Source organism: Pogonomyrmex barbatus, unplaced genomic scaffold (genome assembly GCF_055798465.1).
Source record: "Pogonomyrmex barbatus isolate J1 unplaced genomic scaffold, ASM5579846v1 scaffold17, whole genome shotgun sequence".
NCBI lineage: Eukaryota > Metazoa > Arthropoda > Insecta > Hymenoptera > Formicidae > Pogonomyrmex > Pogonomyrmex barbatus.
Window position 1 is genome coordinate 5897082 of NW_028297113.1, and position 140538 is coordinate 6037619.

Here is a 140538-nt window from a genome sequence, read left to right on the forward strand (position 1 = left end):
GCACGCTGGCGTTCTCCTTCTCCTTGTCGTTCATCGTATAGGCGTTTTCACCAAAATTATAATCCTGAGATGAATTCAGTTCTATATCAGTTTCGATACCCGATGCATCCGGCCTATCTGGTGGCATGTTGCATAGAGTTTTCTGGTCACTGCAAATAAAAAATTACTTTTTACTTTTCTAATCATGTGCAAAAATAAGTGTATAACTTAAGGTGCATAATTTAGAATTTATTATTGTTTTTGAAACGATGCAATCAAAAATTTCTTATAGGGGGGAATAAATTTGTAAAATCCTTTTCTTATATATACATTAATTTACGGTAGTTCATCTTTCCCGCTTTTCTTATAATATTGATATTCATTTCATCAATGTAGATTAATTTCAATTTCAATTTAACTTCCTTTTCACTTTTTTTTTTTCCTAAGAAAGAAAAAAAGATAAAGATAAAGCATAAATTAAACCGAAGTAAAAACCGATCTACATTGATAGAAATGGACATAAGAGAAACCTAAACCTTGACTCGAGAAAAATCTATTAATATACCGACGGGCGACGTTAAAAACCTCGCGTTTTCGAACGAGTTATCTGTTTACATTTATAAAACTTTATCAAGGGAAGATTTGCGGAGCGGGATGCGTAAGAATCGCTAGTATATCGTGTTACGGCATAAAAATCTCCGCGAAAATAGTAAGAAATAGGCCCGGTCGCTTTTCTATTTTTGGTATGCCGCGCGACGGAGACGCGTGCGAGAGTAGAAACAGAAAGAGAGAGAGGGAAAGAGGTAGGACGGAAGCATCGCGAAATTGAAATCTCCGCGTTCGCTCGCTCGCTCGCTCGAGCCACGAAGCCAGCAGCGTGCGACGTCGCGCACGGGATTGTTTATTCGCGACTAATAAGCGACAAAATGGCCGGCGCTATCACGCGGAATCGCGCATTGGAATTTCAAATGCGATTCGCTCCGTGGAAACAAACATGATCCTTGGCGACGTGACGCGACGCGACGCGACGCGATGCGATGCGACGCGTCGCGACGTTGCGTTGCATCGCGTCGCGTCGTCATTATCGTCGCCGACGCGAAACGCTCGCGTCCAACATTCCGAATGTTTTCCTCCCCTCCAACCCCGTGGAATTTGCAACTAATGGCGTCCACCCGCGTTGCACACGTCCGGCAACGTGTTCTCCGTGCGTTCGCACGTTCCCGAGATCGGCGAGACCGGGGCGGCGTAAACATACACGTCGATGATGAATCACCGAGATTCGGCGACGAACGTCGCGGTTGCTACGCGAATCTGACGCTGGAGATGCCAAAATTGCGACCGCGTGATCGCGGCTTGACGATCTTTACAAGCACGTGAAAACGATTTCTATTCCTGTCCTCGTCTTCGTCCTCGATCGCGGAACCGATCACGGGAGACAATTTCGCTCCTCGCGGAAGGAGAGCGCGGAGAGAAACGAGGCCAGGGCACCCTGGCCGGAGTCCGCACCGATCGCGGAACCGATCGGGCACGGCACGTCGGAGTCGTGCCTCTCGGGACCGCGGCGGGATCGGGGCGGCGTGGCGACCTGCATTACTTGTTGAATTCAAATATGGAGCTGATAACGATTACGAAACGCGAGAGAGCAAACGCGAAAATGGCTACGGCATCGTTCGCCGTATGCACGCGGGCACGCATGCACGCACGCACGCACGCATACGTACACACGAGATACGTGTACACACTCGCGCACGCGGCGCGGAGACTTCGGCGGTGCACTCCCGAGAATTACATAAGATAAACGATCGTCGCGCGAGTCGGCGAGAAACAGGGGCGCGAGGCGGAACGCGCGACGAAATGCGAATTTCCCGTCTTGCTCTTATTATTCCTTCTCTCCTTTTCCTTTTTTTTTCTCTTAACATTAACTCTCTACTTTCTCACTCGCGGTCGGACGAGCCGCGGGCCGCGGTCGAGCCATCGACGGGGACCATCGTCGGGACGCTCGGCACGGAGCGGTCGATTCCGCGCGCGGACGTATCGTCCGGACGGAGATGTTTTTTTCCCGTCCCGGAGAGGTGTTCGAACGCGGGTGCGCGATACGCGGGTCTCACGTGCGTCTCGCTCCCGCCGTACCCCGAGTCGCGGAGGCGCCGCGACAACACGTCTGCGTCTCCGCGTCTCGCACTCGCGACTCGCGGCCGTGACTTTCGCGTCGTCCGCGGCTCTCCCGCTCGCGGGCAGCCGCCGATCGACGAACAGCACCGGGATGCGCGATCGATGATCGCGGATGGATAACTCACGTATCACGGCGGACAGACGGCGGTCTCCTTTAGTTCTCGTGAGACGGGCATCGCAGGCAGGCACACTCTACACAACATCCAGCTGATCGAGACGCCATATCTTGACGTCATCATGTGCTCCCGTCGGGGCACCACGCGTATTTATCGCGATTTGATATTTCGCTTTTCGATTATCGATCCGCCTCGCGATTCGAATCCGCGAAAATTTGCATCCCCCGAACGTTCACTTTACTGTCCTTGGGAAAGGATAAACGCATCGTTTCCTGTCAAGGATTCGAAGCAGTTGAAAGAAATATCCAATAGCAATTTTTGAATATTTAAAAAAGAAATTATTTGTACTTTTTTTCAATTTCCTGCATTTTCTCCCCCTTTTTACGGTTGTCTTATTAATAAGATGTCGTGTCGCTTAAATGTAAAACCAAGAAATTTATATATGTAAAAAAAAAAACAAGTACAAAATTTCAAACATATTTTAAAATTCTTTCCTAGGAAAATTGTAGAGTGATACTCTACAATTGAGTGTAGTTTGATTTTTATTTTGCATTTCTTTTTTTTTCTTTATGTTCAAACAGAACATGTAAAAGATTTAATTGTTGCTATTTTTCGATGTGGTTCCTTTATTTACTTCATATTTTGAAGATAATTGCCGACATGAATTTTGTCGCTTTTTAATTTCAAATAAAATTTTACAAAACGTTCTGATTATAATTTTTTGTTGTTGATAGAGATATAAGAAATATTTGCTAAATCTAGAAATCAATGAAAAATATCAAATGCATAATGAAAAGGAACATGTGTTCGATACTATTTTATATAGTCTTTTTTTCCGTCTATAATCTTCATTTTTTATATTTTGTCGTTTAAAAAATTATTTAATTAAAAACTTATACACTATAAATTTTTATTTATAATTTTTTATATTAGTTACTTTATCTCTCAGCTCACTGAAGTGATTATGAATTTTTGGTGACACATGTGCAATTATCTATAAAAGAATAGGCATCTCTAAATAAAGACACATGTATTAAAATAAAGCAACGACCTATTTTGAGAATTCAATTTTATTTTTAAGCTGCTTATTATAACGTACAGAACAAAATAAAAGTAACAATTCCCATTTCCGTGAACGCTGCTGTCGCAGTACTAAGAGTACGCGTCTTCAAATGCTTTGCCGATATTAACAGTTGTCACAGCCATAGTTTTACATTTCTTGTAAATAATGTGTTCTTTCTATACTATTAGCCACTTTTATCAGATTATATACATATGTACAAACGCCAACGTATGTATACGTCTTTCTTCGTACATTAATTATTGTTAACATAATCTTTAACTGCTTTTTCAGTAATCGATCATTAAGCGTAATCTCTTAATTTACATTCTTTAGAAATATAAAATCGTATATTAAAGATAACATATATCTTTCATACACATACTTGAGGAAGTTACTTTCAAATAGCGATAACCATAATTATGGCACAATCATACATTTATATGTTCGTACAAGATATTAACAAAATTATTTCAAATACCATATTAAATAAAATACAGCTTTCAGACAAACTTTCAATACATCTCAATATTTTTAAAAATTCTAATATTGCTAAATTCAAATCACAAAAATTTTTTTTTTATTTTTAATACTAGATATGTAAAAATAAAATATTATCACTTATATCAAATGAAAATTAAAATTATTAAAAATAAATGTTTATTGTATTTAGAACGTTTCGTTATAAAACTTCCTTACATGTCGCATAGTAAAATGATTTGCATCGTTATATTAAAGATATTACAGAAAATAAGAAATACCAAGTTGACAATTTTATTTGGAATTTAAAAAAGTTAAAATTCTATTACATTAAAAAAGTCCTTTCAAAAAGCTACAACTGCACGCAATTTGGCGATATAAATCTAATCTAAAATACTCTATATTCGCAATTAAATCAGTACAACTTTTGTGTTATTACAAAAGCAATTACATGAAATATGAAGTAATTTTTATTTTATTCCGAGTGAATATTTTCCCTCTTCGTCTGAGATCTCTATATTTTTGGATCCTGTTTCTTTCGAAAGGCTACCTTCAAACAGTTTCAACGCAGGCATTGCATACTCGAACAGGATGCTCCCATCCTCGGTGAGGTACAGGTTTACGATGTTGCGAACACTCTTGACACACTCCGCGTCCGCAGGCTCTGCAGTGATGTAACGAAAGCGTGAAATCGGCAAATTTGCGTTCGCAGACACAGCAACTAACCACTTCCGAATCTGGTATCCAATAAGACGGTCGAACGGAATCTTTTATGAATGCTATAAATGAAAAACATTTAGGATTAATAATAATGATTTGAGAAATTAGCCGACTTCATAAAAAATGTCTATAAATGAGACATTTATACTTACACTTGGAATAATTCAAAACAATTCCCACTATATTGAGAGTAGACACTACTTGCTCCGTTACTTTCCGCACTCCGACGTCCTCGGTAGGTTCCTCGGTAGATTCATCATTGGAAGAATTTGTTTCCTTCTCGTAGCACGCATCGCAAACTCGAACGGGCGAATGCCAATTCCTGTTAGGCACGCATTTTGTTTTCGATGAGCACTCCGCGCAAAAGCCCTCTCCACAATCGCGGCAATGATGTTTGTCATCCATCGGTCCAAACAAGTGTTTGCACTGATGGCAATGTTTTATCTCGCTGTTCGGCCGCCAGTAAGACGGTGCTACTTGATCCGCGGCCCAGGCTTTCAGCGCTTTTGTTGGTTGCAGGGAAACATTCGTGACGGCTTCCGTGATGTATGAAACGCTATCGACAACTCGTTGCGCTGTGTTCTGAGAGATTATAGAACGATTTGACTGAAAAAGAATACAAATGTTAATAGATCAGTTTTGTAAGGAAGAATCATATAAATAAACATAATAAAGAAGAATAAAAGAAAGCTTTGTATTCTCTCGATACTTACTATACCCCACACGTGCGTGATCTTTTTGCATATGGCGACATCCTCGGGATTGCCAAACCAGTATTGTCTGCTTTTATATATCTCACCACAGTGTGGACAATTTATAATATATCCCGACCAGATATTTTTAGTAAGAGTAAACCAGTTTTCATTATCCTTGTAATACTGTCTGGTCACCTCAACTTCGTTTCCGTCATTATAACAGCTCTTACATACATATATCGAATTGTCATACTGACATTGGAATTCGCACCTGTAAACAAACATCATTATTAATACAGCAAGAAAAAGTTGTTGCACAATTAAGTTCTACATGTACAAAGGAGAGGCTGCTGAACTAACGTGTTATTACTACTATGTGGTTTTCCTTCAAGAAGATGCCTTATGCTATATTTGCAACTGTCACCACAGCTCCGGCATTTAACCGGGCAAGAGAAGTACTCTGGGAATAAGTGCTTGGAAAGTGCTTTGGTTTTCTTTTCGTTAAAAAAGTGATCGTTTAAATTCTTAAGTATCTTATACACTAAGTGCGGTTTTCTGGCTGAACGAATCATTGAGTTGTTCAACTCGTCCTGAATTGCAGATCGTAATTGTTTGTAATTCGGCGGATCAGTCACCCTGTGTAAACCGACGTATTTAATAGAACTGAAAGCATCAATGTCAAGATTCATCTGTCTAAATTTAGTTCTCAGGATATCCTCCGCACTTTCCGATTCATCTGTAAACAAATCGATCAATATATTGAACCATAAACAACGTAATATATTGTTAATCATGATAAATTTGTCAGATAGAAATTATTGTTATTCTGAGAGAATAGCAATACATACTATTAGTCAAAGGTGTAGTGTATCTGGTTTCATGCAGCACTATGAGACTTGGTCCAAGTATTCTCAATGATGTTTCCTCTTCTATCTCTTGGAAGGCAGTTTCAAAATGACGATTGTATTCTCGTGACGCAGTACCCAACAATATAAACAAGTCTCTATTCAGTCTCTCAGATTGAATTCCATAAATTATAACATCGGAGACTGCAAGTACTTTCAGCAGCAATTTCATATGTTTGTTCTCAGAATTTATAACACCTGTAAATGAACATTGTAAGTGAATAACAATATAACCTGTTAAAACCAATATATATGATTAACTTTACTCATGAATAATAACATTGTAAATACCTAGCAAACCTTCAGTATCCAAGCAAATAACATTATGATCTGGATCGAAGGCTGCCCAAACACCTGGCGTACACCAATCGTAATTGTTTGATGGTCGAAATATCTCCTCACCCTTGAAAAACACTTGATTCATAGCATGGCTCTTCCCACTGCATACATTACCTAATATCGATACGACTTTGATTTTAGTGTCGTTTTTCGTGCAATTTAACTTCTTCAGGAACTTCTCCACGTCGGACACCTGTAAATTCTCCTGTTCGTCGAACAGCAGGAAACTCTTGTTGCGAGTTGTATACTTTGTGCCACAAGTGTCGTCATTCTCGTTCGGCAAGCGATCCTGCGTCGCGAAAGGCGCTTGAAAGCCGAACTCGGACAGAGTATCGAAATCACTGTTCGTACTGGCCTCCAGGCTCTTCATGATCGCCGGATTTTCATTCGAGTCCATACTATGTATCGAATGCCAGGCTTTCCACATTCTACACAAGATGCACGAAGGAGGACAGTCTTAAAAAAAAAAAAAAAAAAAAAAAAAATCAGGATTTGAATTCGGGCCCGTCGCGGAACGGCATCCTCGTCACGAGCGAATACGGCCAGTCGGCGGAAAACACAACGACGTCAAGCAAGATCCGCGAACGGTCCGCGATCACGCGCAACTGCGTAAATGCGAGACGCGACGCGACGCGACGTAAAGCGACGCCAACGCGGGAACGGTATCCACCGTCCGCGTGCCGAACTCGACAGCGACTATTCGACGGACGTTGAGCCCGTGCGGCCTTTGGCTTCTCTAGAATAACCTCTACTCGCGGAAGATCTCTCGCCAGCGAACTCGGCGGGTAGTACGCACCGTGACTCAGGAGAATTAACACGCGACAGTCACGTTGAATCGCATTGCCACTAACAGATTCGTGCGCCGGATCCGAATTCTGCAGTTTTGAATCATTCGACCGGATACGAGCGCATCGTACGACACGACTAATGTGCGCCGGATACGCTGACCAATGCCGATGGCCGACGGCCGACGGCCGACGGTCGACGGCCGATGGTCGATCCGGATCGATCTCTTGAGTCGAAAAACGCGCGATCGCGAGCGAACGTTCGCTCTCGTGAGTACATCGATCGGAATCGTCGTGATGCACAGAGGGAAAAAAAAAAAAAACAAAAAAAATCATGATCAAAATTAATGTTGCACGTTACAACGCATTAGTATCTAAAATAATAATAAATAATAAATATCTAACAATAAGACAAATTAAAATACACAAATATGCAAACAGTGAAAAATATATAAGTCGTGTAATGTATGAACGTATATATGTGAATCGTGTAATTCTTATAAATATCACGATGAAAGTAAATAAAAATAAAATGTCACTAATAATAAGATAAAAATTATATCAAATGTGGTTACTAAAGTTAATTTAATTTTAATATAATTTTTAATTACTTATCTTTGTCACGCAATTGTTAATATGACTGAATTAATTTTATGAATTATTAATTTTAATCTAATTAAATATAGCCAACCTTAATAGAATATTAAAAATATTATATATATAAATATATGTATATATGTTTAAATATATTTAAATTTTTGTAATATTTTGTAATTATTTTCTTAATTAATTAATCATATCGTTAATAAGAATAAATAATATCTAAAATAATAATATAAAAATTAATTATAATATTATATTTAAATAAATGTTAATATATTATAATATATTATAATATATAATATATTATAATTATTGTACAATGTCAAAATGTGTAAGTTGAACATAAAATTAAAATTGAATCCAGAATCTTTCTCTAAATTATTATTTGTTCTTATTTTTCGCAGTTAATTTTATGAAGCATTTACAATTAAAAAATTTGACATTAATTACAAAAATTAATTATTTATAATTAACATAAAGGTATTAAATATATTTTTTTTATAAAAAAATGTTAAAAACTAACATATTTGATTTATACTTTGATTTACTTTAATTTATTTTAATTTAAATCTATTTATTTAATGTCATAAACAATATAAACATAAAAAATTCTGCTGTTTTTATTTCTACTGCTATTTTGATAATATTTGCTATTACTGCTATTATAGCTAATACAGTATTAATGCTTTTAAAGCAATTCTTTCTCTGACAAAATTACATTCAAACTATCGAATGTTTAAATAGTCATTTAAAAAAAAAATAATTTAAAATTAACAAATAATTGTTTTAGGTTGTACATTCAGTTGTAACATGTAAATTAAGAATCAGCATGCACACTATTTTACTATTTCTTATCTTTAAAATTTTTATATTTAAGTAAGAAAATTTTTTTCAAAAATATCCAAATATCATTATCATGAATATATTGATATAATAAAAGAGAAAATTTTCTATTTTCTTTCAATATCTTTGAAATAATGATAGAAAATATATTGGCTAACATATACAAAATATATCGGGTAACATAATAATAACTCAAGATAATGATTAAGTTAATAATTAAGCAATACAAGAATTTTATTAAAAAAATATTTAAAAATTTTAGAAAACTTTTTCTTTTTAACGATATTTATACTTATTTTTATCTACTATCTAATGAAAAAGTTATGAATAATTTTAGATTTTAGATTATTTTAGATTATTCTAGATCGCATTTAAGAATAATACAAAAAATTTTGCAGTGATTTAGAAACTGAATAAAAAAATTATTTAAATATACAATAGAAATGTAATTAAAAAATAATTATTTTTATTTTTTTGTACAAGTATTTTAAATATTTAAGATAATTTCATGTAGAAATCAATTATCTTATAAATAAAAATTAAATTTTTGTTAAAAGTACAAACAAAATGAGAAATAATACAAATAAAATTAAATTTTTATTTATAGAACAACTAATCTATGCATCACAATGAAATTTTACATAAATAATTTGGAATAAGTTAAAGTATTTATATAAAAAGTTAAAACTTTGGTCATTATGTTTTAATTACATTTCCATTAGAATACACTTCTACTTATTTATTTAAATAATTTTAATTCCAAGTTCTAAATCGCCAATAAACTTTTATTTTTACATGCGATTTAAAAATAATCTGTAAGTTTTTTTATAATCTTTTTATTGTAAATATAAAAATGATAAAAGTAAGTGTAATACACACTTAAACAAGTTGTATTCCAAATATCGACATTCTAAAATATTACAAGTTTTTCGTAAAAGAAATATAAGTACAAGATTTGATAAAAATATTTTCGACTTACCGTAGACTCCTAGAGCTATCTTTGTTAACATCAGCTTGTTCTTAGACATATTGTCTTCTTCTATTGCAATAGATAGAGCTGGCTCCAAAAAGAAAGTTTTCCAAAAATAAGGAAGTAGTCACGGATTCTTCTTTCTTCGTAACCGGCACCGAATTCACTTCTAACTTCGACTAGTTGACGATAGCAACTGAGTTCATGAATTCGAGATTTGAGATTTAAGACTTGAGATTTTCGAATGATAGAGTGGTGGGGAGAAAAGGGCCTATCTACGTTGCTATTGGATCTGTGCACATGTGACGTAGATGTGCGCACCGAGAACTCTGGGGATTGGCTGCGTACGTGCATATTTATATCCAATAGCAGTATAAGTAAATGGGCCCTTTTCCTTCATCCCTCTACTATGCATAATGGATGTAATCTTAAACGCTTAATTCTTTTGTTTATTCTTTCCGATAAAAATTTTATTCGAAATATATCTTATAATATACTAAATTCGAGTAATTAAATTAAGTATAATTTTTCTAGGAAAGGATATTTTAGAATGTAACATTAGTTACATTGTAATCGAGTAATCAAAAGTTCACCCCTCTGATCACAGGAGTCATAGGCTGGCTTTAACATAAAACTAGAAGCACAGTTTATTTAAGAGCGTATTTTATGCATTTTTTCTGTTCAAGTATATTTAGGCTTGAATAAAAAAAGAAAATTAAAATTTTTCCAATTTTTTTAGCAAGTAATACAATTACGCAGTTTAATATATGTTAAAATTTTACAATAAAATTTAATTTTTTAGGAACGCTTTTCAAATTTTTTCATTAATTTTAATAAATTCGTAATTAATTTATGTGTAGATAGAACTTTTTGATTTTCTTTAATTCTTTATAAAAAATACATGTTAAACAATTCAAAAACATTAATATTGAAAAATGAGAACCTTAAAGATAATAATTGTTAGACTAAAATATTATTAAAGGTAATAATTGTTAAAAAAAAATTTTTTTTCTGAACATTGATTATGTATTATTACAAAAATTGACAATTTTAAGGAAGTCGTATGGCTCTTAAAATTTAAATAGTTTTATCTTTTCGTCGGCGTTCTGATTAATAAAAATTATAAAAAGAAAAATAAATAATTGGAAATGATGGAAAAATTTAAAAACCTCTTGCTTTAAAAAATTAAAATTTTTTGAAAAATTATAATAAATAATGTATTAAAAACATTAAAGTTCAACAAAAAAAATATTCTTTATACGATCTTCTCAAAAACATAATTATATAAAACATCAAGAACAAAAAAAAATTTTGCAATACAAAATTTTTTATTAAATTTTTATAAAATTTTATAAAAAATTTTTTTATTTGTATAAAATATTTTTAATTATAATTTAAAGCTTGAATATAGAAAAGAATGCACACAATTTAATAAATAAAATAAAATAATAAAACTAATTAAAATAATAAAAAATAAAGTAATAAAAGTATAAAATAATATAAAATAATAAAAACCAAAAAATAAAATAAAATAATAAAAATCCTTGACAATGAAAAACAATTGTGAATAAATAGCAAATAAAATTAAATGCAATAAGAAATGTACAATTAAGTTAATTTGTACTTTTTTACTTTTATGATATTCTCTAAACATTTTCAAATTTGTATATTTATTGATATTATACATTTTTTATACAAATAAAAATATATACATATCTATAATACTTTTTATAAATAATTTTATTATTTGTATAAATTAATAAATATTAGATAATATATATTAAAACATACAAGTATATAATAGTATTTATGTACATTACAAAATAATAATACTATAAAAAGAGCTTCATATTAGATTTTACAATTTTATTTAGAATACAGCGTAAATGAAATTTTAGCAAAAAATGTAATATAAAAAAATATAATAAAAATAATTATTATTAACATAATTATAATTTACAAATAATAGAGCATTTATTTATAGCATATATTATTATTAAACGTGCTCCTAATAAATATAAATGCGCGTAACATTATACCATTTTTTCACGCGAACATTGGCAAGTTTTTATAAATTAATATTTTATTAATTATTACGAAAAAATAACAATACGGAAGGAAACTCTTTTTAGTTTTTTCTAATTTTAATATACTGTGAAAATTTATTTATCGAGTGTTTTTATTATTATATTTTATTTATTAAATTATGTGCATTCTTTCTATATTCAAATTTTTAATTAAATTAATTATATTTTAATTATAATTAAAAATATTTCATACAAATAAAAAAATTTTTTATAAAATTTTATAGAAACTTATTTTCACGGTATATTAAAATTGTCATTTTCTCGTAACAATTAATCAAAAAATAGATTTTCACGGTATATTAAGATTAGGAAAGTCACGGTACACTGGTTTTTCAAGTAGGGTACAATTTTCTCTTTTCATTACAATAGAATCTAGACTTTTTCAAAAGATTTTTTCTAGACCTTTTCGATACGCAATTGAATCCCGAGCCTAAATAAACATTTAGAGAAAACATAGCTAAATTAAATTGAAAAATGTTTCTCGTATACAATGACAAATATTGAATATGAAAAATTGAAAGATGTTTTTTATATAAGAAAGAATAAAATCTGGCATATTCTGGCATATTCTGGCATATTCTTGTTGAGAAAGTGAAATTTCTGTTCTTTGTGTAATTGGCAGTGATTGATGATTTTGTTGTTAGGTCGATTTGAATACAAATTCTTTCTTTTATCTATACTTCAAATACCTATCTTATCTATAACTTCTTATGAATTCATATTTTCTAGTTACATTTACTTTATAATATCCAATTGCATATCTAATATCTTTTTATTAGTAAAACTTATTGCATCTGAAGCATTCAATATTTGAAATTTAGAGATAAAAAATCTATAAAAAAAAAAATCATTAAAAATCATTAAAAATCATTAAAAATCTATAAAAAAAAAATAAAATCCAGTACTAATAAAAACAGATAATAAATTAATGCAAAAATATATAACGAATAGATTTGTAAATCAATACAAGCAAATTAATTAAAAAATATTTTAGTAAAAATTTGATATCTAAAATAAAGCTTTTTATTTTTATAGAAATATTGCCAATATAATGTTAAAATTATAATTAATAAAAATAACTTTTATTAATTATAAAAACTGTTTTTCTTTTGTACAAATAAAAAATTATTTTTTTTAATTACGTGAACTTCATTTCCCTCGAAAATAATAAAATTTATGTTTCCTTTATATATATTGTATTATAATATTAAATAATTCTTAGAATTTATAAAATGTGTAAATGTGAAAAATATCTTATTTTGTCTTTAAAATATACATTTTACACATTCTACATTTTTACATCAAGCTGCAAAAGAAGCTGCGTCTTTTTATATAGAAATATAGAAATATATTAACATATTGATAGTTACATAATCGTCGTTAACATCAATATCCAACTAACATTTCTTGCGTACAAATTTTACCCGTGTTATGTATATAAACCCTGTATGAGATTTACTTGAATTTTGTTCGTGGAACATCTCCATGTATGGTCAGACACGCAAGAATGAGAAGAATGTCGCGCATAAAGTTTGCTGACCATTTGCTGTTTTTGTCCGTTTTTCCAGTAAAATGTAATACAATGTAATACAATAAATTATTTTGTCTTTAACATTTATACATTAATAAATAACAAGGATAAAATGATTCACTGTGTTACACTGTATTGTGTATTTCTGCTGGAAAATACCCTTTATACACGGAACGGAATGAAATTTCGTTTGCGAATATGCGTAAAATGATAAATATTTGCGCACAAAGTTTTTTGGATGTTTTAAATTTACATCTAAAAAAAAATTATATGTACAGTGTGCGTGATGTGTATGTGTCCATACAGCACAAATCTCGCAGTTATATAATATATTGCAGTATATAATATTTTGTGTGTGTGTGTGTGTGGGGGGGGGGGAGGGGGGAGGGATGCGCGCGCGTGCTATGTGTAAATACATGTAGCTCGTGAGAAACTAGAGTGTGTTAAATTATGAATAAAAAAGTTCCCTACCATTTTGCAATTTTCACAGTTATTAATGGAAAATTAATTATTAAAATTCTGTGAGTAACCTGCGAATTATGAGACACCCTTATAATCTAGATATCTGCATTTTCTACAATCGACAATCGATAAAATACAAATGATAGAACGGACACATAAAAAGTAGTGTTTACCGACAGTAAGCAGAAAAGTAGATACAGCACAGACATAAACCAAAAATGGTATATCAGCAGTGTAGCAAAGTAAATCTGGCGTACGTAGTTACAGCCACTTTTCAATTGGCGCTAGTGGCGCCGAAGGATTTGTTGGTTACAGGAAAAAGGCCGGGGCGACCGCTTTCTCTCTCTCTTACATTTCTCCCTGGTTTCAGAAAATCAGAGTGAGAAAAACGGTGCCCCGCGGAAGGTGCAGTTGTAAGGAGTAGGTGTCACTAATTTTATTATATACACATACATATATGGTGGACGCATCATTAGCGATAGAGCGAATTGCCTGGAGCGAAGTTGGAACGGTCGGCTGGCGGAGCAAGGTCAATTTCACTTCTCGAGTTTGCGCTCGTAATTCGTGGTGGTATTTGTGATCCCTACGTCCTCGGGTCTCCTCGTCTGCTGCGTTCCGGGCTCGGGGGGAGGGGGGTTTCGTTTCCACAGGGTACGAGAGCCGTTATGAGTCAGTAATATTACGGGCCAGCGGCATGCCGCCACCGTCATTGTCATCGTTAACGTCGTCGAGAGGTGGCCACCAGTCCCGGCGGAGTTCCAAGATATGCTTTCCGAGTTCGTGTCCGTGGCAGTGACACGCTCCGTCAGAATCGTCGCACTCGTCCGCGCCAAGTGATCGAACGATGGAGAGTCACGACGACCGGGCGGTCAGAGCGAACGGAAACGGTACGTCACCGCGAACGTGGTAGGCTCTTACTTTAGGTCTTTGTCGGTCTTCACAGTTGTCACAGCGATAGCTGAGAAAGATAAAGGGAAAAAGATACGATACAAATTTCAATGTTTTGTCAAACACCCTTTTTTTCAACGTTGCGTGTTTGTTAATGTCGAATGTGTGTTTAATTTTATTAAGAAGGTATCTGTTACGATTCAGAGGATCCACAAGCGAGGATCAGCAGGCTGGAGTCCGAGAATGTTAAGATGCGAGAGGAGTTTAATGTGCAAAGGGCTAAGATGAAAGAATTATTTCTTCAGAAAGAAGGTATGCAAACTTGAATATGAGTTTATTCTGTAATAATCTGTAAAGACAGTATTATTATCGTCATATCTTCGCAGTTTTACACAGTTTTTTTTTATCATATATTATATTAACATGGTAATGTAATATAAGGATGCTGATACTAAAAGTTGTAGAGCATAATAGTCTATTAAACTCTCAATAATAATGACATTGTTAAGAATTACAGAATAGGCTTCTATAAGAAATAGCTCAATAATTATTATTGCAAATTGAAAATTAATTGTATTTTGCAGAAGAATTAAAACGAAGATTAGAAGAAAATATGGGTCTACAGAAGGAAAATCTAAGATTAAAAAACGAACTGGATGAAGCAAAAAGTCAACTAGTTGTTGCAGATCTTAAAATACAAAATGATATAATGAGAGAGAAACGAAAGGCTCAGGAAGAAATAGCATCTTTGCAGCAAGTTATACATGAAACAGTGGAAGAATCCTCTTGCTCGAGGAAACAGCTTGTCAATGAAGTATCCAAGTTGCAATCAGCTCTTTCTAAGCTTCAGGAAGAGAATGCGTTATTGAAAACACAATTACCACGAGATCCACCAGCAGATGGACCACAAATCTCATTGTCAACAGTAACTAAGACGCTAGCTAGAAAAGTGGCTTCCCAATTAGGTGCAGATTCCTTATCTTTAGGTCCTGATAATTTAGAAGAAAGCATGCGGAAGGTAAAAAAATATGTACGTAAATCTAAAGTTGCATGAAAGTTGCATATTTAATCCTTTATGTATTGAAACTCATATATTTTTGTAATTTGTATAACAATTACAAAATGGACACAATATAATAATATAATAATATAATAAATATAATAATAGATAGTAATTTTTATTTTTATAATTTTTATAATATTCTCGTGATACTAACACATTTAAATATAACTAATATTTTCCTTAACACATATTAATTCTTTTGAAACATAGCTTTTAAAATCAACACTTGTTCTAGTGATAATATTTGCTACAATATAAATAAAAACTATATCATTATTAGGCGCAGGAAGATGCGGAGGTTTTACGTTCATTGGTTGTGCCACTCGAGGAGGAGATAAAAGCTTTAAAAGAGAAACTGCGATCGACTGATGATGAATTACAAAAATGTAAAGAAGTTTTATTGAAGAGACGGCAGGAACCTGGTTCCTTCGAGCCATCCTGTGATATGTGTGCAAATTACGAAGCACAATTAGTTAAAGTAGAAGCGACTGCCAAGGATTTGGAGAAGCAGCTGTTGGACTCTCAACGTATGCTGCAAGCTCAAAAAGAAGATCTAGCTAAAGAAGTTGAATTCCGAAAGGAAATGGAGGGAAAATGGAATGAGAAGAAGGAGGAGCATAAAATCAAAGTTGCGGAACTGACTGTTACCTCGCAGACGGCGCAGCAAAATTTATTAGAAATAAAGAAAACTTTCGAACAAATTCAAAGAAGCGTATCAGAAGAGCTTTGTAAATTAACACGAGGCAGGGAAGAAGTTCAGAGACATCTTACTGCGTAAGATAATTCTTTTCTAAGAAATTCATTTGATAATAATATATATACATAATAATATATATATATATATATATATATATATATATATATATATATACATAATTAAATCTTATCTAATCATAAAAGAAAAGTGAATGTTGCATTTATATGTTTTTGATAAAGCTTGATTCAAGATTTCACGATATATTTGCAGGCTTCAAATGGAGAATGAAAATCTTGTGGGTAAACATAGCAAACATTCACAACAACTTCAAAGCGAGAGCATTAACATGCCAAATACTGTTGAGGAATTGCATATGAGCCTGTTAAAAGTACGCGAAGATTTAATTACAGCGAAAGTAGCTCAGGAAGTTGCACAAGAGAAAGAAGAGACGCTACGGTATGAAGTTACACTTCTGAGAGAACAAATGGAACAAGAGAATAGGGTAAAAGAACAAGATAATGCTGTGTTAAAGAATGAAATAAGCGGATTGAGGTAAGCAGTTATATATTGAATGACAGCAAAATTATCAATCACGATTATCATAACTTAATACAAATCTTTTTTATGTTTGATAACTTGTAGAGTGCAATTAGATAAATATATAAGAGATCATCGTATCCTTGCTGATAAAGAAGAGAAGCTTGATCGACTGGAAAAACAGTTACAAGAAATTCAAAAAGAAAAAAAGGATGCAGACTCGGCAATAACGGAATTACGACAAAGAGTTATGAGTCTACAACAGGAATTGGATACTAGTGAGGCAGTACAGAAAGACTTTGTTAGATTATCACAATCATTACAGGTAATAAAATAATGCAAACAAAGACTTAAGTCATAATTGTTCAAGAAACTTGTAGACATAAAATTATATTAGAAACTATACATAAAGCTGTGAAACATAGCTCTGTAAAAATAATTTAATTTTGATCCTATAGGTACAATTGGAAAGAATTAGACAGGCGGGTAGCGAAGTGAGATGGCAACATGAAGAGGATGTCGATGAGTGTCCTAGTTGCCATACTACATTTTCGGTTACAAAAAAAAAGGTAAATTAAAGCGCGAACTAAATTCTACAGCAATCTGTGATGTAATTAAAAAAAAAAAATAAACCTTACGTTAAATTTCATGCAGGTGCATTGTCGTCACTGTGGCCATATATTTTGTCAGTCTTGTCTCTCGCACGTTGTGAACAGTGGGCCGAAACAAAGACCATCCAGAGTCTGTGATGTTTGTCATACTTTATTAGTGCAAGATACTGCACCATACTTCAGCCAAGAACCTCCACATACACCTGATTAAATGTTCTAAAGTTACGAAATTTTAATCGCAGTTTAATGAAACGTACAGTGTCAGAGTTCGGTAATAATACCCTCGCTGATTAATACGTTTCAAAAAAATATACCGATCATCAAGTCGGTTAACGATAACTCTCTTTTATTTCTAGAGAGAGTTAGAAATGTTGATAGCGTAAAAATGGAATTTAGATAAGATTCCTACTACCTGAAAACCGGAGTGATACAACAAATATTGTGTAAATATAAAGTTATGTGTATTATCTAATGGTTATTGTAATTTAAACAGATTAAAGCTTTTGAATGTATGTGAGTTATCCAGAAGAAATATCATGAGTATTTATATTACATTGTCTTATCTTTATTTTAATATTATGAATTTCTCAAATATTTAATTGAAAACTTTGCAAATCTATGGAGAAATAAACATCTTTTTTGTTCACAAATATATAGAAAAATTTTTTTGTTTGTTTAATCTTATTTTTTGCACAATTCAACATAAAAAATTTGATTTGTATGACTTAATTGTTGATCAAACAAAATAGAATTTATATTTGTTTATCTTACGACTGCTAGCTCTCTCGTCTCTCTCTTTCTAACTATACAATTGTTAATGACAATATAAAGGCAATAAGAACTTAAGATGCAGTTGACAACATGTAATTTATTTATGTTTAAATTAAGAATCAGATATCAATTTAGTTTGTACAATATTGCCATATAAATAAATTAGGCATTGTCAATTACTCCTTGAGTTCTTTTATTACTTTATTATATAAATTTATTAAAGATATTATCTATTCAATCATTTATAAATTACAATAGATGAAGCAATGGATATTATTTCATTGTTCAATATTTCATCTAAAGTGTCCAAATTTTTTAAAGATTGACAAATCTGAGAATGATATGTAAATAATTAGCGTAAGCTATGAAAAATTCATTGTCTCAAAATATCTCTAGGACAAACCAAGGATGCGCGCTTGTAGTTTTTAATTATCTGTATTCTGTTGTATTTATACAAGAACAAAAATTAAGCTGAAGAAAAATTATAAGATATATGTATATAGAATATATTTCTAAATATTTAAATATTAAATTTCACAAAGTGAGAAGGTAAATTTTTCAAATAGCAAAACATTTGTGCATCAAATTGTTCATAAAGTTTTAATTGTTTTAATACTTATATATCTCTTTAATTACATCATTATTATAAACACAGGCGCATGTATTTTGAATATTTTATTACATAAAAATCATGCGTTGCATGGAAACTTATGGTCATTGTAATCTTCAAATTAGCATATATTGGAAGTGTACCACAAACATGGTAAACAGTCGTAATAAGAACAAAAATATTATCATAAACTTTTTTTTTTTTTAAATAAGGTCATCAACTAATGAAGAATAGCAAAGTATAAAATATATATGTCTATGTGGTGTGTGGTGTGTGTGTGTGTGTGTGTGTGTATGTGTGTGCATGTGTATCTACAAATATATATACAAAGTACTGGAGAATTCATATTAAAATGATATATATATATATATAAATACAAAATATTTAAAAAAGATATATTTTTTATGCGCAAAAATCTTTGAGATACATCGAGATAGAAGATAAACATTGATTTTAATAATTCAACACAAGCATTGCAAACTAATAGGCTTTCTACAATAAGCTATTAGTAATAGATCATAAGTCAGAAACTAAGAATTGACCAATTGAATATAAGAATACTCGATTATGATTGATCAATTCTTATTTTCTGATTTATCACTTATGGCTTATTGTAGAATGGCACTAAAAACAAAGCCTTTCTTTCAAAGCCTTTCTAACATACAAGCATTATTAACAATAATTTAGAGAGATTTAAATTAACAGTTGTGAATTAACAGTTTTGAATTAACATATTTGAATATTAGATCACTTGATCAATTAATATCATGTTGTCAATTCTTAGTAATATTGAGTCTACTCACACATTATAAAATATTGCTATAAGACAATATAATTAACAATTGTACACATTATGATTTATGACTTAAGATTAGAATTTGTAAATTATGATCTGATTGTACAATTGATAATTATAATTGGCTTATGTGTTTTGTGTTTATAAGACATTGAGCTAAAGTAAGAAAAAAGAAATTTTTTTTTTCCTACTTTGGTCCAATGTAAACGTAACAGGGACCAACAAGTTTGATGACGTACAATGACAAAATCTCAATTACACATAGACTTATTGATATATCACATAGAAAAGAACACATTCATTACGTTTGCAATTGGCTGTGGATGTTTTTGTATATCAATCGGTGGTTCCTCAGATTGAGCGTGTCTGTCTCTAAGGTCCCTCCAATCATTCAGTATGTCTGTATATTCCATTATTTTTTCGTAATCATCTAGTTTAGAGTACACGTGTAAGAGTCCTCGATAATCGTATTCTAAGCCACTGTAGCCTTTTCCAAATAACTTCAAGCCTGTCAAAACAGTTTACAGAATATGATGACATATCATAATAAACTCAATTAAAAACATGATGCCTTATTGATGACTTACTGATCGCGATGCTACGATGGTAAAGTTTTTCAGCATCTCTGTATCGTCCCATATGAAAATTATATAAAGAAGCTAAATGTCCTATACTCAAACCTACTTCGTAATCATCAGGTCCTAATAATTCTTCTTTGATGTTAATAGCTTTCAAGTGCATTGTTTCTGCTTCCTAAAACATATACCATACATATTATTATTACATATTTAATATACAAAGTGTCCTGTTTAAAATCCTTTAATTCTAATGCAAAAAATAATAAGTGATGTTATCTCAAGTGATGTTATCACAGATTTTCATTATTTATCTTTCTAAGTTTCCCTTTCTAAGTTCTGAAGTTTTCCACTGTCCTCTATAGCATCTTCGCGAAGCTGTTGTCAGTAAAATGAAAAATGACATCTTAGAGAAGGCGCAGGTAATTTGGTATGTTGAATTTAAGTCAAATTGTTTTAATGCAACGAATCCCATCAAGTTTATCAGAAAACATAAAAAAGAATAAAGGTATGATATAAACTTTTGGACATTATATCTGTACTGAAGGAATGCATGGAAGAGGTTGATAAAATATCTTAGATGAAAAAGTGAAGAACTGATGGAAAGGTTACATCCTTTGTTGTGATGACGCTTTTTCATTTTACTGACAATAACTGCGAAAACACTGCAGAAAATGAAGAAAAAATTCAGGCAGAAACGTAAAGATAAGTAAAGATAAGTAAAGAAAATTTTATACAATTCATAAATAATGATTAGAATAACACTTATTGAGAGACCATTAAAATTAAGATATTTCAAATGGAACACTTCTGTATTATTATATAAACTTATATATTTAATATATTATTATATCATATAACAAAAAATTTTTTATGCATGAAAAATGAATATATTCGTGAAAAAAGAAGAGAAATCCAGCATAAGTGCATTCCACGAGATACAATTATTTATGTTTTTCATATATATATATTTAAAGTTTAAAAAAATTATTTTCGCCGCGATGTAAAATAAAATTTTGTGATTGTGTAAAAATTATATATTTTTATGTAAAATTATTGTTAGTTGAATCCGAAAATAATAATATTAAAATGATTGAAACAGAGTAAAATAATGAAAAAAAATTTTTCTTTGTTACATGATATTATATTGAAAGTATAATAATTATACAGCATTTATGTCATCCTTTATATACCTGAAATTTCCGCATACTCTGATATAAGCGGCCCAAATTTCCATAATGTTTTGCTGTTTGCACGTTTCTCTCACCAAATGCGCTTCTCGACATTTCCAAGGCAGATAAATGAAGACCCTCGGATTTGAGTAACAGATTCTGTTCCGACAAAGGTGTGGATGCGTTATCTATAGCGATCTCTTCAAGAATAAGTGCTTTTATTCTTCTAGCACTTGCGAGCATTAAGTGATTTGGTGGTAAATGTTTTTCCATGATATCTATAGCTGTTCCCGCATGATCACTGCGAAATTAAGTTAATTCGCACCGTCAATAAACGATAAATCGAATACAATATCAAATCGACTTACCTCGCATCTTCAAATTTGCCAGAACTATATTCATGTACATAGAGAGCGTAAGCCAAGTCTTCGTGTGCCAGAGCAACATGAAGATTAGTCCTGCCGAAAATCGATCTTCTAATATCTAACGCAGTCTGAAATGCAAAACGGAATGTTTTATAATTGTTTCTATAGAAGATAACAAAGATCATAATAGATGTCTGATGATAAATACCTTGTATATAGTTACACTATTGCTGATGCTATCATAGTTTAATAAGAAAAATCCATAATCGATGAGAACGTCGCTATATTTTGGATGATCTATATCGAATATTTCTCTTGCAAGATATACAGCTTCCTTGATTAATAAGCCAGCTTTTTGAAATTCACGTTTCACCACGCACGATTTCGCCGCTTGTCTCAAAACGTCAACAATGACCCCCGCGGGGAGTGATGATTTCAATTGTCTTAATGCTTCTAAACTCCATCTAAATAGCAGATAGTATTAGTATTTATATATAGAAAAACGATAGCACTGATTGTTTTAACAAGAAAGATAATTTATAAGATTATCAATATATTGTAACTTATACTTGAATCTCTTAAATTCGAAAATTTCGAATAATTTAGGTTTAAATCATAGAGATTCAAATCTAAATCAAATATCTAATTCGACTCATATTGAATACTCATATTTGAATGGTTTACATATCTTTATTATATAAACATTAAATAAAGGTGACACATAGGTCATATGAATCACATGATACAAGAGCAAATAAATCATGATCAACAGTTTCCATTTGATTGCAATCCAAATTCTAATGCTTCAGTTTATAAGAAATTGATTAAAATAAGTTAAAAAATTAAATGAAATAATGTGAGATGATTGTGATTCGTCGAGCAAATATATCTAATCTATGTGGAAATGATATATTCATTGTATTTAAAATAATAAATAAATTTATAAGAATTAGAAAGAAAGCAAGAAAAAAAGTTAGTGCAATTTAGTAGAGATCAAGCACAAGTTTAATCAGTATATTAAATCAGTATGTACTTGTAGGCTTCGTCGTATTCACTGCGTATGTAAAATAATACACTGAATTCTGCATAAAGGGCAGCATGATTGCTATTATTGTACTGCATGCTTTTCAACTTTTCTATCATTTCCAAGGCAAGTTGATGAGTTTCTGCAGCCCCTTCGAAATCACAGTATGCTGCTTGTGCATGTAACAGCCTAAGATACGAACGAGATATACAATTATTTTAATATTTGCAAATATTAATTAAAACTATATAATATATAGTCAATGCTTTTACTTGTGACAACAGTCTAATGTTCTACACCAATCCTTAGGATTTTCATTATGAGCTAAGCACAATTGTTTGCAAGTCAACAACACTTGTTCACTTTCTGAATACCAGCCGGCATCACTGAGAAATCCACCTAGTCTTAAACCCAAATTTATCAACTTCTCCTGTGATAAAGAATTCTCTCTCTCTTGAAAACAATAGATATTATAATTGATAACCAAATGTGCCGATATCCTTATTTTATGATCCATCGGTGCCTTTAATAAAAAAAAAAAAAATACAATATAATACAAGATATTTCCTAATGTCAAAAAGTATAACAACTTCTTTACAATTTCAATAAAATTTCAAGTAATTCAATCAACAATCACCTATCAAATAATATTTGCATTATTGTCAACTGTTATTTTATTAATATCAATTGAATTATTAATATCGTGTTATTCAACATATGGAAAAGCCCTCAGTTAGGGATGACAAATTACAGTTTGAAGTTTTGCTGTCAACAATTCTGCCGATTGAATTACTTGATAATCAAATTAATCAGAGATCGGTTCAAGTTATCCTTAACGATTTCTTTATAACAAATTCACCTGGAATATTCTCAGGAGGTGTAGTCGACGATTGGTGACCTTGAGCATCTTGGAGAAAGTCTCCAGATCGCTTAATTCCGCTCCCAATATACATAATCTTCTCTCTTTGTACAACTAAAAGAGATCAAAGCCTTAGAGATCGAAAAAATATCAAATCTTACCATTAAACCACCGACGACCAACTGAAGTCGGTTAACAGACGGAGTCGGTTATTCCGTACGCGGCGAGTTTGTCTTAAATATCGCGACGCAAACATCAGACCCTGCGGCGATCGCAACACGCGAGACCGAGAGCGGTGGTCGACGGCGTCGGCGTCGATGCGTGCGTCCGACGACGCCAAGACGATGCCAGTCTCCGTCTTGTTTTTGTGTCGTTTTCGTCTCGTCTCGTCTCGTCTCGTCTCGTCTCGTCTCGTCGCGTCGCGTCGCCCCGACGGCGAAGACGGAGAAATAAGACGCGGCTGTCACACCGTGCGCGCTTTGTACTCGCGTTGCCGCCGACGACAGCTTGACAATTTTTTTTACCTGATAGTAGAGGTCGAATCTAACGCTCTTGGGCAGGTCGACCAGGTACGGTTTGAAGAAGCGAAATCTCTCGGTTACCGCCGCCACGCACAAACAGTACAAACTCTTCGGACGATGTAGCCGAGGATCGAGTCCTGCGGCCATTTTCACGAACGGCCTTTTTTTGATTAATCACCAACACAATCTCGGGGACCGTATTGTAACCGCACCGTCGCGTTGATCACTGTGCCACGGTGCCGTGATGCGCGTGCGTGCGTGTATATATCAGCCGTTTCGCGATCAGAGATGTCGTACCACATTTCCCGATAGTGGCAATATTCCAAAATTCACTGTCAGTACTGAAAATCTATAGTTCACGTGACGTTTTCTATTATGTATTATCAGCACTGATGGTAAATTCTGGAACACGGCCAGTGAGGGCCGGTCTCACCAACTTTGATTAAGTTAAACAGCGAGTTAAATTTTTGAGAGCTGCCAACTGTAAAAGTAAAAATTTCGTCATTTCTAACCTAATTTCTTGTTGTAAACATTTGTATTTATATTTCAAAGCATACACTTATATAATACTTACCTTATTATAATTCACACTCTACACACTTTCTCTTTGTCGTGACTAGATTAGGAAGTATGAGACCAAGACCGATTTTGGATCTCTTGCCTTGTTGGCGATTCTGCTGACCGATAGTGTTAACTAGAGTTGGTGAGACCGACCCTGAATCACGACAGCGAGCTCAAAACCACGTTCCTCTATTAAAGCAAGTTCAAAGTTATCAATTCTTATATAGTCTTAATCGACGATAAACCTCTCAACCAATGAAACTTTCTTTTCCTGCAGCTCATCAATTGATTGGATGAGAAGATTGCATTGGATTGGAAGAAAAGAAATTATGGGAAGATTTCACCATCCTATTGGTTTAATTAATTTGACATCTTACAAAACATTTGAATGATCTGAATAAAGAATTCTTGACCAATCATAAAACACGTCGAAGTACAATTCATAGCATCTTATAGGTTACCTTGGGCGGATCCAGAAATAACACATCTAGGTATCATTTTATCCTATTTAATATTCGACGAAAAACACGGATAAAATGATATCAGGTAAAATGATGATTCAATATTTCTGAACTCAGTCCTTGAATATTCTTGAATATCCTTGAACGATTAAATTTAAAAATCTACAAAAGGTAACGTCCAATCCAAGCAAATTTGCCTAGCTGAAAAATCATATGCATAAAGAAAATTATCCAATCGCATTTTACACGTGTCTTTATGATAAAAATGCGATTTGGTAATTTTTTTTATGCATATGGTTATGCTGCTATGCAAGTTTGTTTTAATATTAGTCCTTACAATAGATTGAACAACTTTCTTTGTGCTGTAAACATATACTGTAGATGTATTAACATCTTAAGACATTATCGACCATCTTGAAAAAAAATTGATAATGACCCATACTTTGAATTCTTTTTTATCGATAAAAGCTGGGTTTCATAAAGCGCATATGCGTGCATATGCGCTTTACGGAATCCAGCCAAAAGTGCTTCTAAAAATGGCGTTTAAATATGGTGACCATATTTTCTTCAAGAAAATAAAGAACAAAATTGAAAATTTTAGAATCTTGTTCCTACATGTTTCTAAATTGTGATTGTCAGGAATACATTACGAAATTATCTTGGATAGCGTATCAAAATGAGATAATATGTAATTTTCTGATCATTTTTAATTGGTTTGATTTCTTGATTTAAATTTGGAATAAAAAAGTTCAAGATAAAAAATAAAAACAGATTAATTTGTATAACTTAATTTAAAAAATTAAAAATATAATTAACATACAAGACAAATTGTATTTATATATATTTATATTTTATATATTTTAATTTAAAATTTTATTTATTGATATAACATTAGATATTAATCTAATTAGAAAAAAATTTTTTACGTGAAATGAAGGATTAAATAAAATTAAGAATAAAAGATTAAAATAAAAGACAAAATTCAATTTTGAGAAAATAATAAATAAATAAATCTAAAAAAAATTGCTATCTATAATAAAAATACTGTTCTTTAGAACAAATAATCATTATATTTATAACTCCGTAAGAGATGATAATGGAATTGACATCGATTTGATGTTAATTCAATGTCGATTCTATCATCATTTCTCGCTGGAAAGCCTTCTAACTAACTGTGAGTCACTCTTAAAAGCTTATTTATCGATAAAAAAAAGATTCAAGATATGGCCTTCATAATCAATTTTTATATTTAAAATTGTCTTAGTCAGGTCTTAGATCGTTCTGAAACTTCTGTTTAGTCAATAAAATGGTCGTATTATTTTAAGATCGTATTTAAGATGATCTTAAGAATGACTCTTAGTCTAAAACTTTAAAAAAAATTGAAACTTTTTTTGCATACTCTTATAGCATTTAGAATATCTCAAGAATATGCTTCTCTAAGCGATGGTTTCTTCAAGCAGAAATAGCGTCAAGTGTTCAAGTATTCAGGTAACGTAGAAATTCTTTTGTATATTCGGAGCATTCCAATCCAACAAAGAAAACTATGTGTATATTCTAGAAACTAAGAGTATATTCTAGATTAAAGTGTATATTCTAGAGAATCATTCTTAAGATCATTTTAAATACGATCTTAAAATAATACGACCATTTTATTGACTAAACAGAAGTTTCAGAACGATCTAAGACCTGACTAAGACAATTTTAAATATAAAAATTGATTATGAAGGCTATATCTTGAATCCTTTTTTTATCGATAAATAAAATATCTTGCGAATAGTAATTCTTTAAATTTAATTTTTTTTCAAATTTTGAATCGAGTAGACACGTAAATTATTATTAAAGAAAGAAAGCATCAAAGAGAAAGTTTTAACCGTCAAGATAGATATAAAAAAAATAGCACTTTGGATTTATAGTGTGTGTATATTGGCAAAATCTAAGGCTGTCCTTTGTTCGGAAGGCGACACGTCATCTCCCTCTCATCACGCGCCAACAAGCTAGGCACAATAGGTCATACTATGGTGCAGGTAGCGTAACCGTTCATTGATTCGAATATTTTATTTTATAACTCGAAAATTAGAGCAGATATCACAAAATGATATCAGACTTTTTTATTCTTCTTGATTTCTTCTATATCCTCCAATGCGGTTCATATGCTTCATTTTTACACGCTTTAGACTAGAGACCTCTCTTTTGATCTTTGAATTGTTCTGTTGTAACGTTCTATTGTAACGTAAAATTCCCCTAATAATATGGAAAAGATGATTCTGAGAAAACGATGTTGAAAACTGACCATTCAACATACTTCAAATTTCACTTTCTCTTCTCTTCTCCTCACGGGACAACTTCTCTGGGTCCCGTCGTTAGAAGTTTTTCATTTCTTTAAAAAAAAAAGTAAAAAAAGAAAAAGGATCTCTCGCTTAAATTCGATTCACGTTTTCTAGAGTTTAAATTTGAGTGAGCCTAAAGTTAGTTAGTTAGTTTTATTCGGCGTTTCTTGTGATTAATTTATTAAAGACGGCAATCGTAATTGGCTATAAGAGTCTATCCAGACAAACTGGCATAGCCATATGCATAAGGAAAATTATCCAATCGCATTTCTATCATAAGGACACATGTAACATGCGATTGGATAATTTCCCTTATATATGGTTATGCTGCTATACAAGTTTGTCTAGATAGACCCTAATATTTATGACATTTTAAGATTCTACTTAAGACGATCTTAAATATAAGCATCAATTATAAATACCGCCTATGACAGCATTCCGATATTTATTGTCAGTATTGAAAATCAGTATTTAATTTTATATCACGTATACTATAAGAAAATCCTATAATAATACAGGATTGGGAAGTAACTTGTTACTTGTAATAAAGTTATAGTTACTTTTTTTCAATAACTTAATTTCGTTTCTTTTTTTTCCATTTATAACTGTAACTTAACTTAATTACATTTTTTAGTAACTAATAATTAATTTAATAGTTATTTTCATCGTTACTTTATATATTTCAAATTTATTTGTCATTTAGCACTATTGTGTCATTCTACTCTTGTTTTACATTTAATGATAAAATGATACAATGATTGCGTTCAGCAGGAAAAGCAGTTTTGTAACTGTTGTAAAAATCTTTGATATGATGGATTTTTGCCCTTAGTTTTTCATGGATCTAAATGTATAACCTAATTACATTTGAGAATTTTACACAGTTGCAAACTGCTTAAGTTGAACGCAGCACTGACTAGATAGTCAGTGCTGCGTTCAACTTAAGCAGATGCTTCTCACACTTTTAGGCTATGTTCGAAAACATCATTCGAGTACCCCAATATCATTTTGTCCTTGTTGTTCACCGAATGTTAAACAAGAATAAAATGATGTGTCGGATGACGTTTCTGAACTCAGTCTTAATGTGATTGGTTAGATGTAAATAAGAATCAATCAAATTCGACTATAATAAATTCGGCTATAATAAATTTAAAGTTTTAAGTCTTGCTTAATGTCATTAGTCCTAATGCAATTAGTCCTTAGAAATATATTATAAGACATATATTACAAATATAAGATTTTTATATTTAAAATAGCAATGCACAAAATATTACAGGAAGTTAACAGAGAAATAATTAAAAAGTAACGAGTCGTTATTTTTTTGAGTAACTGTAACCGTAACATGTTATTTTTTTAAAATTGATAACTTGTAACGGTAACTAGTTATTTTTTGAAAGGAAAAAACTGTAACTAGTTTTATCTTTACAAGGTAACTTTCCCTGGTAATGTATAATATCAAATTTTTATATACGATATGTTTCAAGAATAAAGCCAATATAGGATCTTTCAAGAAACAATCTTCTAACGAGATTAGAATTAATGCTATCTTTTATATATATATCTTTTGATATCGAAATTGAGATATAAACCTTATTCTTCTTTTTTTTTTTATATATAGGAGAAGAAGATATCTCTTCTTCTTCCATATATAGGCTTAAAAAGCCTGTTTCTTTCTCCCTCTTCATATACTTTGTGGTACGCACACAGGTAATGTAATATACAGGAATATGGGATCTACAATTTAACGCCGGTTTTGAACGACACACTTTTTTAAGGAGAAAATGCTCTCGCGATTTACCAGATCATCGAGAGAACATACGAGCGTATGAAAATATTTTTTGGTTTTATCGGGTCTTGAATCTGGGATCTCTAGATTTCACAGTAGGCTAGTGCGCTATCCACTGTATCATGCTCGCTCTCAGATATAAATCTACGTAATAATAAATTATAAATATATTGTGATTGTCTTATTCCATAATTTCTTCGATTGTCATTCTTTAAAATATGTTAATATAGTAAAAATTATTAGCATATCTTTGTAATATGAAACCGATTACTATGAAACAATATTAACCATAAAAGTACAGTCCAATAATCTTTATTGTACTAAATTATTGTAATATTTTATGTAATTACAATTTTTCAAGGAATTATGCAATATATTTGTAATACAAAAATATTAAAATGATTTAATTCTTCGCAATATATATTACATGAATATTACATAAATATTACAATAACACAATTGTAATATGTCATCATTATATTACTGTAATTACATTATATCTCTGTAATATTCCAGCCATATTTATACTATTTCACTTTGTAATATTGCTATGGAAATATAATATTGCTGTAATACAGAGATGCCAGATTGTGGACGTTGCAACCACGTTGCAGCACGTGGAGGGGATAAACCGGCACACACCCCTAGTGGGAGCGCTCGTCTGTACGAGCGTTTAGAGACGTTTTCCAACAAGAGACACAGTGTAACATAGTGAATCATTTTATTCTTGTTGTTTGTTAATGTTACAAGGATGAAATGATTTACTGTGTTACATTGTGTTCTTTTGTACCCCTTGCTGGAAAACGCCCTAGGTGTGTGCCAGTGTGTGCTATCCCCTCCACGTGCTGCAGCGTGGCTGCACATTCACAATCTGGCATCCCTGCTGTAATATTGTTGGTTTATTATATGCATAGGTTAGGAATCCGGATCGGATCGAAACCAAAACCGATAACCGGATCGTAACTATTATTTTAGTCGGATCGGACCGAAAATTTTTTTTCCGGTTTTCGGTTCAATTTATGGTCCAGTTTTATTTATTCGGGTTCGGATTTGCTAAATATTTTATAAAGCGGGATCTACAGTAAAATCGCAAAGTTATAATAGCGGTCATAACATACTCACGATAGTCAATCAAAGCGTTCTGATTGGCTGTTGCCAAGACTAATATTATTGCTATTGCGATTTTGCGATCTATTGTAAACTTCGCCTAAGAATTATTTATTTGGAGGAATTGGAAAATCGCTAATAGCAGCTCATTAAATTGTTCGAAGCCATATGTATATGGCGATGCGGAAATTTCCATGCTCCATTGCTGTGCACTTGAAACTTGAAACAGAATAGTACACTTTTATTCTATAAATCTATAAATCCTTTAATTCGTGCTATAAAGTATTCCATAGATAGATAAGAATAAATTTACAAGTTTCAAGAAAAAATCTCCCATTTATTGTGATTAACTTTTTCTTCAATAAACATGACTTTTTTATAATATGCAACTTATTATACTTGTATTTTTTTTATGCAATTAAATTTTACAATAGATAATTATACATCCGTAACCGTAATCGAAATCGTAGATTATGGGATATAAACCGTTTAGAAAACATCATAAAAAATTTCTGTACCTAACAAAGATTGTAAGCTGTGTAGGTAGTTCGAGTTACAATGTTACAAAGGGGCTTCCAAGTGTGATACATTAAATCTACCTAAATAGAAATACTCCAATTTCATTCAAAGTGTAGTATTACGAAAAATATTTCATCCGTTTTTTCCATTTTTAAGCGATTTCAAGGCTTACTACCTCTTCATGTATCAGTCTTACATCTATGAATATAATAATAATAATAATATATAGAAAAACAAAATTTAATATAGAATATGACTATATTTTATATTTGTAACCATTGTGCATTACGTTTAATTTTATTTTGAATTTTCATGTTTAAAATTTAATATTTATTTCTATTCTTCATATTTTCTATTTTCCTAATATTTCCTGTGTGTACAGCCTTATATATCAATATTTAATTCTTTATTTTTAATTTTTGATTTTTTGTTCTTTATTTCTTTTATTTAAATGTTTTAAATTTTAAATGTTTAAGAAATATTTATTTAATAATTGTTTAATAATTAATTGTTTATATATATGTATATAATTATCTCGTCCTAATTTATTTTATAACACGCATTAGTACCTAATATGCTTTTCTTTTGTATCTTCTTTTGTAAAGTATTCTAATATCATTTATGTGAAGTATTTACAATATAAACTATAAATAATTGATATTTTATGGTGATATATATAATTATATAAATCAATGATATTTTAAAATCATGAATTTAGTTTTACTTATAGAAATTTTATTAAAATATTTATCTAATTCTAAAGTCTTTTCTTTAATTATTCTACTTTTCCGTTATTTTATAAAATGGAACAGAGATGTGTAGCTCTATTGCATCTTCATTTCATTAACAATTAAATAATTATTTGGATTCTAAAGAAAAATTGTCAAGAGACTCTGAATAAAACTTGAAGTGCAGATATCTCCACGTAATGAATTTTGAAATGTTTTATTTATTAAAAATCATGGAGGGCTATAAATATGATAATAACAATTAAAAATCTTAAAAAGCAATAAACTTTCGACGGTTCTTGTAAGCTAAAATATGATTTCTGGAAAATTCCTTGTACTCATTGAAATTTTTACTCAGCGTCACGTAAATTATAAAATTCTAAAATTTGAAAAAACTATTGGTAAATTATAAATAAAACGATAAGATAAAAACCTGTATGGATGTAAATTAAACAAAATTATTTGAGATACCATCTGAACCGATTCAAATACAATAAAATTTAGAAATTTATTTTTACCTTTAAGATGTTTATTTTGTCGCATGTATTGTGTGTAATAGAAAATTTTTAGAATATTTTGAATGTAATAAGTCCTTTTTGTATTTGTTTCTTAGCTAATTTTAAGACTCTTGACTAAAATTCCATGATAACGTCAATATAATGTCAATAGTAGAAATTAGAAACGTGTTCAGTCATTTTTATTTTATTCATTTTTATCCTTGTCTTTATCCATCTTTATATTAATAAACATGAAAGATGACGTTCTGACAACGAAACTTTATCTTGCATGTAATTTTATTATTATTTAATTGTGAAAATGTAACTTGTCTTATATTTATCAAATTCGTAAAAATAGACTAAAATTAAAGTTATCTTTGAATTTTATACATAAAGGCATATTTTTTTCTATTCAACCGTTAAATCATGTATTTTCTTGCCTGAATAAGTTTCATGTCTTTACGACTATCTACTGTTAAGGGCTGAAAGGGGGGGGAGGAGGAGACAGTTTTTTCTCATTTTTATAAGTGTTTTAGAACAATTTCATTATTTTGTTTCATCCAAATTCTTTACATATATACATTTATACATATATTTGTAGACACTCAACACCACAGATGAGCGTTATGAACTTAAAAAAAATTTCTTTCAGGTAATTAAAAAAAATTTTTATAGAAGTACACATTTTAATTTCTGTTAAGTTAAATCAAAGTTGTCCTAAAAGAAGTTGTTCTTTTTCTATTTGTAATTAATAATAAATTTTAAAAAAAGTCACTCATCCGCAAGTAATACATGGCATTGCTGATAGAGGGTCGCGATGATGAATGCCATTTCTCGTAACTAAATCCGTATATGCTAAGGATAAAAGGCAACTAATCGTATAGGCTAAGGATAAAAGACCACTACATACAAAATTTTTGCAACATTTTTATAATATTTATTATAATATTTTGTAATATTTTTATGAATATAATATTTATATAATATTTATATTTATATAATATTTGTATAAACATAATATTTTATATTATTATATTTTTATGTTTTTATAATAATGTTTTAATCATATTCGAATGATATACTGAATGATATACGATTCAGAGCTGGTTTATGCTTCGATCTTAGTGGTTTACAATAGATTTACAATAGGTGATTTAAGCCATAAGCCTTAAGCCATAAGAAATTGACCAATTATAGGCCTTTTCATCCATATTACGGCCAAAATACTGCGAGAAAAGCTATATAATTATAATATTTATAATCAGAATATTTGCCTGACGAAAGCTACAGAGCGATTTTTGTAAGAAAATGTGTGAAAATAAATAATTCATTTTATGTGTAAATAGATTTGTACTATAAGACAATAAGGTGCAAATATTTTCATCTATTGTAAATTTTTTTTTAAGAGCCAAATTGCAAAATCTCGCTCTGTAGCAAGTCATAATTTTATAAAAAATACGTAGAAAAAGGCTCAGAATATTGCTTCTACGATGATATATAGGTGTACTCAAATATATATCTGCACTGTAAATAAGAAGTAGATAGTTACATTTATTTTAATTATTTAAGAGCTAAATTGCAAAATTGGCTCTCTAAGCTCTGTACCTCCGTAATTGTAAAAGAAATTATCTTAGCAAAGTTTCATGACGAAACATCGTTTCTATAAGATAAAATATAATTGAGTACAGATACATATCTGCTGTAAATAAGGAGTAGATAATGATTTTAGATCAAATCGGAGTTAGCCCGTTACTCCTGCCGATCCTTCAATCATCTCTTGTAGACCGGAATTTAAAATTAAGACTAAAGGTCCTTGCACAATGCCAGGCAACAGGAACAGGCAATAGAGAACAGGCAATAGATTTCGACTAATCAGAAATATTTTCGATATTCTTCACAGCTTCACAGCTTCGAGAGGGATCCGAGGGTATACGACGCTGATTGGCTTATTAAATATAAAATTTTCTGATTGGTGGTCCATTAGAAAATTCCTAAGCAGCGGCTGATGTGTGTGAATGTGTGTGCTATCGCACTGTGCGCTAACGGGACCCACTCACAGCTTCGTCGTCAGTCACGAAAATTTTCTTATGGTCGTCCGTCTTTAACAGTACCTCGTCAGTGCCTTAACTTACCAACTATTATCGACAGAAAATGAATTTTAGTTGCTAAAAGTGTACCTATTCGTCCAGGTGGCGCAGAAATACAATTTCGTTTTTATATATAGGAGTGTCCAGTAGTATATAAAGTGTCCATACCTTGGTCGTGATACGCAAGGAAGGAGAAATATTAATTTCTTATTTTCTTTTTCATTGTTAACATTAGTATTTATTAATATCGTGAGTACAGCGGAACCGCGGATCATTATGGATCAAGAAGACTATTTAACGATACTGAAGATTCTCATGATAGGCGAATCCAATGTGGGAAAATCAAGGTAATTCGTAAAATGCTTGACTCATTTCTCGTTATTATAATGACGTTTGAGAATTAACTCTATGATACTACGTCGTTTCCAGTATACTCCTGAGGTTCACCGAGGACGAGTTTTATGAAAATATGCAGAGCACGGTCGGGATGGACTACAAGACCAAACAGATCACCATCGATGGCAATATAGTAAAACTTGCAATTTGGGTTTGTAATTATAACAAGAGACATAGTTTGTGCAACGTATTATACTTTCCAGATTTATTAAGAATATGCTATTTGTTACAGGATACTGCCGGTCAGGAGCGATTTCGCACTTTAACGCCGAGTTATTATAGAGATGGCCAAGGCGCTATTCTAATGTATGACGTTACGGATCGAAATACTTTTGTGAAACTGGAAACGTGGCTCAATGAGTTGAATACGTACTGCAATAAAACGGACATCGTCAAGATGGTAGTAGGCAATAAGATTGATCTGCCAAATAGGGAAGTAAGCACTGATGAAGGCATGCAGTTTGCTAGACGGCATCAGACCTTGTATATTGAAAGCAGTGCGAAAACGGCGGATGGTGTAAAGTGTTGCTTCGAGGAACTTGTACAAAAAGTATGTCAAAATTAATACAAAAGCATAAAAAATTGTTATTATTTGGTCTGTTCTTTATAATTGAGGTAGAATATATAGAATATAATTATTGTATTTAAATCAAGATTATATCTGAAATTTGGTGAAAGCAAGAAAGAAAGTTTTAGTATAATTCAGTGCAGGAATAAGAAACAGACCTATTGTTTTATACATTTGTTTATTTGACATTGTGCATAAAATATGATTTTGTGTGTAATAGATAATACAAACCCCTGGTCTTTGGGATAGTCATTCTTTACGGCTATATGACAACGGTAATATGAGTGGTACAAGGCATCGATTGGGAAAAAGAGGAATGCAACTAACCAACAATCATCAACAACAGGATGTCTCAAATTGTTATTGCAGTTTGTTGTAATCAACTATGAAAGTGTTAGCGATATGAGTGTATACAGGGTGTCAAGTACTTTAAAGACTGCACAAAAAGTAAATGGAAGAAGGATCCTGAGCATGACACAGAGAGAGTTAAAATAATACAACACCATTTCAGCTATACAATCAGATCTTATAAAACTTATCTGAGTAGGCTTGTGCTTATGTTAACATCTACATGTACAAACTATAACACATTAGAAACTTTTAAATTAGTTGAATATCTGGCATAAAGATCTATGATGTCAAGCAAAATTTTGTGTTCGTGTAAATACATAATTCATAAATATCAAAGAAACGTTCGTAGACAAAATAACAAGCCATTTATATGGATTAAAGTCAGTAGTGTTTGTTAATCTGACATTTTTGTACAAGTCAATCAAATCTTTATAGTCTTTCTGCTTGCTTTGTCATTTTATATTTTGGCACAATACGTTTGACACATATCATTGTTATATCTGAAAACTGTGTACTATATTGTAAAAATATATCTAAAAAGAACGCCGCTTCGCTTTGTTCATTATGTGCTCATTTTGATCTATAACATATATATCTCTTATTGGAAGGATATATTGTATTTAGAAAACGGCAAGCATGTTTTGTAGAGATTTTAATGTAACTATGGAGGTTGTAATATACAGGATGTTCCAGAATTTGCGCATGCAAAATGCACAATGGATTCCTTGTGTCGGAAAAAGCAATTAATTTTTGTTTTAGAAATATCAGGACATTTTTCTTATTAAATTATATTCCAAATATTAGATATGTGTAATTGTTATAAAATCTAAAGAAAGTAAGTGTATATATTCAATGCTTATTGCTCTTGGTTCATGCATAATTTGGAGCATTAGCATTAAATTGCTCTCATTTAAAAACTAACCGTGTGCAAAAATTCCGGAATATTCTGTATAGAATAGATATCATTTGATATTATTTATTCATTTGTAAATAAAAAATTTTCTGGATATATGATATTGTTTTAGTATAAAAGAGATGTCAACTAATGAATGATTTTTGATTCATAACAATTGCCTAAATACTGACCTATGTTTTGACACGTTCGTGATATTTGTCATATCTTTATACTTAGCTTACATTTATCTAAAAAAAATGTCAAATATACAAAATGTAACAGACGAAGAGGCATCGCGTGAAACTGATTCACATATAAAATTGACTAATAAAGGAATATTCATCTATGATGGATGCAGTAATGAAAGATTGCTTGGCCTATTAAAGAACAAACTTATATGACGTATAATTAAACCTTTATCCGTGTGCACTAATATGAAACGTGATGCGTCACTTGATGAATCATTGCGTATTATCGTCCACAATGGAATATATAATGAATGCGTTTTACTGAAATTAAAAGAAAAAGGTATCAAAATTCTATCGTAGGGATTTTATATGTGTCGGCGTTTTATTATTTATTACATTAAACAAATTTTAGGCATGTCATTACAAAGTATTATGAAGGCGATCAAATATGGTCTCTTTAGTCTCACGTCTGAGGAATTAAAATATTTCCGAACTTTTGGAATAGAAATAAACGCAGATATGTGGATGAAGAAGCTCGATGAAAAATTGATTTGGAATTTAGCTGCTACTGGATTAACTGAAAATCAATGCTGGAATATTGTCATGTACGGACTGATGTCCCAAAATAAAAATATATTGCATCAGCTTTTATCGAGCGGCATCGATATTCCCGGAATTTTAAATTGGCAAGGGGAAATCAAGCCAGTTTCATCAACAATGATTCGTTTTCTAAAAATGCTTGGAATGGATGAGGATACTCTTAATTATGTAGAAGAGAATGATATTGATGAAACTGAAGACATTTTAACTGATTTTGGATATAATGAATATAAACAAAAGGAAACTTTTGAAGTAATTGAAGTTTTAATTGATTTCAAGGAATTAGATGAATATTTATATATTTATATATATATATTTATAATATTTATATATATATATATATATATACACATCACAAAAAAGAAAAATAAGAATAATTTAGATGATTCACAGAATATAAGTGAAAGTCACTTGACTATATCGGAATCACGTTCTATTTTTCCGGAGGAAAAAATGACTGACATTGTAGCTGATGATTCTTCATTGAAGACATATTGTTTTTGCCGTTTAATGAAAACAAGTATTTCTACTACACAAGCACGCAGTATCCTGGCACATGTTCTTGTTATTTAAAAGAAAAAAGCAATGCAACTCTTGAAAGAAATGATTATTTGATGTATTTTATATTATTATATTAATGAATTTTTGCATGACAAGTACACTAATAATTTGTTTTATAGACAAAATATGTTGACGCCACTATCATGGGCAGTAAGTAGAGCTTTAAGATATCAACCATCAGATTCTAAACAATACATAGCTCATCAATTGTTACGTTGGAAATATGGAAATGTTTCACAAGAGGAAATACATAATGTTCAACAATCTGTCGCTTCTATTATGGTAATGGATCAAAGTGATAGAAAAAACATATATTTGATATTTTTTATATTCTTTATAATAATATATACAAATAATAAAATATGAAATAATTTTCGTACGCTTTAAAATAAATAATTTTGCCAACTAGCAAAACTGTGAATGTGAAAATAAAAACATTTAAATAAGGCTATTGTAAAAGTTTGCTTATGATGTGTTTAGAATGAATTAAATAGAAATTGAATCAAAGAATGTTGTATTAGAAATATCACAAGAGTGCCAAAAATCGCAAATAAAATCGCAAATAAAATCTACAAGATACTGACTGAATAGCGAAATAAAGATTTTTAAAAATTGTTAAAAATTAAGTAAATATTTCTTTCAAAAAGTTTATAAATAAGACAAAAACTTTAAAATGCAAATTTCTTAAAAAATTCGTTTATTTCATATTTGGACTTGTACATTCATCGCAAGTTTATCAGAACAATATTTTGGTGCAGAAATCGCACGAGAGTATTATATGGAACGGAATGGAATGAATGTTTGACATCACAATAACAGATGTTCGTAATACATCCTGGCAGTGATCGGAGTTGTAAATTCATTAATACAAGAGGTATTGATCGTTCTTTCTGATACATTCTATTTTGTTGTGTACTCGACCAAACTTTTTTTAACATCTACGATAATGGTACGAGAAATGTATTATGTTTGTTATATAAAAAAAAAAAATGAGATAAAAACCATTAAAATTAAAAAAATTAAAAAAAAAAATTATGACTTCCACAGTTCTTTGTATCATTTTTTAATATAAATTTCATGAAAATATTTTAAATAAAAGAAACTTAGTTAATGTCATGCTAATATCAGCCCTCTTAAAATTCATAAAACATATCATATGAAATTTAATTCACATATAATCGTTAAAATATTTTCTACTTGAATGATGTTTCATTCGTATTAATCCTATTCAGAGATTATCCCTATATATGCATTGTAAAAAACGATTCCTGCAGATGTAATGATTCAGGTACTACTGTGATGAATCAATGATATAAACTATTTGAATAGGTAAATCGATTATGAAAGCGATAAAAATAAAGGCAGTTACTGCTAAGTTTTACAACATTCTCTTTCCAATTCTTCGGCTTCTCCGTACAAATAACTATCCTTTCCGATGAAAATTACGGCAAACTTCAATAAAATAGCAACGTATCAAAATATATTTTTGCATCTATCTTGTTTGGTCTATATCCTGAGCTGCTAACAGAATGGGTGTCAAATGTTATACAGATCGACTTTCATTCGCGCGTTAAGTAAAAACCGGAAGTACAAAGTAGAATAGTAATATCTATCCCTATATATCTCTTCTGGACGTTTCATGGTTCATCTACTATTATCGTTCTCAGATACTTTGTTAAAACTTGTCAAAATGTAGCTGCGACTCGTTCTCCTTTCAATTCGATCATCTGCATAGTAACGCAAGAAGAGACCCGTTTACACAACCGAAGAATATATTTTTCATACTTTAAACAGAATACACCTGGAGCTTATTAATCTTGGCCCTTTCCTCCTCGGTATCATCTCGGCAGATCATAAGCGTGTGAGACAGACCACATGTAACGGCAGTAATATATAAACCTTCCAAGGCTTTTACTTCCATCGGAGTTGTCGACGACTTTCGCATTTCACCAAAACCCTGGGAAAAAAATTATATTTTAGAAAATCACCCAATATAATTCGACTGTGATTTTAAAATATTAGATAAATTCGGATTGCGCTATTAAGGAAAATCCTTCTTATTTGGAATATTCTATGAAATCTTTATCTTTGAAATATCTGTATTTACCAATTCTCCGAAAGTAGGACTGGCGCCCCAAGCGATAACAGAATCATCAGCCGCAACTACTACGCTCGTTTGCGAACAACCGACACATCGAATCTCCCAACCGGATAGATCCTGAATGGGTTTGGGATACATGTTGGCTTCACCTGTGCGCTTGGTTTGTCCGAACATCAAGGCGGAACCATGTACATTGATCGCGATGCTATATGTACTGCCACAATATACCGCGCGTACACCGCGACTGGGCGGCTCCAAAAATTTAATCAGACGTGGTACCAACTCATCGCGCTGCTCGTTGTGGCCTAAACGACCAATCCCACCGAATCCCCAAGAGAACGCTCGATTTTTACTGTCGATCGCGACTGTGTGATAATGACCACAGCTGAAGTCAGTGATCTCAACGCGGTCCAACGGCATCGCGTGACCATCCTTACCCCTCTCAACATACAAAACGATTCGTTTAGGCACTTTCTCATAATGAAATGCCATTTTCGTGTTCGTGATGAAATATTTGCCATCGGTGTTGTGGCCCAGAGCACCGTACTCCGGGCACCCGAACGAGTGCAAACCGCCCTTGATATCGAGGATCATCGAAAATTCGGCACCACATCCTACTTTTACTATCGGTGGTCCGGAATACTTCACTTTGGTTGCGGTTACGATACAAGGGTCATTCTTGCCGACTCCGCATTGGCCCAATTTATTGTCGCCAGCAGCGAAAACTATACCACGACTTGTTAAAAATAAGGTATGATTGCGTCCACATGATGCCCCTATAACCGTGTGCCCTTTTAAAGCTTCGACCTCAGTAGGCTCATCGCGACGCTTTGTATCTCCAACACCTAATTGACCTATGCAAATATTTCGATTTTAACAACAGTTTTGTTTCGATAGAATAAAACGAACAATGCAATACATGCAATTTGAATACAATTAGACATATTGATCAAACTTGGATTAATGAGGACACCGGATATAGAATTGAGACATTGTTCTGTGCCAATGCAAATAAATACAGATCTTTGAGTCAATCTTTTACTAACAAAGAAAACGCAATACGTATTTATATCATAATTAGCGCAACGTTTTATATAGAAAAACATATCGCTTACCTTTATCATTTCTACCAAAAGCCAGGCATCTATTATCTTCAGTAACAACAATACTGTGAGATGCAGCAGGACCAGACGCGATTAGCCGTATTCTTGCGTTATTCAAGTTTTTAAAGGTGTGTGGCGTCCACAGGCTACGTCCTACGTTTGCTTTTACCCCCTTAGGCGGTGCTTTGCGACCAGCCATTTCCCAATTAGTAAGGCCACACATGAGCAATGTTCCAGGCTTGCCCCAGCCACCCTGATATGAAGCAAGCAAATCTCAGTTATTTCTATTGCATTTAACATACATCATCCAATATGTTTCTATAAAATTTTAACAAATAAAATTTTTAAAAATTCTATTACTTAGAGGTTTACTTAATCGAAATGTTGATAAAAAAAAAAAAATTCAATTTCCTTCCATCCACCCTACAATATTTCAAAGAATTCATAAATCAAATTTACAAAGGAATAGAAAATCAATTGGAAATGCAATTTAAGTATCAATACAATGAATTTTGGATACCTACGTATTATAACTTGTCTAAATATTCGCTTTTCAATATCCGAACATAAGACAATAGCGACCGTTAATTCGGGATAATCGGCGTTCGTTCGATCGGAAAACGGATCGTTCGCTTTCCGCGTCGCGTCGCGGGATCGGGCGCGTCGTTCCCGCGGGTGGCGACGGGGTGGCGGGCCTGATCGCGCGCTCACTTAATCGCGGGGGAGGAAATGTGAGTTATCACCTCCGGGGCCGGCAGCTCAGGCATGTTCGCGACGTCCGCGAGCGCGTCCTCCGCTGCGGCGTCCTCGCCGTCGGCGTTGGAGCCGGCCTCGGCGTCATCGACCTCCGAGTCGTGCTCGCTGGAAATGTCCTCCTCATCGTATTCCACCTTGCGCGACTTGGGGCGGCTCTTTGCCTTGCCGCTCGCATTTTTCCGCTTGGTCGACATCGCCCGCCTGAGTTGCGCGATCGAGAGACGCGTGGCAGAGTCTGAAGATACACGAGCGCGCCACGCGCGAATCCTCCTTCCTCCTGTCTTCTATGCGAGCGGTAAGGGCCAGATGGATGGTTCTCGGCGGCGTTTCACGCTGGCGGCCGTCGCGGTGACATTTATCGATGTAATGGCGCTGAGAGAGCCGCGTCGCGCCGCGCCGCGCCGCCGACGGCAAATCGACAACAAAAACGCGGCCACCTGGCGCTCAAAAATCATAATAAAACCATGCTCCCGCGATAAGTATATACATGTATGTACACATATGCATGCGTACGTACATGCACACACACACGCACGCGACACCGCGCGGTTTATGATTGTAAATCGCCGGGGGGCGCGCTCCGTGTTCCGGTGGTTCCCGCGCGTTCCAATGCGTCCGGAACGAGCCGGAATCGAGCCGGACCAAAATTGACCCGAGCGGGAAGATTTAAACGCGACGATTTTCAAACTCACACGACGCGGTTTTCGATCGTGTTCCGTTTTCGAGCGTGATTGCTGTCGTCTGGCATTATGCTCGGAATACTAATGCTGAAACGAAATGAATGACGGGCAAGATTCAAACAGCGCGATAAATATTATTTAAACATGCAACGTGAGGTTAGGTTTGTTGAGCAACAGGTTAATACATGCATTACGTTAGGTGATTAATACATGCGAACGTTAGGTGACTATGGCAGAATCACGTAATTTTGTAACTAATGTGTGTGTGTGTGTGTGTGGTGTGTGTGTGTGTGTGTGTGTGTGTGTGTGTGTGTGTGTGTGTGTGTGTGTGTGTGTGTGGTGGTATGTGTGGTGTGTGTGGTGTGTGTGTGTGTGTGTGTGTGTGTGTGTGTGTGTGTGTGAGTGTATGTGTGTGTGTGTGTACACTAGAATCATCGTTTATATGATTACAAAATTTTCGGCTCAACTTTGCAGTAGTAACAATAACAATAATAAAAGTAATAATAATAATAATAATTTATCATTCAAGATGCAAGATTACATTTTAAATTAGATAATTGAAAAGAACAGGATATAAACATATATGTAAAAATGAAGTTACTCGGTAAAAAATGTTATATTTATGTAATTAATATTTTAATATTAATGCGGATTCTATAGTTCAATATGATTTGATGTATATGATGTATTTTTTTATTTTTCCACGCATAGCGAGAAAATAAATTATTATTAATTATTTTATAAATTATTTTATAAATTAATATTATTTTATAAATTAATTATATATTATAATATATATATATATATATATATATATATATATATATATATTATAGTATATATTTATTAAATTGTGTGCTTCGTGTGCTCTATTCCGTTCTATTCTACTCATTCTATAGTGCTTCCAATTGACGCATGCGCATATCGCTTCATATTATCAGTGTAATAAATTTATTAACTTTTAAAAGATTATCTCTCTAGCGCGGCAGAATAATATTTTTTGCTTGTCAAATGTTTATTTTTACGTTAATTGGAATCGAAATATCTTTAAGAAATATGCCTTTTTATTTGATGCATCCAATAGGAGAGATCTTTTCATTTGTGTAGTAACTTCCGCTTCTCATACATCTCACATTCGACATTTAGCTTGATTCCGCTGGTGCACGTTTCCGGCTTTACAGTCTCTTTTCGCCTGTGACACGGAATCATGGCGGTTGGCAAGAATAAGGGGCTTTCCAAAGGAGGCAAAAAGGGAGTGAAAAAGAAGATGTAAGTGAACCATATTGAATCTTGAGTAAAGCCGATTCTCTCATGTTCACAAAAAGTTTCTCATCGAATTGTCGTTTTGCGGGATGCCTTTAATTAGATTGGATCCTCGCATGCCGACGCCAACGGTGCATATGTGCTATCATAGCCAATGTCACATTGCTATGTTATATATTTTTTTAAATATAATAATTACTTATTGCAACTTAAGTATTTTTAAATATCATGCTTTAAAAAAGAAATGTGTTGTAAATTAGCTGTCCCATGCGAATCTATTATTACCAAATCTAACCTAACCTGATCATCTTGATGTATTAGTCGCTTCCTCATTGGAAATAACATTGAATAGCAGAAAATAGACAAATAAAGGCGATAAATAATGAAATTTAAAGTTAATAAATTGGACAAAAATTTTGTGTGCTTTATCATTATCTTTCTAATTTTACAGATGGATATAATAAATTTAAATTTTAATGATTTTTTTTTAACTAAACAGTGATGATGAATGGTGTAAATGATAATTTTGGTGTTTTCTCTGATATGAAGAATTTTTGGTAACACATTTTATTTTGATGATGGAATAACGTGATATTAAACATATCAATAAATTAATCAAATTATTGTGTCTATATTTTTGCCTTTTTCTTTTTTTGAAAAAAATTTAAATGATAGTAATTTCAATTCTTGTTATTAATATACTATCTTTTATATGCATGTTTTCTCATATAGATGTTATTGTTTCAGTGTGGATCCTTTTACTCGCAAAGACTGGTATGATGTCAAGGCGCCGTCTATGTTCGCCAATCGACAGGTTGGAAAAACTTTGGTTAACAGGACTCAAGGAACAAGTAAGGATTTTTTTTATTTCTTAAACTTTATATTTTTTCTACGTGAATTATTTATTTTATATAATTTTATTTTTTTAATTATGTTTAATTATAATGTATAATTTTGATCAATATTGGTTATTAATGATTGATGCAGTGTAAATAAAAATTTAATGTTCATTATCAATGATCATTGTGGCTGCAAATAAATTAATTAATTTTTTATTTATTGGAAAAAATATTTGTTATACATTATTTTTACAGAAATCGCTTCCGAAGGACTTAAATTTAGAGTATTTGAAGTATCTCTGGCTGACTTACAAAGCGATCAAGATGCGGAGAGATCTTTCCGAAAGTTTAGATTAATCGCGGAAGATGTTCAAGGACGTAATGTCTTGACTAACTTTCATGGAATGGATTTGACAACCGATAAACTTCGATCAATGGTGAAGAAATGGCAAACTCTGATCGAAGCTAATGTAGATGTGAAGACTACAGATGGCTATCTCCTCCGAGTTTTCTGCATTGGTTTTACAAATAAAGATCAATTAAGCACGAGAAAAACGTGTTATGCTCAGCATGCGCAGGTTTGCATCAATAGATTATTTATTATATGTTATTCGCAACTCCATTGTCCATTTCAACATTCTTAATAGTTGAATGATAGAAGGAGGGTGCGTACATTAATGCAGTTGCTTACCACACTACTTTCATTGTAGTAAGTAGTGAAATATGAACATGCTACATGAGATGCAGTCTACTTGGTGCTACAAATGCTTCGAAGCATTTTTTGATTAGTCAATTCATAAAATTCTTTGTCCGAATTAATCAAACGTTTTAAAGTTTTTGCAGTTAAGTGGATTGTGGCTATGGTATTATGATATATCAATATAGATTTATTGTTTATTTAATCATCCGTCGATAACCTGTAATTTAGCATCTTCCATCATTGTTCTTATTTTTTAAAGTATATTTATATATAATATTTTATATGAAATTTTTATTCAAATCTTAATCACATATCAAATGTTAATCACAAATTACATGTTATTATATATTACAAATTACATATTAATTAGTTTATAGGTACCATGTATTTACTATTATTTTTTATTTTACTATTATTTTTTTGTTTAATTGCTTTATTTTGATTACTTTTTATTGTTTTAATTTCTTATTTTATGATTTAATTTAGGTTAAGAAAATCAGGCAGAAGATGGTTGAAACCATTACGGAAGATGTTACTAAAACTGATTTAAAGGGCGTGGTTAGTAAATTGCTTCCGGATGCCACGGCTAAGGACATCGAGAAAGCCTCGCAAGGCATTTATCCTCTGCACGATGTTTATATTCGTAAGGTAAGTAAAACGGCATAGATATAATCACAGATGCAAATGATTATTTGATCTCGAACGTTAATAAACAGAGTATTAAGAATGTCAATAAACAATGGGATGTAATTTTTAGGTGAAAGTATTGAAGAAGCCGCGCTTCGAACTCAGCAAATTGTTGGAGTTGCACGGAGATGGAGGCGGTAATAAGAGTGAGGAAACCGGCGACAGCGGTTCCAAGATAGACAGACCAGAAGGTTACGAACCACCAGTACAGGAGTCTGTTTAAAGATGAGTGTTTTAAGCTTTCATAAAAATAAAAACTACATGATTGTGTAAATAATGTTTTTATTTATGGTTTGTTTTTTTACCCGTATGTGGTGCACGCAGCGTATGCACTAGAGGTACCATTACATATTTGATTCCCCATGTGTCCTTGATATTAAGTGACAATCGATAACTGGATCGATTTATATAAGCTTAAGTTTATGTGAAAACAATCCTAATTTGACTAAATTACAAAACATTTGATAATGCTTTCGTAACGTATGTCAGACTGCTTATAAGTAATGTTTTAAAACTTTCACTCCAAGATGCTAACATGTATATAATAAGCAGGAAAAATAATATTTTGGTGAACACGTCCACCCAGTACATACTACGACAAAAAAGACTATTATTAGAGCAATTTATGTAAAAAGAAATATGCATTTTCAACTTACACTCTCAAATGCCGACGTGCGGCTGGCAATGTTTCTGGAGGTTCATTCAGGATGTAAATTCTGGCAGCTCGAATGCAATCCTCGAAGTACGCGTCTATATCTAGGTCTTTGCCGTGCACTTGATAGTTTTTATATTCTGTGCTGTTGAGCTTTGCTCTTATATCGTCAATATACGTATTCTCAAAATCCCATTGATTATTGGCATAATACTCGAAAACTTCGAATCCTTTGTTTATACGACGATGTACACGGCACATGCTGTAATATAAGAAAGATGAATAAACGTTTATTGATCTCTTATTATGTTCAGTTCTATCAATATAGATTAATTTTGATGTCACTTTGAAATTATCTTTTATAATTAGAAATAAAGATTAAAGATAAATTAAGATCAAGATACATCTACATTGATTTGAGATCTCGCGATGACTTACATCGGTTTATATCCCGCCAGGAAAAGCAACGCATCGATAATGTAAGCCGGGATCATGTGAAAGAGCAATATACAAATATTATGCATAAGTCGTGACTTCTTCAAACTACCGCCTGGATACCATACCACTCCGTTCAGAGGTATTCGTTGCGTTATTTTTCGGCCACGGTCTATTATTTCTGCCCAGGACACCTACCCAGAGCAAAAGTGAAGATTTCATCTTCGATACATCCTTCGCTAAGAGATACCTCAAGCATATCATTTTCTATACTTACCTTGAACTCGTTACTACTCGTCATATTGTAAACACGTTTTTCATGATCTTTGAAATGAATAAAATTCCATGTGGCAAGGAGAATAGCATTGACGGCGATATCGACGGGCAAATAATCGGCGTAACCATTTTCATTACAGTACATTGTTCTAATTACTCCTTTTCCGGCACCAATTAAAAGGCCGGTAGGCCCATTGATGTTGTCCGTCCAACCGGGAAGCGGTTCCTTCCAGATAGGAATAATTACGCTTGGTCTAATGGACAATAACATTTATAACAACAGGAGTACTTAACGATCGAATTGAAAGGAATCTCTTTCGTCAGTACCTCAGGATTATTGATGGGATATGTGGCATAGATTCTTCGACAATACTTTCCGATAAAGCCTTCGTGAAAGCGTATGTATTAGGTAGCTTGCCCAGAATCTTGTCCGTCATTGCCTCGACTACGTCATCGTCCATCCATTCGACGCACTTGATCACTTGATGAGGATCCGCGGGCGGAGGATATGTTCTCTCGCGCAGGATCTATCAAGGTCGATTCTTTTTTTTTATTATTTTCCAAACATCTAAGCATACAAATGTCCAAAAACTTACTCACTTTTTCTTCGAGATGACAATAGGCCGTACTGATGTGAACGAACACGACTAGATGTTTCATTTCTTTGGCTAACTCTATCATCTGCTTCGTACCACGTGTATTTAACAATACCGCTTTCTTCAACAGTTCATCGAATCTGCAAAAGGTTTATGATCGTGCAAATGAAAAACTCTTGTTAATCATCGAGAGAATCATGATCACGAGAATTTATGTATATATTTTAATATACAGGTTGTTTCGTAAGTTGGGATTAATCAATCGGAAAATGAATCAGGATCCAAAAACAAGAAGAAAAGTAATATAAACATAAGTTTAAAAATGCATTATTTTCGAGTTTTCGTCATTTTCACGTTAAAATTTGAAATTTCAACATAAAAATGGTAACTCGAAAACAGCGCATTTCCGAATCTATGTTCATATTAATTTTTTTTCTTGTTTTTGGATTCCCAATCACTTCCAAAGCGATTGACTTCCATTTTAAAATACTTTATACTGATACACGTATAATGAAATTTTTAAATATTCTTGAAAGAAAATACGATTATCTGATAGCCAAATCGACCGAAACGAGATTTCAGAGAATCCTCACGAAATTGAAGATCTATTCTGCTGGCTATCATATTAACATCTGCATGTTAACATCTGCGAAATGATTGGAGAAACAAGATTTGTTACTTCATAACCACTTAAATAATACACTCCATTTAAATGATTACGAAATTACAGGTCCTGCTTGCTTTCTGCTGACAATCTACTATCAGATTACGTCGACAAGTACCGGCTGGCAGAATATGTACTTAATGTTGGACATAGTTGACGCCAATGTCTGTCACAATTTGTTCGCAAACTTACTTATGTGCTGCCAACATTGCCATTTCATTCACTACACTTCTAAAACTGCATTCTCATTTAAGAAATTATTCTTTAAATTTGTAGTTTCACCAAATCTCGCTAAAAAATGTCACAATGTTGAACTAAAGACAGTGATGTTTATTTCCTCTTGTTATCAGTACCTGACAGTAGCCGCTGCGTGAAACACGATATTAACGTTCTCGATGAGCATCTTCCTATCCTCCGGGGATAAGCCAAGTCCTGGCAATGATACATCCCCATTAACGGCCGTTACCACTTTCTCGAGCTCCGGCAGTCCCCTTTGCGCTTTGACTTTGTCGAAAAGCTGTAATTCGAATCTAAAGTGAATCGTCCATTGCTTGCCAATGAACGAACGAGGGTCGCGCATAATCGCATGTATGTCATATTACAAGAGCAAGGGAAGAAAGATAATTGCAGTTTCATGAAGAATTTACAAAAAAGTGCTAGAGGATATGAGTAATGAAAATCACTATGAGTACATATATCATAAAAACACAGTCATTGCCAGTACGGACTCGCAGTTATTCTGATAGAACAATTCTTGAGTTTTTTTTTGGTTGAAAATAATTAATGATTAAGAAAATAATAAGTTTTTTTTCACGCGGTAAAAATGTGATGGAAAAAGGGTTCGAAAAAAGTTAAATAGTATGGTTATTTAATATATCGATTATCATTATCGTGTAACATATGCTGTTTCATACTTTTTTTATAAAACAATAGGATGATGACAAAAAAATTGATTGATAAGAGAAAGATGTACATTCAAAAAATGAAATTCACCTCGCATGCAATTCACATTTTTAATAAAATGCAATTATATGTTTCTATTAATCGATTCTTTGAGTTAAATAAAGATAATAAAACTCCTGCTGATTTATCGTGCTCATTGTTGCAAAATATGTTGAATTGAAAATATTTCTTAATAATATAACATTTATGACTGATATAGCAGATATAAACCGGAAACTACATTTTTACTTCTAATAAATGTATGGCCTAAAGATGTTAAATAATTTGTTTAAAGGTATTTTATAATTCATTAATTACATAGTATTTATAATATGTATCTTTATATAACAAGATTTTTTTCAAACGGTGACGCGAAAGTTTCAAAGTTCACAAGTAGAATTCACGTTTATTAATATATAAATATTTATTATATAGAATTTTTCGAGTCTTTTAATATCTTTTTATATAACAGAATAATTATATGTAGAATGATTAGATAAGAGATATAATTATATGGAAAGAAAGTCATACAGTTCCATACATATCATATACCATTCACCATTCTGCAGTAAGAAATAAAAAATTTCGAATAATTTTTCTTTCTCATGTATTTCTCTCACAATCAAGATATTATTAAAGTTTATTCAAAGTTAACATCGTGATTTAATCTGAGAAACATATCTTTTTTTCTTGGAGTTTTATTAATATTTGTATTTATATTTTCTGAATCGCCAATAACAAATCTGATGAATTTTATAAAATTCAGAATGACAAGTTTTTCATGCAAATTCCGTCATAATGAATACCTACAATGGATAGCTAGACAAAGATTCCATCTTTGTGCATAATTGAAAGTTATGTTACTTCATTAACTTGACGTGAATTACCTCACTGTTGTAATTACTTCACTATACGAATTGGATTCGAACGAATATCATTAATGCAACGTGAACTACCATTGCTATAGTTCAGATTTCGATAAGCATAGTTTGCTATATTTACTTGATTTGCCGAGTTAAAGAATTAAATCATATAACAAAAATTATTGTAATCTCTTTCTCTTGAGCAAAACAAACAGGAAAAATTGCATTTTAATGATAATTTGCATTTTAATGATAAAATTGCATTTAATGATTCTAATTTATAGAAGTTTTACCGGACAAACATGCGCCTATGTGTGTACACGTGTACACACACACACACACACACACACACACACACACACACACACACACACACACACACACATGCGCACACGTATAAGGCAGCATGTATATGGTATTGCGTTAAAATTCGAAAGACATGACATAACATCGCCGCGCAATCCGTACTTTCACCGGAGTTGGCAGTAGCGATACCAATAATCACCATCTCTTCCCTGGCTATATTTTCGAGGCCTTGACTTGGTTTCTTTCGTCACATAGATGGATCGGGCCGCGGTTGACGGCCCGGTTTAATACACTTTCACTGGCGAATTTCATTTGAGAGCTATCCAAAGCGCGCGCGTAAGAGAAAACGGCGTACCTTCTCCGCTGCACTCTCGCGTTATCGTCGGCGTAAGGCAACAATGATGCAACTTGCAACGCAATAGCAAAGTCATAGTCACGCACTTTCTCTTTTTGGTGCTCTCGCAAAAGACCAGGAAGACCAAAAGTGTTGGTGGAACATGAATTTTCCAGCGAACCGAGATATTACGAGGACGATACCGTGACTTTTTCTTATACTTGCCGCACAATCGATCGCTCAGACAGAAACTTTTAATTGCGTTATTAGGAAATATTTCGTGCGCGAGTTTCCTTAAGAGAGTACCAAAAAAAATTTCTCTTTTTTTTTTTTTCGGAAGAAAGGCGGCCGAGACTTACCGGAGAATTGAACATCTCGTCCAAACGGTGCTTGCAATCCTTGCCCTTCTTCGATCTGATGAGCATGTAAATGTGCGATATGTCGGGCAAATATCGCAGAAACTTTTCGATTAATACTTTTCCTAAAAATCCCGTGCCGCCGGTCAACATTATCTTCTGACCAGCGAATGTCTGGGCCACTCTGTCCGGCATCACTTCGTCCGTTTTGTCGTGCTCCATATTTTGCACCGTGTGGGAACGATCCTTCGAAAAGCTTCCCTGAAATGATAATCACGGGATTCACGAATGTGTACGGAACGGTGATTTTCACCGTTGTCGATACATTTGACACGATCGGAGATCCAAGAATCGCCGTTCGTCGGCCGAGGGAGATGATTATATTCACGTTTCGCGGAACGGAAAGCAAAATCAGAGCGCGTATTGCGCGACGCGTAATTACACACATATAACGTTGCGAACGACAGACGCGCTTGTTTCGCTTTGCAGAATAATTAAGTAATTGCGCGATCGTACACAATCATGTTGGGAGAAGTATCGCGGTTATTGAAATTGAATCGTTCCATGCACTTTCGCAATTCGGTGCTTGCCTCGCGCGTTACATATTTATGCTCGCCAATTGGACAATGGTAACTTCCTCGATGAGCGACAGAGATAGTCGAAGGGGTCTTTTTCCGATACGAAATATTGGATGATAATACATGCATATCATATACAATGCTTACTTAATTGTTTACGTTCGCCAACTTACGCGAACTTACACGTTTCCTATCGACGAAGAAAAATCAAAGTTGATAAACTAAAAGTTACATTATTAGAATAAATATAGAAATAAATGTGAAGAGTAAACTATCAAATTTCTCACATCTGTAAGAAAAGATTAATTTAAAATTGTCTTAATCTATGCATGTCAAATATGTTCGAGAAGAAAATAAAAGCAGGTTTTGCCGAAGAATTAGATATTTCATTTGTATAATATTTTTAATATTCTGTAATAAATTTGATAAAAATTTTGTAATCAAAACAGATGTATATTTTTTTCATTAATATGAATGTTAATATGTCCATTGAAAAATATCAATCACTCAAGAATTATTCCCTGCTCAAAAACAATATCGAAATTTTAATTAAAAAAAAAAAAATATATATATATATATATATATATATATATATAGTATTCAGAAGTTTTATATTTAATTAAACTAAGTAAGACCTTTAATTAAAAATACAAAAATTTTAATTTAATAAAAAATAAAATTTCGGGATACTACATATTTTCATCTATTTATAAGTAATTAATTTCTTCAATTATAGAAATAAGACTTCAGAATATTTTTACAATAAATTATCTATAAATAAAGATAAAATTAGCGTAAAAATGTAGACATTGAATAAAATAAAAACGATCAAGATTATTTGACGATTTTTTTAAAACATCGAAGAAATATAATTTCAATTTACGTATTTCTGAATTTTATTCTTTATAGCAATATATGAAATTAGAATGCATTATCATTTGAAACATCGGTACACACATTTTGCTTTAACATATTATTAAAAGGAGACGAAGATTACATCAGATAGACTTCTAAACATCAGATAGACATTATAAATAAATATATTATTACGAACAATATACTACGTCATACTAATTTGCTTCCGAGTATTGGCGTTTTTTCAATCTGACGGTTATGTCGTCAATCTCGGATTTAAATGTAACATTATTTTTTGCGAAGGAAACGAGTTTGATCCTCAACACAGGCATGATGAGCACACGTTCGCGATTATTCTCATTTCTTAACGTGCATTATTTCATTTAGAGTTTAATATAAAAATTAATTTATCATTATTATCACGAAAATTAGAGGCGTTAATTAGAGTCCGCAGTATAGAGTGTATGTTAAAGTATTCGGCATCTTCTTTCGGAGGCGATTTTCTTCCCCAGAAATTTTCAAAAGTCGATTCGACACGTGTGCAATCACTTTCTTACCATTAACGCACGTCAGCGGCCGTACACACACTCACCCGCGCGGGGAATCGGAAACGTGGCCGATGTCCATTTCCACCAATGTCCATTTAATTTTAATCTCGGCTTAATTGACTCCTCTCACCTCTTTCTAACTCTTGGAATTAAAAAGAGGTGAAAAAGTAGGTAAGGTCGGATTAAAACTAACATATCCACGATAGAAACGGACACGGAGTAAGGCTGAATGTCCGTTTCCGCCAATATAGATTAACTGGAATCTCGGTTCAATTATTTTATTTTTTTATTTCTACGGATTAAAAAAGGGGCTAAACTGAACCGGTATTCAAATTAATCTACATCGGTAGAAGTGTAGACTTGTATGTTACGACCGATCGGGACTTATCGGTCCCGGAGTCGCTGATAACACTTGCTCGCACACTTACCGCGAGAAGAAACGGTCGACGGACGAATGCGACACGGCTGGAACTGTCTCAGGCTTCAAGTCTCGCTCGGCCTCGGATTCGGCCATGTTCAGTCGGGTGGTGCGAACCGGTCGTCGTAGAGTCGGGAAAGTACCACTCCGATCCCGACTTGATGCTTTCGCATTTATTTTCAGCGAATCGCGCGCACACATACACACACACGCGCGAGCGCGTACACACACGTATGAAGCGTATCGGTTTTATCCACAGATCTAAATCTTACGCAACGCGCGCGTATGTGTGTGTATGTCGGACTACGTGTCCCGGCTACGAGATCCCGTTTTCAAGTGTGTCGAGCGGGAAAGAAAGAAAGAAAAAAAATTGATTAACGTGATCCGACGAATTTAATGATTCTTAGTCGCGACATCGAGATCGCTACTATCATGATCGATGTTTGCGTGACTCCCCGAGCGACGCTCGAAACAGGAGAATGAACGAGCCTCACGGTCAATTTCTCACTCATTTTCGTAGCTTTCGACCTTTCTTGTATCGGTTTTTTTTTTTTTTTTTTTTTTTTTTTTTTTTTTTTTTTTTTAACGGGATTTACATGGAATTACACGATGACACGTCGGTCTTCATCGTACGCGGAAGAGCAAAGGAAAGAGAAAAGGCGCGGTCTCACGCAATTACGACACGTATCGAAAATTGGCACGCGTTTTATATCTGAGATAACGAAATTTATTTTTTCGCTTTTTGTTTGTTTTTTTAAGTTCGACTTCTCGGACAATGAGTCTTCACGGACAATGGAGTCATCGAATGCATCTGCCTCTCCTCCAAGAATGTGCCTGCGATAAATATCGATAATTGATTCGACCGAATGAATCTTGTTGTTCTCCGAAACCGCCTGTTCTGATTAACGTACGGTGGAACGGTGAGAAATCGCGGGAAATGACAGTTCAATATTGTAACGGCAAGCATGCGGAATAACACGTTAAACTGCGCGCAGCAAGGAGAAACAGTGCCGCGAGTTAAGGACTTTCCTTGATTATGTCATCGCCGAAGAGCGAGATCTCCCCCCTCTCTCTCTCTCTCTCTCTCTCTCTCTCTCTCTCTTTCTCTTTTTCTCTTCACCTCTCTCTCTCTCCCTCGCATTGTTTATTCCAAAGTGCTGCTCGTAGATGGGATATTAAAGATATTCAAACATATGATAGACTTCCCTTTCGTAACTGCATGTCTTGTCTCTCTGCTTTCTCTCTCTCGTGCTGAACATTTTGCGTTTGAAAAGGTACACGTGAGCCATGACGAAAGTTTCTTTACGAGCGGTCACGTCAATCGTAATGAACGTTATTTATTTGTGTTATGACCCGTATACGTTACGATCCGTTTTCCTTCGCCATGTAAATATGTATATGCGAAAAGTGAAAATCGCCAGGCCGAAATCGCCAGGCCGATAATCGGAAAAATCGATATCTGCCCCGAAAGCACGAACTTTTCAACGCGCGTTTCATGGACCAGACAATGCGAACTACTTGTTCCTTTTATTCGTAGTAAACTCTTTTCCATTATTTCATTACTTCATTCATATATATGTACATATATATAATTTACATACATTATACATATAATTTACATATTTTAATAATTTATATATATAATTGTATATATAAATTATTAGTATAACGTTGTTTATGTTACGTTGTTATATATACTTATACATATAAATTATTAATGTAATTGTGTTGTTTGTATTACGTTATTACATCAGCAATTTTTATATGTATTCTGTGAAAGACAAGGAAAAAGTTGTACTTTTTTTTATTTATGTATGCATATGTAATTGGAAATACGTTCTCGATGTTTCTCTTCAAGACGTGATGAATAAAAAGAATAAGAATTCCCTGCGGGCCTTTCTAAAAAATAAAATCATTAGTTTATTCCAGAAAATGATATTTAATGTGTAATTTATTACATACATTAAATATTGATACTTATAGATATTTATAAAAGTAATGATAACTCGGATTTCTGCGTAGATGAAGTTTTTTCAAGATTCTTAGATTACATACAAATTATTTATAAATTTTTGCGCTCATTAATTGTATATCTTTGCGATTGATGTAACATAAATATGCAAAATAGAAGATTTAATATAATTAGCTTGCAAAATAGATAATACGAACTAAACTGAAATCTAAATTTTTGAGCTTGTTGATTTACGAATTATATATCAAAAATTAAAGATTTTGAATAGTAGATCTAATAACGATATGCGCGAATAATTACGTGTAAAGCGTAAGATTTCTTTTAATGCTTGTTTCAACTCAGAGAAAGTATTTGATTGAGTCATAGGTTCGTTAAGTCTATATTGATGCCAATTATGACTTATCTCGATTTTACAATCGATTTTTTTATTTATAATTAGAAATATAAAAAATTCTTAAATATTAAATTTTGTGTTAGAGTCGGAAAAGTAAATTTTTTAACGAATAGATCAGAGAACACGTGATAACACTACATTCAGCGGATTAGATTTTGGATATATAATAATTTTTTTTTTATTGAATTCAAATTATTAAATATATAATTATAAAATTATTAATCTGCCTCACTGATTTGTTCGATAAAATTAAATATTTTAATTTATACATAAACAAATAATAATTGTAATAAAGTTTCTATTTATTTTTTATCATTTATTTGTCATTTATTTATCATTCACTTGTTATCTCTTTATTTATCTTTAAAGAAAAGGAAGAAAAAGACGAAGTCACAGAGAAAATTGCTTTAACAAAATATTTTATTTCTGTGCTTTATTTAATACTTTATTTTACCTGAAAAGCTAAAAATTTTTTATTATATATAATTTATATATAATTTATATTATATATAATTTTAATACTATTAATATTATATACTATATTAAAAATGAAAGCAAAAGAGAAATACAAAGTGTCTAATAAGCAAAGAGATTACGTAGCTAAAATATAAAATAATATGATAGTATGATAGTATGATAAGATAATATGTTATTATATAATAAATGTAATATAAAGTTACTTCTTATTAAATAAAATAATTATTTTTCGATTGACATTTAATTATTAGGTAAATCATGAGTTATATCGTCGATGTAATCTTGTTATTTATACATACATTATACAAATACATATCAACATAAGGTTATAGACATTATTAACATAAGGTAATATTGAATATAGTTATGCAAAAGGAAACTTTATTTTAAAATTAGTTTTTGAATAAAAATAATATTTACAACAACACATTTTAGAAAAATAATGCTATTCTGTAATGCTGACTGAAAAATAAGATATTTTCCGTTTACGATACGTATGTCAGGCTGCTTATAAGTAACGTTCTAAAACTTTCACTCCAGGATGCTAACATGTATATAATAAGCAGGAAAAATAATATTTTGGTGAACACGTCCACCCAGTACATACTACGACAAAAAAAGATATTATTAAATTAATTCATGTAAAAAGAAGTATGCATTTTCAACTTACATTCTCAAATGCCGACGTGCGGCTGGCAATGTTTCTGGAGATTCATTCAAGATGTAAATTCTGGCAGCTCGAATGCAATTCTCGAAGTACGCATCTATATCCATGTCTTTGCCGTGCACTTGATAGTTTTTATATTCCGTGCTGTTGAGCTTTGCTCTTATATCGTCAATATATATATTATTCTCAAAATCCCATTGATTATTGGCATAATACTCGAAAACTTTGAACCCTTTGTTTATACGACGTTGTATACGGCACATGCTGTAATATAAACAAGATAAATAAACGTGTATTAATCTCTTATATGTTCATTTCTATCAATATAGATTAATTTTGATGTCGCTTTGAAATTGTCTTTTTTAATTAAAAATAAAGATTAAAGATAAATTAAGCTAAGATCAAGATATATCTACATTGGTTTGAGATCTCGCGATGACTTACATCGGTTTATATCCCGCCAGGAAAAGCAACGCATCGATGATATAAGCCGGGATCGTGTGAAAGAACAATATACAAATATTATGTATAAGTCGTGACTTCTTCAAACTACCGCCTGGATACCATACCACTCCATTCAGAGGTATTCGTTGCGTTATTTTTCGGCCGCGGTCTATTATTTCTGCCCAGGATACCTACCCAAAAGTGAAGATTTCATCTTCGATACATCCTTCGCTAAGAGATACCTCAAGCATATCATTTTCTATACTTACCTTGAACTCGCTACTACTCGTCATATTGTAAACACGTTTTTCATGATCTTTGAAATGAATAAAATTCCATGTAGCAAGAAGAATACCATTGACGGCGATATCAACGGGCATATAATCGGCGTAACCATTTTCATTACAGTACATTGTTCTAATTACTCCTTTTCCGGCACCAATTAAAAGGCCGGTGGGCCCATTAATGTTGTCCGTCCAACCCGGAAGCGGTTCCTTCCAGATAGGAATAATTACGCTTGGTCTAACGGACAATAAAATTTGTAACAACGGGAATATTTAACGATCGAATTGAAAGGAAGCTCTTTCGTCAGTACCTCAGGATTATTGATGGGATATGTAACATAGATTCTTCGACAATACTTTCCGATAAAGCCTTCGCGAAAACGTATGTATTAGGTAGCTTGCCCAGAATCTTGTCCGTCATTGCCTCGACTACGTCATCGTCCATCCATTCGACGTACTTGATCACTTGATGAGGATCCGCGGGCGGAGGATACGTTTTCTCGCGCAGGATCTGTCAAGGTTGATTCTTTTTTTTATTATTTTCCAAACATCCGGGCATACAAATGTTCAAAAGCTCACTCACTTTTTCTTCAGTATGACAATAGGCCGTGCTGATGTGAACGAACAGGATTAGGTACTTCATTTCTTTGGCTAACTCTATCATCTGCTTCGTACCACGTGTATTTAACAGTACCGCTTTTTTCAACAGTTCATCGAATCTGCAAAAGGTTTATGATGCAAATGAAAAACTCTTGTTAATCATCCAGAGAATCGTGATCACGAGAATTGATGTATATATTTTAATATACAGGTTGTTTCATAAGTCGAGGTTAATCAATCGGAAAATGAATGGGGATCCAAACACAAGAAGAAAAGTAATATGAACATAAGTTTAAAAATGCATTATTTTCAAGCTTTCATGTCATTTTCACGTTAAAATTTGAAAATTCAACATAAAAATAACTCGAAAACAACGCATTTCCGGATCTATGTTCATACCAACTTTTTTTCTTGTTTTTGGATTCCCAATCATTTTCAAAACGATTGCCCTCCACTTTAAAATATTTTGTATACTGATACACGTACAATTTTGAAATTTTGAAATATTTTTGAAAGAAAACATGATTATCTGATAGCCAAATCGATCGAAACGAGATTTCGGAGAATCCTCAACAAAATTGAAGATTTATTCTGCCAGTTACCATATTAACATTTGCGTGTTAACATCTGCGAAATGATTGCAGAAATCAAACAGGATCTGTTATTTCATAACTACTTAAATAATACATTCCATTTAAACGATTACGAAATTACGGATCCTGCTTGCTTTCTGCTGACAATCTACTATCAGATTACGTCGACAAGTACCGGCTGGCAGAATATGTACTTAATATTGAACATAGTTGACGCCAATCTGTCACAATTTGTTCGCAAATTACTTATGTGCTGCCAACATTGCCATTTCATTCATTACATTTCTAAAACTGCATTCTCATTTAAGAAATTATTCTTTAAATTTGTAGTTTCACCAAATCTCGCTAAAAATGTCACAATGTTGAACTAAAGATAGTGATTTTTTTATTTCCTCTTGTTATCAGTACCTGACGGTAGCCGCTGCGTGAAACACGATATTAACGTTCTCGATGAGCATCTTTCTATCCTCCGGGGATAATCCAAGTCCTGGCAATAACACATCCCCATTAACGGCCGTTATCACTTTCTCGAGCTCCGGCAGTCCCCTTTGCGTCTTGACTTTGTCGAAAAGCTGTAATTTGAATCTCAAGTGAATCGTCCATTGCTTGCGTACGAGGGTCGCGCATAATCGCATGTATGTCATATTACAAGAGCAGGGTAAGAAAGGTAATTGCAGTTTCATGAAGAAATTACAAAAAAGTGTTACTAGAGGATATGAGTAATGAAAACCGTTGAAGACATATTATTATGTCACTATGAATACATCTATCATTAAAACACAGTCATTGCCAGTACGGACTCGCAGTTATTCTAATAGAAAAATCCTTGAGCTTTTTTTTGGTTGAAAATAATTAATGATTAAGATATAATAAGTTTTTTTTCACGCGAGAATGCGATGAAAAGGTTCGAAAACAGCTATATTTAGTGGTTATGTAATATATCAGTTATCATTATCGTGTAACATATGCTGTTTCATATCTTTTTTATAAAACAATAGGATGACGATAAGAAAAAATTTGATTGATAAGAGAAAAATGTACATTCAAATGTACATTCAAAAAATGTAATTCACATCGCATGCAATTCACATTTTTATAAAAATACAATTATATGTTTCTATTAATCGATTCGTCTTTGAGTTAAATAAAGGTATTAAAATTTCTATTGATTTATCGTACTCATTGTTGCAAAATATGTTGAATTGAAAATATTTCTTAATAATATAATATTTATGACTGACACAGCAGATTTAAAATAAACCGAGAACTACGTTTTTACTTCGATAATAAATGAAGATGTTAAATAATTTACGCAAAAATATTTTATAATTCATTAATTACATTTATAATATATATATATGTTATATAAAGATTTTATATATATATATATATAAATATATATAAATATATATATATATATATATATATATATATATATATATATATACAGTGTTCCAAAAAAATGTCCAAGCTGTCATATAGCAGGTGGTGCAGACTAAACTGAGTCGAAAAGTCCTGTACTTTTGCGATTTTCGCAATAGTTAACGAGTTATTAATTGTTATGAAAATAGTCAAATTGCAAGCGTGGTGAGATAAAACCGTCCAGTGAGACACGCATTCGCCGTGCTAGTCACACGTGGAGCTCGCTATGTACGTAGGCGCACGTAACGTACGTAGAAGAAAGCCAATGCCGCTTGTAATCAACAACTCCACGTGCCTAGCGACGGCGAACGCGTGACTCACTGGGCTGGACTCCTATCTCACCGCGCGCTTGCAATTTGACTATTTTCATAAATTAATAACTATTGCGAAAATCGCAAAATAGTACAGGACTTTTTGACTTAATTTAGTCCGCTCCACATGCATATGACGGCTTGGCCATTTTTTGGGCCATTTTTTGGACGCCCTGTATGTATATATATATATATATATATATATATATATATATATATACTTTTAATATCTTTTTATATAACAGAATAATTATATGTAGAATAATTAGATAAGGGATATAATTATATGGAAAGAAAGTCATACAGTTCATCATATATATTAATAAACGTAAATTCTACTTGTGAATTTTAAGTTCACGCGTCACAGCTTGAAAAAAATCTTGTTATAAAAAGATATATACATATATATGTGTGTGTGTGTGTGTGTGTGTGTGTGTGTGTGTGTGTGTGTGTGTGTATATATCTTTATATAACAAGATTTTTTCAAGCTGTGACGCGTGAACTCAAAATTCACAAGTAGAATTTACGTTTATTAATATATAAATATTTATTATATAGAATTTTTCGAGACTTTTAATATCTTTTTATATAACAGAATAATTATATGTAGAATAATTAGATAAGGGATATAATTATATGGAAAGAAAGTCATACAGTTCCATACATAAAACATATCATATATTATACCATTCACCATTCTTCAGTAAGAAATGAAAAGTTTCGAATAATTTTTCTTTCTCATGTATTTCTCTCACAAGATATTATTAAAGTCTATTCAAAGTTAATATCGTGACTTAATCTGAGAAACATATCTTTTTTCTTGGATTTTTAATTAATATTTGTATTTATATTTTCTCCGATCGCCGATAACAAATCTGATGAATTTTATAAAATTCAGACTGATAAATTTTTCATGCAAATTCCGTCATAATGAATACCTACAATGGATAGCTAGACAAAGATTCCATCTTTGTGCATAATTGAAAGTTACGTTACTTCATTAACTTGACGTGATAATTACCTCACTGTTGTAATTACTTCACTATACGAATTGGATTCGAACGAATATCATTAATGCAATGTGAACTATTACTGCTATAGTTTCAGATTTCGATAAGCAGATAGTTTGCTATATTTACTTGATTTGCCGAGTTAAAGAATTAAATCATATAACAAAAATTATTGTAATCGTTTCTCTTGAGCAAAACAAACAGGAAAAATTGCATTTTAATGATAATTTGCATTTTAATGATAAAATTGCATTTAATGATTCTAATTTATAGAAGGTTTACCGGACAAACATGCGCCTATGTACACACACACACACACACACACACACACACACACACACACGCGCGCGCGCGCGCACGTGCACACATGTATAAGACACTATATTTACGGTTATTGCGTTAAAAAATTTGAAAAATGTAACATAACATGCCGCGGAATCCGTACATTCACCGGATCTGTCAGTAGCGATAATAATTACCATCCCTTCCCTGGCTATATTTTCGAGATCTTGACTTGGTTTCTTTCGTCACATAGATAGATCGGGCCGCGGTTGATGACCGGGATTTAATACACTTTCATTGGCGAATTTGGTTTAAGAGATATCTAAAGCACGTGCGTAAGAGAAAACGGCGTTTGCCGAGCGTACCTTTCCGGCCGCACCTCGCGTTATCATCGGCGTAAGGCAACCATGATGCAACTTGCAACGCAATAGCAAAGTCATAGTTACGCACTTTCTCTTTTTGGTGCTCTCGCCGAGAGACCAAGGTGTTGGTGGAACATGAATTTACCAGCAAATCGAGATGTTACGACAACGATACCGTGACTCTTTTTCGTACTTGCTGCACAATTGGTCGCTCAGACAGAAACTTTCAATTGCGTTATTAGGAGATATTTCGTGCGCGAGTTTCCTAAGAGAGCACCAAAAAAAATTCTCTTTTTTTTTCAAAAGAAAGGCGGCCGGGACTTACCGGAGAGTTGAACATCTCGTCCAAACGGTGCTTGCAGTCCTTGCCCTTCTTCGATCTGATGAGCATGTAAATGTGCGATATGTCGGGCAAACATCGCAGAAACTTTTCGATTAATACTTTTCCTAAAAATCCCGTGCCGCCGGTCAACATTATCTTCTGACCAGCAAAAGTCTGAGCCACTCTGTCCGGCACCACTTCGTCCGTTTTGTCGTGTTCCATATTTTGAGCCGTGTGGGAACGATTCTTCGAAAAGCTTCCCTGAAATGATAATCACGGGATTCACGAATGTACGCGACGGCAATTTTTTCACGTCGATATATTTGACACGATCGGAGCCCCCCCAAGAATCGCCGTTCGTCGGCCGAGGGAGATGATTATATTCATGTTTTACGGAACGGAAATGGCGAAGCCAGAGCGCGTATTGCGCGATGAGTAATACATATAGGGCTTGTTCTTTTTAGCTGAACTGGCTGCACTAATTCATAGTTTATCTTTCTTCTTCCAATGTTTTTTTTTTTTATTAATATGTCTTTTTATTAATATGTGAATTAGTACAACCAGTTTAGCCAAAAGAACTGGCCTATAGTCGTTGCTAACGGCAGACTTTTGCAGGATAATTAAGTATTGCGCGATTGTACACATCAAGTTAGGAGAAATATCGCGGTTATTGAAATTAAATCATTCCACGCACTTTCGCAATTCGGTGCTTGTCCGGCGCGTTAAGGTGCGATCATACATAGATATACATATCCCCTCCACCAATATTTGTTTTTATCCGGATATGACCGCCGATAGTTCGATTTTTCCATCTATGGGCTATGGGCTATGCCCATTGGATATGTGAGCGCGAGGTTTCGAAATGGAAACTGACGGAGGATTTAACGAGATTAGTATATAAAAATGTAAAAAATATTAATAGACAAGGACTAAATAAGATTATTAAGACTATAAAGTTATTAAGAGAACGACTTAATATAAGATTAAAACGACATGTATTTATTGATATGTGTACTTAAATGTTATAAATTTTATAAATAATTAAATATTATAAATAATAATATTGATCGCTGACGTCCTTGCTTAGTTTGTGTGTTTTTAAACTCAATTATTTGTTTTGAATTTTATGAACGTTTTTCTACTTAAAAATTTTAAACATATTTGTTATAAAATCATGAAGAGTTAAGAAAGCCGAGATCTTACAAAAAATGTAATTCAATATTTTCTTATAATATTTATAATTTCAGCTATCACCAAGCTATATGCCATACGTAAATCAATTTCAAATCCAATATCTGGATATTTGACTCTACATGAAAATATAGGAGACGTTAGCGACGAGATATTGATATCTGGATTTTCCCGCGCTCTGTTTTCGATTATACTGATAGAAGTGGAAGAAATATCTGGATATATATATCTACGTGAAATCGTTTACATACCTATGCTCGCCAATTGGACAATAGTAACATCCTCGGTGAGCGACAGAGATAGTCGAAGGAATCTTTTTCCGACACGGATATAGTGGATGATAATATATGTATATCATATGCAATGCTTACTTAACTGTTTATGTTCGTCAAATTACGCGTTTCCTATCGACGAAGAAAGATCAAAGTTGATAAAAGTTACAGTCTTAGAATAAATAAATGTAAAAGAGTAAACTATATCAAATTTCTTAAGAATCTGTAAGAAAAGATCAATTTTAAAATTATCTTAATCTATGCATGTGAAATATGTTCGAGAAGAAAATAAAAACAGGCCTTACCGAAGAATTAGATATTTCGTTTGAATAATATTTTTAATAATAAATTTAATAAAACTTTTTAATCAGACAAATGTATATTTTTTTTTATTAATATGAATATTAATATGTTCATTGAAAAATGGACAGCCACTTAAGAATTATTTTCTGCTCAAAAAACAGTATCGTATAATATATATTTTTTTTTAATTTCGTCTGGCCATATGTATTCTATATATATATATATATATAATATATAATGTGTGTGTGTGTGTGTGTGTGTGTGTGTGTGTGTGTAGTATTCAGAAGTGCTATATTTAATTAAATATAAGTAAAACTTTTAATTAAAAATACAAAATTTTAATGTAATAAAAAATAAAATTTCGAGATACTACATATTTTCATCTATTTACAGTAATTAATTTCTTTAATTATAGAAATAAGACTTCAGAATATTTTTACAATAAATTATCCATAATAAAGATAAAATTAGCGTAAAAATGTAGACATTGAATAAAATAAAAATGATCAAGATTATTTAACGATTTTTTAACATCGAAGAAATATAATTTCAATTTACTGTATTTCTGAATTTTATTCTTTATAGCAATATATGAAATTAGAATATATTATCGTTTGAAAAATCGGTTCACACATTTTGCTTTAACATATTATTGAAAGGAGATTAAGATTACTAGGCATCTACATTCTAAATAGATACATTACTATGTCACACTAATTTGCTTCGGAATATTGGCGTTTTTTTCAATCTGACGCATATGTCGTCAATCTCGGATTATTATTAAATGCGTTTAAATGTAACATTATCTTTTGCTTAAAGGAAACGAGTTTGACCCTCAACACAGGCATGGCATGATGAGCACACACTTTCGCGATTATTCTCATTTTTTAACGTCCATTATTTTATTTAGAGTTTAATGTAAAAATTAACTTATCATTATTATCACGAAAATGGCGTTAATTAGAGTCCGCAATATAGAGTGTATGTTAAAGTATTCGGCATTCTTCTTTCGGAGGCGATTTTCTTCCTCAGAGGTTTTCAAAAGTCGATTTGACACGTGTGCGAATCACTTTCCTACCATTAACGTACGTCAGCGGCCGTATACACACTCACGCGAGGAATCGGAAACGTGACCGATATCCATTTCCATCAATGTCCATTTAATTTTAATCTCGGCTTAATTGACTCCTCTCACCTCTTTCTAACTCTTGGAATTAAAAAGAGGTGAAAAGTAAGATCGGATTAAAACTAACATATCCACGATAGAAACGGACACGGAGTAAGGCTGATGTCCGTTTCCACCAATGCAGATTAACTGGAATCTCGGTTCAATTATTTTATTTTTTATTTCTACGGATTAAAAAAGGGGCTAAACTGAACCGGTATTCAAATTAATCTACATCGGTAGAAGTGTAGACTTGTATGTTACGACCGATCGGGACTTATCGGTCCCGGAATCGCTGATAACACTTGCTCGCACACTTACCGCGAGAAGAAACGGTCGACGGACGAATGCGATGTGAGTCGGCGGCTGGAACTGTCTTAGGCCTCAAGTCTCGCTCGGCCTCGAATTCGACCATTTGAAATTGATCTAATAATGATATACCCGAATAATTACGTGTAAAGTGTAAGATTTTTTTTTTTAATGCTTGTTTCAACTCGAAGAACTCACTTCTAATAGCTTCAATTCATTTCTAATAGCTTTTTATTTTACGTATATGTGTGCACACGCGCATATGTTTTGCATATTTTTGCAAACATTTTAGAAACTTATTATTTAGGAATAGGCTGAAAGATAAATCATTATATTTGATGTTATTTACTCGAGATATCTATTTTTTGAAATATTTAACAGAGAAAGTATTTGATTGAGTCATAGGTTCATTAAGTCTATATATTGATTATGATTTATTTCAAGTTTTACAATCGATTTTATTTATAATTAGAAATATAAAAAATTTTTAAATATTGTGTTAGAGTCGTTATTTTAAATTTTGTGTTAGAGTCGAAAAAGTAAATCTAAATTTTTTTAATGAATCAGAGAATTACTCAGCTGATTAGATCTTGCATATCTAATAATTTTCTTTTTTATTGAATTCAAATTATTAAATATATAATTATAAAATTTTTAATTTGCTTCACTGATTTATTCGATAAAATTAAATATTCTAGTTTATACTTAAACAAATAATAGTTGTAATAAAGTTTCTATTTACTTTATTTATCATTTATTTATCATTTATTTATCATTCATTTATTCTCTCTTTACTTATCTTTAAAGAAAAGAAAGAAAAAGACGAAGTCACACAGAGAATTACTTTAAAAAAATATTCTGTTTCTGTGCTTTATTTAATATTTTATTTCACTTGAAAAGCTAAAAATTGTTAATTATATATAATTTTAATATTATTAATATTATATACTATATTAAAAATAAAAGCAAAAGAGAAATACAAAGTGTCTAATAAGCAATGAGATTACATAGCTAAAATATAAAATAATATGAGTACGATATAGTATAATATAGTACGATAAAATAATATGTTATTATATAATTAATGTAATATAAAGTTACTTCTTATTAAATTCATAAAACAATTATTATTTGTTGATTGATGTAATTTATGTTATTATTGATATGATAATGCGCGCGTGTATCCACGTGTTAAGGCACATATTTTTCTTCAATATTTATTTTAACTTGGAGAAAGTATGTGATTAAGCCATATGGTTCGTTAAGCTTTTATTACCGGTTTTATTTGTTTTATCTTGATTGAATAACTGCGTAATTTTTATTTGTTTACAAATTAATTATTAATTAATTATTAATTAGTTAATTGATTAATAATTGGGTAATGATAATAGGTAATGATAATAATGATATTAATAAAAAGTAAATAATCTCAACTTATTAAAGATTATTAAAGATTACAACTGAAATGTAAAATATTGTGAAGATTTTTTTATTACTTTTAATAGCCTTTGTTTTATGTATACGTGTGCGCACGCGCATATTTGTTTTGCATATTTTTGCAAACATTTTAGAAACTTATTATTTAGGTATAGGCTGAAAGATAAATCATTATATTTGATGTTATTTATTCGAGATATCTATTTTTTGAAATATTTAACAGAATAGCTGTAGATATAATAAAATGCAAATTAAATAATTATTCAAATCGATATCAAAATATGTTTAGTCTCTATAATTTTTTTATTATGATATTTCGTGCGATTATATTTGATATTACATTATTATTAATTATTATTAATGTTAACCTTTCTTATAATATAATAACATTTTATAAATGTTGGCACATTTCTTAACTGAAATCATACATGAATTATATCGTCGATGTAGTCTTGTTATTTATACATTATTAACATAAGATAATATCAATTGAATATAGACGTGCAAAAGGAAACTTTATAAAATTAGTTTTTGTATTAATAAAAATAATATTTACAACATCACATTTTAGAAAAATAATGTTATTCTGTAATGTTGACTGAAAAATAAGGTATTTTCCGTTTACGATACACGATAATTTTTAATTAATTCTATTTTATGCATATTATATATGTTTGATAACACTTTGCAATGATCATTGAAAAATCTAAAAATCTTGACTTCTCTTTGCACAGTAATGTTCAATTGTATATCAAATGTTGTCGACTTATTTAAGCAAGTTTTATACCCTACAATTATTCAGTCGATTCGACTAGCATCGCTATAATGGGTTTAGCAGAGATCATCCAGGTATACAGTATCCAAATAAGGAAACTCCCAAATATTATTTTAAGCAGATAATCGGCGAAATATAAGTACATGAAGATTCGTCTTGCTCTTGGTAGCGTCGAAGGATCATCCTTTAAGCAATATTGTCTCGCACCCAAGATGTACGCCAACAAATACTCGTTCCAACGCAGGAGCTTCGTGTCCATAAAAAATATTTCTTTATCAGAGGGACACAAACGGTCTTGCAAATTGCGCAGATTGTCGTTACTACAATTAAAGGGACATTTTACAGCGAAATATAATATTGATATATGCGTATTTAAATAAATTTAAAGTCTCACCAAAAGATCCACTGTTTCATGGTGTAATACTGAAGTAATTCCAACCCAGAGTTTACTCTACTTTGTACTCGCACCAAGAAGGGCTTATTTCCGGTAACAATAAGAAGTATATCCAACAGATAGGCGGGTATAGTGTGAAAGAACATGACGGCGAACCAATGTAAAACTTTGGAGGAAGTCATTCTCCCACCGGGATACCAAAGCGGTTCTAAAACAAATATTACGTCGGATATTTTTCACATTTTTTTTCCGCAATGTTTTTTTTTATAAATTTGGTGACGTGTTTCTTACGCGAGAAAGGGTTCGCGAATACGTGCTTCTTCCCCATCTCCAAGGCATCACCCCAGGAAATCGGATTTTCCTGATTCGCTGTGTCATTTAAAAATATTGGCTCCGTGGAACTCTCCGTTCCGACTTGCCAGGCCAGAGCGATTGTCGCGTTTACGGCCATGTCGCAAGGCACCACATCCGTTAAATAATCTGCGTTGCAGAGCATGGATCGTATGACCCCCTTACCTGCGCCGATCATTAACCCAGTTGGACCATTCATATTGTCCACCCAACCAGGGACAGGCTCTTTGTAAGACGCGCCAACTGAAATCGAAATCGGACAATCGTCAACATTTTGTTTGGAAGTATAATTGAAACTTAGACGAGTCCCTAAAAAAATATATTGAAAGACTAAATCTTTTAATATTTTTCTTCCCGAAAGTAAAAATTGAAACCGAATTTTAAAATAGTTTCTTAAAGATGAAAATTTATGCGTAAAAAGATAACTTATCTTCGTATATTTTTCAGAATCAGTGTGGAATCAGTTTTTCCTCAATTCAATTTTATTAACGATGACAAATTACTCTGGCAAAGATCGAGAAGGCATTTGAAAGAAGAAAATTCTTACCTATTGATGGTCGTATGATTCCTACGGGTAGACCGCATCTCGACACGAAATCTTCGCTGAGTGCCTTGCTGTAGGCGTACGTGTTCGGTTGCTTGCCCAATAATTGCAATCTGATTGCCCCTAAGGCTTCATCTGTCATTGTGTTAACCATGCGAATGACATTTTCTGATGAGACGTCGGTTTGATAAGCGCGTTCTTCCAATATCGATTCGCCACATTGACAAAAAGATGTCGAAATGTGAATAAATGACTCGAGTAGAGGCATCTGAAAGATAATCGGGCTGTTTTCTAATTTGCACTTTTGTATCATCAGGTAAAATTTTTCTCTTTAATATTGCATGAAGTTTGCATTGAAGTTTCAATTTTAATCATTTGATCAATGTCACCGAATTATTTTAATATTTAATTCTTGATACGAGTCAACTCGCAAACTGGCAAATTTTTTCCTTCAGCAAAATTGCATCCAAGTAGTAACTTTTAAAGCAATTGGAACTGACAAATGAGCGCTTTAAATTTTTTATCAATTAAGAGTCAGGTGTGCTATTATCATGTATGGAAATTTTTAAACGCTGATTCATTGGCTTGAAATCGACAGCGATTTCAAGCCAATGAATCAGCGTTTTAAAAATTATACATGAATGTATTTAGCACGCTTGACTATTAATTGATGCAAAACTGGCGCTTATTTGCTAGTTTTAACTGCTTTAATTGAAAAATAATTACTTGCAATTTTCGGAAGAATACTTATTTTTTTCTGACATAATCACACATTCCGTACGCACGAGTTCTAAGACGTATGAAAAAATTGCAAAAATAATTGTAAAAATAAAATTGTAAAATTATATATATATTTAGATCTAAATTAATGAAAATTTCTCACCTGTTTCGCTAATGTCACGACGTTTATGGTACCCATGGTGTTTATTTTGACGGCGGTTTTCAGTGACAGGTCGAACCTGACATTAGCAGCCATGTGAAAGACGACGGAAACATTGTTGACGAGACGTTCCTTATCCGCGACAGATAAAGAGAGTTCCTCGATGGTTGTATCGCCGATTATGACAACAAGTTTCTTAAGTCGCTGCGGGTATTGTTCTCTGAGAATTCTAAATGGCTCTTGCTGCAAATGCAATTTCCATTCAATGAATGATCTAATTTCATCTCTTTAAGACGATTTAAATAATTCACAATTGCTAATCAGCGCAATGACGTTATCGAATTGGAGTGGGTTTCTCACTTTTGTTCAATTTATTATTAACACTAAAGAGAGAAGAAGCGGTTATTTTCTATTTTTTTTTTTAAATTAATTTCGTTCTCTAGTTATAAATGGGATTCAAAAATTTTCTGATTTTGATATTCTATCAGAGAAAAGAGAATAATTGAAAATAATGAAAAGTTAGAAAATTCGAAAATTATACCTTTAATAAATAAAAAAAAGATGTACAACTCAGAAAAAACAATTAGAAATGATCGCTCGGTATTTTTTAAATGCGTCCGTGCGTTATTGTTCCAAGTATTTGATGATTCGTGTCATTGTTTATATTTTCACTTTCTAACATAAGCATTCGAAGCGGATTAGAAGGAAATGTCAGAAACGTTTATCGGTTTTGCGCGCGCACATGCATGATTCAAGGATACGACTTCTTACCAAACTCTCTTCTCTTTACACTTCGATGATAGTCTCTCGAAAGATTGAGAAAGATGATGAAATAATTTGAAAATTTCTGACGGTATGATCGATGTCAAGGTGATTTACGATGATTCATTTCGGTCTACTAGATATTGACTACATAATACAATCACGCATTGTTCGTTCCCAATTTCCGCTACATACTATATTTCGTTCGATTAATTTTAGTTCGATTTTGATTTGAACCGAGTTTACTCAATGTAATTCAAATTTATTCACTTGATATCTCAATAAAAGTCTAGGGACGTTCTAAAATTTTTTGTTATGCTCTTTGCAAACGACGCGTAGGAAAATGTAATAGGGGCAGGAGAAAGACCAGTGAGTTCGCATATTGCACGCGGCGTTAAAAAGTTGACGTTTACGTCGCTGTACAATAAAATTCCCTGATTACCACACGTAAGCCAGTAACATAAATGCCTCTCGTTATTGTCCGTAATGAGCAGGTCCATTAAAGTTTTAGAGAAGCGATTGCGTTCGACGTTGCGGCGGTCACGCCGAGGGGGAGGTGTCGCAATGTTTTAGGTTCGCCTTTAGCGAATCGTCATTAAAAAGTCGATAAATAGCTTACGAAAGCTACAATGTGCGAAGAGAGGCATTAGAATTATAATAAATCTCTTTCGCGGGAATAATCGCGGTGATGTGATCGGGAAAGGTGCATTGCGTGTCGCAACGTTGCTTCATCATCGGTCGAAGCTATTTTAACGACAGTGGCACCGAAGAGATCGCAATGCAACCTGTTCTATTACCCATCTAGACGCATATATTTGCGTCGAGACGTTTTCACTTATGCCGATAATTGTCCCTTTCTCTCCCCTGACTACGGCGCCATACAAATAAGTTGTGTTGATATGCACGCGTGCACTTACGTAAGGAAACACTGCAAATCTCGGACTTTTTTTTTTTTTTTTTTTTTTTTCGGGGTAGCATTTATATAATATTTGTATGAAAGACCATCTCTCAAATTATCCTCCATTAAATTTCTCGTTAAAGACACGCCGAGGTACCGAGGAGAATACCTATTGTGTACAATGCCGACATTTGGAATGTGATAAACGTATATTAATATGTAAACTAACTTGCGCATCTGTAGTCTGTGGTAAAAATAAACTTTAAATCATCATATCTCAATAATGTTTGGCCCGAATTTTGATAGACTTGAATGACTTAGCAAAAGTTTGAATTATATAATGAAAGCATATTTATTTTTACCTTACATTCTGACGAAGATATTACGTAAAAAAGCAAATTTCGAATTGAATTTTGAATTTTGAATTCTATTTTAAAAATTTGAACTTTTTTTTTATCGCGTTACATTAATATGCCCAAATATAGCTTTTTTTGAGATTATTAATTTTAATTAATATTGCATTATCCTGAATAAAATATCTTATTTTACAATGTATGCTATATTATTATCTTAAATAAAAATATATTTTTATTCATTTGTAAGTAAATATATATGAAATTAATAAGTTCGGAAAATTAAACTTTTAATATTTTGATTTTTTTATAAAAACCAAATGTATTTTTTTAAATTTTAATATTTCTTGTTTAAAATTCTTTGCTCAATTATGATATAGTGCAATAATTCTTTTTATAACATATTTTTTAATAAATTTATAATAGCGAAAATAATGAGGTAAAAAAGTAAAATAATAAATAAAATATCAATATTATGAAATTATGAAAATTAGAAGAATGTTCGAATGTTATTATGATAGATATTAGATATTATTATCTTGATCACGCAAATGTAACTTTACTAAATGATAATATTTTTAATCATATTCAATAATCTAAATTTATTTCTTTTATGTTATAAATAGTGTAAATAAAAATAAAATATATTTCTTTTCTCTTTCTTCTCTCTTTTTAAACAACTTTTTTGCTATCATTATATAATTATATATCTCTAAGGCCCGGTTGCACCAATATTATTTGGGCTTTAAGCGAGACTTAATACACGTGACTTAATATACATGACACATATTATATATTAAATATCACTTAAAATTCAAAATAATCGTTAATGCAATCGAGCCTAAGCCTTATATGAAGTTATACATTAATTAAAACATTATTGGTATTATTACTATTGAGACTACTATTATTAAAACAAATTAATTACTTAGCAAGATTATGAATTATTTCAAATAATTAATATGAATTTATTCAATGTGTAATTAGAATGTCAATCAGATGTATCATAAATATTCATAATTATCGAATTTGTTTTTAATAATATTAACAATATTTATATTAAATTTTTAAAGTAATGTTATTTCTATTTTTTTAAATTTATTTTCTATCTTTTTTTATCTATTTTTATTTATTTTTTAGATAATTAAAATTGGATTTGTTACCTGTAATATCAGATGCAATCTTGTATGTGAATCAACGCCCTTTTTCTTCCTGATTATTAAAAAAATATCACCAATGTCGGGACAACTCAGTAATAATTTAGAAATTAGAACTTTTCCCATAAATCCGGTACCACCGGTAATAAGAATATTTTTATTAGCAAACCACTCGGGTATTGATTTTATAGTCATTTTTGTACTGGAAAATATAAGATATGTTGTTCAGAAGAGAAGTAAAGAATTTATAAAAATTTGTAATGATTTGTTTCTTTGTAATTCAAATCTAATATAATCCGTATTTCCTTTATTTCATAAAATGTTATTTTTATATTTATAACCATTGAAAAAAGTTTAAAGTTTGATAAAAACAATCTAAAAAAATTCTATTTTGTTGTAGAGAAAATTCAATTCAATATTAATATTTTAGCAATAATAATAATTTTTTTTTCTTCTTTATTGAGTATTCAGTCTTTCATTAGCAAAATTTTTATAAACGAAAGAATGATTGAATTCACACAAAGTTTAATACACAATGTATATCTTTTGCTTTGTTCACAATATTAATTATTCATGTATTAATGTAATCATTGTTATAAATAAAATATAAATAAAATTGTATATATATATATATAAATATATAATAAATAAAATAAATATAAATAAAAAGACAAAATTATAAGAAATGTAATTATTTCAGAAAAAGAAGAAATAAAATTTAAGGAAACAAATATGAAGTCACCTGCTTCGGGCCTCTCCAAGTTTTACTTCTCTTATTCTTACATATATCCATGTAAACACTTGAATAATAAAAATAAACTGCAACTTTCGAAACGTAACTTCATACTTGCCATTTTTATTTTTCCTTTTTCCTTTATACTACAATAATTACATTTTTTAATAATTTTATTTAATTATATATTAACTATTATATATATAATAGTTTTATATATATATATATATATATATATATATATAAACTATTAGCATACATATACATATACTACATATATTTATATTTAATTCATGATATTATTGGTATACCTAAAATTGCAATAGATTGCAAACAAAGCTTTTTCAAAGATTGCTTTTCAAATATTATAATTCAAACGTTCGAAATGGATACGTTCCGCGCACCCGACGTCCGGGAGAATGAGCGCACGCACTATTTAAACCAAATGGTCAAAAAGTCACTCGGAGGAATCTCCTTCCATATCGTCAGGACGTATTGAATGCAGGGATTGTCAGAACGTACTGAATGCAGATACGTCGTCGACGATGACTTTATCCCTGTTGCGGCTGACCGCACGGTTAGTTCCCGAGCCTTTCTTGACTTCGCCTTCGTCCAGTGCCAGTGTCCGGTGGGTGAAGGCTCGAGGGCGAGTTTTCAAGGTCTCCCCCAGGGATTCCCCCGCGGAGAGGGCATTCCATGCCGCGGCAGTGGAGGCCGACTGGAGCCGCTCACCTCGATCGTGTTTGCGCCGCGATTTTATTTTTTGCTCACGTACCAAATTTACATTTGCCGCCCGGTAATTCCACGGGATTCCACGGGATTCCACGGCGTATCATCCGTACGCGAACTCGTTACGCGCCGCCAAAGCGTAACGCCCGCATCACGGAGTCAAGCGATTTGAATTCGAGATATCGCCGACTCGTAAAAAAAGGCACTGAACCGGACTCGAGACTTTCCAACTACGAAGCGATCTCGGAAGCAACAGTTCAGAATCACCTCGCTCATTACAAAAAATATATTTCAGAAAAATCGAACTGCAACTGGGATCCAGAAGATAATATTTATATGTCCACATGATTAAACGATTTGAACGAACTTGAGAAATGGCCCAACTTTTCAAATTTACAGATCGGTATAGTGAACAGTGTCGGTTTATATATTGATGTCTTTCAAAAAAAGAACGATATGAGATAGAAAAGAAAAAAATGTTCAATTTATAGGAATTTTATATGAATGAAGAATTTTATATGAATGAAGTGAATTGATAAGTCAAAAACTTAGTTAAATCTCGAAGGGTTAAAGTTCATCATTGACGTCGCCAACGAGTTTTTGCGCATAAATTATAATCAAGCTTATAATTATATGCATTACCCATAATCTCTTTGACCGCTCTTCCGTCACTCACTTTCATAGCTCGACTGATTTTTATTGCTTAATCGATTTTTTTCTAACTTATTAGGTGACATTACATAGATTTCAGATTATCGTACATTTAAAAAGGATGATTCAAATTTTTTGTCTGCACTTATAAACATTTTTGATTTTTTACTTTATAAAGTTTCACGCTTTGGAACCTAATTTTCAGACACTATTCTAAACGGATGCAGAATTTTTATAAAAAAGCATTTTATAAAAAAAAAATAATAATAATAATTCAGTACATAACGCCAAACAATATCTCTCAATTAATATTTATGTCTAAGAAAGAATAAATTATATTTATATTATTTTATAAACTTCAACATCACAATTATAACCACAAGATTTTTATGATGTATCGCCGTGAATTTGACCTTGTAAAGATCTTCCTACATTCTTCAAAGATAAACTGACATAAAAATTTCCGTTAAATCATTATTTTTTTTTTAAACACAAGTTAATGAAACATGTATGGAAAAAAATTTTTGATTGTGCAACATTAATAAATAAGTATACAAATAGTTAATCTGTGAATCTTTTCTTCTAAGAAACACAAGGAATCTAATGATTACAGTTAATCGAAATTCCATTCCTGAAATTTCGGAACCATTTAATTAACCTGCGAATTGAAAAATATATTTTATAATATTAATAATATATATAAATTATTAATGTAATTGTGTTGTTTGTATTACGTTATTACATCAGCAATTTTTATATGTATTCTGTGAAAGACAAGGAAAAAGTTGTACTTTTTTTTATTTATGTATGCATATGTAATTGGAAATACGTTCTCGATGTTTCTCTTCAAGACGTGATGAATAAAAAGAATAAGAATTCCCTGCGGGCCTTTCTAAAAAATAAAATCATTAGTTTATTCCAGAAAATGATATTTAATGTGTAATTTATTACATACATTAAATATTGATACTTATAGATATTTATAAAAGTAATGATAACTCGGATTTCTGCGTAGATGAAGTTTTTTCAAGATTCTTAGATTACATACAAATTATTTATAAATTTTTGCGCTCATTAATTGTATATCTTTGAGATCGATATAACATAATGCAAAATAGAAGATTTAATATGATTAGCTTGTAAAATAGATAATATGAATAAAACTGAAATCTAAATTTTTGAGCTTGTTGATTTACGAATTATATATTAAAAATTAAAAATTTTGAATAGTAGATCTAATAACGATATGCGCGAATAATTACGTGTAAAGCGTAAGATTTTTTTTAATGCTTGTTTCAACTCAGAGAAAGTATTTGATTGAGTCATAGGTTCGTTAAGTCTATATTGATGCCAGTTGTGATTTCAATTTTACAATCGATTTTTTTATTTATAATTAGAAATATAAAAAATTCTTAAATATTAAATTTTGTGTTAGAGTTAAAAAAGTAAATCTAAATTTTTTAACGAATAGATCACAGAATGATCTACATTCAGCGAATTAGATCTTGGATATCTAATTTTCTTTTTTATTGAAATCAAATTATTAAATATATAATTATAAAATTATTAATCTGTCTCACTGATTTGTTCGATAAAATTAAAAATTTTAATTTATACATAAAAAAATAATAGACGTAATAAAGTTTCTATTTATTTTATTTAACGTTTATTTGTCGTTTATTCATCATTTACCTGTTATCTCTTTATTTATCTTTAAAGAAGAGGAGGAAAAAGATGAAATTACACAGAGAATTGCTTTAAAAAAATATTCTATTTCTGTGCTTTACTTAATATTTTATTTCACCTGAAAGCTAAAAATTGTTTATTATATATAATTTTAATATTATTAATATTATATACTATATTAAAAATAAAAACAAAAGAGAAATATAAAGTGTCTAATAAACAAAGAGATTACATAGCTTATATATAAAATAATATGATAGTATGATAAAATAATATGTTATTATATAATAAATGTAATATAAAATTACTTCTTATTAAATTCATAAAATAATTATTTTTCGATTGATGTAACTTAAGTTGCATTTAATAACAGAGTAATCGCTAATAAATATTAATGTTGTAATATATTCAGCTTCTCTATCGTCTATCTATTCTCTATCGTATTGATGTGTGCGCTAAGGGTGCAAATCATTTATGGATTTATGGATTTAAAAATTGTTAACATTTAAAATTAAAATTAAAACAAATCATTTATGGATTTAAAAATTGTTAACATTTATATTAAAATTAAAATTAATCCATGTCTCGAAAATAGAGGTAGTCTATAGTACAAGTACTATATATAATTATAATAAAAAATAAATATTTAAGTATTTAAATATTTAGTTTAGTTATTTTAATAAGTATTAAAATATTTAAATACTATATTTAATATAATTAATATAATAAATTAGTGTAAATTAGTGTAAATTAATATACTAAATTGATATAGTATTTAAATTTTGTTTTGTTAAACTTAATATTTGCAAATTATAGGCCGTAAAATCACAGGCTATTAAGTTCATACGTATACGACTCGACAATAGCAATAAAAAAGCATATTAAAAATTAAAATAGCATTTACTAAAATCCGTGAAAATTATAATTTTGATCAGAATGATATGTATATTTGAAGTTTTCTGTATAAACAATTGAAATCTTAGAATCACAGAAATTATAACTTGATTCAATTTCATAGAATGATATCGAATTATATATAACAGAATAATAAAATACTATCAATTATAAATTTATAGAATTTTTATTAACATATTTGTGTAATAAAATTGCAATATTGTGTAATAAATTGTAATAAAATGTCGTAAGGTTTTAATAATAATAGAGTATTTGAATATATCCATATTACCCTTTATATTAAACATCTATAAATTCAACAAAAGATATGTATAACATTGATACAATGAATAAATCTTAAGAAGACTAATGAAACTAAACTGCATATGATAATACTATGATATAAAAAAATTTGATCAAATGTGACAAAAGATGGAAAATACATAATGAAAAATTTGTAAAATATATTAAAATGGAAATGTCTTTCACTGTTTGCAATTGATAATCTGTCAAATATGTAAAAAATATATCGAAAATTTCCTTTTTATTTTGGTATCAATAAATAATTATATACTTAATTATGTCTAATCAGAAAAGCTGTTACAATTTCTATCTCGTTAGAAAATATTACCATTTTATGTATTTTGCAAAAATTTTTACGTTTTTTTACTTTTAATATCTATTCAAAATGGTGAATTAGCAATGCAGTGAATTAGCAAGAATGATAAATTGTAAACAAATGTTTAGTTAATTATTTTCAACTTGATTAAAAATTCATTAAAAAATATTCTAGATATTAATATTATAACTTTAAGTGTACAGGCATAAAGTGTCTTAGTTTTTATGGATCATTTAGCAAGCAAGATATGCGGCTGGAAGCAAGATAAGAGTCTAAGTATTACAATCATTTTGTTTATACACATACATGCAAATACATTAATGTTTCGTAATATTAATGTTTCAATCGTATTATCTATCTTTTTGACTGAAGCAGATATTAAGATATTTAAAAATATGTTAGCTTGCACTTTAATCATTAATATTTATATATTTATATATTTTAGATTATTCGATATAAGTTATAAAAATATCTCATGTTCTTATCGAACATATTTGTTTAATAAAAGAAGCAAATGTATCATGCATATTTGTATATAAAACATTCATTTTATATAAAAATATTCTACATCTGAATAATTAAGAAATTTGAATAAAAAAGTATGATAATTTATAGATTATTAGTACTCGAATGTAATATTGCTTACATTTACAACTGATCAAACAGTATGTAAGCTAATGGTACAACTAAACCAGTTTTCGTCCATGTTGTAGCAAATAAAATTTTAACCAACCACCAGATCAGACCTAAGAGAGCAGCTTGCAAACCCAAATGAGCAATCATAAGTCTGAAACATAAATTTATATCGATATCAATTAATAATCTTTAATATAAAAATATATATTAAAATATATATTTGTTATAAAATACACTTACATTTTATCCTTAGAACGTGCTTTCGGTAAAGATTTCGGAGATTCGTTACTAAGATACATTCTAACACCCTGTATTAAATCTACAAAATAGTCTTTCCAGACCAATGATCTAATATCTAACGTAAATAACTTTTGATCCTCGGGAGATAATGATTCATGTAACTGCAGCATACACAAATTATTAAATCTCCATTCTTGAAAAATAAATTTCTCAAGGCGACCCAACGACTTATTAACATTCGTATGTAAACGAACCAGACTGAAAAAAAGACGTAATTAATCCAAAAGAAATGTCAAGGCTATTTGATTTATACTCTTATATCAAATGTTAAATCTTACATCGGACGACCTCCACACAATCGAGTAATTGCATCCAAAATATACGCGGGAATGAAATGAACGAAGATAGCGGAGATTCTAAACAAAAAGAGTGACGGTACAAACTTCAAATATGGATACCAAACAGCGCTTCGTAATGGATACTTGTGTAGATAAGTGTTAATATTCTTTTCTACTAATTCCCACTGGAAAGTATTGCACGTGCTAGATGTGCAGTGGTACACCTTCAATTCCTTATTGCTGAAATAATAAATTATATCAGTGAGTTAAATATTATAAATAAATAAAAATGCATACAGTGTGTTTCCTATAAAAAAATTTTTTTGTTGAATATTACCTATCACGAACGACGTTATAACCAGCGACAATCAGACTGTTCACTACTATATCTACTGGAATGTAATCATAAACGAGATGTTTCGCAACTGGTAATCTTCTGACGACACCCTTACTAGCACCTAATATAAAACCCTGTGGTCCGTTTTTCGATATTGTCCATCCTGGAATCGGCTCCTTCCACGCTCCTATTACTAAATACATACAAAACGTTTTAAGTATCAATATAGAGAGGTTAATGACATGTAAACATTAGATAACAGAAACACACTCATCGAAGGACGCACGATAGTCGCTGGGAGTCCTCCATTCACTACTTCGTATTCGGCCAAATGTTTAGTGAATGTATATGGATTTGGATGATTTTTTAATATTTCTGGTGTTTTCGCATCCAAAGCATCAGTGTCCAGTGTCTCAACTAATTTGAGAATTGTATTTATATCTGCTGGTGGTGGATAAACTATTTCATCAACATTGTGTATCACTGAATTAACATATGCACTAGAGACATGGACTAATGCCTAAAACAACAAACATTGAAGGAAAAAATTTTAATATTGAGACTCATAAATTATATAAGAATCAAAAAGTTGAATTTTGACAAAATAAAAGTCTATTCTTTTTAGGTCAACTTCTACGATTTATTTTTTCTTTTTTTTTTTCATATTGGAAAAAAAAAAGAAATGATGAATGATTCAGATAAAATAGTAATAAGTTCAGATAAAAAAATAAGTCTTATCCTTCAGAATACTAATTTACCTTTAGGTCTTTGATCTCTTGACAGAGTTGAACAATTCTGCGAGTTCCCAGCAAGTTGACAATCGTCGTGGTTTTCAGGTCAGCTTCAAAGTCTAGCGTAGCAGCTGAATGGAAGACGATCTGAACTGTATTTATCAAAGTTGTTCGGTCCTGCGAAGACAGTCCCAGATTTTCCTCACCGACATCCCCGGCGATTGCAATCAGTTTCTTAAATTGATCAGTTTGCTTCTCCTCTCTCATTCTATTGAAAACCTGCATAGAAGAGGGTCGCGGTACAGGAAAGTTGCGCGAAGTAGGAAGAGGAAGAAGAAATCTGTGCCACTTACCGAATTTTTTGTCAACTCCTCTAATCTTTCCGCGATCTGCTTTCCTTTCTTCGGTCGCATCAGCAAGTAAATATTCTTGATGTCGGGGCAGCATCTCAGTAGCTTCTCTATCAGGCAGACGCCGACGAAGCCGGTACCGCCGGTGATGAATACGTTTTTGTCGTTGTAAAATTCTGCCACGCGCGATGCCATTGTTAACGGTTTCTCCGATTAACGTAATCGATCAATCTGCTTTGATAGGATCCGAGCAGCGGAAGCAGATGGTTAAAGCAGGTAGAAAAAAAGCTCAAAAACGCTCGAACGTGACGAACACGTAGCGACGTAGCGGAAAAATGCGCGTGACGTCGAACAGGACGAACGAGATAGATGTCGAGATAGAAGTCGATCATGCGTCGATGGATCATCCGCTTTACGCCGTGATGAATGACGCAATGGATACGTTCGAGCCGGCAAATCCAGCCAAGCCTGCTCGCCGAGCGGTCGCAGGCATTCTTACTTACGGACTCAACTCAGATCCAGAGGTAAGGGCCAATCGCATTCTATAGCTCGGCGAAAGAGCATTCTTCAGCTCAGCCGCGAACGTCCAATGGCTGAGCTCCGATATTTCCCTAATGGAAATAAAATTCTATAATATGTGACTGAAACTATACATATTTTTAATACTGACAAAGAATGTTGAAAGGCCAATCGCTAATGTCTTTGACCGATGCTACGCCACAAAACCTGCTCGATCTTCTGTGTATGAAGTGGAAATACCACATTGGAGAGAAAAACAAGAAATGATGCAAGAAGTCAATAAAAAAAGAAAAATAGACAGCAAATGTAACTGATCTATGTTTACTTTTATTCAATGTCTATCAATTTTAATTTATTAATTAAATTCTATTCAATTTTTATTAATTCTAGCTTATTAATTTTATTCTTTATTTTTCTTTAATTCTTAAATCTATTTTTATAATAACAATCTTAATTCTCGATTTAATTAATTTTTTTATTAATATTTTTTCTTAATATTTACGCTGAAAAAGTAATACAAATATTATTTGATAAGTTAATTGTCGATTAAATCGATCTTAAGAGATTTTAAAACAAACACTAATTAACTTATCAATACTTAATTCGATTGACAGAATTACAGAGTAAAATTTCTTTTAATTATATAATTATATAATTATAATTGCTTCTCTTTTATTCCATAGAACAAAGAAATAATTATTTTATTTATATGTTAATGAATATGTAATATAAAGAAAATAAGGTAAGAAAAATATAATATAAATTATAATCGTTGAGTTATAATTGTTAAGTTAATCGACGATCAATTCGATTAAACAACAGCAGCAAAATTATTGATTATATTTTATCATCCCTAATATAATTTTTTCCGTATATTAAACAATAAAATTAACAATTTTTTTCTAAATTGACAATACATATTAATCGAAATAATTATTTAAAATACAGCAATAATAAAAAGATGTTACGCCGATTAGATTTTATTATTATGATAGGAATCAAGATGAAATATTTTTTTATATCGTCGTAAAATTTTAAAATAATTTATTTTCGATTCTTTCAAATGTGAATGTTAAGAAATACGATTTCTAAAAAAATGTATTAATTTGCATATTAGGTTTAATATATAATTATAATATGCCACTCTTATGTAGTGTGACATGTTTATAAAATCAATAATTCAATCATCAGATAATTTAATTAAAAATTATACGAGAGACTTAAGATTCAAAAATTTATTTAGTATATGAATTATAACTGTGTGTCTTGGAATTGCTAATTATTTTCTAATAAAAAACATAATTTCCTAATAAAAATTTGTAAAAATTTAAATAATAGAATCGATAAATATTATATCAATCAATCGAGAGAGAGAGAGAGAGAGAGAGAGAGAGAGAGAGAAGAGGGGGGAATTCTTTGAATTAATATTTGATTAATTTTTTGCAATCTTTATTATAAAATTTTTAGAGAAGTCTTAAAACTGTAATTAACACTTGATTGATATCGATTCTATTTGAATTTTTACAAATCTTCAAAAACTATATACTTAATACTGAAGCTATGTATTCAATATTGAAATATTTGGAAGCATTAACATTTACATGTCATATTTGTTTACTGATACAAAGTAAATTTGATTATTCCGTTAAAAGCGTTCGGCTTAAAATAAATAATGATAAATAAAAATAATGAGGTGTAAAATCCTTGAATTATAGCACGTGGAATATAGATTTTACATTCTATGTAAGATGGAAATTATTTCCTCGAATAACTGAAGAAAGATACATAAGCACATTACAATCCAAAGCCAGTGACCAGTGTTATTTTGCGCTGTGTAAGCATTTGCATGCACAGCACTTTTTACCTTTTAGCACATATTTCCAGTATACGGAAGCAATTATCGTCAATTGATTGTATAATGAATTTTTCATTACTGCTTTTTATAAAAATACAAAAGTCAAGGTTTAATGATCTCTATTAAACTCAATTGCTCTGATAAAATCTACAATCTTATATATTTGCTTTATATATTATGAATTAAAAATTTGCAAAATATAAAACTATTCTTTGACTTCTATTCTTTGACATTTATTTATTAAAGTTTAATATACATAAATGTAAGTCTTGTATACATTTAAATATTTTTAAATAAAATTTTTAATTATTTCTTTAGGAATAACTATTTTACTTTGTCGTTGCTTTATGAAAAGAATATTATATTCTTACATAAATAATTTAATTGTTCTTACATACATTAAATCGCGAATCGACATATGTTGCATATTTCATGTTTCATTACTTTCCGCCATTTATTTAAAGAATATAAATTCTTAGCTAGGAAAAGACAGGGAGCCGCGGTTACGGTCGGATATTTTCCATTTAATAACAGGAAATTAACTACTTTCACGGTGAAACGACAAGACACCGAATGTAAAATTATCGTGTCGCTTTAAACGAAAATCGAAAGAAAGATACGACTTAACATAATAATACAAACAATACATACAATAAGTTACATTAGTCATCAATTATATTATACTCATTTCAAAAGACCGATTTTTAATTTATTCTGTCATTAAATGATATGCTATATATATTTTGCTGCTATTTTGTTAAATCGCAATATTTTAATTCAAATGTTGGTTTAGTAACTGTATGTAACCGATGTAAAATACTAATCAAAAAGAATAATTAAAATATTTTATTATCAGGACCACTAGAAAATTTTCATGATTTTTTTATGTTACTCTTGACGCATCAAATTCAATAGACCAGGAAGGGGGAGGTATCATTTCACTTTTGAAAACTATGAAACAAAAATTAAAACAAATATAAAGTTTCATCTTAATAGGTTGTATCATTTATTCATAATCTACTTTAAAAAAAGCAGTAAATTTTTAAGCTTCCGAATGAGGAAAACTACATAAAGATAATACATAGAGAAATGTATAGCCTGAAACTATCACTGATTGTGAGTCGCATGACGGTCCCTTTCGCTTTCTTTCACATATTGTAACTGGAATATATTTTGCCCGTACGGCTTACAATCTTTCGTTTGGAAATAAAAGTCTAAATGCGATGATTAAATAACATATTTTATACTTTTTAAATAAAGGAATAATTCATGCAAATTTTAATTTCAATTGATTTTATGATTCGTTAGAAAATAAATTCTTAAAAATAGACTTGAAAACGGTCTTGAAAAAATAAATTTCCTTCTTTAATCTTATCCTTAAATCAGATAAAACTATTGATACACCGTGTATCAATATACTAAAGCAAACGTGATTATAAGTCCAAGGAATCTTCTCATAATTATGCAATGACTTAAATAGCCGTCCCGCGAGCTATGATCATAATAGTTTCTATTAGTGTTCCATCCGTGTTACCTCGGAGATTGTCTTCTCGAGAAAAATAATTCTTGCATCTTCTAAAATAACCATTCCAGCGAATAAAATATAAGTTGTTCACAACTATAATATATTACAATAATAATATTACATTATACAATAATTATATTACCGAAACATATATGTGGCTTACTATCGGGACGATTATATATAAATATGTGTGAAAAATATATTTATTATTATACTCTTTGTTATACGTTTACACATCGGTATATTTAATATCTTGTCGTAATTTAGAGTTTTCTATTAAAATTGACATTTCTATTATCCTTGTTAAAGATTTATTTTTTTATGTCATCGGTATATTTAATATCTTGTCGTAATTTAGATTTTTTTAATAAAATTGACATTTCTATTGTCCTTGCTAAAGATTTATTTTTTTATGTCAACAATGCGTCAGAGAGTTTTTTCTTCGAAAACCGGAAACCCCAGCCGAAATTAAAAAAGAAATATGATACTCATATATAAATCGGATTTTAAACATATATATGCATACATCATGTGATTACGGATAAATTTTATGAAATCTGACGCTAACTATAAATCAATTAGAGTGAATTTAAAAATTTATTTTAGTCTTGTTTTATGAAATTTTAGTTATATAATTTTAGTTATTTGTTCTTTGCTATTTAATTTATATATTTAGTCTCATTTTATATATATATATGTATAAAATATGTGTATTATAAATGAATGACCAATGTGCAATGTTCTATGTCTAAAATCGAATCTTACATAATTTATGTTATTATATTTACATATTATGTTATTATACAATTCATAATTTATAATTATAAATACTTATAATTTAAAAACTGTTGTAATCTCGATATTTTCATGTTTGGATTTTTGTTGTAAAATGATAGGAATTTTTCATTAACTGTTATTACAAGAAATCTGAAATATTCTACATACCATCACTAAAACAATAATTATTTACATTTAATTATGTAAAAGTGTTTGTTAGATATTCATAGCTATCACATATATCCTATGTATACATATATCATAAACATTTTTCTTCAGTTGCATTTTTAAAATTATAACAATTAGTAAAATTTTTTATAACATCCATCTATCATTATTTTACATTTTATTTTTCACTAAAAATTTATAACAATATATGAAAATTAAAAATCTATCGTTAATTTCGGCTTAACATATGCAATATCTTTTATTAATAACAATAATTTTAATTAGAATGACCTCATTTTAGTAGAAGATCAGCTTTTTTCAATTTTATAAATATTTAACAGTTTGTAAAATGTTAATCTAATTGGAAGAAATTTATTTAAGATGATTGTTTTAACCAAGCAATAGTTATTTAAATAATGATACTGTTCTAAAAGTGTAACTAAATTTGTGATAATGAAAAACTCTTATATAAAGATAGCATTCTATTAATAACAATACGCTTTTTAAGATTAGTTATTAATTTATGATCAGTGGCAATTGTAATGGAATGTATGTCTTGTGTGTGCATGTATTAATTTTTAACGTGTTTTTTTATGTGCTTTCGTTTTTTCATGTGTATCTTTAATGCCGAAATAGATTACATGATCAAACATCTATAAAACAGTTATAAAACAGCTATAAAGAAGCATTTCAATATTAAAGTGAATATCTAAACAATTTTAATGTTCTTCATTTCCATAGTTTGTAATATTCAATAATATAAAGTATTGTAAATCAAAAAATACATATACATTCTACTTATTTATTTTCATTCTTATTTATCTTTATTTATATTTTTAATTATATTAAAAAATAAATTATTTTAGAGAACAAATATTACTTTATTAAAAATGTTTTAATTATGTTGCGTTAAATAATGTTATTTAAATTAATTACTTAATTGCCAATTCTGCGTGATACTAAAGTTGAATAAATTCAAACTTTTTTCTCTCATGAAGTACAACGTGATATGCTCGATGTTGTTTTCGATATTTGAAAAAAATTGACATCTTTATTAAAAAAAAAAGGCGTTAAAATCTGTTACGTGAGTCGAGTGATAACAAAACAGCGGTTATATTCATGTGCAAAGTATTTTATTGAACCCGACGATGTTGACAATATGCAAAATAAATTGCAAATAAATTTCCGAGAAGTTCCTATTAAATATACATTATGCAATATATTTAAAAAGATCTTTATTTTCCGCAGTTGCATCTTCGGATTAGTCTTCTTTTAAAAGTACAGAAAAAAAAAACTTTGATACGAAACATTGATACAAAACACAACAGTGTTGAATGATCATTTAATAATTAATAATCGTTGCCTGAAGTGGATTTTTAGATTCAAATTAAATTTAGAAAATTATATCACTGATATAGCAAGCACTTATTGTTTGCATATCTGTGTGTATTTTCTAAATATAACCATTGAGCACGACAATTTGTTATATTTAATACCCTATTAATAATGTTATGCAATATTGTTATAAGAAAAATATGTTGACAAAACATGAAGAGATGTCTCCCATGAAATTAAGAAAAAAATACCAAGATTATTATTTCGTATTAATTATCCTACCTGTTTACTTCTAAAAAGGTCATCAAAGTTGTCATTAATTAAACTGTCATTAATTATTCGCCGAAGAAGCAGAGGTAAATCCGATTTAAAATCGTACCCTATGCTTCTGATGTTGCAGTTTCTGTCCGATGAAATTTCAATGGCAAAGAGAATATTTGATGCACATCTTTATTCTCTAATGTACCGTCAAAATTATCATATATTTCTCTTTAGTATTTGCCTAAGATTACTTTAAAATGGTAATCTATACGAATAATACTAAATATAAGTTAGACTTGACGAGCTGTTAGCGTTTAAGTCTTTAAAAAGATTTTATTGTTATAATATAATATAATATCGACATTGTGTAATTAACATGATAATTATTGTATACATAAACTACAGTCGTATTTAAATCAATGGACGCATTCAAGCCGGTAAAGCAGCTAACTTTCTCATCAACAAATGAACTCGATTCATTGGATCTAAAGGTAAGAATTAATTGTATATTCGATTGCTCGACGTGTAGTCTAGCTGCTTTAGTAGTCAGCTTGAATTACCGACGACATATTGAAGCCTAACAATCCTCTGAAATACGAATTTATAGCAATAGAGGGACGAAGCTGAAGGAATGCGGCATGTTCGCGATGGGGAATCCGCCATATTCATTCCAAAGATTGTCATGTATACATGTGTGTTCGTATGTGTGGACCTTTAATTTTGGGTCACCAACACGCGCAAGTAGAAAGTGTCACAAACACATATCTATGGATGCGGTCTACTTGGTGCCATAAATTCGAAGTATTTTTTGATTGGCCAAAATTTCTTATTCTGATTGGTTAATAAAATGAAGAATGTTCTGATTGGTTAATAAAATGAAGAATTTATAATAGACCAGACCTTATGGCTGTGTTTGAAAAATTCGGCCAATCCTCTTTTCATCCGAGACCTCGGATCGATTTCTAATCTCGTCAAGACACAAGGCTTATCATTCTCGCATCATTCTATCTTTAATTTATATCTAATGAATGAAAATAAAATGATGTAATAGCACTAATAGCGGTCTCCTCAAACGCAGCCCATGTAAGAATGATTCCTCCTGCATCCCTCAGTTTTTACCTCTCTCGCCTAAATTTGGACTTTAGACTCTGCCTTTTTATTCTTAAGTCCTTGGTCAAAAGTGATTGTTAAAATTTAATGATTAATTTATATTAGAAGTAATTCAGAATAATTAAACATGTTCTTGATTGGAATTTTGATATTTCCTCTTCTGAAACTTTGTCTGAAACTCAATTTTTAAATTATAACAAGAAATAGTTTGTTTATTGCGAGGATTAGAAAGTGGGCAAGAGTGATTCAATTTACGGTTGCAGTTGACATAAACGTCAACAAATTTTAGTACAATCCAATTTAAATCCGTATAAAATTATCTCTTTTGAAGAAAGATAAAAAAATAATATCATGTTCCCGCAGCTCTCATTATCTATAATTTCTGTCCAAAAATTGATAGAAAAGTTTCCATATCAAGATTACAATCACATATCGGAAAGCTAATAATGATATTTTGCAACACAAAGATGTCAAATAGAAGCATCAGCGATCTATAATTTACATCTGTGAAATTAGCTCAGGGTCTACAATCCTGTTCAGTTATTCAGTTCAGAGATCACGTTCAGGTGTGACTTCACGAAGCTGAATAGTGAATACAATTGAATTTTCTTAGTTCAATTGTATAAACGATGAATTATAAATACAATTAATTTTTTTATTTCAATGGCTGAAGGTTTAACAATGTGATTTTGTCACTACACAATCACATGCTTGATGTAAAACATTTGCACTAGTAAGAAAGAACTCTTTTTTTTTCCAATCGCACTTAAGACACATCAAATAAATGTTTGATCAAGAAAAACCGCAAGTAAAAATTCACCACTATGTATTGTATTGTAATTAAATATGATGTAATTATAGAATCCCTTTATGCCGGCAAATAACATCTTCAACATATCTCAATTTTTCAATAACAATTCTCAATGAAATTATTTAAATATAATATTCAAAAATGAAAAAATGAATAATGACAATGATGATTCTCCATTTTGCGAATTTTCAAAATTTCAGTAAGATGATTTTCGCTTAGTAAAATATAACTTCATACGATATAAATTACAAGAGAATAATCATTATACATGAATATTATAATTATATCATGTTACATGAATATTATAATTATATTTCTGTTTAGTAATGTAAATGTAACGCGATACATATCGCAACAATTACACTGTTAAGTAAGAAATTACAATATCGGTATAATCGCTATTAATTGATGATTCTTCGGACTAGAGATAGCCAAACTTGTCGACAGTTTTGCAAAGTGTTCGCTACAAACGTGATCAACGGTAAAAGCATAACGAAATTTGTTAACGCAATCTATTAACAGATTGCATAATTGTTATGAAATCTTTAGATAATAAATGGCAAGGTATCCAAGCCGTCCCTGATCGTGCATAATTCAAACTGTGTTTATTCGTTAACTTTATAAATAGCTTTCATTCAAAAATTACTACACGGATGTGATCTACCGAGAAGAATGTTGCTATTTCTGGTGCATTCCACATACGCGAATTATGAAACGCCCTGTATATTTCGACAGCTCCACAGTAATGTATACTGCCGCTGCAATTCGTAATTACGTCTAATTGCGCAGAGAAATTAATATTTGCTCGTCGGATCATTTTGCCAGATTTCTCTTAGTAATGACATTTATATTTTTACACCTACAACATTCCAGAAATTTATAATACTTTATTCCTCAATTATTCGTTTCTATGCGAATCGCAAACTCGATATGAAAACCAAGCTTAAAAATCCGTTAACGTTCGGCGCTTCGACGGACGTGCGATTGAAACCGTAACAAATTTGCAAGAAATTCGAGACGAACCCCATGTGGTGAGAAGGGCCAAGAGGAAGAGAGGAAGAATCGGAATAAAATATATATATATATATATATATATACGTAAACAGAAAAGGGCGAGACTGCTCGCACGCGAACGCGCGCGCGCGCGCGTCGCGAGATTCGCGAAGCGGAGCGCGGCGAGCGTCGGCGCCGCGCACAGGCCAGGCGGTTGGCCAACCTGAGAAGGGCTATTTGGCAGTTCACCGAAGATGGCGGACTTGATTAGCACGCGAGGAGCGCTTGCTGGAGAGTGGCGAGCACGCGAAAAAACGGTGATTCTGTGTTAAAGCGGTGTTGCCAGCGTCGGACGTGCACGACGTGGATACCGTGGAAGGAGAAAGAGAAGACTCACGATCGAGCGGGTAAGTGCGACATTGAGTTTCACGCGATACGAGACGAAAATGTGAAGAAACCGCCGTCGCCGTCGCCGCCGCCGCCGTTGCTGCCGCCGCCACCGTCATCGCCACCGCCACCGCCACTGCCACCGCCACCGCCACCGCCACCGCCGCCGCCACCGCTGCCGCCGCCACCGCTGCCGCCACCACCGCCGCCGCCGCTGTCGCCGCCGCTGGCAACCTACGTCTGCTCTGGCGGCCGCGCCTACTCTCTCGTCTACTACTTGTTTCCTATTCGGTTCCCTTTCTCGGAGCTCAGCTCGTTCACGCGGAGCTTTCGTTCCGCGAGCCATGTTATCCTTCTCGCTCGAAGAACCTTCTGGTCGCCGCGCCTCGGCGGAGCGGTCCGCTTTAAAGATCGACCAAGACGGACGCGCGAGAGCCGGGAACGCGGCCCACGCATGGCTGTTGGCAAGTTGGCGGAGCCAACGTGGATGCCCGCTTTTGCCATTGCATTATGACGGAGATTGGATTAATAAGCGCGAGCTGCCGACCGCGCCTGAGCCGGGCGGAGCACACAGCCGCTCCTCTCGTCTCGTCTCGTCCCGTCCCGTCCCGGCCCATCCCGTCCCGTCCCGTCCCGTCCCGTCGCGCCGCCACCGGAGCACGAGTCTGCCTCGCCCTCGGTCTCGCCGTCGTTCACACCTTTTTCTTACGTCTCAATTCCCGTCGATGAGATCGAACGTTATCTCCATCCGACGCCTTATCTCGGCGTGTGTGATGCGATTGTATTCCCGCTCGGTAGCTCCCGCTTCTTTTTCCTCCTTTTGCTCTTTCTACGAAATCCTCCGTTACGTTAATCATCATATAATTAATTCCTGGTAGAACAAACTATTTCCTAGTAGGACGAAACGCTAATAAGGAAGTAATTTAAAAGTCGTACGGTTTCGAATTAACCGGCATCGGGTTCATCCGAAATCGAAATGTAAACAACATTAATGGCTACTCAGAACGACACGCAGGAGGAAATTCGATCATGAGGAAACGGTCGCTTAACGTCTAGAGGGAAAAATTGGGAACCCGTTACATTTTAAATCGCGAAATCGCCTCGACTCGACGTCGGCTTGTTAGCGTCACGAAACTCAGCCGCCGACGTTCGCGCGACGTCAATTCCGCTTCTTATGCGCGATCCCAAACGCGATTGTTTAATTGATCGAGGGAGCTGTTTATCGCCGACCTGCAATTTTTTTTTTCTCTATTATATGGAATCGCACATATATGCGCGCCGCACCCCATCGTAGCAATAAAATCCAAATCTCACACACGCACGTTGCGGGCACGCGTGTGCGTGCGCGCGCACGCACGCTGCCGGGTGGTTTTACTCCTGCGTGAGTTTGTAACCCCGATATTTTACTTACCGTTCGCGATTTTGCGGCTAAGCAAGTCTTTTTATCTCGTGCCAGTAAAGTCCGCAGAGAAACCTGATCGATACACAGCGCGTCACTTGCTACCTCCGTGACAAGCCAAAATCTCGAGGTTCACGAGGTCCGCATTTAAGAGATGGATATCTCTGTTTATATTTTTGCTTCTGTCGTATTTACTCGGATCTTTCCGAGCCTGAAAAGTAGGGGAAGGAGGAGAATCTCACTCGCTTAATCCTTTTTTTTCAATAAAATTCCAAATAATAAAATTCCTCCAAATAATAAATTCCATAACAGAGTGCAATCATGTCTTGAGTGTAATCAGCATTTTTAAATGTTTAAAATTCTTTTCTTCAATTCTTTTTTATTTCAATAAATATTAATTCGTATAAAGGCTGCAGCACATTGTGCAATAAATATCTTTCGCTACATTATGTAACCAGTCCTCTTTATCATATCATAAATTAATAATGATACTCAATTTCATGACGTACTTCATAGTTTTTCCGCCATAGTTGTTTTATACAACTTCTTTTTAATCAAAATATTACTGAGATTTTTAATTTAACATAAAGTAAAATCATAAATAATAAAAAAAGGAGAATGCATTTTGTTTTAGTTAAGGTTTTCATGAAACTGAATATCATTGTCAATGTGATTAATGAAAAATTTTTTTATTAATTTAGAATCCGGTTTTTTAAAGAAGATGTCGAACTATTGTTGATTTGCAAGCATTTAATTAAGATAAAAGGATTCTCATAAATTAAGCTTTGAGACAAATAGGTAAGAAAATTTCCTATAGTTAGTTTCACACAGACTTTATTTAAAATAATTTGATATTTAATTCAAAAAGCGTAAAAAAGATTGAAAGATTATCCTAAACGACAATAAATTTTTTCAATACTTTTGCTAAGAAAATTGACTTGAAATTTGTCAAGAAATCTATTATTAAGATGGAAATTGTTTTTTTAAGATTTTTTTTTAGGAAATTTTTTCTAAGAAATTGTAAATTGATTTAAAATTTAACATGGTTTATTCTTTTATTTGCAAAATATAAAATATATTCTTTTTTATTAAATTTTTATTAAATTTGGCTGATCCAATTTGTAATCATTAAAGAAGAAGTAGCCTTCTGTTCAAAAATGATACCGAAATTATCGACATGTTTTCGAGTATCTCATCCTAGTTTTCCATTGCTCTGAATCAAAAAAACCAAAAATTATTTTTATTATAACTATGTTTTTGTTCGTAGCAAAATAGAAGTAGTAAAATCAATTTTGGAAAAATAATAATTTTACAAAGTAGTAAATATCGAACATTAGATATTATAACTAGATATTTTTAAAAACATAGATAAAATAAACAGACAACTTTATTTGAGATAGGAATGAGAAAATTACACGTATGCTATGTTAAATCCATGCATATATTATGCAAAAATTTTAAATCATTTGAATTTCAATAATTTTTGCGTAATCGTGTCGACAACGTAAGAAAATATAGTTTCGACAACGTAAGAAAATATAGTTAGAGAAAATCGCATTTAAAGCATTTTATGTGTATTTTTTATATAGAGACTAATGGATGCTTTGAATTTATAATATTAAGTCGCTGCTGTTCCAGCCGCATAAAATATATCTTCATCTTGTTAAAAAAATTCCTCAAAGGCCGATCGCTTCTCGCAGCTTATTGGTCTAGTCTTTTGTGCCTCAGAGAAAAGTTGGCGTTGGTCCGTGGTCACATCATTGATTCCGACGATACATTTTTTTATTTTGTTATAGTGCGAACATTTTCGATCTTCTTTCTTTCCCATTGTTTCAACATAGATGTAAACCCTTCTTTAAATATACATACGGCCAGGAATGTCGCAATTTTAACAGCAATTTTAGATGCGTTTCGAATGTTAAATCAAGCATTCAGCCCTATTTCTTTCTTTTATTTTATTTTATATTTCTTTTCATTATTATTTCGCGCTTATTTGCATTCAAACATCTCATTAGAAAATCTCTTTAAAATCTCTTTAAAAATCTTCTATTGACTTAATAACCTCAAGAACTTTTTTATTTAAAGGCTTGATGGATCCAGCACAGTTCATATTTTCACTGTGTGAAGAGTGCTATCATTTGAATTTGTTTGGTAAAAAATGATTCAAATTTTTCTTTTCATATCTTCACTCGAATTGATATATACCATCTAAAAAATCGCTATATAGTTTTATCTGTTAATTTACCAATTCTTTTGCTTCCGATGTTTTTAGGATTTCGATTATTTTAGAACGATCTAAAAAATATCGTACAAAAGAATTTCGAAATCCAAACAAAAGATTATACTTCATATAGTTCCATTTATGATATATAATGGATAAAGAAGGCTTCGATTTGTTATACAGAAGTGTATTTGATTAATTTTCTAATTTTTTTCTAGTTTTTGTTCTTTGGATGTTAATTTTTTTAACATAATTTGTGTTATTTCACGTATTTTTAAGCGAGAAATATGTTGAGAAATATGTTCTTTACTTTTTACGTTTTGCAAAATCAGATAATTATTTTAATGAGATTTATTGTGTAAAAGTGTATAAAGAGAACACAATATCTTGGACATATAATACATAATAAATTATAATACAAATAACGATTTATTAAAAATATAAATTTCATGCAATATGTTCAATAATTTATCAGGATAACTGTGAAGAAAAATATTCTTTGTATTCACATAGTTTTATTTATAATAAAAAAAAATGTAAGTTTATTTCAATATATTCAGTTTCTATAAATAAAACAAGATTGATAATTTCATAATATGTAAATGTCTCTTCGCGTGTCAAAATAATGCTATAATATTTATTGATAGTTTGATAGAACAAAATTCCAAACAGATATTTATCAATTTATATATTAAATTTCAACTATTAATTAATTGAATAAATTATCACGGATATATAAGTTTGTGGATACACAAATATATATTTTTTTTTTAATGTCATAATATTATGATTTTTAAGTGATTTTTATAAATTAATTTTTATAAAAATATAAAAACTTAAAAATCTAAAAACGAACAAATATTTATTACAAATACTACAAACAAAATGTAATTTTTATAAATATCTGTATATATAAATCGTATTATTACTTGTAATTACTAATTAATTAATATAGTGATAATAATTTGATAATATTTACAAATATAATTGAAAATAATATGTAAGATTTGTATATTTATTTGTATATTTATTTTATTTTATTTGTATATTTATTTATGATGATATATAAAAAAGAGAATTTCTCATATGTAGGAACTTATTTTTTGAACAGTCAGCGTACATACAATACATCAACTATTGGTTGTATGTATTGTATGTGTTTCAATGGAGATGAGTTAAAGTTAAGAGACAACTTCGATATATGAAAAATATTACAAAGTAGATGACATTGAAAATGACATTGAAAAATTGAGAAAAAAAGTTTATTTACGTTAAACGAAGTGTTTTTATTTATATACGTATTTTGTGACGTCTGAATTTCAATGCAAATCATAATCATTTTTCATGCAAATTATACCTCTTTAATATAAAATACTAAGAAAATATTAAAATACATTTATATTTATCAAATGCATTTAGATTTATCAATAATTTATTAATTTAAAGGAAAAAATGGGAAAATATAATAACAAATATATTTTACATATTTTTTCTAACAAAATAGTGTTTAATACACTATTCTTTATTGTTTATTATAATGAACATTCTTATATTTTTTTTATATTTATATTATCTTATCTTATTAATGTGGACTCATGTTTGATGTGATCATAGATTATTTTAGTTAATGTTATCATTTTGTGATAAAAATTCTTCAAATTAATAGGTTGAAAACAATTTCGATTTTATTTCATTTTAGAAATAGTCTAAGTAATAAATATGAAATTCTTGGGATTATTTCTATTGTTTAATTATATACATTAATATATTTTAATTATACATAATAAATTTATATAATTACAATAGATAGATATTCGCATTTTTTGTTGTTTTAATTCGTTCAAAATTTCCAATGGATTAGATTGCAATTACGATATGTCACAGCTACAATTAATAAAAATTTATAAGTGAAAATAGATTTGATGTAATATGTTTGCTGATCAGATTCTCCTTATATAAAACGCAAAGAAACTTGTTAAAAAATAGATTAAAATGATTCAATGATTTAACGATTTAAATTAAGAAAATGAGAAATGAGGAAATATGCGAAATGGAATGAAGGAAATAAAAAGGAGTGATACAAGAATATTTTTCCTTGCTTCCTTTTGAAGTTTCCGCTAAAGGATAGAACTCCTTCTACTTAATCAATTAAAGATTTTTACTTGCAAAAAAGAAATGATGATGGAATGAAACGTCAACTAATGCGTTGAACTGAATAGTACAACGGCAAGAAATTATTTATTGAGCCAACGTGCAATCGAGCGATAGTAAATTTTACGTCCCGCATCGATCGGGTCTCTCTTTTTCGTCGAAGTGTATTTCCTTCTTTTTTTTTTTCTTTTTTTTTTTCTTTTATACAGAAATTATGAGGTGTTTATCTGCCTATGTGGCGGAGTAGGGTGACATGAAACACACATATACGCGAGGTTCGCTAACGCCTTGTAGTGGGAGAAAACGCGCCGTTCCATCAGGTGAACGGATATAAGGGACTCGTTAGTTAGTTTCAGAGTTAGTTTCAGATGCGCTCAGTGCATGTTTCGTTAGTCGTTCTGTATCGAAGAAGCGGATTGATCTGTCGCATCTTATCTTCTTCGTCGTGAAAGTAGTGCGCGAATTTTTTTTATCGCTCTCTTATTTCATTTTCTTCTTCGATATCGCTTCTTCAAGTGGTTCCCAAGGAAATCGAAGAGATAATCGCGCCATGAGGCCATCGGGTAAGATCGAAAATCTCGCTCGAGATGGTGAGCCTCGATAAAACGGGGCGGGCCGATAAATGGCGTTTTCGAGCGTATTTTCAATTAGTCGATTCGCGCCGATGTGGCGCGAGTCGCGTGTAAACGTGTAAAGCAGAAGTTTACCGACGTGTAAGATAAGACGATAAGTGATGTTTTTATTGACGTGGTCGTACACTCCGGGCACACGTGCCGCCTATCATCGTGCCGCAGACCGGATGAGTAATCCCCTTCACGTTCGCTTAATATATCGTTGATGAAATAATTGATCGAATTTATCGAAAGAGCCCGCTCAGGCGGGCGGGAAGTGTAATTCCCATCCCGCGTGCCTCCTGCACGAGACACGATCGCGAGGTCCTCACGGGTCCGCAGCTCGGATCATAGCAGTTCAATTAAAATTCAAGATCAAACCGATTAAACTTTTATAATGCCTTACGTGATATCACGACGTCTGCTATTAACATACTCGAGTAGAAAAATGAAAGTGATTACATACCACGCTCATCCGTTTTGCATCTCTTTAAGCCTTAGGATTATCTCTAGAGTCTCTCGAATCTTTAACGTGGATAGATTTTCTCATGATTCTTTACGTTACGGACGTGTGGAATGTGGAATAGCTATGTTTATCGCGATTTAGAGACTAGAAGGAAGTCGCATTTTTAATATTATTTGTAAATTTTTTTCAATTTAATATTATTTGTAAATTTTTTTCGTCTGTGTGAGAATCACGCTTTTGACTCATCGCTTATAAATTAACTGTATGACTAATTAATCTAATTAATTAAATTTGTAATCGAATTTAATTTGTTCCTTCCACTTCGTCTGTGAAATAAAAGTTAAAATAAAACATATATATATATATATAGTAGCAACTATATATAGATAATGATATCTATACATCAATTAAATTTATAAATATATGCTAAAAACGCGTTTTTATTATGCGAAGATTCCTATTATTTAAAGGCAAACTCGTATACATTTCCATATTTTTGTAAATATAATTCGCTATATCGCAGAAATGTAATCGCGCGGAAAGGAAGAATAATAGATAAAAGTTAGAATGAAAGACGAAAAAAAAAAAGCGGAGAAGGATAAAAATAAAGGAAAGGAAATTTTTTCTATTTCCTTGTGAGGGGAGCGGAAGCACGCGATTTCTTTCGCGAAGACAGACGACAAAGTTGAAAGAAAGTCGATTTGCACCTGCGGCACGCTAACATTTCGATCGCGATCGTTTTTTCCAATCGTCCACGTCCGCTAAATAGAAAGAATGTCTTTCCAGTCACGTCTTAGCTACGCTCGGATGCGTTTCGGTAGTCGGCTGCCCCGCTGACACACTTCGAGACGCAGCCGGATGCCAGCCGTGCTATTGGCCGTTATTAAATACGAACCGTCATCGTGCAACTGCATTTTACACCGTCTGCCCGCGCGTTCTATGCGTTCACTTCGCGCCCGAGAGAGGCGAGCCTCGCAGGCCGGCCTCGCTCGCTGTTAAATTCGACCGCCGTGTTGGGACTCCTCGGAAATCCTGTCCCGTACTCCGGTCCCGTTATCGCCGTCATATACGCGATATACCTCGCGGTTATCAAAGAGCGCGGACTAAAGTAAATAACACGATAACTTTCCGCGTGAGACGTGTAAAAAGTCGGCAACACCTAATGGCAAACAGCCTGGCGGAAGCCATAGTTTCTCGTCGCGTTGTAGCTGCCAGCGAAGGCTCACTAAAGCACCAGGATGGACAAAACGGCTCTTTGCTTATCGACGACTCCCTTTTCGCGCGTAATTTCCTTCCCTTTTCGGTGGATCAAAAGCGTACGGGTTGCGGAGCGCAGGACGGAGTTACGAGGGCGTGACGACGTCGTCGTCGTCGTCGTCGTCGTCGTCGTCGTCGTCGTCGGGCGATCGGGAAGGGCGGGGGGATGCCGCGGAGAGAGTGATCGCCGAAAAGAAATGGGGACGAATCGGGACGGTCGATCGATTTCGCGGTCGCGATTGTAGTCGTGACTATGGTTGCAATCACGCTCGTCTTACGCACCGAGCATAACGGGTTTCCGTGTAACGGAACGCTGTCCGGACGCTCGGTTTCTCTCGGTCGCATCGCCTCGATGTCAGGACAGTGACCCAGAATCCCCTTCGCTCACATCCGTTTTCCGTCTATACCGCGTTTATGCATACGTATACGTATTGTATGCCGCGGCACGTATACACGCTATATTACACTGCCGCAGATCGAAACGCGAGACTCGGCTTTTACGGTGCAAAAATCGGCGACGGTGAAAAGTGAGGATCGGCGGGTGAGGATCGGTTCAGCTATTTGGCTCATCGTAACCGTAAATTCGTTGAACTTTACTTACTTTAAATGTCGAGTTAATAGTTTGTTTTGCTAATGACTTTGTATGTAAATTTTCAATTAACAATGCCAATCGTCGTTTTATTACGCAATCGCGAATCACATCACATGAATGTACGTTTTTTATTATCCGATATTACGCGGCGTTTTTTTTTTTTTTTTCCATAATTTTCACACGATTATTAGTAATCTCTCGTTTTCATTTATATCCTTTTTCCGGCGATTGAAATACATCAGTTAAAAATCAGAATAATATTTATATGTTTCCCCCACATGTAGAGAAGAAAAACACAAGCCCAGCAATTTCTTCACAGGTGATAGAACCAGCGGGCCGAGTGCCGTTGTAAAACTTTATTGACCAGCGATTTTCGCAAGCTTGCTGCTGGCCACTGAGAGAGATCGACGTCGTTTCTCATGCGAAACGTAGCGTGTTTTACGTTAATTCAGACTACTACAGCACTTTTTAGTTGTAATATTATTGAGCAATTAAATAATTCCGCGAAATGCGAACGAGCTTTGAACGGTACAAACTATGTTTCGCCTCGATTACATAATTATCCTGTTTGATATAAGTGATATAGCAATGATACACGCAATTTCCCAATACCGATGTAAGTGACATTTGTAGCCGAAAAATCGTTATCGATATCGCTACAGCCTCGAAATTTTACTTTCTCCGATTAATTTTCTAAAATATAATGGAGACCATTGAATTCGTTATGATTTGATGGATTTTAGTAAAATAAATTCTTAGGATAAATGTTCAAGTCAGGTTTTATTTTCAAATCTGATGAATCTAAAGGCTTCTTATACGACATAATTTCAAGAAACTTGAGCTTGAAATTTTGAGGAGACAATCAACGCTGCTGTCGCACTATTGTCGATTGTCGAGTAAAAATATATGCCATATAAAGTAGAGATTGTATGAATAGTTAATCGTGTGAACAATATAAGTTTAAAAAAATCTGTTCTCTATTGAATTTTCTTAAAATTAAAACAGTGTCGTGATTTGAACTACGTTTAATTTCCTGTTTCAATATGCAAAGTTTGATGGAATTTATTAGCAGGCACGAAAATATCTGATAATAAGTTTTTATAAAGACCTGACACACAGAAAAAAAAACCAACGGAGCTAAAATATAGCTTTAGTAACTAAGATATGTCTTGAATGCTTTATTTATTTGTATCTCGGAAATAAATTTTATAAGCTCAAGGTGTCACCATTATTTCATTAAGAAATTTTTATTGAGAAATATTCATAATGTTGTGCCTTTCATTCAATGTGCGGTTTTTTTAATTACGAGAGATAAAATTTGTCGTGTCCATCTGATGCCACGTACTGTTTACGGATGAGTGATTTTTTTTTTTTTAACTTATTGCGAACGGAATATTAAGGAATAGTTATTTTCTTTCGTGCTGAAATTCTTAATTTCAATTTAATAAAATTTTACTTTACAAAAATGCAAGTTTTAGCTCTTAGGATTTCGTGCAATCTTTTTTCTATTATTGCTAAACGTTGGAATATTACATTACTAATAACTCGCATTTTTTATGCGTATGCATAAGTAGTTAATATATACGAAAATAACAAAATTGAAAATTATTAGATTGGCAAAATTGGGGAAAATAGCCGTATCTTCTTATCTACGATTTAGAAAATCGTCCGGACTCGGGCTATTCTCGGGCAACAATGAATTTAATTTGTTAATTCCGCCATTGCGTTTTACCTTTCGAGATTCGTTCGCTTGACGTATGTATGTCGCGCAAATTGAATAATAAATGAAGCTCCATTTTTTTTTTTTTATTACGATCATGATGTTTCCGAATCGCGATTATATCTCGCGGAACTCGCCGTCGCGGTCTCGCGGCCAGATCAACAACTTGGCGGCGATTATATAAATTCAAGTCGCATTGGTGAACTCACGCACGTCAGCGAATCGCCAGTAATTATCCGCACGTATGTCGCGCGACGTCGAAAACCACGGAGGGAAGCGATCGAGGATCGTGGCGGAGCGTGCGTCCAGTACTTCTGACCGTGATCTCTCGTCACGGATCGTTATCTGCCAGTTCTTTCCGAGTTCCTCGTCGTCGCTCGTCTTTCGCATCGTCGTCGTGAAAATTTCTTCTCGCCGACTCGCGTCGAAGCCCTCGCTCTTCCGCGCCCCGACGCCGTGGCATACAGGGTACACCCGCCCCGGGCGGGTGAGAGGAGAGGAGGGAGGAAAAGTGCGACTACTCGGCAAACAGCAATATTATACACCGTAAGATAACATCGACGTCACGCGTCACATCGATATTACCCGCCCGATGAGATAACGAATATTTATCCCGCCCACTCCGGGGGGGAATAAATACTCCACACGGGATGTCTCAAGGCCGCGGCGGGCGACGTGATTTCCGTCGACGTCGTGATTTTCGTTCACGAGCAACGTGCGGCAGCCTTATCTCGAAAAACGGCACACAAAAGTCGAATACCCTCGTAACCCCCTTAACGGTACGTTAGACCGCACCGCACCGCAAATCGGCCGGCAAGACTCTCTCGTACGCCCTTTCGTGACGGACGATTATCGATCTCCTATCTATTCTCTCTTATTACAGCGCTTTAGAAACGGCCGCGTATACATCCGACGGCGGGTGTACGATGAGCAAAACACGGATCGGATGTATATTTTAATGATATAAAATCGCTTTTCGGACGGAAATACGAATCGTGAGAGTTCTTCTGCTCGGACAAAGAGGAGAAAAAAAAAAAAAGGAAATGATATACGTCTAATGAATAAATTATGAATACAAAGTAAGATAGCTGGTGCGACAAGATGCACATTGTTGCGAGATTGTTGATTATGCTGGACTAAACCCGGCGTATTCTAGTGAAATTTCTAGAATGTGCTAAAGTGCTCTTTAATCATCTTCCCGTAACGCCGATTCTCTTTCGTAATACAGAGAGAGACAGAGAGGAGAGGTAGTCAGTTTTAAGTATTCAATGATCAGAAAAAGATTATACAAATGCCTTCCTCTAATTTCCTACGACTTACGTCTGAATTAATTTCACGCTCGACGTGTACGCGTATTATTAATCTGATTCTATTCTTTCTTTGCTCGATCTGATAAGGAATTTCTGTTTGTAAATAGGAACAAGCTACGTACTTATAAGGAACGCGACATGAATTCGACGATTTTTCGAGTATTGGATTTAATTGCAAACTGCTCGAAAAATCACGGTACGACATATACGTGTGTCAAAAGGGGACGTCGCGCCGTTCTCAGGAGCTATAGCTTTATTTTTGGGGATCATTCCTGTCTTACCTCCGTCGTTTTTCAAGAGCCGAACAGCAGAAGTGATCCTTGGTAGAAGAGGATTGTGCGAATCATCAAACGAATAAAAAAATTGGTATGTTGAAACTGGTTGGTATAAAAAAGAAACCGAAAATACTTGGGTATTTTCGTTGAATCCTTGCGGAGTCTTTTTTTTCATGCAATTCAAAGCCGGGCGGCAGGAAGGATAAAATTCAGAAAACATTCGGATCATGCAAAACAGCAAATTATTAATTCTAAAGAGTTTTTTTTTCAAAGAGAGCAAGAATACGAAAAAATAAATTTTTTTTTTATATTCTTATGCATAAACTCAAAATTTATTTTTAACCTTTAAATATTATTCTTTCGTATCAGTTTATTTTTATTAAATTAGTTTTTTATTATTTGTGTTTATTTGTGTGTTTCTCTTCGAAATCGTATCCGATTTCTATTTTTACGAAAAATAAACAAATATCTCCTTTCGAATTTAAGAAGCTTTAAATGTTACAACCGAAAACGAATAAGAAAGCCGTATCCTCTTATAATCATTTCTTGCGTTTTATTAACCTTTAAATTCTCTGTTACATTCTGCGAATTCTATGATTTTTTTCTTTTGGAAAGTTTCTTCGTCAGATTCTGAATAAAATAAAATCACAAGGGATAAAACCAAGAGGATACATTAGAGCGACGAGATTAAGAGATAATGCTAAAGAATTTCTTTTCTAAAGGTAGAGGAAAAACATGAAGAAATAAGTTTTTTTATATTTTTGCGCATAAATTTTCTTAATTTCTCTTTATTCTTAAACGTTAAATTTAGAATCTCTGAAATAAATTATTAAATATTATTTTTTTTATTAATTAATAACTTTGCACTTTGTTTCATCTCCTTGCAGGATCATTATTTATTTTATTTTTACATAAAAAAATACACAAGAATCTTTTAAGAAACTTTAAATATGCTGTAGAATAAATAAAAAAAAACAAATCATTTTTTTAAATTTTTACTATATTACTATATTTCTAAGCGAATATAATTAATAAAAAATTTAAAAAATATATATTTTAACTCTTTATGATTTTTTAATGTATTTTACAATAATATATTAATATTTTTTAAAAGCGTGATACATTTTGTAGATACCTTTTTTCTTTTCATTAATTTTCAGATTTAAAAATTTTTCTGTGGACGATATTTAAAAAGTATTTTTCACGAATTTATTCAATAATAATAATTTAAATAATATTTTTCTAAAACAGCAATTTTGAGAAATAATTTTTGAGTTTTAATATACATACACGTATGTAGAAAAAGATGTACAAATAAATAAATATAAATATCACATAAACATTATTGTACATAATTACATAAATAAAGTATGTAATTGTGCATTGCATATTCACATGTTTCTTTTTTTATGTCACTATTCTGTACTTAAAGATATTAGAGTAAAATCATTGGTGTACAGATATTCTCTATTAGATATTATTCAGACTATCCTTTTCAATGATTTCATTTTTAGTACACAGAATAATAAATAAATTAATAGATAATGAATTAAAAAAATTTAAATCGATATGTATGAAAAATATGATTTTCATTAGAAAATCAATAATTAAAAACATAATGTGAAAAATGTAATGCATGGATTATATTTCTTTCTATAATTTTTTTTTTAATAAAAACGAGAAATAACATTTGGAATGTAAATTAAAATCGAATATCTCACACACACACACACACACACACACACACACACACACGCGCGCGCGCGCGCGCGCGCGCGCGCGCGCATTTATAACGCAATAGATTTTTTTTTTTTTTTTTTTTTTTTTAAGATAAAAGCATTTATAAACGTTGTACGGTATGTTATGAATTAAATTATCTTTTTATCCTCACAAAATAAAAACTTAATTATATTTCTATTCCATTAGAATTTCAAATTTAATATTCATTTTGTATAAAAACATGTAAATAAAAACAGAAACGTGCGAACTCGAGTTGAAAAAGTCGTGCTGTTTATTTTTTCTTCATAAAATAATTGCGAAGCTCGAATAACTTGCGTTATAATAATTAAACAAATTAATAAATTTTTATATATTATTATGTATATTTTCTCTAATTCTTGATATATTTTTTAAAGGACTCATTGATAAATCCTTAACATGTCCACAATGGCTGGCAGTGAGTACACATCCGTAAAGGATTTTTATAGAGAAAGGTCGATTTTCATAACCGGAGCTACTGGCTTCATGGGCAAAGTTCTCGTCGAGAAGTTATTGAGATCATGTCCGGATATCAAAAACATCTACCTTTTAATGAGACCTAAAAAGGGTCAGAATGTGCAAGAGAGATTGCAAGAACTTTTAAACGTACCGGTAATAATCTCATTTTTTTTTCTGGCATCACTGATTTTGACCGCCGAAAATTAAAATTATACTACTTTCGGCAGCTGTTTGAGAAATTACGGCGGGATTCCCCTGGCGAGCTTTCCAAGATCATACCCGTGGCCGGTGATATTACGGAGCCAGAATTGGGCATCTCGACAGAAGATCAAAATATGTTAATAGAATCTGTATCGGTCATTTTTCATTCGGCGGCTACTGTCAAATTTGATGAGGCTTTGAAACTGTCGGTCACCATAAATATGTTGGGCACGAAAAGATTGGTTCAGTTGTGCCATCGCATGCACAACGTAGAGGTAAGAGACAAACTTTTTAATCACTTTTTAATTAATCAATTTGGATTATCGAATCGCCGCGTCGAGAGTGAGATTGGTTTGCGGTCGTAAGCGAAATCGACCAAATAAAAGACAAAGTGTCCATCGCATTTTTACGAATATGCTCTTTTGCGAAAGATTCCAGTGTCTTTTGTCTACGGAAGGTTACATCTCTACCTCATCTTGAAAGATAACATCCTCGAGGCATATATCCTCGAGAATCTTTCGAATACTTCGTTTCATTTGCTCGTGATGTACGACATCGATTTTTAATTAATCAGCAACTAGTCTGTCCAAGTTTCTGCTTAATAGTGAAATTCGATTTGATTCTACAAATTCCGAAAGGTAAATAGAGCCGAGTGTATTTGTACTCTGCACTCTAAATGTATCGCGCGATTCTATCGTAAATCACTCACCGATCGTCTAACAATCCTGTCCGTTCATCTGTTTTTTTCATGACACAGCATAGATCAATCATGGACTAGCGCGAACAAAACGATCGTGGTCATTTTAAAAGATGCTTTAAATCCAAGAAATGAATATTTAATTCTTATCTTATGTATACATATTTTTATGTCAAAATAGAAATTTACAATTCGTAATTCATCATTTTTTACAAATTTTACAGCTTTTAATTTGATAACAGTCAGCGAGCCGAGGATTTGGACATTTGACCATCAGTGATATTTATTTTTCTTTAAAGTGTTTTTTACAATATACTTTTGTTTAAAAATTGTCTCGTCAACACGTTTTTTTATGCATTATCGTCACTAGGAAACGCACGTTCGATCGACACCAGGGCAAAAGATGGACATTCGCATTTTATATTTTTCATAATTTATAGATGCAAAATATGCAATATAAACACAAATTTTTAATCGCAGGCGTTCATTCACGTGTCAACGGCGTACTGCAATTGCGATCGGAACGACGTCGCCGAGGAGATTTACCCGGTGGGAAGAGAACCTGATCAAGTGATCGCTCTGACAGAATTGATGGACGACAAAATGTTCGAAGACTGTACGCCAAATCTGATCGCCAGTCGACCAAATACATACACGTTTACAAAAGCGTTGACCGAGCGTATGCTCCAGCGGGAAAAGGGTTCTTTACCGGTGGCGATTGTCAGGCCATCGATCGTACTGTCTTCGTATAGAGAACCGGTCGCCGGTTGGGTGGACAATTGCAATGGCCCCACGGGGCTTATCGCCGCAGTTGGGAAAGGCTTCTTCAGGTAACGATGACGGACAGTCGTAATTAGTGATTGCGACATCGGTATTACTTAATAGAATTAAAATAAAACGCTGAAGTATCGATAGTAGTGTTATTTTTTTTTCATCGCAATCGCTCGTAATCCTCGCGCGAACGAGTCTCTCTTACAAATCGTCACGGTCGTTTCCCGCTTGCAGAACTATGCTATGCCACGAGGACAAGGTAGCGGATCTCGTGCCCGTCGACATAGTGATCAACTTAATGATTTGCGCGGCATGGAGGATCGCTACGCAACGCACCGACAGCATTCCGATTTACAACTGTTGCACCGGCCAACAAAATCCTATAACCTGGAAGCAGTTCGTCGATCTCTCGTTCAAATATTGTCGGCTACATCCGATGAAGGATGCACTCTGGTATCCGGACGGTTGTTGTCATAACTCCGCCATTATGAACAACTTGTGCGTGGCATTTCAACATATACTACCCGCGTACATCTTAGATACTCTCGCTCGGCTCAAAGGCTCGCGACCCATAATGGTCCGCGTACAGTCAAAACTTTCCAAAGCCGCCAAGTGCTTGGAGTACTTCAGCACGAAACAGTGGAATTTCAGAGACGACAATGTGCGACGACTGGGTGAGCAACTCAGTCCGGAAGACCGGGAAACATTTATGTTCGATGTTAAGCAAATCGACTGGCCATCGTACTTGGAGCATTACATTCTGGGAATACGACAGTTTATCCTGAAAGAGAGTCCGGACACACTGCCAGCTGCTCGTTCATACATCACAAAGTAAGAGACATCTCGTCGTTTTATTATATAACTCTTTTTTGAAATCGGAAATTGGGATCAATATGAAAAAAAAACTTTTCAATCAGTCTTTGTCAATTATCTCACTTTAATAAAATTCTGAAATTTAAATTTATATTTTTATTTAGAATTTATATTTGTAACGTTTATCTTTTTTTTATATGCTTTCTTTCTTTTATGTTCTTAGTCTGCTCTGTTTCGCATTACTCTGTTATAAGTAGAAATATTGATCAGAAAAAATAATTAAGCAATTTGACTTATTTGTTTATACATTTTTTTATGGAAAAATTACATGTCAATCTTAAAATGACTGATTCACTTATCTATCTGTTTACAGACTGTACTGGCTTCACAAGGCCATACAATTTGGGATACTGATAATAATGCTACGCGTCCTATTGTCACGCAGTTCTGCAACGCGAGGAGCCTTCTTTTCGCTGTTGTCCGTCGTACTTCGCATATGCCGCTTGATTGTTTGACGGCTCAGAACAGACTCGGTCGATGATCGCGATCATCGTAACACAATGCGGCCATTATCCAGCAGCCGTTATTTAAAGGTGCGATTTGTTCTTCGACCTCGTTGCTCAGCCTCCTCGACGATAAAGCGCTATTTACACATCCATCGATTGGCCTTTCCGATGTTGGTAACCATCAACAAGTAACAACGCCGTTTTACAAACCTGATTCTTGAAAGAGTGTCGGTTACTGATACGATTGGACAAGAATTCCCAATCTGTCCTCGCGAGTATATAAGTACGCTCCAAAACACTTTGCATATATTACAATAATTATTATTACATTACTGGTGTTATTCCTTGTTGCCCAGAGCGCGAATTGTCGACTGTCACGAGATTGATTGTCGTCAAGTTCCACATAGTGGTGTAACCGTCATCGCGTGTTTCCATTACGCTAGAATACAAAATAAACGCGCATCGCCACGATTATTCCGTTAGCATACATCGTACATCGATACTTTGCACAACGTCAATTTCTAATAAAATAAAAGAAGCCAAGTTATATCGGCACATACTCGAGCGTTGCTAGCGCGAGCTTGGTACGTCATTTTTAGTCTAGCTAGTCGGTTTTCGGTATGGTAAAATGGCTCGCGGGTAATCACCACGTTCTCACAACACGGCGGCATTAGGATTCCGTCGTGCCTTTGTATTGTCGGTATCTGACATTCTTTTTTCCTTTTTACTCTGTGACGTAAGATACCTAGATAGATATTTTGCTATGATCGCACGGTGACTCGTGGTTACGCGTACAGAGGCGAGAAAATTGCTATCGACTTAGAAGTAACACATACAAAAACCGTAAAAAACAATACCATACGATAGATATGTTAGATCAAGTGTGACAAGTACATAGCGTCATAACGACAGGTGTTTTGTAGCTTTTTTTTTTTTTGAACGAACTGCCATTGATACGCGAAAATTATTTAAGTCATAAACGTGTCTTGTTCAGAACAACGAGAGCTCGACATCTTTATGAACTTGTCTCGAAAAGCTACGCTATGGTTACAGCCTTACCTTAATGAAATATCTCTACGTATCTTACATATATTATTGTCACAGGATCAATTTTTAAGAAACTTGGAAGGCATTGGCAACTTATTTTTCGGGGGGATTATTCGCTGAATAAAAGCAAATTGATGACATGCGACACGGATAAAGATAGAAAAATTACAGTCAGTTAAAGTGCCAGTTCGTGTGCAAATCGATAAACTTTTGATTAATGGAGATGAAATTTGAACTCAGATATCAATTTTACATTTTATCCAATGTATCCTTAATCAACTGCGTTCGCATTAAGCTTATATCCCGCCAATAGATCTTGCCAATATAATCTGAGACTTAGAAGAAAGAGACCTGAAGAGGAAAATCTGACATTTCTTCCTTCGCAATTAATCTCCCATCATATTTTGTTAGCAGATCTTATTATATTTCTGCTTCCGCCAATAAAATTGACAAAGAGCTGTTTTCGACACATTTGTATATAATATTTTCAAAAGCGCGTTTTAATCATAGTTGGCATGAACACGGAGACATTTGTACTCGATAATTTTCGTATCTCCAAGCTTGTTGCCTATGCCTTTGAAATAACAATAATATTTTGAGGCTTTATTTCATGTATTACTCCTTTGTGCTAATCATGTTTTCGTGTAATTTATTATTCAAAGCGCGCACGCCGCGCCGGAGCGGGGTTTCCCTTAAATTTTACAATCACTCGATGAAACGCTGTCGTGCTTCGAGAATGAAAAATACATTTGAAAATAGATAAGTAAATGTAATGGAAAAATTTCCATGTTACAACGTAAGAAAATGACAAATAATCCTAATTTTGCGCCAAGGAGTAAAAGAGGAGTAGTGCTACGAAGGTCATCTTCTACTAGTCTCGTCTGTATTGTTACTTGGTTACACAGTGCATACAAAAAAAAATAATATTTAATATTTAATATATATAATTAATTTAATTAATATTATACTATGCTACTATAAAAAATTACATTAAAAATAATGAAATCATTACTGAGTATTTCGCTTTTTTCTCGATATCCCTCATTAAATTAATTTAAGATAAATCTTATTAAATCAAATTTTATCTATTAAAGCATCTTTTACACGCTAATTCATCATTTATTCATTAGAAAAACGTAATCTTTTTCTTTGTTAAAATTATCACGGATAAGCACAATCTATCGCACCAAAAATCTATGTTTATTTATAATAAAAGCAAATTGTTGACGTATTACACTTGTTACGCATGTTATTTCTTAGACAAATAAAAAAATATTGACTTTTCATTAGGTTCAATAATATTAATAATAATTTCTGCGAGTTTCGTGCGATTTTGTTTTTTTACGCTTTAAGGAATTTTATTTACACCGCATCGTCCGCAGTCCCTGTGAAATTAATCGAGACGAAGTGAATTATGTTCGGGACCGTTCAGTTCCAAAAATACTATATTCGTCATGACGTTCCGCTTCCCGAGACATCGGAGAATTCATCATTTTGCGCGCGCGCACATTCTACGCTTCTGTCATACACGTAAACGAGACTCGATTGCAACGGGAATAAGAGGCAAGCCGAGTTTCATCGTTTCTCTTTTCGAGACTTTTTTTTTTTTTGAGTATGCAAAGAATTCGCTGTTCTTCCACTCCGACATTCGCGACAGAGCTGCGAGAGGTCAACGGGAACAAGCGGAAGTGGCGAGCGGACGAGCCGATTGGAGTCGGTCGACAAAAATGTGCCCCGATCGATCGGAATTCGCGCGTGTCGACGACAGAATCCCAGATCTCCCGTAGGAATTCTCGCGCGTGCGCAGTAACGCGAGTCTTCACAAATGAGTTCGACTCACATTTATAGATAGCGTCGACAGACACGTACTCAGATTCGATGCTACCTTGGGTATCTCATATTAATGTAATTTTTTTGGCATATTATAATGCACATATTTTATTGTTAATAATTATTTGTATAACTTACTTTTTAAGATATCGTATTTTAAGATTTTCTCAACGGTTTTCTTCATCCTTGCGAATTCGTGTAATAAATATAATTTTTCATATATGATTATACATAATTATAAATAATGATACATAATTATAAGTATGTATAATTAAATGTGAAAAAAATGTTTCCCGGGATTGCGACTGCGGACGCAAAAAGAATTCATAATTTTATCAATAACGCTTATATAAGTATTACTGTATATTATTCAATCAATAAAAACCACGTTATATCATCTTTGGTATTTCTTTCCTCTGACAGGCCATTCATTTCGCAAAAATGTTTACGCTACTGTCCCATAAAACCACGTGGTAGGGAGTACGCGTTACTGCGCACGTGTCAGAATTTCTTCAACGCGATCCGGGATCGCTTGGCCCTCCGTCGTCGTCATCGTCGAAGCTCGGGTCGAACGTCGTCGGATCGGGTAGTAATCCCGAGTGGCAAAATCGCTGGACGGAGGGAAGCGGCGGTGCGGCGGGAGATGATGACGACGAAGAGGGGAGGAGGATGGCACGCGGGCGAGAAGGAGAGAGAGAGAGCGGAGACCGGGCCGGGCGCACGCACGCGCGCGTACGCGATAGCGGCGCGGACGGACCGAGAGGACGGCACGGATAATATGCGTCGACGACCGGCGACGCCGTCGCACATGCGCGCCCCGACGCGCCCCTGTTCGTTCACCGATTTCGATTTTAGTCACTCCCGGGTTCGGCTTCGGAGAAAATCGTCCCGGTGCGGCGTAGCGCGCGCGCACGGTTGGACACGGCCACCACCCAATTCGCATCGCGCTCTTCGACGACGCTAACGATCTCGAGTTGACGGCGGCCCGGCACGCGTGATAAACCGGGGATAGGCGCTGTCGCGAGGGTGGCGCGCGGCCGACGATCTTCGCCTGGTGATCTCACGAGGATAAAATATCGTAAGGAAACGTCGGACAAGCAAGGAGAAGGAGAGGGAGAGAGAGAGAGAGAGAGAGACGTGCGCGCGCGGATGCGTGCCAACCGTCGATCTTCGCGGTTATTGACGATATCGTTCCGTTTTGTTCGCTGACGAGCGATCGTTCGATTGTTCGACGCGGAAAAACACGCCACGGTTTTTATCACGCGGAGAGACGCGCGTTTCGAGAGGTGAGATTAGAGAGTCGGCGCGATAGCGCGACGCTCTCGCGAATCGATCGGGAGTAAAGTGCGCCGCGTGCGATCGCGGGGATCGTTTTCGCGGTATCGCGCGATCGCGAAAGAGGGAAGGATCGGATAGAAGAGAAACTCGCGCGTCGCGTGTTGAGTGAAATCGAGCAGGAGCAGTTGGCAAACCGCGGCACGGTGTGTCGCGCGCACTTGTCACAGTCGCCGTTTTATAACCGCCGATTCTCGCGGAACGGCGAACGGCCGCGGGTGACGCGGGAGGGGGACGGAGAGTGGGTGCGAAACGCGCGCAGAGAGAGGGAAGTCAGCGGAGCGGGAGGGGAGCGAGGATGAGACGGCAACGTGGAGATGATGCTCCTCGAGGCACGGGAGATACAGAGGCATATTTACGGACGCGCTTCCTCTCGCCGATGCGCGAGGAACGGACGCGAGGCGAGTCGGGTTGCCGAACGCAATCCGCGCCGAAATGCCACCTCGTGCACACGCGCGTAAAAGGGAGGGAAAGAGAAAAAAGAGATAGAGCAATAGGGAAGATGGCGCGTGTAGCCCAGCGGAGTAGCCCAGCGGCGTAGCGAGTCTCGTGGCGAAAAATTCGCGGACGCTTGCCCTTCTCTGCCCCAGTGATGCGCCCTTATTGTACCGAATAAAATTGTTACGAAAACAATCGTCAAAATCATAAAATTTAATTAATTCAAAAGTATTAGTTTTGAAAAGCACGAGAAGTTTAATTGTAAATTTAATTTGATATAAAGTTTCCCAATCGTTTTAAGCAAATTTTTAAAAATTGAGACTTTCAATTACAAAAGCATAACGAACATAAGCTGATGGAATATTCGATATTGATATCACGTTTCTAGCGGAAATGATACAAAAGTCATTTCATCGAAGATTATTATTAAGTATTTTCTTTATTTAAGTATTTTCTTATAAATTATCAAAAAAAGTAACAAAGGACTTTTTTATTTAACTTTTTCTATGAAAAGTGTACAACAATTATCGGATGCTCTGCATAATATGTTTTTTTGGTCAAAGTGTTTATTGATTTGAATATCTATAACAATTTTCCAGAGTGCATCATTATAAAAGAGTGCAAGCGACCGAATTTATTAAATACTTTCGCTTTCCTTTCACGATACACGTAGATGCATTTATCAAGCTTTTTTTTTTTTTTTTTTTTTTTTCCATAATTCTCACGAATCTTAGAATCCGGGCAAACACAAGTGGAATGATGAACAGAATATACCTAGTACTCTTAAATAAAGAACTCGGATAAACGTCAGTGATTCATCGATTTTTTTTTGTCTCGCGTCTCTCCGGGGAAACTATCGAACTTTCGCTACGTTTCTGAAAATAACGGCGAATTTTTTGCTCTTGTACTGAATCTTTTAAGAAACTCGAGCGGTAGGAATTTTCGGAGTCTACAGAAATTAAACTCGCTAGTTAAATCCGCGATTATCCCGATTCGACGGCCGTTCCTCCCCATCGAGAGTCTGGCGCGTGTGTCGCCTCTATTTTAATGCCGCGTGACGGAGAATCGCGCATTCCTATAAAAAGCGGCGGCGATTATCGTCGTTTAGGCGATAACGCACCCGCGCAGAGCTGTATCTATGTAACGACCTAGTTTTTACGATAAAACGTTACACGTTCGCGATGATTATAGAGTTAGGTCATTTAAATTAAAAAAGGAACAAAAAAAAGGAAAAAAAAACGAGAAAAAAAATGATGGCGATTAATGAAGAGAATTCTGGATTTATGGATCGTTCGTTCGACGTTTTAGAGCGGCGAAGCTCGCGCCGAGATATACCGATCGTCGCGGCAAAGAGGGTAGCGTCGTGACGACCCCCACGGCGGATATCAGGGAGTGCCTCACGATGAAGCAGGAACCGGAGGACGAGGAGGATTGCTATCTCGACGAGACGAGCATGCCGCCCGCGTCGTCGACGCCGCCGCCACCGCCGACGGCGTTGCTGCCGCCGCCGCCGTCGTCATCCTCGTCATCGTCGTCCAGCCGCCACGGGAACGTCACGCACCGGGTGCGCTCCCATGCGCGCAGCCTGCGCGCCATGGCGAATCCCAGCGCGGTCTGGGCGCACTTCGACCTCTGCACTAACGATCCGCTGCGCGCCCAGTGCCGTATCTGCGGCGCGGTCGTCGTCAGAGGTGGCGCGAACCCCCGTCAGTGCGGCACGACGAATCTACACCGGCATCTCAGGGTGCATCACGGCGGCAGGCTGATCGGCAGACGTTATCACGGTAAACAGACTAGACAAATTATGAAACTGCGTATATAAATAAAAATTCGATTAGTTAAGTGTTCAAAATAGAATATTAGCTTTTAATTAGAATTCTTCTATCTAAACAGAAAACTTTAAAAGGAAACAATTAGATTCACAATTGAAGATTTATGAAAAAAATTTAAAATGGAATTTTCATTCGTTTAGATACTTCTTTTCCCTTTTTTCAGTTTTCTTTCAATTTATGTACATCGCTAATGATCTACTTATCTTTTGTCGTAGTTTTACAGTCAACGTCTCAGGGCAATACAAACACGAAAGCTATAAGGATCGCTACACAGTCCTTAGTGAGACCTCATATCCGTAATATCGCACCAGCACCGCTGCCTCAGCAGCAGCCACAGCAGCAGCAGCAGCAACCACGGCAACCAAAGACTCTTGTATTAAAAACTATTCCGTTGAAAGTGAAGCAAGTTGCACCTACCACTATCAAAATGCCATCGCGACAAACTAATCAAGGACCTCATAATGTCGTGCATCAGCAACCTACAGAAGTATATAAATTTTTCATGAACATTGTATTTGTTACAAGAACAGCAAATTACTTTAATACAGAATTTTATCAATTTTGCATGCTCTTCTATGTGTTTCAGGTTTGTCTGAGGTGGAACAGTTACCATAGTAATATGCAAAATAGTTTCCCATCCTTGCTGGACACGGAACAGTTCGTCGATGTGACTTTGGCTTGCGAGGGACGGTCTTTGAAGTGTCACAAGATGATCCTGTCTTCTTGCAGTGATTACCTGGCGGAATTGTTACGAGAGAATCCATGTCAACATCCCATTATTTTAATGAAAGACTTGAAATTCTGGGAAGTAGAGGCGTTGGTTAAATTCATGTACCGTGGAGAAGTCAACGTTGCCCACGATAAATTGCCACAATTGTTGAACGCCGCCGAGGCGTTGCAAGTCAAAGGACTGGCTGGTCCGAGTCCTTCATCTCAAGTAAGTTGATTATAATTAAATTCATTAATGCTGAATGAATGCTGAATTTTTAAAAAATTTATTTCCTTTATCTATAGAACACAAAGTCACCGCTACTTATACCTCAAACGAAGCCATTGTCGTCTCAACATGTAGTTCCTAGAGGCACCGCAGAGTCCAAAGAAAATAAAACGTCGCCCTCAAGAGTGTCTATGTCTTCTAGTCCTAAACGTGCGCAAAAGCGGCAACAGTCTGAACCCATAGAGCCAAGACCCTTCACGAAAATACGTCTACAACGGCCGATCACGCCGACGTCGCCGTGCGCGACTGTAAAATTGGAGCCTTTAGATATACCTCTTAGCCCGACAGAGATATTCTCGGAGAATAATGAAGATGTTACGGCTTCCTCAGACTTTGAGAAACTTATGAGTTTGCATGAAGAGGATGATCCAGGTGGTGAGGAAGTTAACGACGCAGACGAGAGACTACATTTTTGTGAACTGCCAGCTCCGCCGGATTTAAATGATAACGAAGACCAAATGGAGTTTGTACCTACCGATTTTCTAGAACAACAGCAAGAGATTGTTGACGAACCGGAATCGAATTGTAATAAAGATAATAAAAAAGAGCTCGATTATTCTTCCGCTAACGAAGATAATGGAATCGAGCAGAACGAGATACAGTCCTCGAGAGAAAAAAAGGCGGCATAGTAAGACATAGAAAGATCTTTTAATCTATATAATGTAATTTACGATCGGATTATACTATAAATTTCAATGGAAATTAGTGTAAGAACATCTGTTTTCTTGAAACTCTCAAGCGAAAGAATTCATTCTTATGACGACAAACCGAACCGGAATTGAAATAACTCACCGGTAGAAATATATGAATCAAGTACTAAAACGAAGAGATTGTTATTTTTGGAATCTATGTATTAAGAATACTTGAAGAAATTTGCCTTTTTATTTAATTCTCGCTGTTAATCAGATCTCTAACTGAAGATTAATATTTTATTATGTGTAGACTTTGAAGAACTTTGATGAAGGTACAATACGTTAAAGATATTTCCGCTAGTCCAGCGCGTCTTTTTTCCGCAACTTTATTTATTTAAATAATCTTCTACTTGTATTAACTTCATATATATGAACAAATGATACGAGCATCTGATATAGATCGTGCATTTATAAAAGTTAATAATACAACGTCCGCTATTTTATCGAAGCGTATATTCAATTATCAGCGGATACGTTGGATTTTACGTTATAAAAGTCCAAATTTTAGACTCTAGTATTGTGTTGTGTAACTTATTTTATCTTTATATAAAAATGATAGAATGTGTCGTGTATCGATTCGTTGCGAATTGTAATTATTTATATATTGGATGTGTCGAGTAAGCTCTCGCCGATACTGCGCATTGTAAAGTTATACATTGGAATGTATTAAATGTAAATTGTAACGCGTGATGAACATTCGTCTCACAAATAAACATCTATTACAATACATAGCTCTGAAAAACTCCAAACTCCCAAGCGTATGTACAAAAAATCTCAAGTGCATAGATAAAATATAAGAGTTTGTTAATTCGTTGATGGCTGGTATCAAAGATATCAATATGACATCTGTGATAATCAACATTAAAAGAAATGCTGGCATGAAATTCTCAAGTTAAGACTTCCGTCGGCAATGTTTTTTTTTACATCACACACGCGATGGGTGATGTGTGTGTGTGTGTGTGTGTGTGTGTGTGTGTGTGTGTGTGTGTGTGTGTGTGGTGCGCGCACACACATAAAGTATATGCATGTATATTTCTATCTAAATATATACACACACACACACACACACCATATATAGATCCATACGTCACATGTCTGTGTGCACGTGCAATGCAGATGTAAATAGAGTACCAAGTTCACACGCGACACGCCAGACGGCGCGCCAGGCGTCCACCCCTCCCCTTGTTAACTGTCAAATCGACGAGAGCGTTGTTTGTATACGAAATTTATCTCGGGTATTTGGCGTCACTGGCGAGCCCGAGTGTATTCCGATCGAGGTAACCTGGCTCAGGATCAGGTTCGTACCGGAGCGTCACACTCCTCTCGCCGAGGGTGAAAGCGGCTCTGTCACCCGCGGGACGAACCGGCGCTGTCCGTGTCGTCGTCATCGTCGTCGTCGTCGTTGTTGATCGCCGTTCCGCGAGCAACCGTGAATTTTCCCTCCCGGCCCGTCTACCTGTCCCGCATACTCCCGTTTCGTTACATCGCGTCGACCGATTCCTCGCAGCAAATCACGAACGATCGCTTGATCGCTCTCGTTTCCTCGAAGGGACGTCGCAGTCTCTCGCATGGAAGGGCGCGCGAGGGCCGCGTACCAGAGACCTGCTGCCCTCTCGTCTCTCTTAACCTATATTAAAGGATCAATGACTGGACGTTGTCGCACGTACGCGCGTCGAGAAATACACCGTCGTGACACTCGTTAGTCCGCGATTTCAACGAGTCCGAAATCTGCGAAATCTTTGGGAACGATCGTTTTTTTTCGTGGAAATATTTCGGCGTTCGCTCTCAGGTTTGCTCTCATGGGAACGGTGGGCGCGAATCTGGACGTCGCAAATACTCGTGGAATTCTTTCAGCGTTTTTCGTAAGACAGGAATTATAACGAGTTTGATGATTGCAGGATGAATCGCACGATGGATGAGAAAGAGGAGTTGGTGAAGAAGGCCTTATTTAGTTTCGTTAGAAAGCAGGTGCCCACCGCTCAGCTAAGGTATGGATCCTTCCTCGTCTCGAACTCCAATTTTCTAAGAATAGATTTCTAAAAAAAAAAAAATCTGGATATTTTTCGTGACTGTGGGCCAGTAATTCCTTTTTTTGTTTTAGTTTAATAGACGACATTGTGCTCAGTTATGTAGTGAGTATGGTAGAAGAGAGCGCGTTAGAGGAGAATTTAGATGTGGACGGTCTGTGCGAGATGGTATCTGCTTGCCTTCCCGAATTTTCCACCATTGAAAAAGAGGCAGTGTCAAAATGGTTGCTGGATGTAGAAAGTAAATTGAAACAGGAAAGTAAGGAGAATGAGAATTGCCAATCTCATAGTGATCCATTGAATCACATTAGTCTGGCTGCTCTCTTGCCGGCTGGTGCGCAGAGAATGCGAGTCCACCATTTGTCGGAAACCAGTGATGCCGGAAGCGATTCCAGTGGGGAATACTTTTCGGAAGTAAGTCAAATGCCACAAGCGAAAACGTACATTAACATTGAGCATTTTTGAATATTGATAATTTCTACGTTTTAGGAGTCCTCCTGGCATCAGGTCGCTTTGCTGCAGGAGATGTTTCCAGCGGCGAGTCCCGCCGAAGCTAGGCATTGTTTAGCCGTGGCTGGGGGTGATATAGCAAAGGCCGCGCAACTCGCGTTACACCGTCAAGAGGCAGGTCAAAGTATCGTGAGCAATCTTACGTTTTTAACGGTGAGATCCTGTAACATCGCTTGATCAATTTGATAAAAAAAAAAAAATACATGGTATTTGTTGGTTTCAGCCCAATGGTCGTAATAAAGCAAGATTGAACGATGAGGAATTGAAGTCTCGTATCATAGCGCGATACAGTTACGTCGACAGAGACGATGATTGTCGCGAGCATCGCCCAGTCGCGCCGAAAACGGAACCCAAGAAGTTGGTACGATATCTCGACAATAAAATCGTAAGTGTAAAAGGTGAACGTTATACGGAAGTGCGAAGGGGTGGTGAGGATGAAGACGGTAACGAAGGTGGTAGAAAGAGAGGCCATTGCCGTCCGTAACCAGTCCCTTTGCCTCCACCCCCTGATCCACCCCCTTGGAGGCATCTAAGAGATTTTCGATTGAATCTTTAACTTAGATCATTTCCATCTTACTCGTATATATATATATATATATATATATATATATATAAATATATATAAATATATATAAAAAGTATATATATATATATATATATATATATATATATATATATATAGAAATATCGAATTTAAAGGTGTTGCATATTTCTGTCGGCGTTTAATTTCTACATGATGCAGCCCGCACAACTCCCAGAATCTCTTTCGTGTAACATTAATTTATCGCCATTCGTATCACATGGCTGTAGTAATAGTCTATTTTTTACGTTATTCGTTCGAATCACGTAAGCGATTTCGCGATTGTCCTTTAATAAATATTTCAATGTTTCATTTTTGGATATAGATTTTTACGATCAAGAGTGCAATGGCCGTTTTAAATAGGTATTCGTACATTTGTAAGTTCAAATGCATTAGTGATCGTTATTACTATCGAGGTGTAATTATCAAAGAATATCTTAATTTGATTTACACATGATTTATTACAATCATTTCTGATTAAGCGGATTATTTTCTCGATTTACGCAGTCGAATATTCTTTTACAAAATATTTATCCGATTTATTGTTATTAATTTTACATAGTTAGGATTTTCATTATAAACAAGATGTTTATTTCATTTAGAGGACAAGTGTTTGCGAGTTGTTATATGTTGTAAAAAAATATTTGACATAAACATGTTATTATTTAAGTAAGTTAGCTATTGTAAACTCGGCATTTGACTTAATATCCATTCCTTTTATTCTATGCTGATAATAGTCATGTTATTTTTTTTCAAGTTTATTTATTTTATACAGATGTAAGAATACTCTTTACAGAATGGTCTTTCGGAAACGGAACATCCGAATTCCTTTATTTCTCTTTTGAATGAAACGTCTTTCTCTCTCTTGTAACATTAAGCTACACACAGCAATTTTATAATTTATACTAAATATTTCAACATTAAAGAACAACTTATTATTTGCTTTTTTTCACAATGTTGAATTTAATGATGTCAAATTTATTTACGTTATTTATGTTATTTATGTTCTGTTTCTGGTGGAACATTGTATATTTAGTGATGAATAGAATTATTTAATGCATTGTGTAAATGTGTGCGTGTAGAACTTTTAGTATCTCGTATGTACACCTTCAACTTGTCGCAAATGCTTTATTTTATGTTTTCATTAACAGCGGAATTATAACTGAAGTGATTTATGAAAATATACCTGAAATGTATTTAGTCAAAATAGCAGCATTGTCATGTAGCGAACTAATCCTTTTTCAACTGCACTATAGGAAAATGTACTATATATATAAAATATATTAGATAAAGACAAGAATTTTTATCCGCACGTTCATTCAGGAATCCAAAAGTAACTGTTCAACAATTTAGTAAGTCAATATTATTCTAGTAACGTAAGGAATACGATTGCCGCGAACAAAAATGTTACGTATGATCGTCGTTTTATTGAATAATCAAAAGAAAAAAAAAAAAAAAAATCGGGAAAATGTAAAAATTATTTGACAAGTGCATCCGTAGCTAAAAAAAACATTGTCAAGTGACAGCATTGACAGCATCGCTGACGAACGATTATGAAATATTGTAGATTTCGAATAATTATATAATATTGTAGTATATACGCGCGTATTTAGGTGAACGCGAAAATATTCACTCTTTACGGATAAAGTCTGCTTAAAGCCGCCATACGATTTGCCAGTATTATTATCCTATTATTGCCGCTGTCGCAGACTTCGAAAATGTAGCGCAAATGTAATCGTTAAAACGTTAGAGAACCATGTGTATAGAATGATGTAAAACTCGATACTTATTTCAGAATTCATATCTCGACTCCATATTTACATAGACGGAATTGCGATTGTTATTTTTGCGAAACACGATTCAAAGATATCTGATTTGTTCTATATCAATTTTTTTTGCTTGAATATTGTAAACAACAATTGTAATCGCACTTTACAAGTCAAGGAACTGATTTGTACTGCTTGCTTCAATCGGAAAATTTGTACGGAAGAATATAACTTGTAAAAGAAATTTGTAATTCTTTTTTAATTTTACTTATATAATAATAATAATAATAATAATAATAATAATAATAGTAATAATTTTTTAATTTTAGATTACTATTCTACGCAATCGTCGATTTTTTTTTACAGTCATTAAATTCACCTCGTAAACGTATGAATGTAACACAAATATAATGCATGTCTTATAGTGGGCCGATTCTTGCCATAGATGATTATAGATTACATACGAACCACGCTATTATTAATAATTATATATTCATCGTGGATATATATTTGCTGAAAACTAAACGTATTCCATCGTCGATTAAATCTGAATTATGCCAATACTGCTAATATACAGATTTCAGGAGTGAGACGATGAAAAAAGAGATACGAAAAAGCGATAGTGATGCAAAGAAATTAGACCAAGAATTAAGTGGATCACTCTAGTTTTAAGTGACTTTCCGCATGTCCCTTTGTGTTGGATATAATTAAGCACTGTAACTATTAATTTTAAAATTTAGATATAAACTCTTGAAGTTGTGTGAGATGTAACGATTGTAATTATAATTGTACTTGCCTTTTTAATATATCCTAATCGCACGTCATGTTTAGATTACAATTTAAGGTAACACGGATTCTTTTCTCTTTGACGAATGGTTGCCAACGATTATCGATCGCGACGTGAAATTTTTAAGAACGTTTTCATTTCTCTTTTCTTTTTATGGCTCTTTGAATCGAAGGGAAGGATAGCGAATTTGTGGTAAATATATAAAAGTATGTAATTAGGATATTATCCTGCGGCGGTATAGAACTTTGGGGCCTTAAGGACGGTTCAAAAAAAAAAAATCGGTATCGAAACGTTTCATTTTTAAGTTGCACACTCGCGCAATGACACGTGATATTTTTCGATTTGTATTTGCACTGTGTGCAAAGAAGTATCAAATGTGTTTATTTCACATATTGGATATCGGATTCGTTTTCTTTCGCGCAACTGATTGAGGGAGAGAGAAAAGTGATATAAATATTTGTCAGTCCCTTAGAAAATGTTTAGAGATCTAATTGACTATGTGACATTCGTCTATTTTTTTTTTGTGCATTTTTATCAACAAATACGACTGTAAATGTTCATGTTATTCAATATACGGTATTTTTCACGGTATAGTCTCACATTTGCAATTAAGTATCGAAGCATCACGCTTATAATTGCTAAGCTTTTATATATATATATATATATTAAGTATGATAGTTTCATTAATTGATCAGTATTTTATTGTATAAAACTCGAAACATATAGAAACATTGTATTTCCTTCCGCAATTGTGAAAAAGATCGAATTGCGACGATCAATAAATATCTCATTACGAAATATATCAAACTGACGTGTGGCAATTGAAATAAAATATATCCTTTTATCCGTAATAGTAAGATTTATTATTCAATTAATTTAATTTTCTTGTAAATTCATCCTTGATGTGTACGATTCGTGTTCATATGTATGTAAACTTAACTATAAAATTATCTAAGTATATAAGTTTTCCTTCTGTTTTCGAAACATTATAAGACTTGATGCGTTAAAAAGCTGCAATATTTGAAACAATTTGTCCTCATTGAAATTAGTTCGTGGCAATGTCTGAAATTAAGTGGAAGAATACATATTACGGAGTAATATTTGGCTATAAAATAGATCGGCATGTATCATCTATATATCATACCATAATACTTAGACATTTTTTTTTGTTTTAAAGATTACATTATAAAAAAATGTTGTACCAACATAATATAATACATATCAATGAGATATAAATTAGTGTAAGATTCGACATTCAAAATTAACAAAATTATGTATGAATTGATATCTCAATTTTACCGATATACATATAAAATACTGGACTTTTGAAGTTGGTTTATAAAGTGAAAAGGAAAAATAATTTTAAAATAATTTTAGTAACAACTTACAATTTGATAGGAATCCGAGGAAATAAATAATGTTCTTTTTCTTACATCTCGTTTTCTCTCTCTATTTTGTCTATTTTTCATCTCGCAGTCAGGCATTCGTGAGCACATGAAAAACACTCGAACAACGTCTCAAGTTCTACCTAGTCCATCGGTGTAGCTATCGTCGATTCTGCGGCATTAATCTAGTTTCGCGATTATGCGAGTTCATATTCAGAGATCAATTACGGCGAAATGTTTAAGGTGATTCGTGTCGCTGCAAACAATTCGATGAGGCCCGATGAACTTGGCAGTCGTTATCTAAGAATGTATCTCGTTACAATGGAATATGAAATACTAAGTCTGGAGTCACACATGGAGTACGTTTTTTTTGGTGAGGATGAGTAAATTTGTAAATATATAGAAAAAAGCGCCTTTGTGTGTCCTATTAATGAATACCCGTGGTCCGTACTTCAGTCAGTATCAACGCGTAGGAGCTGTGAAAAGTGAGTTTTAAGAGTCCAGAATGTATGTCGTCGATGTAACACCAAATCGTTTTTACTTCTTCTTTTTCCGCGGCTTGTCCTGGGGCGCCGGCAGGTTCTCCTGCTTTCGCTTCGACGTCGGCTTCGTTCCTACGTTGCTGCCCTTTTTTCTCCTCTCCTGCCTCTCGCGCTCCTCGAGCTCCTGATTCTCGCGTTCTATGAGGGTTATCAGGGTGTTGCAACGACGTTGCAACTCCAACGCGGTGCGGGACTTGACGAACCAATCGAAGCGGAATTGCGGCGCCGACCTCACCGTGGCGCGCAGTTCCTCGTACACGTTCTCCTTGTCGAATCCGAGCTTGTGCAGCATGCAAACGAGAAATCTGTCCTCCTCCTCGGTGTAGTTCTTGCCCTTGTTCGTGCCGTACGCTATCCTGAGCTGATGGAAGGGTGCGCGGTACCTGGCCATCTTCGCGTCCAACGCCTTCTTGATGCCGGCGCGTCTTTGGATCTTGGCCTCGCCGCGCTCGATCTGCGCCATCACGCGATCTATATCCTGAAGTTCGTGGCATCGTTCCCAGAAAACGGCCGAATACTCCATGACTTCCTCCGGCGTTTTACCCTCGACCTCCTTCGCTATGTTCTCAATGTCATCGCGGCCGTACTTCTCGTTCGCTTTGATGAACTGATTGAAGTCTCGTTTTGTCCAGTTGGTGAAACCCTGAAGCAGCAGCTTCTCTTTCTCGGCGATCTCCTCGTCGGTGAGCGGCTGGGCGTCGTCGATTTTACGCTGCTCTTCCTTCTGAATCCGGGCGGCATCCGACCCAAGCTCCGGATTCTTCGGGACTTTGTAACCGACTGTTTGTCTGAAATAATAAATTTCCTGATCCAACAATTCGAAAAGCCGTGGAGGAAAGAACTGAAAATCTTGTACTATCGGTTGTTTTGGTGGTCTCGGTGCCTTTGGTGCTTTCGGCTCTGACACCCTTAATGCTTCTCGGAAATAAGCGTCGACGGCGTAATTGGCTTTACGTTCGCGTTTAGGCGGCTCGATCCAATTGCCTATTCCGAGAATTTTTTGTTTCTCGCGGTAATCCTCGCCCTCGAATTGATACACGGAATCCGTTGGCGCGTCGACGGTGAAATTACGTAACGATGATTCGCCAAGGCTCTCGAGTTTCTGCTTCATCTCCTCCGTCTTCGCCTCGCCCTTTTGCAATATCGTATCTATATCCTCGTCGGTGATGGCGCTGTCCTTGGACGCGAACACCTCGTTCGCGCCGTGTCTGATCATATTCAGCATCTCGTCCTTGTTCAACGCCGTCTGCTTAGCGTCGACCAATCGTCCCTGCTGGATAACGAGCTTATCCAAGCGCAATTTCACTTCCGCTCGCTCGACGATCTTTTCCTCCACCGTGTTCTCCGTGATAAACCTAAAGACTCGCACCTGCTTTTGCTGGCCTATACGATGCGCGCGATCCATCGCCTGCAAGTCCATTTGCGGATTCCAATCGGAGTCGTAAATAATTACCACGTCGGCGGTCGCCAAGTTGATACCCAAACCGCCGGCGCGGGTCGACAGCATGAAGATGAACTTCTCACTGCCGGGTGCGTTGTACTCGTTTATCTGCCTCTGCCGATCCTCGTGAGCTGTATTGCCGTCCAGTCGACAATACTGAAAGCCTCGCCAGTGACAATAGTCCTCCAGAATATCCAGCATTCTTGTCATCTGGCTGAATATCAGAACGCGCGACTCTTGCTGCTGCAGCTTGGGCAACAGTTTATCGAGTATCACCATTTTGCCGCAATTGTAAACAAGATGCTCGTCGGTGGTGTACGGCGGTCCAGGCTCGGCGCCATCGAACAGGTACGGATGATTGCAGCACTTTCGAAGTTGCATCAAAATATTCTGCAGCCTCATCTTCTCGATCTTTCCCGCGCCATTCACGATGTCTATATCTTTCATCAATACCTTGGTATACCATTCTCTCTGCATTTTGCTTAGACCGATGTACACCTTGATCTCCTTCTTGGGTTTGAGTCCTTTCTCCACCTCGGATTTCAAGCGTCTCAAGAGGAATGGTCTTAGAACCGCGTGTAATCTTTCAACTAAAGAATTGTCACCTAAAAAGCTGTTGGTATTAAACCACGAGTCAAAATCATCCGAACTGTTGAATACATCAGGCAAGAGGAAATTCAGCAAGGACCACAATTCATGGAGATTGTTTTGAAGCGGCGTGCCGGTGAGGAGAAGCCGATTGGTAGTCTTGAATTCCCTAAGAATCTCTGACAGCTTGGACTTTTCGTTCTTAATTCTGTGAGCCTCGTCTATCACCATATAGCGCCAGTTGAATTTCTTAAACACAGACTTCTCTTTAATAACCATCTCATAAGAAGTGACACACACATCCCATTCCCCAGGCATCATCACGTCTCGGATGAAGGTATTCCTGGTCTCTGCGTCTCCGATCAGGCAAACAGCTCTGAGACTGGGACACCACTTCTTAAACTCGTTCATCCAATTGGCCAGCGTTGATTTTGGAACAATAACGATGTGAGGGCCAGGAATATTTCGGAAGTGTTTCATGTATCCCAGCAGAGAGATGGTCTGTAGCGTCTTACCAAGACCCATCTCGTCCGCCAGGATACCGTTTATACCGTGCTCGTAGAGAGATATCATCCAATTTAGGCCGCGTATTTGATAATCGCGCAGCTCACCGGACTTGATGTAGTGAGGAGAGGATTCGAAGCGCGTGGTGGGCGCCACATTGGCGTTACTTTCCGCCAGCAGTTCCTCGTCCTCCTCCTGCTCTGTCTTACGATGCCTGTGATCGCCGGAATCCGACTTTACCGGGTTCTCCGGCTGTTTTCGGGGTCTGCCAGCTTTGATCTTCAACGGACTGCCAGCCTTGTCCTTCTGATTGTTCGTCATGAAATGCGAGAATATCTCCGTTTGCTTCAGCAAATAATCGAACCGCTTACTACGATCCGTCTCGAGCTTAGTCTCGAAATCGCCGCCTCTCGACGACGTCGTCTCCGCCGAGGACCCGTTCGAGTTGTCCCCGGTGTCGCCGGTGTCCGCGTTCTCGTCCGGCTTGGACATCTTGGCCTCGCGCTCAACACGCACGGCTCACGGCTCGCAGTTCCCCCTTCGTCGATCCTCGTCGATCCTCGTCGATCGCGTTACTCGCGTCGGGTGCACGTGTGTCGCGTACAGACGGTACGTTTCGATTCTCTCACGTATCGCCGATGACCACTTCTTCCCCGGCCAGTCACGATCGTTGCCGACGCATCGAAGATGATCGAATGCACCGTCCACACCGCGTCAAACACCGATGCGCATCGCCATTAACCGCCATGTTGCGCCGGTGGTCTCGAGACGTGGGATTCTCCTACGCATGCGCAGCAGCGCGGTGCATTTAAGGGCGTACGCCTAAGTGATGCCGGCAAGGCCCGATCACGCGATTGCAATGGAAAATATATATATATATATATATATATATATATATATATAAAATAGCATCAATAGTATTTTCAACAATAATGGATTTGAATTGACTTGAAAATATATAAAGAAAAAAAAATATAAAATATTGAGTCAATAGATAATATGAAATTACGTTTATATAATTATAAATTTGACAGATTGTGCTGTATATTCCAAGATTACGTTTACACGAATCTTTTTCATGTAGACAATGCAAAACATGTAAATTATTGTAAATTGGATAATTAAAAGTTTAAGCACAGGAAATTTTTTACAGAAAATAATATAAATAATTAAGGAATATTCAAAAAAAGACAATTATTAACGCAAAATGATAATGAGAGAAATGTTTCGGCTCTTTATGTAATACGTGTCTCGCGTCTTGATATGATCCTGTCCAGATAATCACGTGGTCGGCCGAGCATATTCACGCATGCGCATAAAAGTGTCGATGGCGCGCGTGCGTTAGAAAATCCCGCGATTGGAACGATTGTGTCGCGACGCTTACGCGATTCATCACGCTCACGCAATCGCAAGTTTTAAAGGTAGCCAATATTTATTTCGTGCACGCGAGGTTGATAGGCGTTATTATCATTCTGTTTGGCACTTTGATCAATGTGAAAGTTACATACATGTGAAAGTTTGCAAAATAGTTACGAATCTTCAGTCGAAAAGTTCTTTTCACAACTGCACTATTTTACACTCCTTGCACTCAAAATGAAAATACAGAACGATTATGTATTAAATTTTGATTTATTTAACAATTTGTTCAACTGAATTATTTAAAATAAAATTATTTATTATTTCTTCTTTTAAAATTTTCTATACTATGTTTAAGAACATTGACGTTGATATTATTTAATAAATTAATCATTGGTTAATATAAATTTCAAAATTGTTGTTTTTATTTCCAGTAGAGATATTTCTTATTTTTTAAAAATTATTAAACAAATACTCTTTATCTTCCTTCCTAATTTTGAAGAAAGTTTTATGCTTATTTAATTAAATAATATTATAGCTGTTTAATTAAACAAGAAAAAAGAAAAAGATTATCCTATGGCATTTATTTGTTTATCCCAAAAGAAAAGGTAAGATTATAAAATTGTAAAAAGGAAAACTGCCTGTTACATTTTTTTCAACACTAGATCACATTCGAATCATCAGTTTTTCTTTTCTATTCTTCTTCTCATGACTTTAATCGATGCCGTTTTCCAAATTTTTAATTACAGTCTGGACGTCGTTAAAGTCGGAATATTTCGCGCACTCGCGCACGCAAGGTCGTCATCGGCGAGAGTTTCCGTTTCCCGGACGACGGGAAATACCACGATAGCACAACAATCAACGCGAACCTGCCGTGGACGGACACTGTCGCGATTGAGGATGTCGTTCGTCGAACAACCACCGCCGTCACTCGAACGGGAGATCGCAGTGCCAGCCAGGCTGCCGATGATCCTGAAGCAATTCTGCAAGGCCGCGATACGCACACAGCCTTACGATCTGCTCAAGTGGTCCGGCATGTATTTCCGTGCGCTGGCCGACGGCGAAGAGCCGCCAGTCAAGTCGCGACTCGAGTATCCGCCGCCGAGCACGACCTCCGGCTTGACTCTGGGCTTCCTCAAAGTCCTGCTGCGACAATTCGGAAGTATAAAAGTTTAGAAGTTTATAATAGAAAGTTTATAATAGAATAAGAACGTAAGTGTAGCGTAAAGATAAAATCATAGAAGCGTGAACGAAGCTTTCAGTCCGTAGACATCTGTAACGTCAATCTGATCTTGCTTTCATGGGCCATTAATTTTAATTTAATTCAGTTTAAAAAATATCATTTATTATATTCTAACACTAATGTAATGTTAGTTGGTATCATGTGAGTGTAGAATGTTGCCTCATTTTTCAACATATCAATTTATGCTTTTCTGTAGAAAAGAGCATCTTCATTCACACTTCCGTCATTCGTTTCTATTGCGCTACGCTTACAATCCTGATCCTTATTTTTATCAGAAGAGGTATCTCATCGAGATGATCTTTTCCAGATTACAACAAGACGCTGCCCATCGAAATGATCTCGCATCGTTGGGACTGCCTGTGCCTGAATCGCAAGGATTTTGACACGATTGTCACAATTGGTAGATTCGGTCGTGCCTGCCAGGTGAAGAAGTTTCTCGCCGTGGCGGTGGGTCTGCTCGGCGCCAATCTCACCGAGACGATGATCATGGTCTGCCAATTATTCAGCCACGAGCCGGATGGCGGATCCGCGATGATCCCGCTCACTTTGTTCTTAGAGATATACGAGTAAGCTGATAGAAGCAAAATACGATGCAACTACCATGCACTAATTACCGCGCAGAATTTTTATTAGTCCTTTAATTATTTTTTACATATTGATTTAATATCGACAGTCCTTAATTAATTTTTACTTGAACAGATATCTAGCGGAACTCGCATGCGACGGTAACGAGAAATACACGCTCGATCAAGATACAACAGAGCATACCGCGTGCAAAGACAGTTCCGTCGATCATACTTGTTCTATAAATAGCCAGGACACAGACGCGGACGTTAATTTGGACTCGGAGTTAATATCTAAGGATGAAGTTGATCTGTCGAAAAGTACATTATCCGACTATCCGTTTCTCATCATATTTGTTACAAGCTTAATTCTTACCTACTCAAATTCTTTCCTTCCTTTTGCAGCCGATTCATCGACGGAGCCGATAGAGAATAGTTCGTTTGAAAGAGAAACTAGTAATTATGAAGAAAAGGGAGATGAATCTTTATCTAGTCGAAAGGACAACAAAGCGGTAAAAGATGCCAATATAGATGCCAGTGATGGAAGCCTATCTTTTGCAGTGGAAAGAGATACGAATATTACATGTTATCCGAATGTGCCAGGTAATAACAAATTCCTTTTATATTTTAACTGTTTGAGTGCCAAACAATATCATAAAACTTTAATATAATAAATGCCATGATAAATAAAAATAAAATTTCTATTATACATTCATTTTTTTATTCATTTTTAAAAAATAAAAATATTCCAATCATTGTAATGCCTAAATGAAATTTTGAAAGTTGCGATAGAAATTGAAGTGCTCGTCGGCATTTTTCAACTCGTAATTTCACTCATGTCACTCAAACAATTAATAATTATTTATTAATTTGTTGATATCTATTGGAAAGATTAAAATGCAGGTATAGGACCTCGTTTGTCAGCTGAACGAATCGCGAACGTAACGGCGTGGATGCTCAAGTGCGCAAAACTGCAAGAGGGTATGGTTGGTCCGCGGAATATTCGACATACAAACTGTCCGTCTTTGCATGAACGATCGACATTAGAGTCGTGATAACACCTAGTTGTTTCGTAATAGCGAGCATGAAAAATGCCATCACGAAACGTTGTACATAACTCGTGCAATTACAATCTTCAGATGCATTTCATAATCTTAACGTTCTGTTTATATATACTTTTTATTAAAATTTGATTATAAAAATTGTTTATATCACAGGAATATCATTATCTAATTTTAGAAAATGTCAAATCAAAAAATTCTTAACAAGCAGATCGTTCAAATATCATAAAACTTACTTAATTTATAAATTAACATTAATTACATATCAATAATTAACATTATTAGTTCTATTGTACAACTCTGCGCACACATTGATTAGTTTTGGATCTATTGTTGATTCTTTACACAAGAAATGTCGGTAATTCTCGAATTCTACATAGTCTGCGTGCGTAATAATAAAATGCACGGTAGAATGCAAATAGAAGGAGCAATGCCAAAAGGCACAATAATAGATTTCTAATTTTTGCACGATTTGCTCTCCACTCGAAAAGTTCATGTCGATGAGAGAAACGATTTCGATATTGCGATGGTAATTCGAAAGAACTTCGCAATGGATACAGCGAACGATAAAAATCGTTTAACAAAGCGCGCACAATCTCATTTTCAGAATGTCGAATGGGATCCATGTCATCATTCAAGCAGATAAACTTCCTGAAAACGATAATATGTGAATCATTCCTCTATGTACATGTGAATATCGTTCCTATGTATTTAATAAAAATACACTTAAAAAATATAATATATAGAATAATAACGTACTTGGGATCCTTCCGAATTTCATCGAGCAATTGTACTGTTAAAGAAATATTACTAGTTAACATCTCAAAGATTTCATTTTTACCAGCCTTTATTATTTCATGTGGATATCGGCTCGTTTCGCCGAATTTCGATTGGATTTTTTTAGAAACTGATTTGCAATTCAATATTAATTCTTTAGAAACTATCGGCTGTAGAAAAATAAAGGTTTTTAAATATTTTTATCTATTGTCGCACTGAATATCAATGATTATTATTGTATAAAATATATACTTACAAGAGTGGAATCTAGATATCTTTCTCCGGGCGGAACGTTGACGACCTTCGGTAGATTCACGCGGTGTGAGCAATTAACTATTTCACTTTCAAATTCCATGACTAGATCATAATCGAGTGGCAATGGATATAATCTGGATAAAAGCGTCCTTATCTCTCTGTCCGACCAAGTTCTAGGGATATCGGCCGATTTGTATAATTTCAATCATTACAATTTGATATTCGCATAGCACACTATTTCTTACCGTGATTTATCAGTATCGAACATGTCAAATATTTCTTCAACGGATACTCTCCGTTTCTCACTAGATAAAAAATAAAAATAAGAAAATGCAAATTGCATATCTTCAGGATCTCTCACTTTATGACTAGACGTTTTCTTAAATTCAGACTCGAATTTCTCTTGCATACTATTCACAATCCACTTATCCATTAAGTGTGGCATATGCGCCGGTACTCTCCTTCTTTCAAGGCCGTAAGCGGCATTATATATTTTATTTACATATAATAATGATTCCGCATAGGTGTCGAGTCCGCGTGCATTACGTTTCCACTGATTGGGATATGTAAATTTATCAAACTTGACAGAATTGTTGGGCTGAACCACGTTCATGTTATGGTAACGTTTTAAACGTTTAATATGATACGCAGTTCTGCTTGAAATATTTGCATGTAAGAATCTGGAATACAGGGAAGATTTAAAATCCTTTGCAGATTTATAATCCTCTCCATCGTCGAATTTTCTGCTTCGCGTTTGTAAGTCCGTAAAATCGCTATTTCCAAGATTGCGAAACGTGTGAACTGATTTCGTAGTATTAAAATTATACGTATATAATGTTTGTATTGTTGACGCTGACATATCCTTTCGATTAATGCTTTTATTGCGTAAGATGCTTAATAATTTTAGCTCATTGTTTTCACGAGAATCTTGCAAATATTTGTATGGATAATCGTCTTCCTCTTCCATTATCTCGCTATCTACAGGAATATCAGTCGTTTGACAATCACCGCCTATAAAATTATCAAGATACACAATGTTTCAAATATATCAATAGCATACTTATGTATATATCGTTGTTATACAAAGATAATTCAGTTACCATCAAATTCGCATAATGTTGTATTACAAGCGTGATCGCACGATCCATCGCCGACCCATGCCCATGGACAAATTTCGGAACAATCAGGAACCCACCATGCTAGATATATCTTTTGTCCACCTGCTTGAGTTATAAAGTCCTCCGGCCATATTTCGGCGCCTAACATGACATCATCGTTAAAATACAAAAATTTATCAGAAATTCCAGGTATCCTGAAAGAAGGAAATATTCATTACATCTTATGATATACACTGTATCATACATATTACATATTTTGTATTTTCAAGCACCTATGAATATGACTTTCAATAGCAGGACTAGAAAAGGTTGGTAAATCACTTTTATTCAGAAAAATATCTTCGTGAGTGACTAGAGTCACCCGTGGATTATCCATATCCAGCCAACTTGGTATTTGACCATTGGTAACGATGTAAACGTGCCTCACCCAGGGTGCATACATTTCCAACGATCGCAACGAATAGCGCAACTCGTCTTTATCACTGAATCTCGAAGCTGCGGCACTGAGATCCACAACAGGCACATGCTTCTGAAGACTTTGTAAAAACATCGGATCGGATCCATTTACCCATGTGTAAACCACATCTATAGGAACGTGCTGACACAGTTTTTTTTGGAAAGATCTTCCTAAAATATTGTCATTGAAGGAATGAAACACCGCCTCGTATTGCTCTTTGCTCCATACTAGCCATACCTGTGAGTATAAAATATCATTAGTTGAGCGAGAAAGTGAAAAAGAGAAATGTTTCTATCAATGTTTATTGATTTTAGTTTCGCTTCAATTTACTTTTTACATTCTTTTTTCTTAAAAATGAAAGAAAATAAAGAATAAGTTGAATAAAAATTGATGCAAATCTACATTGACAGAAATAGATATAAAAAAATGTAGAATTATAAAATTTTTAAATAATTATTCACATATATTTTATTCACATATATTTATAGAATATGCCTAAAAATAAATGTTGTTCTAACCTCTCCAAAGTGCACTATGCCGATGAATATGCAAGTAAACGCCACCAATATTACGAGCAATGAGTATTTATGCGAGAGCAAGTCGTAACACCGTCGCTGTATCAATTTCCATGTGCTCATTATATTGATAAAGGCGCTAGATGCAATTAGCATCGCTACATTAATCGACGTGCGAAATCATGCGGCACTGCGCACTGCGCGCTGCGCACAGTACATGTTTTTGTTTGGCCTATTTTAAATAATTGAGAATACCATGTGAATTTGTTTAAATTAAATAGTAGCATTTTTTTTATTGCACTGGACTTAAATAATTTACATGCGCATAGCGCAGTAAAAAAAATTATATACGTATACATATCACAATAATTTGAGTTTAAATTGCTCCGATTAAAAATTTTTTCAATTAACGACTAATAAATGAAAATTAAACCAATATTATTTGAAGCATTTATATTAACGAATGCGTAATTTGTTCTTTATGGAATTGGTTTTTTAAATCGGCTTTTACGACTTGATCGACTGAATAACTGAAATAAAAATGTAATAAAAATGTCCTTTCAAATGATTAATGATAATCAAAATAAATGAGAACGCTCAAGTGTTAATTACAAATATGTTTTATAATATTAATTACAAATCTTGTACAAGTTTGATGCATAATAACGGCGTATAATATATACACACTAATTTATATAAAAACATAGTCATAATATCGCTTAATAAGAATGTATCTCATTAGTTTGTCCATGCTTATCTACAATATGTCATACGCAAAGAAAATAATTCATAGTATTCGAAAGTTTACGCTCAGGAACTTGTTCGATATGCATCAAATATCTATTCGTTTTGAGATTCAAAATTTATGATATGATCATTTCTATATCACATTTTATGAATAAAGAAGATAGATAAATTTCTTTTGAACTTCACGAAACCATCATTTCTTTATTGATGTAATATAGTCATATTATATTTTTTTTTACACATCAAATGAAAACCAAAAGTAAAAAAAATATATACATGTATAAGTATATACATGAAAGATATAGCTAATTTTATTCACCATTTTACAGATATACATACAATTTTACATTCCCGCATTTTTTTAAATAAATTTATGTCCATGCACTGCACGGACTATTTCGTCTATGTAGTCAATTGTTAAATTAATTATATTGAATCGTAATAAGTTAATGCTTACGATTGTTCTGTCACAATTATTTTAAATTCGTTTAGTTTCACAAAGAAATTAATGACAATTATTTTTCATATAAATATCTTTCTGTCTTTTCTTTCTTATCACGAATATATTTGTCCGTTCCTGATTGTGATATTAATATAATTTATCGATTTAATTGTGATTGATTAGAACATTTGAATTAGCAAAAATAATTTTGTTTTGATAACAAGTAATAAGGCAATATAGTATAGGTCCTTCGTGATTTTGTTATCATTTTTAGAATATTTGATTAAAGTCAATCTTCAAATTCACAATGTTTTATATATATATATATATATATATATATATATATATACATATATATATTTAAAAATTTTGGTAACTTGCTCTATATGCATAATTATGCAGCATATTGGAGTTTATATGCACAATTTAATTTTTGCATATATCATGACATAAAACGCTCGAAATATTTGGTCAAGGAGCGCCCGAAAATGTGACCGGGTTGAATTAATTGTAATAATTTAAAGATATTTAAAAAATACTAAATAAGGATTATTTAGAACTTAAAATTTCAATTTTCCTGATATACCGTTAAAAATAGTTTGCATTTACAATTCAGAGTATATTCTGATATTTTTCATGAATGCGGTGATATGATAACTATTGGCAGAAGAAATGTCTCGATTTACAAAGAAGCATTCCTAAGTCGTTGATAGACTTTGAAAATGTCGATAGGGTAGTTAAAAATAGGGGACACGTATTTCTTCACGTATTTCGTTAATCGTACGTTAGGAGGTCGAAACGGCCCTACGAAGCTAATTATTGTGGAAAATGTGAAGTATATATATGAAGAAATGTCTTAAGTAAATATTCTAGATATTTAAAGCATTCTGCAGTCAATACTTTTTAAAAATATTCCTCTTTCTCCCATATATCTGATTTAATATGTTTGATTTAAGTAATATATTATAAGTATAAAGAGGTTTAGTCTTCGAGATGAAGCACATAAATTGCGTCTCTTTCTCATAATATCTCTTCTTACGTTATTTCTGCAGTATCTCTTGGATCGCGCTGGTCACGATTCGGATTCTCGATAGCATCACCGACCGGCGCATTTGATGATTCCTAATAACACGAATATACTGAGTATTTTGGTGAATTTATGCACCCAGTATAACCTGTAATACGATCGACAAAATTGACTTACTTCGGCACTCTGACGTAAGACGCTTGAAAGCGGAAAAAATTGAAACTTGAACTCACCTCAATAACCGAACTCGAGCTTTACTTAACGTGTCTGGATTGTCCTTCAGGATGTATTTTCGGATACCTAACATGTACTGATGTAAATACATATCCCAATCCATGTTTTTGATATCTACGTCGAAGTCGCCGCAATCTTGCGCCGCCTTTATGAATTTCACCAAGTTCGTCATGTTACCCCTTAAAAATTTCCATTCGTTCATGGCGAAGAATTCCCCTACTTTAGTGGCGCGTTCAAATCGCTTGGTAATCTTCATCATCCTGAAAAGAAACAGCGTGCACCCGGATTGTCGACAAGTAAAACTTCCACGCGGTTAAACTGAGAGAGGGTACTTACACAGGTTTGCAACCTTGGGCCCTTAGTATAAGATCGACGATGAATGCGGGTAAGAAGTGCAACGTGGTCACCATGATGGCGTGAATAAATTTATTTGTTCTAAATGTGAAGTCTGGATACCACATCACGTATTTCGAGGGAGATTCGATTGCGTGTTTTCTCGTAAGGTTTCCAAATTCTCCCCATCTATAAGAATCACAATATACATACACATACACATACCACACACACACACACACACACACACACACACACACACACACACACACACACACACACACACACACACATATATATTTAAATTAAATATACGTAATATCAATAAAATATTTTTGTGAGTCAACAAATATTTGACAGTCTATATAGTAGATTTCTATTATCTCTCCTAGGAAAAACAAAATAATTGTAATTTATAATACGTATCGTTGTTTCTTCTTTTTTTCACGAATACTCACGTGATCGGATGTACTCCACTGCTGGTACAATTGTAAATCTTGATCGTGTCAGAATGTTGGACAGTGTTATGCCAAGATGCGCAGATCAATGTATTGACAACAAAATCGACAGGCACGACGTCCACCACTAAATTCGCATTACACACGATACTTCTAGCAGTGCCTCTACCTATCTCCGTCATTATACCTATATTGAATAATGAAATATATGTATGGTATACATATATGCTATACATGTATGTAGTATATGCGGAAGAAAATTATCCAATCCGACTAATTTCGTTCTATACAATGTGCATTCGTTTACCGAGAATATTTATTTTCCACCATATTCGTAATGACTAATTATCTTTTAGAAAGCTATCAACTCTTAAATTAAGGATTTTAACTTTCATTCACGTACTACGGCAATAAAATACAAACATTATGAGCGGTCAACCAAACGATATTTACCGCGTTTCTTTGTATTTTCTAAAATGTCTTTTCTTATTTAATTTTTTTACGAGCGATTTAATTCCCAAATGTGACTTTGTCATCTAATTTTCAGGTTTAAAAAAAAAAAGTCGTGTTTCAGTTAAATTATACACGTACCTGTAATACCACAAACATTATCTATCCATCCTGGAAATGGTTCCTGATATGCGGCACAGACTATGCTCGGTCGTACAATTGCGATCGGTAGTCCGTTTCCTTTGGACATCACAAGCTGCTCTGCCAATCCTTTGGTCAGCGTATATGTATTCGGATGTTTACCGAGCAATCTCTTTTCTATTATTTCTAACGTCTCGTCGTCCAAATTTTCGCACATATCGATCACAGTATGAGGTTTTACTTCTGTGCTGTAAAAAAAAAAAAAAAAAAAATGATCCGAACTGTCATCCATATGTTGTGTATAAAAATATACCAGGAATTTGAATATCACATCGTATCGCAAAATTGCTAGCAAGAAATAGCCATTTTATTGCATGTACTTATAGCTCGACTAGCCATTAGATTCCCCTTTCGTTTCGCCTATCGCAGTTATCGGACACTATAGTCTTGAAAAAAAAAAAAAAAAAAAAAAAAAGAAAGAAAGAAAAAAAACGTTGTATTCATATCTACGACCCGCATATTTCCATTCTTAACATTCTAATGTACGTAAGTAATAGATGCGTTTATCGATAGTGACACTACTTTCACCTTTCTTCATGTTCTTCAGGAACGTATAAATAATTTAACAAAAAGTTGTCGACATAATTTCATAACCTTAGATCTTCTTAACGAAAGGTTTGTTTCTTAAACAAAAAAACGCTTGTATAAAGAACAGTTCTGCTGAAATTATCTAGGAATTTCGACAGAAAATAATTTTGTATCATCAAAATAATTGCATAATTGGGACGTTCAAATAAATTGTTGGAACATAAAAACATTCGTAATATATTATACGTTACGTTTTGAACGTCCTACATTTAAAATTTATCTTGATGAGCGGAGAAAATTAGGGCGAGTGTCGCGCGTATATCGGTAGCTTACATGTATATCAATTCATCAATCTCCCGCCGATCGGCATTGCTGTAGGCCGTGCTGATGTGAATGACGCTTATTAGATTCGGCATGTGCTTGCACAAATCCAGCATACGCTCGGTGCCCTTCGTGTTCAGATTAACGGCTACCTTCAGCGGCTCGTTAAAGCGCACGGTAGCCGCCCCGTGGAAAACGATGTTAACCCTCTGTATCAACATGTCCCTGTCCTCAGGTTGCAACCCCAGCTCCGGCATGCCCACGTCACCCTTCACGGGAAAGATCTTGTTCAACGCACCCGGAAAATCCGATCGTATCCTGTCGAAGACCTGCAATAGAGAAGACACCATTCAGTTTCTCGCGCGAGCCGCGCGCAACCGAGTGCATTGAACGGAATTATGATCGGTCCATTGACCAAGTTTGAGATAATCAGCGAGAAGAGGGTTGACAATCGCAATCCCCCCCCCTTCGCCGTGCTTTGTAGACGACGACTTGACACTTGAGGATATACATGAGCGCACGCCGGCGGCAGGTGAAATATTTAAGGCGTCCTACACGCGAGGAGGAGGGAGGGGGGGGGGGGTGAGTTGTACGGGATCGATATTGCATTAATTTCACAAAGTGAGCGCGCTATTACCGTCCGTTAAGAAATCTGGCGCGAGATTGCAATGAGATTAAATTTACAGAGAATTAACGACGGAGCGAGCTTCTACGTCTAAAGGTCTTCCGAGCCGAGTTATTCCGAGTTATTCCGCGAGTACTGGCGATACTGGGTCATCGAAAAACGAACCCACTTTGCCTGCTTGAATTGAGTTTGATTACAGTTTTCAACACGTGTGTTAGGCGACGAGTGATAGGAAACTCCGTCCTACTTTGACGGCCTTAAAAATTCTCGGCGCGTCCCCTCGTGTCACGCGATCGCGCGCGCCCGAATAGATAATTCAATTTCCTCCACAGCGATAACGTCGAAAACTTTTCCGTTTTAAAACGTGAAATATAACAAAATACAAACGGAATTTTCCAGTAGCTCCTTGAAACGCTGCTCGACGGTGTGACCCTTTTTTGGACGGATCAGAATGAAGATCATGGCCACCCGGGGACACGAGCGCAGCAGCTTTTCCAGAAGGACTTTCCCCAGGAATCCGGTGGCGCCGGTTAAAAGGATCACCGTCTCAGCGAAAAATGTGTCGATCGAACTTCCTCTCGAGCAAGCCTCGTCGTGTGCGTGTCCCGAATTGGTTTGTGCGTTCGTCGTACCCATTTTCAAGCTCGTCTGCTTCAAGCTCTACACGATGCCTATGTTGAAAAATGCCTATATTGAAATTAGCGAAACTTTATAATTCGAGTACACATTCGAGGCCCTGCGTCTTTTAAAAATTTATAAATGTTCAGGGACGATTGTTGGACCGTTGAACATTGGATTCTTTAGATCAGTGTTTAGAATTTGATGCACATCGCGGGTTTCAGGGATGAGATGTGATTTGACATTTGCGACATTTGCGAGTCGAGTT

General features: G+C 33.7%; 19 protein-coding genes across 40 annotated transcripts in view; 8 read left to right on the top strand and 11 right to left on the bottom strand.

The window, feature by feature from the left end:
• LOC105432108 (uncharacterized) overlaps window positions 1-2422 on the bottom strand; it is an 8441-nt gene extending 6019 nt beyond the window's left edge. The window contains exons 1-2 of one of the 5 annotated variants that reach the window (XM_025219600.2): window positions 2277-2422; window positions 1-149 (exon numbers count right to left, since the gene is read on the bottom strand). The exon at window positions 1-149 is cut by the window's left edge and continues 264 nt beyond it. In XM_025219600.2, coding sequence (XP_025075385.2) covers window positions 1-127 — 127 coding nt within the window. In that variant the 5' untranslated portion in view covers window positions 128-149; window positions 2277-2422. Of the gene's footprint in view, window positions 150-1573; window positions 1593-1700; window positions 1822-1909; window positions 2097-2276 lie in introns of those variants that run through there. The other 4 variants (XM_011646735.3, XM_089074763.1, XM_089074764.1 and 1 more) reach the window with 4 other exon arrangements.
• An 899-nt stretch (window positions 2423-3321) lies between these two features.
• On the bottom strand, window positions 3322-7422 carry LOC105432106 (zinc finger FYVE domain-containing protein 1). The gene is made up of 6 exons (XM_011646734.3): window positions 6419-7422; window positions 6071-6325; window positions 5583-5958; window positions 5241-5493; window positions 4680-5133; window positions 3322-4586 (listed from the first exon to the last, which is right to left on the bottom strand). The coding sequence occupies exons 1-6, from the start codon at window positions 6891-6893 to the stop codon at window positions 4360-4362; spliced, it is 2040 nt and encodes a 679-aa protein (XP_011645036.2). The 5' UTR covers window positions 6894-7422; the 3' UTR covers window positions 3322-4359.
• Window positions 7423-14028: 6606 nt separating this feature from the next.
• Window positions 14029-18095, top strand: Rbpn-5 (Rab GTPase-binding effector protein rabaptin-5). 2 transcript variants are annotated; one of them, XM_089074307.1, is made up of 8 exons: window positions 14029-14634; window positions 14840-14947; window positions 15220-15665; window positions 15979-16472; window positions 16666-16947; window positions 17038-17257; window positions 17391-17501; window positions 17587-18095. In XM_089074307.1, the coding sequence occupies exons 1-8, from the start codon at window positions 14592-14594 to the stop codon at window positions 17752-17754; spliced, it is 1872 nt and encodes a 623-aa protein (XP_088930433.1). In that variant the 5' UTR covers window positions 14029-14591; the 3' UTR covers window positions 17755-18095. The 2 variants fall into 2 exon arrangements, with proteins under 2 accessions (XP_088930433.1, XP_088930434.1); XM_089074308.1 differs by having other exon boundaries at window positions 15220-15653.
• A 792-nt stretch (window positions 18096-18887) lies between these two features.
• On the bottom strand, window positions 18888-24966 carry Pat1 (Protein interacting with APP tail-1). Its single transcript, XM_011646732.3, has 10 exons — window positions 24811-24966; window positions 24240-24717; window positions 23716-23829; window positions 23129-23379; window positions 22866-23045; window positions 22041-22296; window positions 21836-21960; window positions 21489-21768; window positions 20308-20473; window positions 18888-20228 (listed from the first exon to the last, which is right to left on the bottom strand). The coding sequence occupies exons 2-10, from the start codon at window positions 24381-24383 to the stop codon at window positions 19999-20001; spliced, it is 1746 nt and encodes a 581-aa protein (XP_011645034.1). The 5' UTR covers window positions 24384-24717; window positions 24811-24966; the 3' UTR covers window positions 18888-19998.
• Window positions 24967-34443: 9477 nt separating this feature from the next.
• Window positions 34444-36630, top strand: LOC105432102 (ras-related protein Rab-18-B). Its single transcript, XM_011646731.3, has 4 exons — window positions 34444-34653; window positions 34736-34853; window positions 34935-35252; window positions 35491-36630. Exons 1-4 carry the CDS (start codon window positions 34583-34585, stop codon window positions 35647-35649), a joined length of 666 nt encoding a protein of 221 aa, XP_011645033.1. The 5' UTR covers window positions 34444-34582; the 3' UTR covers window positions 35650-36630.
• Window positions 36631-36773: 143 nt separating this feature from the next.
• Window positions 36774-38087, top strand: LOC105432103 (uncharacterized). Its single transcript, XM_089074715.1, is given in 4 exon segments — window positions 36774-37044; window positions 37117-37556; window positions 37698-37833; window positions 37836-38087. Coding segments are annotated over 4 exon segments (954 nt in total). The 3' UTR covers window positions 37943-38087.
• A 458-nt stretch (window positions 38088-38545) lies between these two features.
• Window positions 38546-42325, bottom strand: LOC105432101 (protein RCC2 homolog). 2 transcript variants are annotated; one of them, XM_011646729.3, is made up of 4 exons: window positions 41813-42325; window positions 41082-41322; window positions 39973-40820; window positions 38546-39822 (listed from the first exon to the last, which is right to left on the bottom strand). In XM_011646729.3, exons 1-4 carry the CDS (start codon window positions 42017-42019, stop codon window positions 39652-39654), a joined length of 1467 nt encoding a protein of 488 aa, XP_011645031.2. In that variant the 5' UTR covers window positions 42020-42325; the 3' UTR covers window positions 38546-39651. The 2 variants fall into 2 exon arrangements, with proteins under 2 accessions (XP_011645031.2, XP_011645032.1); XM_011646730.3 differs by having other exon boundaries at window positions 41594-41955.
• Window positions 42326-43632: 1307 nt separating this feature from the next.
• Window positions 43633-46271, top strand: RpS3A (ribosomal protein S3A). The gene is made up of 5 exons (XM_011646725.3): window positions 43633-43774; window positions 44516-44619; window positions 44863-45185; window positions 45794-45955; window positions 46065-46271. Exons 1-5 carry the CDS (start codon window positions 43713-43715, stop codon window positions 46215-46217), a joined length of 804 nt encoding a protein of 267 aa, XP_011645027.1. The 5' UTR covers window positions 43633-43712; the 3' UTR covers window positions 46218-46271.
• Window positions 46260-53943, bottom strand: LOC105432099 (putative fatty acyl-CoA reductase CG5065). Of its 3 annotated transcripts, none has more exons than XM_011646726.3 (9): window positions 53828-53943; window positions 51422-51679; window positions 48971-49134; window positions 47958-48093; window positions 47685-47884; window positions 47359-47611; window positions 47085-47275; window positions 46651-46908; window positions 46260-46586 (listed from the first exon to the last, which is right to left on the bottom strand). In XM_011646726.3, exons 2-9 carry the CDS (start codon window positions 51638-51640, stop codon window positions 46445-46447), a joined length of 1563 nt encoding a protein of 520 aa, XP_011645028.2. In that variant the 5' UTR covers window positions 51641-51679; window positions 53828-53943; the 3' UTR covers window positions 46260-46444. The 3 variants fall into 3 exon arrangements, with proteins under 3 accessions (XP_011645028.2, XP_088930836.1, XP_088930837.1); XM_089074710.1 differs by lacking the exon at window positions 53828-53943 and adding an exon at window positions 53409-53423; XM_089074711.1 differs by lacking the exon at window positions 53828-53943 and having other exon boundaries at window positions 51422-52095.
• Window positions 53944-56794: 2851 nt separating this feature from the next.
• Window positions 56795-63660, bottom strand: LOC105432100 (putative fatty acyl-CoA reductase CG5065). 2 transcript variants are annotated; one of them, XM_089074712.1, is made up of 8 exons: window positions 62961-63660; window positions 59657-59820; window positions 58639-58774; window positions 58367-58566; window positions 58041-58293; window positions 57772-57962; window positions 57331-57591; window positions 56795-57266 (listed from the first exon to the last, which is right to left on the bottom strand). In XM_089074712.1, the coding sequence occupies exons 1-8, from the start codon at window positions 63177-63179 to the stop codon at window positions 57146-57148; spliced, it is 1545 nt and encodes a 514-aa protein (XP_088930838.1). In that variant the 5' UTR covers window positions 63180-63660; the 3' UTR covers window positions 56795-57145. The 2 variants fall into 2 exon arrangements, with proteins under 2 accessions (XP_088930838.1, XP_088930839.1); XM_089074713.1 differs by lacking the exons at window positions 56795-57266; window positions 57331-57591 and having other exon boundaries at window positions 57768-57962.
• Window positions 63661-67805: 4145 nt separating this feature from the next.
• Window positions 67806-75714, bottom strand: LOC105432096 (putative fatty acyl-CoA reductase CG5065). Of its 2 annotated transcripts, none has more exons than XM_011646724.3 (7): window positions 74915-75714; window positions 73755-73950; window positions 70582-70821; window positions 69702-69966; window positions 69095-69397; window positions 68804-69011; window positions 67806-68729 (listed from the first exon to the last, which is right to left on the bottom strand). In XM_011646724.3, the coding sequence occupies exons 2-7, from the start codon at window positions 73941-73943 to the stop codon at window positions 68429-68431; spliced, it is 1506 nt and encodes a 501-aa protein (XP_011645026.2). In that variant the 5' UTR covers window positions 73944-73950; window positions 74915-75714; the 3' UTR covers window positions 67806-68428. The 2 variants fall into 2 exon arrangements, with proteins under 2 accessions (XP_011645026.2, XP_011645024.2); XM_011646722.3 differs by having other exon boundaries at window positions 74793-75714.
• A 2999-nt stretch (window positions 75715-78713) lies between these two features.
• Window positions 78714-82187, bottom strand: LOC105432095 (putative fatty acyl-CoA reductase CG8306). Its single transcript, XM_011646721.3, has 7 exons — window positions 81696-82187; window positions 81370-81621; window positions 80882-81131; window positions 80612-80804; window positions 80275-80514; window positions 79937-80194; window positions 78714-79847 (listed from the first exon to the last, which is right to left on the bottom strand). The coding sequence occupies exons 1-7, from the start codon at window positions 81885-81887 to the stop codon at window positions 79709-79711; spliced, it is 1524 nt and encodes a 507-aa protein (XP_011645023.3). The 5' UTR covers window positions 81888-82187; the 3' UTR covers window positions 78714-79708.
• Window positions 82188-91276: 9089 nt separating this feature from the next.
• LOC105432093 (putative fatty acyl-CoA reductase CG5065) lies at window positions 91277-110698 on the top strand. Of its 2 annotated transcripts, none has more exons than XM_089074580.1 (7): window positions 91277-91453; window positions 103268-103526; window positions 105571-105805; window positions 105880-106128; window positions 107031-107380; window positions 107556-108152; window positions 108508-110698. In XM_089074580.1, exons 3-7 carry the CDS (start codon window positions 105593-105595, stop codon window positions 108647-108649), a joined length of 1551 nt encoding a protein of 516 aa, XP_088930706.1. In that variant the 5' UTR covers window positions 91277-91453; window positions 103268-103526; window positions 105571-105592; the 3' UTR covers window positions 108650-110698. The 2 variants fall into 2 exon arrangements, with proteins under 2 accessions (XP_088930706.1, XP_011645022.2); XM_011646720.3 differs by lacking the exon at window positions 91277-91453 and adding an exon at window positions 98767-102396.
• Window positions 110699-111981: 1283 nt separating this feature from the next.
• LOC105432094 (uncharacterized) lies at window positions 111982-117538 on the top strand. 3 transcript variants are annotated; one of them, XM_089074577.1, is made up of 5 exons: window positions 111982-112595; window positions 114599-115074; window positions 115338-115609; window positions 115709-116059; window positions 116137-117538. In XM_089074577.1, the coding sequence occupies exons 2-5, from the start codon at window positions 114693-114695 to the stop codon at window positions 116746-116748; spliced, it is 1617 nt and encodes a 538-aa protein (XP_088930703.1). In that variant the 5' UTR covers window positions 111982-112595; window positions 114599-114692; the 3' UTR covers window positions 116749-117538. The 3 variants fall into 3 exon arrangements, with proteins under 3 accessions (XP_088930703.1, XP_088930704.1, XP_088930705.1); XM_089074578.1 differs by lacking the exon at window positions 111982-112595 and adding an exon at window positions 112610-112803; XM_089074579.1 differs by lacking the exon at window positions 111982-112595 and adding an exon at window positions 112812-113184.
• Window positions 117539-117951: 413 nt separating this feature from the next.
• Window positions 117952-123332, top strand: LOC105432092 (CUE domain-containing protein 2). Of its 3 annotated transcripts, none has more exons than XM_011646713.3 (5): window positions 117952-118108; window positions 118710-118799; window positions 118913-119252; window positions 119328-119501; window positions 119572-123332. In XM_011646713.3, the coding sequence occupies exons 2-5, from the start codon at window positions 118711-118713 to the stop codon at window positions 119830-119832; spliced, it is 864 nt and encodes a 287-aa protein (XP_011645015.2). In that variant the 5' UTR covers window positions 117952-118108; window position 118710; the 3' UTR covers window positions 119833-123332. The 3 variants fall into 3 exon arrangements, with proteins under 3 accessions (XP_011645015.2, XP_011645017.1, XP_011645016.1); XM_011646715.3 differs by having other exon boundaries at window positions 117963-118088; XM_011646714.3 differs by lacking the exon at window positions 117952-118108 and adding an exon at window positions 118177-118600.
• Iswi (nucleosome-remodeling ATPase imitation SWI) lies at window positions 123321-127713 on the bottom strand. Its single transcript, XM_011646712.3, has one exon. It carries the CDS (start codon window positions 127431-127433, stop codon window positions 124404-124406), a length of 3030 nt encoding a protein of 1009 aa, XP_011645014.1. The 5' UTR covers window positions 127434-127713; the 3' UTR covers window positions 123321-124403.
• A 133-nt stretch (window positions 127714-127846) lies between these two features.
• On the top strand, window positions 127847-131315 carry LOC105432089 (ropporin-1-like protein). Of its 2 annotated transcripts, XM_011646711.3 has the most exons (6): window positions 127847-128362; window positions 129047-129459; window positions 129848-130106; window positions 130240-130424; window positions 130509-130706; window positions 131007-131315. In XM_011646711.3, exons 2-6 carry the CDS (start codon window positions 129198-129200, stop codon window positions 131156-131158), a joined length of 1056 nt encoding a protein of 351 aa, XP_011645013.2. In that variant the 5' UTR covers window positions 127847-128362; window positions 129047-129197; the 3' UTR covers window positions 131159-131315. The 2 variants fall into 2 exon arrangements, with proteins under 2 accessions (XP_011645013.2, XP_088930712.1); XM_089074586.1 differs by lacking the exon at window positions 127847-128362 and having other exon boundaries at window positions 128383-129459.
• Gnptab (N-acetylglucosamine-1-phosphate transferase subunits alpha and beta) lies at window positions 131264-136597 on the bottom strand. Of its 2 annotated transcripts, none has more exons than XM_089074576.1 (7): window positions 136515-136597; window positions 133587-134008; window positions 133297-133508; window positions 132442-133207; window positions 132198-132369; window positions 131924-132111; window positions 131264-131815 (listed from the first exon to the last, which is right to left on the bottom strand). In XM_089074576.1, exons 2-7 carry the CDS (start codon window positions 133862-133864, stop codon window positions 131506-131508), a joined length of 1926 nt encoding a protein of 641 aa, XP_088930702.1. In that variant the 5' UTR covers window positions 133865-134008; window positions 136515-136597; the 3' UTR covers window positions 131264-131505. The 2 variants fall into 2 exon arrangements, with proteins under 2 accessions (XP_088930702.1, XP_011645011.2); XM_011646709.2 differs by lacking the exon at window positions 136515-136597 and adding an exon at window positions 134290-134518.
• LOC105432087 (putative fatty acyl-CoA reductase CG5065) overlaps window positions 134891-140538 on the bottom strand; it is a 10336-nt gene continuing 4688 nt past the window's right edge. For 2 of the 5 annotated variants that reach the window (XM_089074581.1, XM_089074584.1), the window contains exons 2-8: window positions 140040-140323; window positions 139040-139356; window positions 138119-138366; window positions 137528-137714; window positions 137073-137258; window positions 136736-136996; window positions 134891-136597 (exon numbers count right to left, since the gene is read on the bottom strand). In XM_089074581.1, coding sequence (XP_088930707.1) covers window positions 136516-136597; window positions 136736-136996; window positions 137073-137258; window positions 137528-137714; window positions 138119-138366; window positions 139040-139356; window positions 140040-140288 — 1530 coding nt within the window. In that variant the 5' untranslated portion in view covers window positions 140289-140323 and the 3' untranslated portion in view covers window positions 134891-136515. Of the gene's footprint in view, window positions 136651-136735; window positions 136997-137072; window positions 137259-137527; window positions 137715-138118; window positions 138367-139039; window positions 139357-140039; window positions 140340-140538 lie in introns of all 5 variants that reach the window. The other 3 variants (XM_089074582.1, XM_089074583.1, XM_089074585.1) reach the window with 2 other exon arrangements.

What these genes read in the sequence shown, in the direction of transcription:
- Rbpn-5 (XM_089074307.1), top strand. Translation starts at nt 14,592, where the DNA reads ATGGAGAGTCACGACGACCGGGCGGTCAGAGCGAACGGAAACG. An exon ending in GATTATCACAATCATTACAG is followed by an intron (nt 17,258 to 17,390) that starts GTAATAAAATAA and finishes TTGATCCTATAG; the next exon opens with GTACAATTGGAAAGAATTAG. An exon ending in TTTCGGTTACAAAAAAAAAG is followed by an intron (nt 17,502 to 17,586) that starts GTAAATTAAAGC and finishes AATTTCATGCAG; the next exon opens with GTGCATTGTCGTCACTGTGG.
- LOC105432095 (XM_011646721.3), bottom strand. Translation starts at nt 81,887, where the DNA reads ATGGCATCGCGCGTGGCAGAATTTTACAACGACAAAAACGTATTCATC. An exon ending in TTGTGTGGAGGTCGTCCGAT is followed by an intron (nt 80,195 to 80,274) that starts GTAAGATTTAAC and finishes TCTTTTTTTCAG; the next exon opens with TCTGGTTCGTTTACATACGA. An exon ending in GCACGTTCTAAGGATAAAAT is followed by an intron (nt 79,848 to 79,936) that starts GTAAGTGTATTT and finishes TTTATGTTTCAG; the next exon opens with ACTTATGATTGCTCATTTGG.
- LOC105432101 (XM_011646729.3), bottom strand. Translation starts at nt 42,019, where the DNA reads ATGTCGACCAAGCGGAAAAATGCGAGCGGCAAGGCAAAGAGCCGCCCC. An exon ending in TTTTGGTAGAAATGATAAAG is followed by an intron (nt 40,821 to 41,081) that starts GTAAGCGATATG and finishes ATATTTGCATAG; the next exon opens with GTCAATTAGGTGTTGGAGAT. An exon ending in GTCCTACTTTCGGAGAATTG is followed by an intron (nt 39,823 to 39,972) that starts GTAAATACAGAT and finishes TTTTTTTCCCAG; the next exon opens with GGTTTTGGTGAAATGCGAAA.
- LOC105432092 (XM_011646713.3), top strand. Translation starts at nt 118,711, where the DNA reads ATGAATCGCACGATGGATGAGAAAGAGGAGTTGGTGAAGAAGGCCTTA. An exon ending in GTGCCCACCGCTCAGCTAAG is followed by an intron (nt 118,800 to 118,912) that starts GTATGGATCCTT and finishes TTTTTGTTTTAG; the next exon opens with TTTAATAGACGACATTGTGC. An exon ending in GTGGGGAATACTTTTCGGAA is followed by an intron (nt 119,253 to 119,327) that starts GTAAGTCAAATG and finishes TCTACGTTTTAG; the next exon opens with GAGTCCTCCTGGCATCAGGT.
- Gnptab (XM_011646709.2), bottom strand. Translation starts at nt 134,442, where the DNA reads ATGCTAATTGCATCTAGCGCCTTTATCAATATAATGAGCACATGGAAA. An exon ending in AACATTATGCGAATTTGATG is followed by an intron (nt 133,208 to 133,296) that starts GTAACTGAATTA and finishes ATAATTTTATAG; the next exon opens with GCGGTGATTGTCAAACGACT. An exon ending in GATATCTAGATTCCACTCTT is followed by an intron (nt 132,112 to 132,197) that starts GTAAGTATATAT and finishes ATTTTTCTACAG; the next exon opens with CCGATAGTTTCTAAAGAATT.
- LOC105432094 (XM_089074577.1), top strand. Translation starts at nt 114,693, where the DNA reads ATGAAGCAGGAACCGGAGGACGAGGAGGATTGCTATCTCGACGAGACG. An exon ending in TGCATCAGCAACCTACAGAA is followed by an intron (nt 115,610 to 115,708) that starts GTATATAAATTT and finishes TATGTGTTTCAG; the next exon opens with GTTTGTCTGAGGTGGAACAG. An exon ending in GTCCGAGTCCTTCATCTCAA is followed by an intron (nt 116,060 to 116,136) that starts GTAAGTTGATTA and finishes CTTTATCTATAG; the next exon opens with AACACAAAGTCACCGCTACT.
- LOC105432096 (XM_011646724.3), bottom strand. Translation starts at nt 73,943, where the DNA reads ATGACTATAAAATCAATACCCGAGTGGTTTGCTAATAAAAATATTCTT. An exon ending in TCGTGACATTAGCGAAACAG is followed by an intron (nt 69,967 to 70,581) that starts GTGAGAAATTTT and finishes ATTATCTTTCAG; the next exon opens with ATGCCTCTACTCGAGTCATT. An exon ending in ATTCGCGAACCCTTTCTCGC is followed by an intron (nt 69,012 to 69,094) that starts GTAAGAAACACG and finishes TATTTGTTTTAG; the next exon opens with AACCGCTTTGGTATCCCGGT.
- LOC105432106 (XM_011646734.3), bottom strand. Translation starts at nt 6,893, where the DNA reads ATGTGGAAAGCCTGGCATTCGATACATAGTATGGACTCGAATGAAAAT. An exon ending in GGATACTGAAGGTTTGCTAG is followed by an intron (nt 6,326 to 6,418) that starts GTATTTACAATG and finishes GTTCATTTACAG; the next exon opens with GTGTTATAAATTCTGAGAAC. An exon ending in TCACGCACGTGTGGGGTATA is followed by an intron (nt 5,134 to 5,240) that starts GTAAGTATCGAG and finishes ATTCTTTTTCAG; the next exon opens with TCAAATCGTTCTATAATCTC.
- LOC105432089 (XM_089074586.1), top strand. Translation starts at nt 129,006, where the DNA reads ATGACTTTAATCGATGCCGTTTTCCAAATTTTTAATTACAGTCTGGAC. An exon ending in TTGTTCTTAGAGATATACGA is followed by an intron (nt 130,107 to 130,239) that starts GTAAGCTGATAG and finishes TTACTTGAACAG; the next exon opens with ATATCTAGCGGAACTCGCAT. An exon ending in TGAAGTTGATCTGTCGAAAA is followed by an intron (nt 130,425 to 130,508) that starts GTACATTATCCG and finishes TTCCTTTTGCAG; the next exon opens with CCGATTCATCGACGGAGCCG.
- LOC105432102 (XM_011646731.3), top strand. Translation starts at nt 34,583, where the DNA reads ATGGATCAAGAAGACTATTTAACGATACTGAAGATTCTCATGATAGGC. An exon ending in TCCAATGTGGGAAAATCAAG is followed by an intron (nt 34,654 to 34,735) that starts GTAATTCGTAAA and finishes CGTCGTTTCCAG; the next exon opens with TATACTCCTGAGGTTCACCG. An exon ending in TAGTAAAACTTGCAATTTGG is followed by an intron (nt 34,854 to 34,934) that starts GTTTGTAATTAT and finishes TATTTGTTACAG; the next exon opens with GATACTGCCGGTCAGGAGCG.
- LOC105432093 (XM_089074580.1), top strand. Translation starts at nt 105,593, where the DNA reads ATGTCCACAATGGCTGGCAGTGAGTACACATCCGTAAAGGATTTTTAT. An exon ending in ATCGCATGCACAACGTAGAG is followed by an intron (nt 106,129 to 107,030) that starts GTAAGAGACAAA and finishes TTTTAATCGCAG; the next exon opens with GCGTTCATTCACGTGTCAAC. An exon ending in GCTCGTTCATACATCACAAA is followed by an intron (nt 108,153 to 108,507) that starts GTAAGAGACATC and finishes ATCTGTTTACAG; the next exon opens with ACTGTACTGGCTTCACAAGG.
- LOC105432099 (XM_089074710.1), bottom strand. An exon ending in ATTGTCATCTCGAAGAAAAA is followed by an intron (nt 47,885 to 47,957) that starts GTGAGTAAGTTT and finishes CGACCTTGATAG; the next exon opens with ATCCTGCGCGAGAGAACATA. An exon ending in CTGGCGGGATATAAACCGAT is followed by an intron (nt 46,909 to 47,084) that starts GTAAGTCATCGC and finishes CTTATATTACAG; the next exon opens with CATGTGCCGTGTACATCGTC.
- LOC105432100 (XM_089074712.1), bottom strand. Translation starts at nt 63,179, where the DNA reads ATGGAACACGACAAAACGGACGAAGTGGTGCCGGACAGAGTGGCTCAG. An exon ending in CACGCAGCGGCTACCGTCAG is followed by an intron (nt 58,775 to 59,656) that starts GTACTGATAACA and finishes AACCTTTTGCAG; the next exon opens with ATTCGATGAACTGTTGAAAA. An exon ending in ATCCCATCAATAATCCTGAG is followed by an intron (nt 58,294 to 58,366) that starts GTACTGACGAAA and finishes ATTGTCCGTTAG; the next exon opens with ACCAAGCGTAATTATTCCTA.
- RpS3A (XM_011646725.3), top strand. Translation starts at nt 43,713, where the DNA reads ATGGCGGTTGGCAAGAATAAGGGGCTTTCCAAAGGAGGCAAAAAGGGA. An exon ending in AAGGGAGTGAAAAAGAAGAT is followed by an intron (nt 43,775 to 44,515) that starts GTAAGTGAACCA and finishes TTATTGTTTCAG; the next exon opens with TGTGGATCCTTTTACTCGCA. An exon ending in GTTATGCTCAGCATGCGCAG is followed by an intron (nt 45,186 to 45,793) that starts GTTTGCATCAAT and finishes GATTTAATTTAG; the next exon opens with GTTAAGAAAATCAGGCAGAA.
- Pat1 (XM_011646732.3), bottom strand. Translation starts at nt 24,383, where the DNA reads ATGGCCGCAGGACTCGATCCTCGGCTACATCGTCCGAAGAGTTTGTAC. An exon ending in ACCTCCTGAGAATATTCCAG is followed by an intron (nt 23,380 to 23,715) that starts GTGAATTTGTTA and finishes TTTTTATTAAAG; the next exon opens with GCACCGATGGATCATAAAAT. An exon ending in GAATACGACGAAGCCTACAA is followed by an intron (nt 22,297 to 22,865) that starts GTACATACTGAT and finishes TCTGCTATTTAG; the next exon opens with ATGGAGTTTAGAAGCATTAA.
- Iswi (XM_011646712.3), bottom strand. Translation starts at nt 127,433, where the DNA reads ATGTCCAAGCCGGACGAGAACGCGGACACCGGCGACACCGGGGACAAC.